The sequence below is a fragment of the Rhincodon typus genome, chromosome 5 (assembly GCF_021869965.1).
Source record: "Rhincodon typus isolate 14 chromosome 5, sRhiTyp1.1, whole genome shotgun sequence".
Taxonomy (NCBI): Eukaryota; Metazoa; Chordata; class Chondrichthyes; order Orectolobiformes; family Rhincodontidae; genus Rhincodon; species Rhincodon typus.
Window position 1 is genome coordinate 102,035,743 of NC_063336.1, and position 137,228 is coordinate 102,172,970.

At 40.6% G+C, this 137,228-nt stretch overlaps 2 protein-coding genes, 1 long non-coding RNA gene and 1 pseudogene across 8 annotated transcripts; 2 read left to right on the plus strand and 2 right to left on the minus strand.

The window, feature by feature from the left end:
* The first annotated feature begins 8,196 nt into the window (after positions 1-8,196).
* On the plus strand, positions 8,197-19,961 carry rsad2 (radical S-adenosyl methionine domain containing 2). Of its 2 annotated transcripts, XM_020530117.2 has the most exons (6): positions 8,197-8,631; positions 9,930-10,091; positions 11,891-12,120; positions 13,595-13,744; positions 14,853-14,885; positions 18,240-19,961. In XM_020530117.2, the coding sequence occupies exons 1-6, from the start codon at positions 8,328-8,330 to the stop codon at positions 18,402-18,404; spliced, it is 1,044 nt and encodes a 347-aa protein (XP_020385706.2). In that variant the 5' UTR covers positions 8,197-8,327; the 3' UTR covers positions 18,405-19,961. The 2 variants fall into 2 exon arrangements, with proteins under 2 accessions (XP_020385706.2, XP_020385707.2); XM_020530118.2 differs by lacking the exon at positions 9,930-10,091 and having other exon boundaries at positions 18,240-19,960.
* On the minus strand, positions 13,729-23,559 carry LOC125483131. Its single transcript, XR_007262100.1, has 5 exons — positions 23,375-23,559; positions 21,964-22,094; positions 20,145-20,238; positions 16,224-16,300; positions 13,729-13,989 (listed from the first exon to the last, which is right to left on the minus strand). It is a non-coding gene; the product is annotated as an uncharacterized LOC125483131 (long non-coding RNA).
* Positions 23,490-99,934, plus strand: rnf144aa (ring finger protein 144aa). 5 transcript variants are annotated; one of them, XM_020530119.2, is made up of 10 exons: positions 23,490-23,716; positions 36,323-36,453; positions 61,439-61,515; positions 64,216-64,362; positions 75,835-75,939; positions 76,235-76,295; positions 77,804-78,011; positions 80,217-80,367; positions 87,162-87,251; positions 93,310-99,934. In XM_020530119.2, the coding sequence occupies exons 4-10, from the start codon at positions 64,228-64,230 to the stop codon at positions 93,439-93,441; spliced, it is 882 nt and encodes a 293-aa protein (XP_020385708.1). In that variant the 5' UTR covers positions 23,490-23,716; positions 36,323-36,453; positions 61,439-61,515; positions 64,216-64,227; the 3' UTR covers positions 93,442-99,934. The 5 variants fall into 5 exon arrangements, with proteins under 5 accessions (XP_020385708.1, XP_020385709.1, XP_020385712.1 ...); XM_020530120.2 differs by having other exon boundaries at positions 36,326-36,453; XM_020530123.2 differs by lacking the exon at positions 61,439-61,515.
* Positions 99,935-104,423: 4,489 nt separating this feature from the next.
* Positions 104,424-104,521, minus strand: LOC125483231 (annotated as a pseudogene).
* Positions 104,522-137,228: the final 32,707 nt, after the last annotated feature.

Here is a 137,228-nt window from a genome sequence, read left to right on the forward strand (position 1 = left end):
TTGGGCCCTTGGATACTGGGGACGGAGGAGGTAAATGGGCAGGTGTTGCACCTTCGCCGGTTACAGGAGAAGGTGCTGTAGGGCTGTGGGGATGTGTTGGGGTTGAAGGAAGTGTGGACCAGGGTGTCCTGGAGGGAACAGTCCCTGCAGAAGGCGGACAAGGGAGGGGAGGGGCATATGTGTCTGGTGGTGGCATCTCGCTGGAGGTGGCGGAAATGGCGTCAGATGATCTTCTGGATGTGGATCCTGGTGGGATGATAGGTAAGGACAAGGAGAACCCTATCGCTGTTATGGGAGGGAAGGGAAGGAGTGAGGGCGGAAGTGCAGGAGATGGTTCGGACCCGGTTGAGGGCCCTGTCAACCATGGAGCTGGGGAATCCTCGGTTGAGGAAGAAGGTGGACATTTTGGAGGCTCCCTTGTTGAAGTTGGCCTCATCTGAACATATATGACGGAGACGGAGGAACTGAGAGAATGGGATAAATTCTTTACAGGAAGCAGGGTGTGAGGATGTATAGTCCAGGTAGCTGAGGGATACGGTGGGTTTGTAGTGGATATTAGTGGCTAGTCTATCCCCAGAAATGGAAACAGAAATGTCGAGGAAGGGAAGGGAGGAGTCAGAGATAGATCAGGTGAAAGTGAGGGGAGAGTGGAAATTGGAGGCGAAATTGATGAAGTTTTCCAATTCTGGACGAGAGAGGGAAGCAGCACTGATGATATCATCAACGTATCAGAGAAAGAGTTGTGGGTGTGGGCCGGAATAGGACTGGAATAAGGAATGTTCCACGTACCCACAAAGAGGCAGGCATAACTAGGGCCCATGCGGGTACCCATGGCAACCCCTCTTACCTGAAGAAAATGAGAGGAGTTGAAAGAGAAGTTGTTGAGGGTGAGGACAAGCTCAGCCAAGTGGAGGAGGGTGGTGGTGGGTGGGGACAGTTCAGGCCTTTGATCCTGGAAGAAGCGGAGAGCCCGACCTTTCTGGCGGGGAATGGACCTGTCAAGGGATTGCACGTCCATGGTAAAGAGGAGGCGGCTGGAGGCTGCAAACTGGAAGTTTTGAAACCGGTGTAAGGCATCAGATGAATCATGGATGTACGTGGTTAGGGATTGGACCAGGGGAGAGAAGACTGAGTCAAGGTAGTAAGGGAAGAGTTCTGTGGGTCAGGAGCAGGCTGAAACAATGGGTCTGCCTGGAAAGCCCTGTTTGTGGATTTTTGGGAGGAGGTAGAAGCGAGTTGTGCGGGGCTGGGGAACTATCAGCTTGGAAGCAGAGTGGGGAAGATCACCAGATGAAATGAGATCAGTTACTGTAGTAGATACAATGGCCTGATGTGCCATGGAGGGGTCATGGTCCAGGGGAAGGTAGGAGGAGGTATCTGAGAGCTGGCACTCAGCCTCTGCAAGGTAGAGGTCAGTGCGCCAGACTGCAACAGCACCACCCTTATCAGCAGGCTTAATAACAAAGTCAGGGTTAGATCTGAGTGCACGGAGTGCGGTCAGGTCGGAGGGAGATAGTTTGGATTTGGTGAGGGGAGCAGAAAAATTGAGGCAACTGATATCACATCAACAGTTCTCAATGAACAGATCGAGTGCAGGTAAAATGCCAGAGGGAGGGAGGGAGTGTATTGGAACTGGGTGAAAGGGCCTGTGGGACAGGAAGAGGACTCTTGTCCAAAGAAATGGGCACGGAGGCGAAGACGGCGAAAGAAGAGTTCGGCATCATGTCGTGCCTGAAATTCATTAAGGTAGGGACGCAGAGTGATAAAGCTGAGGCCTTTGCTGTGTACAGAGCGTTCAGCATCAGAGAGCGGAAGGTTAGGAGGGATGGTGAATACCTAACAGGAGGTGTGGTTGGTGGAGAGGATGGAGTCAGAGAGAAGGGGAGGAGAGGAAGGTTCCAGAGGGCCATGGATATCTTTGAGTTGTTGCATCTTGTGGGCCTTGATGCCTGAAAGGAAAAGAAAAAGTTTCTTGTTAGCACGACGAATGAGCTGGAGGATGAAGTGGAACTGTGGAGTGGTGCAGCCCTATGCCAGTGTGTAGCGATGCTGTTGGAGAGAAAGGTAGAGAATGTGCATGTGGCGCCGCATGGCACTGAGTGTGGAGTTGCTGTCCAGGTAATGTTGACCATCTTGAGATGCCTGTGATCCTGGGAGGATTCAAAACATGAGGGATGAAACTTAGTTGGAATCCACGTGGGGTGAGTCTGAGCCGGAGGCAGTCACTGAGGATATAATTTATGCCAGCATTGTATTACTGGAGATTTGAACCACGCTAGAGACGGGGTTATGGGGTTTGAACGCAGACCTCCCTGTAATTTATGCCAGAATTATATTACTGGAGATTTGAACCACGCTAGAGATGGCATTATGGGGTTTGAACCCAGGTTTGAACCCATTATGTTGGTGTTCATTTCAAGGAGATTTGAGTACGAGAGTAAAGATGTCTTGCTGCAGTTGGAAACAGTCTTGCTAAGACCTCACCTGGATAGTTGTAGTCTCCTTATTAAAGGAGGGATGTACTTGCCATGAAGGCAGTGCAATAGAGGTTCACCAGATTATTTCCTGGGGTGGCAGCATTATTTTACATGGAGAGATTGAGGAAAATGGGTCTGTATCCTATAGGATTTTGAAGAGTAAGAGGTGATCTCATTGAAACTTACAAAATTCTTACAGGATGGATATAGATATGATGTTTTGCCAGCTGCTGAGTCTAGAACTAGGGGGCATAATCTTACGATAAGGGACAGTGTATTTAAGACTGAGGTGAGGTTGGTTAGAGAGTGTTGAATCTTTGCAATTCTCTGCCCCAGAGTGCTGTGGAAACTCAATCATTGAGCAGGTTCAAGAGAAAAATGGATAGGTTTCTGGAGACTGATGACATTAAGGGATATGAAGATAGTGTGGGGAAATGGCATTAAGGAGACAATCACCCATGATCTAGAATGGTGGGGCAGGCTTGACAGGCTGAAAAGCCCATTCCTGTTCCTATTTTCCTAACGAAGACTATGATGGGGAGTGATACGAGATGAAGCTGTCCTTCAGAGAGGTGACACAGATGCAATGTGCTGAATTGCCTCTTCTTTGCCACAACCATATTGTGATTTATTTTTTAAGTTGACAAGACACTGCATTTATAGGGAAGGTTTAGAGGGCTTTGGGGTGTAGCAGAATAGTGACAGCTTTGGAGTCAACACAGACATGTAAGCTAAATGGGCCCCTACTGTATTACATCAAATCATGATTCTTCAGTGGCTCCATCCAATAGCCAGCTCCTCCTTCCCCACCCCCATAACCTAGATTGGAAATCTCGATGCACAATTAGCCCACACTTGTGATGAAAGCAATGACCCACTGTTTTCCATGATTTCAGCTTCCATCCAGCACTAACCGCATAACTGATTGCCTGAATATTTGAGCAGAGTTCATTATGATGAGCAGCAGTTAAAGGTAGTGTGAGATATTGTATTATGATTCTCTTTGCTAACTCACTCACAAGCACTCTATGTTTACTTTACCATTCATTCATAAAAGCACACTTTTGTAGTATGTTTTACTCTTATAAGATAAAGTAAATTAAACATCCCTTCCTAGGCTGCCAAACCATGACTGTTTCTTTACACCTTTCAATTCCAATTGGCCATATGCTGCAAGCAGTGTTTAGACCTATTCCTGTATCAAAGTCTACCCCTGAATAAGTGTTAATACTGTAACCTACTCAGAACAATGCCATCTCCACCGTCGTGTCTCCATAACTCACTCAAAACTATGAAAAGATTATAATATTAATTAACCCTTGGTAACCATCTCTCAGGACCTGAATAGGCTGCAGGACATCAAACAGTTTCCTCCACCAGCATGTCCCTACAATCTAGTGCTTTTTATTTCTTTGAAATTTCCTTATACATTGCCTATTTCTGTAACACTGTAGTACCTATTTCTAACTTTTATTTAGGACTACCATCTTGTATTAACATACAGATTTATACTTTTTAAATACATATTAAATAAAGCCGCTACCCCCTTTAAGAAACTTACTTTCCAAACAGCGCTTCTGTGAAACTGCATAAATGAATGTGTAAGAATTGTCAAAAACCGACAATAGTAGATGAGCTCTCAGGACCCAGTTTAATATCCTCTATACTTTTATTTAGTACACATATAATTTCTCACTTATTTAGATCAAATAGGTCTAATATTTTTACTAACAATGCCAACATTAAAGAGAAAAAGGACTGACACCTCTTAATTATGCAAGCTCAGACTGGACAGACATTCTAATCCCATCAGGAGTAACAGCCAGCATTAAGAAGTGCTTAGACTATCTCTGCTTCCTCAGGACAGATGTCGCACAAACTTGTGTACATCAGATACAACTATTTGAAACCATATGTAAAAATTATGTAAAAAAGAGGCCACTGTAAAACTGTACTTTGGATGCCGTCATCGCCTCCAACAGCGCCACTGAGGATGCTCAATAAAGAGGCTGCTTTTGCCTCTCACCGATCTCGGTCACTATTGAACACAATCCCACACTAGCCTGCACTGCTTAAAGTTAGACTGGAGATTGTAGAGATACATTGCAGCTGAGGCATGTTAGAAGTTCTGTGGAAATTGAATCTCACCTGTAAAAGATGCAAGAGTGTTACATATGGAAGAAAGCAAGCTCCAAAGGCTTTGAACTGTGATCAAAGTGTGACAGTGTAAACTTCAGAACTATAATAACCATTCATAGATTGAAAGAATCAGCAATAACTCTTTCTGGAGTTAACTGTTTCTCAAGATGAAAGGGACAAGGATAAACTGTTATAAAGGAATTAAAAACAACATGCTAATTAACCAATCCTGGGAAGAAGGAGTCAAAGCAACATAAACAAGCTGTTTCCAGGAAGAGAGAGGAGATAATACTGCTTAATAGCAGCACAACAGCTGCCTCATGACAAAGGAGCAATTAAGACTGCCTGCAGAAGGAATGTCCTGAAGTAAAGGGCTTACTTGTAGGACTGGCTGTTGCAAACAGAAAACTGAATATAACAAGAAACAGAGGAGCTACTTCTAATAAAAAGGCAAGTTACAGACTTGAGGTCACTAGAAATGTAATTAATGTTGGGGATGAAAGAATCTAAAGGATCATCAATAATGTCACATCACAAACTTGAAAGAAAGAAAATTGTATAAGAATCCAACACCTGAACAATTCAGCAGCAGAACTTGGAAGAACAACACTGCACAAAGATCGAACCCCACACACTTACAGTTAGCAGACACTGTTGGTTAGAATGGTAGCTAAATTCCACCATTAGTGGGGTAATAGTCAAGTCACTCTGTAAGGCCTAACTTGCTTATATGAGTGTTCTTATTTTGGTTGCTACATGCAATAAAGTTTAAATCATTGTTTCAGTACTTGATTGTGAGATTTCCTAATAAGTACCTGAATTAATGGTAACATGGTGATTTACATACAACAAATGGGCTTTGGTGTAAGGGACAGAAATGAGGAAAGATGTTCTTATACTCACAGGAGGCTCTTCAGAACATGCTCAGAGGGCAATGGGAGCACATGGCCATAGAGGGCAATGCCAAGAGTCAAATTCTAAGGATTTGGATGTATCCATTTCTCCCAATTTTGACACTGCTTCACTTTTTCATATGCTTGTTGTGCCTGAAGGTCACCAACCTTATTTAAACACGCTTCATGCACTTCACTCACACGCAACCCAATCTGGCTTGATGCCTTTCTATTTTCTATGATCCCTTTTAATGCTAGAGAAAGTGCGATGCTCGTACTGAAATGGAGCAATTAGAAGGCAAAACAACAAGAGAACACAAAAATACATAGTGGGACACCAGCTTATTTACAGCTGAGAATCAGGAGTTTTTTTTAATTCATTCATGGGGTGAGGGTGTTGCTAGCTAGGCAGCACTTACTGCACATCCCTAATTGCCCAGAGGGCAGTTAAGAGTCAACCACATTGCTGTGAGTCTGGAGTCACATGTCAGCCAGACCAGGTAAGGATGGCAGTTTCCTTCTCTAAAGGACATTAGTGAACCAGATGGGTTTTTCCAACATTCAACAATAGATTCACAGTCATCATTAGACCTTTAATTCCAGATATTTATTGAATTCAAATTCCACCATCTGCCATGGTGTGATTTGAACCCAGGTCCACCAGAATCTCTGGGTTAACAGTCCAGCAATAATACCACTAGGCCATTGCCTCCCCCTAGGCCATTGGCCCCTCTAGTCTGCTCTGTTATTCAATAAGATCATGACTGATCTGACCGTGACTTCAATTCCACATACCTGTCATCCTTCGATAAGAAGGCTGGACAATTCAGGGTTGTGCATCCCGTGACAGCGGGAAGCAGAAGTCAAGTGTTTACTCACCTGGCCTTTCCTGATACGTCTTACTATAAACTAAAGCTGCAAACAATCACATGTAGAGGAATCTTGCAGGAGATTTACTACTATAAACAGAACCGTGGAATGAATAGAAACCATAAATTCACAAAGAGGAATATTAAAGCTGTGAGGGAACAAGCACACAACAATTTCTCTTATAGATACTGTGTGTGATACTAAGAATACAATAGGCATTCAGTTAATGATAACACTCATAGGCAGATTTGACAGGCAAAACAAGTCAGTACAAGTATCCTCTCCACCTAACGAAATGAGGAATGGACAAATACAGTAGCCGTTGTGTTCTGAAATGTGCCTTCAACTATAGCAAATACCAACAGCATGCACAGGGATTTTATCAGCCCTTTGGGGATGAGCTAGCAGGGAAGAAGGTCAACAAAAATGGGTAAAGATAAATTGAGTGCCATGCCAGATACTTTCCTACTGCAATGTCATTTTGCCACAGATGGAAAGATGGCAGATTGGCTGTCTGGCAACTAAATTGACGGACCTAAGTGGTAACTTAAAGGCCAGTTGCTGCCTAATGGGAATTTTGTCTAAGTCAAGAAAGGTCTACCTCTTCATGAAGAAATTGTGCAGTCAAACTTATTGGCCTCTCGCAGGTTCTTGGCGGTAGTGGGGAGAGATTTTAGTTTGGGAATAGTTTGGCCTGTGGAATGCTGCATAGCCTCACCTCACAAATGACAATAAATGCCCCATGGTAATAGTGCTTTCTGTCTTCAGTGACCCAATTTACCACCCTTCAGGGCCATACAGCCATCAATGCAGTCTCATCCTCCAGATGCAGCTCCAGCAGTGGCCACTGCTAGTAGCGGAGCTGCTCTGTCCCATTAGGTAGGCAGTTCTTGGAAAAGAGGCTCAGTTCTTAAGCGTTGCTGCCAGCAAAATAAGGTCCCTACAGGTGTGGGTCTTCAGGTTGTGGCAACAGTCCCAGAGTTGAAATATCTAATACCGAGGGCATGCATTTAAGGTAAAAAGGGTTAAGTTTAAAGGAGATGTGAGGGGCAAGTTTTTTTTACACAGAGAGTGGTAGGAGTCTGGAATGCACAGCCAGGAGTTTTGGTGCAGGCAGATACGATAAGGGCGTTTAAGGGACTTTTAGGTAAGTACATGAATATGCAAGAAATGGAGGGAGCTGAACCAAGGGCAGGGCAGTAGTTTAATTTGGCATCACATTTGGCACATCATGGGCCAAAGGGCGTGTTCCTGTGGCTGTACCATTCTATGTTCTAACAATGGTGGAACTTCTGCCAAATCTGCAAAATCCTGGCTGTTGTCTCCAACCCTCTTCCATGTTCAGGAAATTAGTAATATTGAAAGGATGAAGTGCTGGAGAAACTCAGCAGGTCTGGCACCATCTGTGGAGAGAAAACAGAGTTAAAGGTATGACCAGAAGAAATCAGGGAAATTCTTGTTGTTTACATATCATGGTAGTTAAAAGTTTCAATAAATAAGCAAGGCAGTTGGAGGTTCTGTGACACAGTGGATAGCATTTTTGTCTCTGAGCCAGAAGCTGGAGTCTCACCCCATGACTGAATGACCACAGAAAGTCAATATAGGACTAAACAGAATAATCAACCTGTACATTCTTCCAAAACTTACCAATACCATGTGGTAAGAATGAGGAAGAATTCGGGTCAGCAATTCAGATTCTGAGTGAACTTAAAACAAAAAGGGACACATTGCTAGGATGTTAGGGGAAGCTGTGACATTAGGTATTGTTTTCACTTTCGATTTCTGTTCTGAAGAAGTGATACTATGCGTGAGCTATGGTATAGGTGGTTGCTAATCATTCTGCTACGTCAGAGAGTGTACATATATACCTAACTAGAACAAAACATCAACCATTTGTACAAGGCTTGTTGGGAACACATTCCGAGTTAGCCGTGGTCGGGAGGGAAAAATGTACGTGGTGGTTATTTGCATTAAACTTCTGCTGCAAGCTTGCATCGACAGGGCGAGCGAAATCTCACGTTGGTTGATGCGGCTGGTAGCCTTGAGTAAATCTGGGCTCATTGAATGGAGACGGGAAAGAGTGACAAGCAGCGACAGGACCCAGGAGCGGAGTGCCGTACCCACCAGTGTCAATTACCATTTCACCCGACAGTGTAACTACAAGTGCGGCTTCTGTTTCCACACCGCAAAGACATCATTTGTGTTGCCCCTGGAAGAAGCCAAAACGGGGCTAAAGCTTTTAAAAGCAGCCGGTAAGGAAGCAGCAGAATTAAGCTTTGCAAGTACAAAGTTCAATTTCTCTTCGTTCAGAATGCTGTTTTGGCTACCAGTACACGTTTAAAATTAACTGGGAGAGAATGCCGTTCTAATATGAGGATTAATAACCTGTGACTTTAAAGTAAAACCGGAAGAACAGCGGATGCTGGAATTCAACTCGGTGGAGATGTTATTGATACGAGTGACAGTTGTTTATTTTGCATGATTGTGTGGGACATTATTGAAGTCGCTTACTGACACAGAAATGTGTACCAAGTACAACTATGGGCAAAAGCGCAAAATCCCATTGCTAATGCTGATGTGTAATGGGGAGAGAAGAGATGGGGCGGGATGGGGTGGAGAGTATCGGATCGGACAGAGGAAACAGTCGGCTGCAGCCAACTATTGACACACAATATAATGTTTGCGTTGGGGATATCATTACTACTATTTAGGGCTCTTGTAGTACAGCGATCCCTCTGGGCAAGGAGGCCTGCTCCAGAGCTGTGCCATTACGTGTCTGAACAGCTTGATTAAAATATCGTGAAATATTTCTGGCTGTAGTTGGACTAAGGTGACAGGAAATAAGCTGTAGTCTTTGCTCAGTACCGAAGCTACGGGGAGCACCTACTCACCATCCATCTATCATGTTTGCAAAGTTTATTTTCAGATGTTTTAATAGTGGAGTTTTAATATGGGATTGGAGTAATAGCGGTTGCAAACATTGCAGAGCTGAAAATGTTATAAATTTCATTAACAAACAAAAACATAAACTCAACAGGGTCTGGCAGCATCTGTGGAGTGAAAACAGTGTTAACGTTTCGAGTCCAATGCCCCTTAGGTCCAAACCTTAACTTTGTTTCTCTTTCCACAGATGCTGCCAGACCTGCTGAGTTTCTCCAGCAATTTCTGTGTTTGTTTCAGATCTCCAGCAAAACTCAATTCTTTGTTTTATTTTATATTTCCACTATTTGTTTAACTACTGAACTGGGAGGATTACAAAAATGAACCTTTCTTCAAGTATTCCTGTTAAAAATATGATAGTTGAGTAGACCAGTTAATAATGTTAATAAACCAATTCAGTGATCTTACTACATTTCCAGAGGCAAATTGGCAGCAATAGCTTCAGTGTCTATATACTTCAATAAGTTTGTCCACGTTCTGAAGTCTGAATTCCTATTTTCTAAATATGCTCTTGAGACAAATGTTTGGCAGGATTTTATTAAATATCCATCCATAACTGTTGGCATCTCAAGATCTGATTCAAAACTTTCCAATTGATATTCTTGCGCAGGCATGGAGAAAATTAATTTTTCTGGAGGGGAACCTTTTCTGGTCAATCGTGGGGAGTTTCTCGGGAAGCTGGTTCAGTACTGTAAGCAGGAGCTGAAACTGCCCAGTGTCAGCGTTGTGAGCAATGGGAGTCGGATCACCGAGAAGTGGTTTAAAAACTACGGTAATATGCCTATACCCAAGTCTGGAAATGGGGTGCACGTATCTATACATTCGATTGAGATTGCTGTTTATATTCTAACTAATCACTGTTGAGAGGGGTTAAACTAATAATAGAGGGTGGCGGTGGAAGGTTGCTTCTCAGGGCTGGAGGCCTGTGACTGGCAGTGTGCCGGGTCCAATCCTTTTCGTCATTTTTGTAAATGATTTTGATGTGAATATAGGAGATATGGTTAGTAAGTTTGCAGATGACACCAAAATTGGAGGTCTAGTGGACAGTGAAGAAGGTGACCTCAGAATACAAAGAGATCATGATCAGATGGGTCAATGGCCTGAGGCGTGGCAGATGGAGTTTAATTTAGATAAATATGAGGTGCTGCATTTTGGAAAGGCAAATCAGGGTAGGACTTGTACACTTAATGGTAAGGTCCTGGGGTGTGTAAAAAAGAGACTTTGGAGTTCAGGTTCATAGTTCTTTGAAAGCAGAGTCACAGGTAGATAGGATAGTGAAGAAGATGTTTCATATGCTTGCCTTTACTGGTGAGTGTATTGAGTGTAGGAGTTGGGAGGTCATATTGCGGCTGCTCAGGATGTTGGTTAGGCCACTTTTACAACACTGTGTACAATTCTGGTCTCCCTGATATAGGAAGGATGTTGTGAAACTTGAAAGGGTTCAGAAAAGATTTACAAGGATGTTGCCAGGGTTGGAGGGATTGAGCTATAGGGAGAGGCTGAATAGGCAGGGGCGTCGGAGGCTGAGGGTGATCTTATAGACATTTATGAAATCATAAGGAGCATGGATAGGATAAATAGACAAGGTCCTTTCCCTGTGGTCGGGGAGTCCAAAACTAGAGGGCGAAGGTTTAAAGGTGAGAGGGGCAAGACGTAAAACGGACCTAAGGGTCAACTTGTTCACACAGGGGGTGGTGCATGTATAGAATGAGCTACCAGAAGAAGTGGTGAAGCCTGTACAATTACAACATTTAAAAGGCATCTGGATGGGTAAATGCTAGCAAATGGAGCTAGATTTATTTAGGATATCTGGTCAACATGGACGAGTTGGACCAAAGAGTCTGTTTCTGTGCTATATATCTCTATGATTCAATGACTGTCCATGTATTGATAAAATATTGTCCAATCACTCATTTCATAATTATACTGTGTGATGTGTGATTCAGCCACACACACTAAGAAACTGGATGTAACATTCAGTATGTAATGTTTTCTTTGGTGAGTATTAAGAGCAGCTTACACCCATAGAATCAAAAACAAACATGGTACCTGTATGTTCAACACTAGATGTAACTTATTCAGATGGAATAATTGTTGGGGGTATGTTAACATATCTAGGGCCAGAACATTTTTCTTGAATTCTTTCATTCAACACTTTGAAAACTGAAGTTTGTTTGAAAGTGAATCCCTAGTTTCACTAATACTACATTTAATCATGACCCCAGTAAAAATGTCCACTGATCTCAGGCCAAGTGCCCAGATACATATTGTACAATGGACATTGAATCTATCTTAATGATTCCCCACTAAGTGCGTTCATAGTTTTACAGGAATAGATAAAGAAATGCCAACCGTGAATGAGAAACCTTGTCTGAAGTAAGTAACATCTCCAGTGAGTTTAGTTGCAGTTCAGAAATTTTACAGTCCAGTTTAGCTTTTCTTTTGTAACATGATGCCAGGTAGTTTTTTTTTCTAAACTTGCATGCTGCAAGCAGAATTGACAACTGTAATTAATCAGTTTCTAAACTATGGCTGGAGCTCACTGTTTAACATAAGACATTAATGTTACAGGTAAGGATCTGGACATTTTGGCGATTTCATGTGACAGTTTTGAAGAGGACACCAATCGTCTCATTGGCCGTGGGCAAGGGAACAAAAATCATGTCGAGAACCTCCTCAAAGTCAGAAATTGGTGCAAAGACTACCAAGTGGCTTTTAAAATCAACTCTGTCATCAACAGATTCAATGTTGATGAGGATATGAATGAACAAATCAGGTTGATAAATCCAATAAGGTGGAAGGTAATTCAATTGCTTCACCTTTCTTGATATTCCAAACTATAACTACTTGTAAGAATGTGGAGGATTAGGGAAAGAACTCAAATGTGACTGTGCTGGAGAAAATTGCTATTTTGACTGCCCCAAAATCCTAAGTTAGCGGACAAAGGCTCTGTTTCTGCTCACTGGATATTTGGAAAAACTGTCTGTACACATGTCTTGAGAGTATGTGTCTATCAACTTCCTTGAGAGTTCTTAGCTGTTTAATCTGATAAGGCTAAGTGGAAAACACCAGCTGAGAACTGCTGAGGATCTCACTGTTGCCTTCAGAACAGTATCATCAGAAAGTGCTAGAGAAACTCAGCATGTTGAGCCACATTTTTGGAGAGACAAACAGAATTAATGTTTTGAATTCTGTATGCCTCATCTTCAAAACTGAAAGTGCCTTTATTGGTCATGGCAACAAATATGGCATTTGGGAAGACCTATTTTAATACAGTAGCTTTCATGATTATTCATTTTGGTTACAAATGGTTATGATTCCTCCTCTCTCAGCTGATGCCTAGGTGAAATTTTCAAACCAAATTAATATACCTTCAATATAGGTAACATGAATAGCTTAACTTCAGAAAATGGAGCTATTTATGTCTATAGTATTCAGTGGATTGTCTCCCTTGTAAGTTTAAACATTGGTGGTTTTGTGAAAACCAAGTTATTTTAAGTCTTAGAATTTGAGTTGTGCTCTTGTTTGTTTAGTAGTGATCATTACTGAGGCCTGTTTCTAGTATTTTTCCCTTCTAGCAGTGAGAAAATGTAAATGTTTTATTAAAAATAAAGAAACCCATGAGAGGAGCAGGGGAAGCAAAACTTTACTTAAAGTATCAAATTGTGCTTTTATAGAAACCTGCCCATGCAATATATATATTTTGAACTAAAATGGCAAGGAGTAGGTTATTTCAGAAGATTCTGCATTCAGTTGTGCTGATCATGGAAACATCCAGTGCTGAATAACAAGTTTACTTCCTAGCCTCAATGTTCCCTGAATGATAATGAGGGACTGTGGTGATAATATCATAGCTGGTGGTTCACTGCATTATCGTTCTGCTTCTGTGTCTTCTTTTAAAGTCCTGTTGAAAATGATTGAATGCATTTTCCCTTTCTCTGTCGTTGCAAGGATGAAAGTGTGTGAAATTTGTTTTTGTCAATTTTGGATTCAATCCTGGATTCAAGTGCACAACAACACACCACCTATAATAAAAGCAAAGTTGCTGGAGAAGCTCAGCAGGTTTTTACACCACCTATAATGTCGTACTAACTGACAATAATAAGGCAGCTTTACTTCAGTCTCTTAGAGAGGTGGCATGGGAAGTACAAATAAAATACAATGCATTATCTCTCAGGTAACTGGACAACACGTTTTGGGGACCTCATATGAGTAGTTACATTTGTAATAGCAAGTATAGTAAATTGAATATTAAAATTATTTTTTTCAATACAGGTATTCCAATGTTTGTTGATTGATGGAGAAAATGCTGGAGAAGAAGCTCTGAGACATGCAGAAACATTTACTATCAGCAGTAAAGACTTTCAGAAATTTCTGGATAGACATAAACAGATCAAGTGCCTTGTGCCTGAATCCAATGAGAAGGTGAGATATGTGGGAATAGAAACTGAACCAGGTGTACAACTTGAGGAGCAGCATTAGATGAGGGATGCTGTTTAGGCTTTCCTTTATGATCACCAGCCATCGGATTCCATCCTCTGTGAAAAGTGATTCATTTCAGCACATCCGTGTCACAGATTTACTTTGGCCTTCGCTACTGGCAGCTACCAGTGACATGTTGCAGCATGTGACAGATGCAGTCACATCTGGGACCCAAGTCCATCAATATACTGTCAATAAAAAAACAGAAGAAAAGGTGAGACAGGGTCGAAGATTGGTGACATTACAGAACTAGAAATTGATGGACTTGCTGATATATATGAGGCACAAAATATTTTGCCCAACTAATCAAAGCTGACACAAAAGCCTCCCCCCATCTTTATATACATCTACCTAGTGAATCTTCTCTGAACTGCGTCCAATGATTCAATATCTTTCCATAAATAAGGGGACCAAAACTGCTCATAATACTCCACATATGGTCTCACCAGTACCGTGTGCAATTGCAGTAAGACTTCCCAACTCTTATACCCCAACCTCCTTGAAATAAGGGCCAACATTCCATTAGCCTTCCTGATTACCTGCTGTACCTGTATCCTGTGCACAAGTACCCCCAAGTCACTTTGTGTTGTAGCTGTCTGCAACCTTTCACCATTTGAATAATACTGTTCTTTGTTCTCCCTTCCAAAATGAATAACTTCACATTTTCCCACAATATAGTCGATTTGCCAACTGTTTGCCCACTTGCTTAACCTTTCAATATCTCTCTGTAAACTGTTTGCATCTTTGTCGCAATTTTTTGTGTCATCTGCACGCTTGTGCTATAGCTAAGAATTGTTGAAAACCCTTGTCACTTTTTCTGTTGTTGATTACTGCTGATCTTTCCAGCGATCAGAATGTCCACATTGAGGATATACCCTATTGCTAATAATGCACAGTCATTGTCCTGTATTAGTTCTTCAGTTCTGTCTTTGTTTCACTGGTGTGGTTTTGACTTTTGTATGCAATCTTACATAATTTATTTTTAAAAATTGGTAATTCTTATCTTATGAACAAATAACAGTCATGATCCTAACTTATGTTCTCCCTACAGATGCGAGATTCCTATCTCATCCTTGATGAATACGTAAGTACTATGTTATTAAACCTAATAGCATACAATGCTGTCTTGTTAAGTTCTCATTGCTATGTATTGTAATTTGCATATTTTAAAAACGTTAATATAAGTGGACACATTAATATAACACAAAGACATTCACCCTAGCTATATTTCATGAGAAAACTAATTTAAAGTGGGTGCTGGAAGAAAATTCAAATGAATATTCATAAGTGAATTGGACATATACTTAAAACATGACCACTATGTGGAAACAGCAGGGAAATGGGACTAACTGGATAGCTCTTTTTCAAAGAACCACCACAGAAACTGTGCACTAAATTACTTCCTTCTGCAATGCATGATTCTACCTAACAATACTTTCTAGAAAGGTACTAAGAGAATGTAAAAGGATGATTGTCAATTCCACATGCAACAGTGTTGTGTAACATCAATTTTTTAAAAGTAGAGAACACTACTCAATTCTCTACTGTAAGAGATTTAATTTATGATGATTTCTACATTTGAGAAATGTGAGTAAATTAGATGAGCTGATGTGATAACATTAGTGAAAGGAGAATGATAGGTGAATGGCTCCCAGAACTATATTAATTACTATACGCATAACAAACCTATGAAACACAAATCTTCACTCAAATTTCAAATTCTGCTTCCACTGGTAAAATATTAAGTTGATATGGCACAGATAAACTGAAGATCAAAATTATATGAAAAATTGTAATGTTTGTGTTGCCTTCTAAAGTTACGCAAACAATGAAACAGATGACAGAAACTGTGCAATTTATACATATGCAATAACTTTTTTCATGCAGTTACTGGATTTGGATGTATTGACTAGGTACTTATTGCTGTTCTCTAATTGCCCTTGAAAAAGTAGTAGAGAAGTGCCTGCCTGAAAGGTCATAGTTCATGTGTGCTTCTGCCATCCAATACTGATTGTTTGCCTTTCATTTTGGCTCAGTTAGCTCAGTTGGCTGGACGGCTGATTTGTGATGTAGAGTGACGCCGATAGTGCAGGTTCAATTTCCATACCAGCTGAATTTACCATGAAGCTCCCAACTTTGCAACCTTGCTTCCTCCACCCAAAGTATCGTGACCTTCAATTTAAACCACCACCAGCTGTTTTTCTCTCTCTCTCTGTCTCTCTAAAGAGGTAGCAACCCTGTGATGATGTTACCTTTGTGGTGCAGTGGTAATGTTCCTATCTCTAGGCCAGAAAACCTGGGTTCAAGTCCCAGAGGTGTGCAATAACATCTCTGAATAGGCTAGTTAGGAAATAGCCAGTACTATCTGCTGACTATCATGATCCACAGAAAAGCATTGGGGAAAGTGGACTAATTCTCATACCTTAGGAGCCTCCTCTCAATTATAGTAGACATCAGTGAAGCACTTTAACATCACCTGCAGTGTGCCAGTGCAGCCATCTGAAAGACAGAGTATTTGGTGACAACTGTCATGTTAATCATACTGGCCTAATGGTCAATCGCCCTTCAGAGATTGATTAACTACGTGGGTCAGTTTAGTTAAAACAGTAAAACTTCTGACAAAAAACCAAAGAACTGCGGATTCTGGAAATCAGAAACAAATCAGAAATTGGTGGAAAAATTCAGCACGTCTGGCAGCATCTGTGGAGAGAGAGTAGAGTAACATTTCGGTTCCAGTGACCCTTCTTCAGAACTTATTATTCCTTAAAACTCATTACAAGTTGTGGAGCAGACATTACAGCAGACCAATATGGATGTGTGCAGGATACAGACCAAAGTAGATTAGCTGCCAGGCAGAGTCAGAATATTGCATGCACACAATATATGGAGCCAGTAAAGGGAAAGTTTCTTTCAGGCAAAGTACACATAGATATGAAACCTAGTAGCAAGATCACGGCTTACAGTGTATCAGCATTATTTGCCCATCAGAGAGACGGACGATGTAAAACAGATACCTCAAGTCTCTCAAGACACAATACTAGCAATGCCTCTGCAAAATTCTGCAAATCTAATCATAGAATCCCTACAGTGTGGAAGCAGGCCATTCAGCCTGTCGAGTCACAGCGACCCTGAGAACAGCATCTCATCCAGACCCACCTCCCTACTCTATCTCTGCAGCTAATTCACCTAGCCTGCATATCCCTGGACACTATGGGCAATTTAGCATGGCCAATCCACCTAACCTGCATATCTTTGGACCGTGGGAGGGAACCGAAGCATCCAGAGGTAACCAATGCAGGGGGAGAATGTGCAAACTCCACACAGACTGTCGCCCAAGGGTGGAATCAAACCCGGGTCCCTGGCACTGTCAATCTCCATCTGCTGGGTATATGGATCCAGCATTGGACTGTTAGCTTAGGTTGATACCAGGTATGGAGAGATTGATCTCTGGAAGGAGGTTAAGTCGATTGGGTCTGTACTCATTGAAATATAGAACAGTACGCTTGGGCATCCCAAAAACAAACCACTAGTTGCAGATTGCCATCCTGAAAATGCCACCCTTATGCCAAATCTCTGTCTTCTGTTAGTTAGTCAATCTTCTTTCCATGACAGTTGTTCCATCATACTTCTAATTTGTGCCTTGTAGAACGTGGACTGGCTTTGGCAAATTGCTTGCCACAGAATTCCCAGCCTCTGACCTGCTCTTGGAGTCACAATATTTATCGGGCTGGTGCAGTTCTGTTTCTGGTCAATAGTTGGCACTCCCCCCACCCCAAAAGTTATCCCAGTCTTGTTGCATTTGGATTGGTTTAGTATCTTAGGAACAGAAGCATTGTAGTTCTAGGTTCTTTATATATATTCCTGTTGTCACATTGCAATGAAATGACACTATCGTGATCCCGTACATACATCACAGTGAAACTCAATTGTTTTGCTTGTGTACCAGTTTCCAGATACGAAAAACAAAGACTCCATATTGCAAAAATTTACACGAATCTCCTTGTGCAGATCATATTTGTCAAGGTTTACTGCAAATTCCCCAAACATAGGAATGTGGTGAAATTTATTCATATTCTGAGGATACAATGAATTCATTGAGGACCAGGTAAATAATGTGCACACACATGCACAATTGAACAAATTGGGGCATCTTAAAACTTGATTTTGTTTCTAAATAAATTGTGAAAAGTAACAATTTCACAGTTTATATTTGTTGGAGAAACAAAAAGAGTGGCACACATTCAATGGAACCTAGTTCAGCAGTAATATAAAACACGCAATATCAGAAATGCTACCATTGTCATCTCTGGAATGAATAATGGATGCATCTCAGTGACGAAGTAACCAAAGTACCTTACAGATGATGTGTACTGTATAGTTTATCAAAGAATTTTATGATTCATCATTTCTATCTTTACTTTCTGTTAATATTTTTCAGATGCGCTTCCTAGATTGTACCCAAGGCAGAAAAGATCCATCGAAATCTATCTTGGATGTAGGTGTTGAGAATGCTATTAAATTTAGTGGGTTTGACGAGAAAATGTTTTTTAAACGTGGAGGTAAATATACATGGAGCAAAGCAGATATGCGCTTGGAATGGTAAAAGTTGCTCTTTGTTCTTGACTGTCTCAATCATGAAACGTTCATGCCACACACATTTTATGGATTCAGTAAATGACTTTGAATCCTGTCAAGTACCATTGTCCTCAGCTGTCAACATTGTAATTTTTTAAAACAATAAACAGTGCAATATTTAGGATGATATTACCTGTTGAAAAGAATTTGGCACTCAATGCTATGTCCAGACAATTGAAATGCCTAAAAGATTTTTATTGGTTGAATTGCAATATGAAGCTGCAAAGCTAGAGTTTAAGAAAAGATTTGATGTGCCCAGAAAATAAACATTGTTGACATGCATTACCTCATGTAAAAAGAATTGTCAGCTGCATTATGGACAGGTAAATTTGGGGAGACTGGTTGTATTTTGAAGGATTGGTGTTTACAATCTGACCTATCAAAATATAACAGTAATGGCTCAAGTATTTTTTTTAAAAAGCCTTCAAAAATCTCCCATTGACTTCTGATTCTGGAAGTTGTTGCTGTGCATGAACATCATTTCGCATTGCCAGTGAAAATTAGAGGAACAGAGTTCTCCACTGGTTGCACAAAGGATTGAAGGTTATTGGAGGTAAATCATCTCAGGCCCTGGCGATTGTTGCAGGAGTTCCTCAGTAGGCCCCAAATATTCAAAATCATGACAAGTCTGGAGAAACTGTTCCCACTCATGAAACAATCAGGAAGAGAGCACAGAGTTAAAATAACTGGCAAAATGAACAGAAATTAGGGAATGGGGGGTACAGACTGTGTAAGTGCAGATATTAGTATTAGTTTAGAATGGTATCATGGTCAGCGCAGACATGGTGGGCCAGAAGGCCTGTTCCTGTGCTGTACTGTACTATGTTTTTTTTAAACAAAAGAGCAAATATTGGTTTTTACATTATCACAGCAGTCATGTTTATTATGAACATGGGTTTTTTAATTAATGTGGAAATCTTATTTTTACTTTGTAATTTTTTAAAATGCTTTCATTAATGAATATTTGAATTGCATTAAATACATGATGAACAACACTGTTTTGGAGTATATATCGTCTGTTTTGTCAGTTCTTAGTGAATAATCACTTTAGAATTATTTACTGTTTGAGTAGAAATGTCTCACTTGTCAGAAGTGTATCAGCCTTTTATCTTCACTGTTTATGTCACAAATGTCACTGTTTCAACAATGGTTTACATTTTTGCCCAAGTCACTGTTGGGACTATCTTGATACAGCCTCACAATTCCAGTTTCTACATGATTCTATTTCCACTACTTGTCATTCTGATAATAGGCAGCACTTATACTGAAACTTGTCACCAATTTTACCACATTACGACTAATCGCAATCCAAATAAGTTTTCTCACAAGCACACGCTAAGCTCTGATGCTTGGTTAATAGTGTCTGTAATTTTTAATTCTAAATAGCTTACCCAACATTCAGTGCAATGCAATTCAAGTATATGTTAACAATTATATTTTGTATTAATAATGCTGGCATCAACTTGCGATGTTTTGTATCAATTAGTAACTTAAGAAGTTTGAATAAAGTGGAAAAGTATGCAATGTCTGCTTTTGTTTTCAATTTTATTGTGGGTAAATTTATTTTCCAGTAAGGCAACACTTGTTCTTTTATTAAATTAATTTTAAATACAATATCTCCACTGTATTATCGTAAGATGAGTCATAGAACTATCAGAAAACAACCTAAATGAAATTATGGCAAACAAGCAACAGAACATAAATTTACCTTACAGCTGATTGGTTCCAACATTCTGCATCCAATTTTAGCATATGCAGTTATTTTAAATGTTTCCTTCATCTTGCTCGACACACTAGGAATCCTGAATAATCCACAAGTAAGATAAGTTTGAATTTTCTCTACGAGTATGCATTAGACACAACATTATTTAGAACCTGCATTTTAAGGGAACTATGCAACCTTTAATGTGAATTATACTGATGTGATTCAAAATGTATTCGAAAAAACAAAAAGTGCAGCGCTGCTCTCAATATATATTCAAAAATTCAATAAAGTACCAGAAAAATTCAGTGGTGCTTTGAAGATGTCCTCAAAGCAAGTGTGGTGTATTTTGGGAGTGGGATCTTTAGAAAAGTGAAGGTTAAGGAGTGATCCTTATGGTAGTATTGGATCACATGGAGCATACACAATGGTATCGATGAGTTGGGCCAAATGACTTGTTTTATCACTGTGTATCCAAAGTAATTATTATGGTCAGAAGGATTGAGATTTTGGGAGACACTGTAATGGCACACAAGATTCTTAAGGCCAGATTTTTAATGTGAATTCAGATTGCAAATGGCTGGGGTGAAAACAGGCAGGAAATTCTAGTCCGTGACATTTTATTCTTATTAACTACTGCAAGAGACCATCTGCAAGACAGCTCCAATACCACAAAGATCATTGAAGTCTCTCTGCTCTACATAGCACTGTGCCCTTTCCACCTCTGAAAAGAGGGTTCCAGAGATGACAGTGACTGCCCTTGAGTTACAATACTACTTGATTCTGGCAAACAAGGAACCCTAACAAATTTGAAGTCAATTTGATTTGAGGAAAACTCTCCACTGGTCAGTGTCACAGATCACATAGTAATCAGTCTCAGTCTCATAATCATAGACTGTAACCCCAGAGCACCAATAGAGATATCAAACTTTTCATTCCAGCATGTGCCTTTTTAAAAGAGGATTGCTACAGTCAAAGGACTGCGGATGTAAATTCAGTGGCTGTCTGGAAAGGCCCTGGAATGTCACTCCTGGTGAAGTATGAAATAAGCTTCAAAGAAATGAGAGAAAAAGGAGAAATGCACTACAAACTGTAGCATCCTGGGAACGATCTCAAACAAATAATATGTGCAGACTGGATAAGAGGCATTTCATTTCCTCCCCTTTCAAAAATACACATGAATATGTGTGCTAGTGGAAGAGGGTGTGCTCGTGGGCTGAGATACTCGTGCACTAGCCTGGTTTGATGCCAGTGTGCTGTGAAGGTCACTGTTGGAGAACTGCTAATACTCATCCCTAAATTGCAGGTAAATAATTCTCTCGCCACTGAGGCCTAGTTAGCAAGCCTGTTAGTTAGCAAGCCAGTCAGAAAGAAACAGGACAAGCGATGGATTCTCTTGCTCTCAATGCAGCCAACCAAAAACTTTCAAAATGAATCAGAACAAAAGGATTTCAACTAAACTGCAGAGCCAAGAATCCCAAAACTGACTATTTAACTATTAATGTTCCACTATAAATTCTTCACAAATGACACAGGGACTGAACTGTATGTCTTTTAAATGTTTGTTTTAGAATCACTTGCCATTTCTAATCTGTGTGTGTGTGTTGCATTATGATTTCTTCTTGCATCTAGGACCTAATAAACTCAGTTTCTCAAAACTCTGGTTAAGTTGGCTCCTTTTAAAACATAAACTCATTTGGTCTAGGAGACAGAGGTTCCTTTGTAAATTAACCTCATTACGATCAATTGTGGAGACAGGTGAATAAAGAAGGGGAGCCAATACATCACTCCTCACCCAGGAACTTAAGAATTTGTGGTATCTCACCTAGAACAATGATAATTTAGGGAACGTCACCGGTGGTCTGATCATAACAAATTAGGAATTCTTCTGGGATCTGGTCAGAACAAGGATAGTCTTCAATGCCCATCCATCTTCAGCTTCATCAATGATCTTCCCTGCAACAAAAGGTCGGAAAGGGAGATGTTTGCTGATGATTGCAAAGTATTCGATACGATTTGCAATTTTCCACATACTGAAACAGTTTGTGTCTGCATGTAGCAAGACATGGGCAATGTCCAAGCTTGGGCTAATAAATTGTAAGTAATATTTGCACTGCACAGTTACCAGGCAATAGCCATCTCTAACAGCCGATTTAACATCTACACTTTACATTCAATGGTATTAACAGGGCTGAATCCCCAGTGACCAGAAACTTAACCTATGCAACCATATAAATACTTTGGCTACTTCAGAATCCTGGTAATGGCTCATTATAGTATTGTGGATATTCCTGCACCTTATGGACAAATTAAACAAGGTGGCTCAGAATCCACCTTCGTTTCTGAAAGGCAGTTAGAGATGAGCAGCGAAATGCTGCCTTTGCCAATGACGGTCACGTTCCCTTGTACTCTGCGTAACAGAGCCCCACTGGCGTTGGCTAAACATTTGTATCCCTCTGCTTTAGTTTTTGAAACCGCATTAAGTCCGGCGTGCAGTACGTGAACTCGCGGGGAAGAAGTTAGTGTCAAGGCTCAGATCATGTTACAGGGGGACAGGTGGAACAAAATCCTGGTTACAATCCCATATCCCAACCTGCAACACCCCGACAACAAGGCTAAGGCCAACTCGAGCCGCCGCTGTCACCTCGATAGAAGAGGTAGAGGACAACGCTGCTTAGCAAGGGCCACGATACACCGGCCACGTTCCAGCCGTTGCGTTCCATTGCCTCTGTCTCGCTACTTTGCAACGGTTCACCCGGCGTTCCATTGCCATTTTCCCGCCACTTGGCAAGGGTTCACCAGGCATTCCATTGCCACTTAGCAATGGTTCACCCGACGTTCCATTGCCATTGTCCCGCTAGTTTGCAACGGTTCACCCGGCGTTCCATTGCAATGTAGCAACGGTTCACCCGGAGTTCCATTGCCATTGTCCCGCGACTTTGCAACGGTTCACCCGGCGTTCCATTGCCATGTAGCAACGGTTCACCTGGCGTTCCATTGCCATTGTCCCGCTACTTTGCAACGGTTCACCCGGCGTTCCATTTCCATTGTCCCGCTACTTTGTAACGGTTCACCCGGTCTTCCATTGCCACGTAGCAACGATTCACCCGGCGTTCGATTGCCATTTAGCAACAGTTCCCACGGCATTCCACTGCCATTATTCGGCCACTTAGCAACGGTTCACCCTGTGTTCCGTTGCCATTATGCCCGCTACTTCTCCCTCGCTTTCCACTTACAGACAGGCAGATGCACTTTCTGCCGGTTCGATGGTGCCTGGGGTTTCATTGGCCGCCGCTGCAGCAAGCGCAGCCCAGGGGGTGGGCTGGCTGGCGAAACTAGCAGTGACGCAGCTAGCCGCCCATGGAGTGCAATCTGCGTCGCGGTTCTACTGCCGGGTGCAGCCGGTGCCACCTATGTAGACAATAGGGGAGCGAAGCAAACACGCAGTCTCACACACACAAATACTCAAGACTTAAGATTTGGGCAGAGTATCCGGGAGCGGAGAAAGAACAGGACTTTCGCGGACAGCGCCTATTTCGACAGGTTTTGCAACTGTACCGCCAACCAAAGAGACAAAGGTGGGTCTTGTGTGTGATTTTATATATGTTTGTGCGTGGAGCAGAATCTGAAATAATCCACGACTCCGGATCCACTCTCATTAGATTTTATGCATTTGGCAACTTTATTTCCGAATCGGTCAGAAATGTGGTACGTTTTTTTTAATAAACCAGGGGAACAACGAAGGAAATTCTGCATCCAATGCTTTGTCTCCGCTGCACCGGGATCACGTCTAGGCAGTCAAAATCGCATATGTATCACGTTAGTTCCAACCTCATAGTACCAATACTTAGTTAAGATGACAATCAGAGGGACGTAGGCGAATTAGACACAAAAGAACTGCTTGCCGTGATTTTTTTTATATCTCGATGTCCTTATTTGTCGCCCGACGTTGGCACTTAACCGTGTCTCCGTTGTAACGTTTGCCAAATCATAAGAGCGGACGCGTGCCTCAATCGTAACCAGATTATTAGTTCGTACATTTCTTTTAAACCAAAGATTTCCATTTCGTCAAAATGCACCGAGTGCTTATTTACGGAAATGCCTTGACGTTGTAAGAATTGATTCCATTTTTAGCTTTAATTTGCAAACGTATTTAAATATCCAGGGTGTCAGCTACTAAATCCTTGATAAAATCGGGCATAGGTGGTTGATTTCATCTCTGTCTTTCTACAGAACATAGCATTGCTGTCGTTCTAATTTTGTCACACATTTCGGTTTATACAAGTGATCAATTCATGGAAAATAGCGTGACTTAATGCCGCTTGTTTCTTGTTCGCGCCGGTTACTATATGGCTTGTGCATCAAGGTACATACATTGAGTTGTCAGTATCTATAGGATATGTTTTTACATGACCAATGTACTTTCATAGAATGATCATACATTTAGACATATAATTTGTTATGTAAAATTCTCTTTTCCAGGAGAGGTAATTAATATTGAACATTGGATAAACTGCAGTTAAATCTTTAGCATGAGTTTTAATTTTAAAATTTATTCACACTGAAAAGCAAGACTCACTTTAAAAATAAAATTCTCCCCTATATATGCAGGAGAGATGATATCATTTTTATGGTTCAACAGGGAACAATCTTCAAGTATCTTCTATTTTATTCTGAAGGTGCAAGTCGGGACTGGAAGTCTCAAGTGAAATCATGTATTTTAAATGGATATAGACAAGGATTCATGGAGGGGAAAGGTTAGAATGTGTGTCTGCTTGGGACAACGAGTTGGACCGAAGCGTCTGTTTCCGTGCTGAATGACTCCATAAGATTTTTAAAGAAAGGGAACTCAATTTGGGAGTTTGAGAGAAGGCCAAGGTTGCTGCTGGTTTTGTCACTGATGTGACTGCAAAAGATTTTGGAGTAAGAAGACAGAACAGGAAGAGATGTCACATTGCATGAGGCTGATATAGGGTGTGGTGTGATTATGGGGAGTTTGGAAGATGAAGATGATTTTATATTTAACCCAATGTAAATAGATGACCAGAGTCTGAGGGCTTCAAAAAGGTTTAATCTTTTACAGTGAGAGAGCAGATGATTTACAGTCTTGTAAATGCTAACATTCTGTTGTCGGTGCTTACTATTATCAGTAGAGTGAGTAGCACTCTCAATTTTTCCAGAGAAGGCTTATAGACTGTATGTACAGACACATGGTCTGACTGATTTAAAAGCTCAGAGCACCACTATGCATTAACTGACAAACATGTCTTACACCATTAACAATAGTAATGCTCTGAATCTTGGGGGCAGTCTGTGCAGCTCTGATAATTTGCTGGTGGAAATATATCCAGTAACTGTCCCAATATTCACCGTGATACTGAGGCTCAGTATTGTGCTCCTGGGAAGGTGTAAATGGCAGCTTCTGTGAACTTGGTTCTACATGACAGACTTGAGTGAGACTGAGTTGATCTCAGTGCTGTCAGGTGGTTTATATATGGTTGTTCCATCAAAAACACCTTTTAGATTGTAAATGTTTTTGAAAATCCTAATATATCAAAAATCCAGTCCAGATTGCAAAGAGTCTTTATAAATGGTGGCTCAGGAGAGTGGCAATCAAATGGCTCAAATAAGTATTGTGCTGTACTGTTTACATTGGTTGCTGTTGCTTCTACAAATTGAACTTTTCAAAATGCCATATTAAACAAAATTCTGTTTGCTGGAAGCCAATGAAAATAGCCATCAAAAACCAGAGAAAACGTAAGCACTTCCACCTGACATTTGGGGGCATGGTTAGCTCAATTGGCTGATGTGTGATGCAGAGGAATGCCATCACCGTGGGTTCAACTCCCGCACTGGCTGAGATTAGAACGAAGGACTTTTGTTCTCAGTCTTTCCACTCGCCTGAGGCGTGGTGACCTTCAGATTAAATCACCACCAATCATTTCTCTAATGAAAAACATTCCTATTGTCCGGTAGCACCGTGGAAATTTGACCTTTAGCCCCTGCCATTAACATCCCAGGTGCCACTCTGTCTTAACAGGACCGTTGACACAATATTGTGGCTACTGGAGCAGTTCAGACGTTCAGTGTTCTGAAGCATGTTACTCAGCTCTTAACTCCCCGAAGTCTTCTTGACATCTTTAAGGTTAGAAGTCAGGAGTGCAGTTGAATGCACTGTATGTACCCAGATGGTCCTATTTTAAAATACTCAAGGTAAAAGACCATCTAGAACAAAACAGCCCATTCCGCACTTTAAGCATTCATTCCCTCTTCACAGGCACAATGTTGATCTGCACCACCTACAAGGCTCACTACAGCAGCTCCTTCAACAGCATTCCTAAACTCTTGACCCCAACCACGTCAAACATCTCTGGCACAGAACAAGCCATTTGTCCCTTTGTTTGTGTTGCAGGAAAATAGCTATCTGGCCTAATTCCAATTTTTAGCTCTTGTCCTGTGGCATTTCAAGTACATATCCAAATAAAAGGACAAGGACAGAAGGCACTTCTGTGTTCCTCTCCAAGTCACACACCATTCTTAGCCAGAAATATTCCTTCATTGCGGCCAGGTCAAAATCCAGGAATTTCATCTTTAACAACACTGTGGGACTACCTTTACTGCATAGACTACAGCAGCAAAAGAAGTTATCCCACACCCAGCTTCCTGAGGGCAATTACAGATGAGCAATAAATGCTTTCTTGCCAGTGATGCCCAAATCCCACGAATAAATGAACTAAAATATTTAAAAAGCCTATGTCTTCTCAATTGCTGTAAGAACGTGTGGGAGTGCAGAACAATGGGATGGATTTTTCTAGAGTGATATTGAGCTTAAGTTAGGTAGCATTGAGCTACACTTCAATGATGAGCTAACTGAACAACTGAGAAGATTCTAGGGCTCGACCAATCTATTCCCATTCCTAGTGTTCCTCTTCTGTCAATAATGTTTAGAAGTTAAGAGTGTAGGGTGCACCTTTTGTAGCATTTGCTGTAATATCAGATGTTAAACAAAAGTCCTATCTGCCCTCTCAGAAGGACACGCAACATCCTGTGATTGAACAGGAGACTATCCTAACCAATATTTATCCTTCGAACAACAACACCACAGATTAGTCTGATCATTATCTCATTACTATTTATGGATATATTGCTGATAGGGCAAATTGGCACTTGCATGTCATATAATATAATGATGGCTATACTTCCAAGTACTTCATTGTAACATTTTGAGGTAATGCAAGGCCGTATATAAGCAAAAGTCATTTTATTAACCTCGTAATATTTTTCTGTCACTGTTTTTTAAGAACATCTCACATTATTATTAAACAGCATGCTTTCCAACTTTCTGTGAGTGATACCACAGGAAATTGACAAGTGTCATGTTCTACAGTTTTAAATAAAATTAAAGCCTGTGCAAGAACAGGTGGTGAGATAGCCTAGTATCTCATACATGCATTATAATACAGTTTTACGTCATGGCACAGACATGTCACAGACTAAGGTCAGACTATCAGCAGCAGATTCTGAGCCCCAGGAAATGATGGATCTTCACTGGCGTAAGCTTTATTAGAGGCAAGTAATTTATAATCTGAAGTGCATTTCATTAGCAAAATGTTTGCATCGGAGGTGACACTAGTTGGTAGCATTGTAAATAGATTTTCTGTCTTTTGAATTGCCAACAGCCTGGCCTACAGAAAGCTGAAGCTGGATCTCTGTGGGTAGTGTAATCCAAACAAAATTCTGAAAGGCACTACTGTGAGATCTCCCATTTTCTCCAGCTCTTGTTTTTCTTTGCGTTCTCTGTCTCTCCTTCTTACGATCATAGTCTTAGGGTTATAGTTGGTAGTACTGTGAGTTATTTTTATTTCCTTTTTTGCCAAAATGCCAATTACAAATAGCAGACATAGAGACCTGTACAGTAAGAAAAACCCGGTACAACAGCAACTGTGGTGTACAGTGGAAAGTTTTCTTCATGCATTATGCACAGGGAAAATTCCACTCCATGAATCAAAAATGTGTTGCTTGTCAAACATTAAATGTTTGTGCTTTGGCACTGTCAGAATTTCTATAAAATACCTAATTAGGCAATGATAGGCACTATGGTATATTATTGGAGCTGCACAGAGGGGATTGACCAAGGTGACTGGTTATTTGGACAAAATCTGAAACAGAGTTCTAAATACTTGCAATTCCCTGCTTGATATGACAACTTTCATGTAATCTTGCCATTGGGTTAATTATTGGAAATTGCAGGGTTTAATAATTAGTCTTGTACAGTAATGTTACACAAATGCGAGTAACCCCAATAACTTTCTCACTGATATGATGGCAACTTCTCTGAACTTTAAACTTAAAGGCCTCATCGAGATCAGAGCCTGTATATAACAACTTGCATTGAAAGGAGGTGCTGTTGCATTAAACCTATTTAACAGAATATGTTGAAGATAGTATTTTACTGTTTGACAACGAAATGGGTCAATTCATTTGTCTTACCGTCTCTGTCTCTTTTGCTTTGATTTTGTTCAAGTGGTTATATCTTAACATTGAACTAATTTTCTTGCTCATTTTCATTCCTCACTACTTTTACTTTCCTCTCTCTATGCCTTTCTATTACAAAGGGAAAGTTGGAAGTTTTAGTTAGAAGCATTAGAAGTAACTCTTCCTCGAGCACCAAAATTAAGTGATTTGGGCTGTTGAGTTTTGGATTTTCATGCTAAGACCCTAGCTGTTTGATATTTAAAGTCTATACCTACTGACACTGAAATGTGATGAACATAATTTATTCTAGTTGAACATTATGCCTGTAGTAATGTGTGTATAACATTAAAAGTGTACGTGAAGTATGCGTCACTATAATAAGTTATATGTGGATCAAGCTAAAACTAAATTACAATTACACTCCTTGAAAGATGTTACCTGAATGATATACCATTTTCTTGAAGCCACAAGCTTTATTGTCATACTTCTTGGCACAAGGTGTCAAATATGCTAGAGTGGTGTTTGATCTTTATCTGAAGTGCTTGCACACCTTAAGCCTTACTCAGTCGCAAACCCTGATCACCTGGGATATCCTGGAGCAACATTTTCAGCTACATGAATCTTATCACACCCACCTTCACCTTCCCGCCCCCTCAATTTTCTCTCAGTCATTTTGATGGCGTGCATTTGAATAGAGCGCTTGCACAAAGTTGATTTTGTTTTAAATACCAAGAATAAATATTTCAATGATCCTTTCCCTGAACTAGCTAGAAGCAAGTAATGTAGTAATAGAATATACAGTACAATGCTCATCTGCTTGAGAGAAATGGAATGGCTTGAAAATTGACCAAGGCATTTGAAATTACACCCTAGTTTCACATTAATCTTTATTTTAGGGCCATTTTAGTGCATAATTACAAATGTAACAGGTGTATCATTTGACGGACAGAAGTATTATTATGGTGTAACCCAAAACTTGTGCTGATTATCATCTGACAATTAACCCCTGCTGACCTATTATGATTACATTTCTGTCTTCACTTTGCTGTAGGAATAAAAATACGCACAAAAGGTGAAGACTCTAAATTTGATTCTATTTTCATTGAAGCAAAAATATGTGTTTTGTTATAACCTATTGTTTATACTGGACATATTTCTTACCTCCTTCATGCTACTCTTGACAGCTGCTTTTAAGAATGGGTTTGCTGTGTTCTGTTCTTTTTTTATTTCTTTTATTTTTTAAAAATTCCCTGCTGCTTCTTCCTTGCTTCTCTGCTTATTTTTTGTTTACCTTAATTTTACTTCTTGACTCCCTGCTATCTGTAATCCCAGGGTAATTGCACTACAGTGAAGTAGTTAAGAAATTTTGTGACCATATACCTAGCTTTTTGTTACTCTATTTTTCTTAGAACATTAAGGTAATCCTGTGTCTGCATTGCTACCAAGAATAGAATAAAATGCAAGAATTTACTTTGGGATAAAACTATTATTAATTTATAAGAGATATTGAACAGGACCAAAACCAAAGATAAAACCATTCAACATGTTAGAAATACAAGATTTCACATGCATAAGTTAAAGTATTAGCAGTCTGAATTTACAGTTTCCAAATCAGATGTTCTCAAACATTTTGCTTCTAAGGGCCCATTCTTGTATTGTAGAAGTTCTACTCATCGGCTATAGCATGACACAAGTTTATGCAAATTTTTTTCTACGTAAAAGTTGGTATGCACACCAAATATGTATTATTTATGTTTTACTTATTAATGTGAAACATATTGCTGCTGCTGAGTGACAGTTTGACGAGACTTATATCTGTCTTTGGCTAATACATGTTGATATGAGGAAATCCGTTATAATTTGACTTTGCTGTTGATAACCTGAATGCTGTACAAGTCTTTGTGTACCTCCCAGAGCATCTTACGCCTTATTCGGCAGTGCCTGAGGCACAGTGACAGCCTCTGACCTGATCCCACCTGTAAAACTGCTGGTTGGACAGTTGATATAGCTGTGTGGCAACATCAAGAGGAAGTTATACAAAGATTATTGACCAGAAGGATGGCAGATTGAGACAACAATTAACATATACGTTTCTTTGGGTTATTTTTAGCACTCCTGGTGAAACTTTCTCACAGATGCTTACACGCCATGATGCTCATAGAGAACACCTATTCTAGACAATTTATTAGTATGACCGGTCTGTGCTCAATGCCACTGCTGGATTGTGTAAAGTAAAGCAATAATATTTGGAAAAAATGTGAACAGAATGACAGGAAAGGGACTCTGCTAACTTAATGCTGGAGGACTGAAATTTTGAATGTAAAGCTGAAAACAAGTTGTTTCAATTTTAAATATTCCAGTTATCATTACTCAAAAAAATTGTGTAATTAACACAGAAAATCGTGGAAATGGCAACAGGTCAAGCAGTATCTGTGGTAATAGTATATAGAATTAACGTTACAAGTCAATGACCTTATTACAGCCTTGGTTGAAACACAGACAAAAGAGCTGAGTTCCAGAGATAAGGTTGGAGTGACTCGCCTTGACATCAAGATCTTGACAGAGTATAGGATCACAAAACACGAATAAACTTTAATTCGATGAGAATTAGTGGGGAAACTCTTCACTCTTTCGGGTCATACTAAGCACTGTAGATGGTAGTAATTGTTGGGGGCCAATCATTTAATCTTAGGAACTCCTGCAGAGAGATTCTCAGCATGGTGTCCTGGGGTCAAACATCTTCAGCTGTTTCATCAGTTACCTTCCCTGTATCATTAGATCAGAGGTGAAGATTTTCCAGATGATTGCAGTGTTCAGTACCAATCAGACCTGACCCAATACTGAAGCAATCTGTGCCTATCTGCACCAAGGTCTGGACAACATAAGGCAAGTAACATTTGAACCACAGAAATGCCAGGCAGTGATCATTTCCAACTGGAGAGATTCTAACCATTACATTCAATGGTCTTAGCACCTTTGAATTCCCTCTGCCCCCTGACAAGATCACCAGAATATCATTGAGCAGGGACTGAATTGGGCCAGCTTTTTAAATACTTTGGCCGCAAGAGCACGTCAAAGGCTGGGAACTCTGCAGGGAGTAACTCCCCTCCTGGTTTTCAAAAGCTGTTCATCATCAACAAATCACAAATCAATAATGTGAAGAAAGGTGCTCCGCTTCCCTGAATGAGTACATCTCCAACAGTAGTCTAGAAGCTCCACACAGTCTAGGAAAAAGCTGCGACTTCATTGACCTACTCCCTCTGTGCCTGATCCACTACCTTAAACATTCATTCTACTGTCATAGATGCGCAGTGGTTGCATTTTGTACCTTAAGTGAGTTGCTTTAGAGCATCCACGTTTCCGTTGACAGCACCTTCCAAATCCACAATGTGTGCCACTTGAAGGACGAGTGCAGTAAACACACAGGAGCACCACCTACAATCTGCTCTCCAGTCACTGACATCTTCAATAGCACTATATTGCCATTCCTTCGCTGTTAGTGGGTAAAGGAGCTTTCTTCCAACCAACAAAGGGGCAGCGCTTCAAAAGCTTGTGATTTCAAATAAGCCCGTTGGACTATAAGCTGGTGTCGTGTGACCCCAGTCCAACACTGGCACCTCCACTTCATTTTAAATGTTGTAATTGTACCCACTTCCACCACTTCCTCAGGAAGTTCATTCCACAAGCTCTGTGTAAAAAAATTTGCCCCTCGTGTCTTTTTTAAAATCCCTATACCCTCACTTTAAAAATGTGTCTCCTAGTCTTGAAATCCCTCATCTTTAACTCTGTCTGTACCCCTCATAATTTTATAAATTTCTATTTAGACCAGATGAACTTCAGCAGTTCAAGATGTGTCTCACTTCTGTCTTCTTAAGGGTGGTTAGTGATCAGCATTTAATGCTGGCTTTGTTGATGATGTTCACAGCCTAATCAAAGGATTTTTTTAAAAAACTATAACTCAATGATTTTCACTTTTTGTGAAGCACAGAGATGGGCAAATAACAAAAAGGAGTGTCTGTGATGCAGTAGAGAGCAGGAGAGATCAATTGAGAAAAGTTATGATGGTGAAGGGGAAAGTGAGTTATAGCCTCATGAAAGATGGGTCCAAGGAAGATATAAATGGTTGCAGGAAATATCTTGTATCTTGGATTTCACTCTGACCCCACAATCTAACAGACCAAATAGGAATTTGCATTTAAGTAATGGACCAAAGAACTACCATTCATTACTATACTCCAGCATCAGGCAGTGTCTTTAGATAAGATGAGGCATAAATAGTCAAGAAATTCATTGTCTCAACATTTTATCACATCTCCAGTCCATTTGCCTTCCGCGGTAATGTTTAGTTTCCCGTCTGTGCCCCTTCAAGTACAGTGTTATTCGGAAAGTACGTGTTATTCAACGTCAATCAAACTCTTTCTAAAGCTATTAATCTTTAAGAATTAAGAAAATACTTTTACCTGGGGAATGAAACTGGCCAGAATTAACTGATACAGATTGCAAATTTGTATCGATATATCCTAAGGGGTTCTGTTACTTTAATTTAGAAGGAGAATTTCAAGGCTTTGTTTTGCCTGTGATTATTCATTTTTCTCACACTTGCTGCAAGTCAACTAAATTAGATGATGTCCAGAAAATTGTATGTTGCCTGTTGAAGCAGAAAGGTTAGTAGGCCAAATGACAATCTCCTATCATCTTGAGCATGTTGAAATGCAGTATTTCACTGTCACTGACGCAGAGAGAAATTGTTATAATTCAATCGCCCAATCTCAAATGAACCACTCAAGACCCACTGATGGCTGATAGTGGGGGAGTGTAGGAAGAGCAGTTACTTTAAAATATTTTATAGAAATTGCTTCTTGTCTGTTTGCAGAAGTTAAAAAGTAATTTTCACTGGAATAGTAGAAGTTAGATAGGAGATTGCAAAGATACACAAGTGTATTTAGGTTTTAGCACAGTTATGAATTTCTATAAAGGCCCTAATTAGGAAGATTGCTGTGACTGAAAATTGCAACATTTCAGTCAATACTACAGAGCTTCAGAATTTGAAGGGGAAAAAATTGAGCCAGGCACAGGCTTGAGCTGAAGTCTACTGGCAAGTTCTGCACTTCAGGAAGGACTTTATGACTAGCACATTTTGCAAGCTCAGAAGCGGAATTAGGCAATTTCTCCCATTATAGCTACTCTATTAATGGTGTCTTTATACAAAATTGCTGGAGCTGACATGTATGTAACAGAGAGCCTGAAAAATTTAAACCAGTTCCAATTGTAAATGTCATTGGTTTCTGAGAGAGCGAATTCAGCAGTTGGCTGATTTTGACACAATCCTAAAAGCTGCTGATGCCGAAAATAATGCAGTTACCGTAAAAAATAATCCTGAAAGCAGCAGCTTTAAAAACACACGACCATAAATCTAGATTGCTCACCACCTTAATCTTGGGTGCTTAAATAGCTGCATTATTAAAGACAAAGTTCTGTTTACCCTGTACGAAAGAAATAGAAATTGCCCACTGTTTGATGGTTTACATACTTTAAAGCGTGCGTCACCGTGGGTGTACTGACATATATGTCCTGGATTATCCTGTTTTATGTAACTTCAGAAAAAAAGCAGTTGTTAGAATCATAGAATCCCTACAGGGTGGAAGCAGGCCTTTTTGGTCATTTGAGTACACACCAACCCTCCGAAGAGCATCCCACCCAGACCCAACCCCCCCCAAACCTATCCCTATTAACTCCACATTTCCCATGGCTAATTCACCTAACCTGCACATCCCTGGACACTGTGGGCAATTTAGCATGGTCAGTCCACCTGACCTGTATATCTTTGGACTGTGGGAGGAAACCAGAGCACCTGGAGGAAACCCACGCCGACACAGGAGAATGTGCAAACTCCACATAGACAGTCGCCCAAGGCTGGAATCAAACCCGGGTCCCTGGTGCTGTGAGGCAGCAGTGCTAACCACTGAGCCACCGTGCTCGCCAACATTTGACAATTGAAGACCATAATCTAGCAGAATATTTGATGCAGAGGTGCTCAATGACCTCCAAAATGCACAATATTTATGTCCTGCAGAGGCGTCCCTGAAAAGCCAAATCAATGTTATCCGAAGATACCCTTGAATACTCCATCTGAAGTATTAATTCCATACAGTCAGACTCCAATGCAAAATGTCTAAACTTCCTTGTTATATAGAGTCACAGGCTCAAAGTTACTGTAAAAATAGAGGAGAGACTAAGAGTGATCACTGGCATGTATACTGAAAGTGAAAAACAACTTAATATGATCAGTTAAACATAGAGATCCTGAAGCAGCTGTCTGCGATGCTTTAGGAAATTATCATCTTTCTGTTTGACTCCCTATTTAAATGTATTGAAGTGTGTGAAGTCCCTGTAATAATATTGTCAATAGGGATTAAATTTACCACAAAAGGTGAGTGCTTGTCCATTACAGAGCAAGCACATTGTTTAATTATATAATTAGTCTTAGTTACCGCGAAACAATTAAAACTGATTTGCAGAAATAACATGGGGAGTTTTAATTTGCTGGAGCACTGGAAGTGGATAATAGATGAAATTGACATACGTTGGGAAGCAAGTTTTAGTCTGCTGATTTCCACATTTCAGTTGAGCATGTATGACTGTGTGTGCACCACTCCTTAAGGACAGGTGAGTTGTCAGAGCACCATTTCAATGCACTGCAGTTCAATGTTGGGTTTACAACAATATTTCATGTAAAAAATTGAGGTTGTGCATGGCCAGTTTTTCTTACTGCACAGTACCATTAAATTCTTGTGCCTGGCAGTGCATGCACAGTATTTAACCTAAAATGACGTCTGCATGGTACATTCCAAGCTGCTGTGCAGCCATGCACACAAGCATCTTAACAGTGATGTTTGTCCAAGGGTTTTCCACACTTCCTGAAATTCTGCAGTGAACACAACATAAAGACACTGTGACAATTGAGGAAGCTAAATCATCTTGGAATACATGCCAGTAAATACCCAGTGCTTACAGCTCCTCTATTATTTGCTGGTGCAAAAGAGTTTTCTCATATTGCTTTCATAGGGTCGGTTATTTTCTGCACATGGAAGTCTTTTGCAATCAAATTAGAATGATTCTTACATATGGAAAGATATGAAACCAAGGATAAAAATTCTAAAATTGAGGTATTGTTGAATTAGGAGTCAACTTAGGTTAGCAAGCATATGTTGCCTTAAAATTAGCCCTTGGATGAGAATCAAGGTGACCAGCAGCTTCCTAGAAGATCATGCAGGAACTCTTTCCACTATCTTAATGGTTTTTCTATATGGAATAATGGATCAGCAGAGCAACCACACTTTAATATTATGTTGTTTAATTCATTTAGAAATTGGAGAAATATTTGGATTAATGTACCCACGAGTCATCAGAATACTACAGTGATGAAATAATGATGAAATGCAATGATTCGTGTACTACTGGCACTTACTGTCAATTTTATTCAAAGGTTTGCCAACGGGTTAAAGAATGAAGATTGATAGCTCAATAAACTGGCACTTTCATAGATTATCTTTGGGAGAAATTTTGTGGTCTGTTAAAGGAATTTAACTAAGTAGGTTACCATATAACATATTAGAGATAGCTCATGAGATCGATGAAAGCATGGGCTTGGTGGGCTGAATAGCCCTTCCTTCCCAAGATATGTTCTTATGTACATATTTCTCATGCAGCAGTGATGGAACAGTCCCTTTGAATAACTAAACAGTGCACAAAGGCTGTGTGGAATGGATCAGCGTCTCAGCATCCTACTGTACATCTCTGTCATATATTGGAAGGAAGTTATTCCATAAAGGACTAAGAGGTAATGCTTCTCTTGCAAGCTTTTTTGTTACTTTTGGTTGTGAACAGTCACTCTTTTCATTCAATGTAATCCACTCGAGATCCTGAGCCAGTTTAGAGTGTAACAGTATGATGGCTCCTTAGGTTTAAATCTTTTGCATGCATTTTGTCTCTTTACAGCTTTCCTGTTGTGTAGAGCAATTCTGTTCTACTGAGAATTGAAAGAATCCACAGATATAGTCTGTATTCACAATTTTCAGAATAGGGAAAAAAAAATTAAACATTTGCTTGTTTAGTTTGCTGTAGACAATTTCTGTTTTTGGCTTCTTGCAAATTATTATTTTACATAAAACTGTCCTGAAATTGATGACTTCATTTCTATTGTACATTTACAATTAAATCTTCTGCAGTTAACTTCTGGCTATTGTATACCCAAAAGATGTAACTTTATTATTGAAATTATGTCATAATTCAGAGGACTTTTCAAATTTTTGGTCATTTTAGACCTGATCAAAATAGTAAACTTAACATTGGTTTGTGCAGGACTGCTACCTAAAAATTAGTCACCAGCTGAGCTGTGGGCAAATGTTACTTAAAATTGAGGATTTGTATGAAAAGATGCATCCTAATCAAAGCGGTTACAATGGTTTAACCTCCTTTAATCTGAGTACTGTAACGGCCATTTCTTTTTATTTTTCTGTATTTCTAATTGTGGGCAGAAAAAGAATTGTTTCAAAAACCAAAGGTTTCTGGGCATCTCAAAGACACAGTGGTTAGCACTGCTGCCTCACAGCACCACAGACTCTGCTCCAATTCCACCCACGGGCGACTGTCTATGTGGAGATTGCATGTTCTCCCCATGTCTGTGTGGGTTTCCTCCAGATGCTCCAGTTTCCTCCCCTAGTGCAAAGATGTGCAGGATAGGTGGATTGTCCGTATTAAAACACCGCATACTGTCCAGTGATATGTCCAGTGATAACCCAGGTTGAGTGGGTTACTTATTGTAAATAAGGGCTAGGATGGGAGTCTGGGCTTGGGTGGGATGCCATTCAGAAGGTAGCAGACCCAATGGGCTGAAAATGCCTTTTTCTCCACAATAGGGATTCTATGATTCTGAAAGATTACTGCAGTTTTTGAAAGCAAGTAATCTGTCAGTCATTGTAAGTCCTGTACATACAGCTGCTGGTTCAAGCAGCAGTAAATGGTTTGCAAACATGGAGAATCAGTCAGCAAAATGTAGCTAATTCTCTGTGGACTAGTGACCAGTAATTGATGGAAAAGGCCTTTTGCTTGCCAACAACTAAGTGACTGGTTCCCACATAGCTAAGCAGGTTGGGGTTGTGAACAAAATATGGAGAAACCATCAGATCTCCACGAACTCAGAAACGGTCTCTGTTCTATGCCTGAAGAAAATCCACTTATTTTTCCTTCAGCAGTTAATGGAAGCTGTGACTTTTACTTGATGTGCAGTGACTTTTTATACGTGTGAACCAGTCATCGCGTGTCTCCTAAAACAAGTGAAAACATCTGGTGAAGGAAGATAGGGGAGCTGTGTTCTGATCAGCAAGCTATGTGGACTAGGGGCCACCGAATTGTCTTCCTACTCTTTCCCTCTGCCCAAAGCACCCATTTGTTTTCCCCTTCTGCTTCTGATTGTGTGTGGGATTTCATTAGGGGCTACAGCTTTACTAGTAGAGTTATGTGACAACAGCTCATAATTGATGCCTGTAGAGTCTATTTCATAAAATCCCTGCAGTGTGGAAGCAGGCAATTTGGCCCATACGGTCCACACCAATTGAAGAGCATCCCAGTCAGACCCACCAACCCCCACCCTATCGCTGTAACATTTCCCATGGCTACCCCACCTAGACTACACATCCCTGGATACTATGGGCAATCCACCAAACCTGCACGTCTTTGGACTGTGGGAAGAAACCAGAGCACCTGGAGGAAACCTACACAGACAAGGGGAACATGTGCAAACTCCACATAGTCACCCGAGGGTGGAATCAAACCCAGGTCCCTGGCGCTGTGAGGCAGCAGTGCTAACGACTGACCCACCTTGCCCACCTATTTATAATAAATAGTAATGCTTGTAAAGTATAGCAACCGTACATGTTTTCTGTTAACCCCCTGGAGCTAAAAGTCAGGTAAATTGCAGAATTTTGCATTTTTAAAAAAATCTTTAACTTTTGTGACAACTCTGGGAGTAACGGGCTTGATTTTCAGTGCACTACCTCAAGTGAGGCATAACAAGACATTCAGGACTTCTGGTTCTGTGCTGATAAACCATAAATGAAAGGATATTAAGAAAAAGTGTATCTGTTTATTTATTTATTAGGTAAATAAATCCATATTCACATCAGAAATGCTTCTTGGCCAACAGATGATTTTTGAAGACCCATCACATTGCACTCCTTGTGATCCTTTCTTGTTAACTGACTTGAGTGCAAAGTGTTTGTTTTTTGCATTATATTTCCCAAGGGAAATTTACTAAGTCAGTGCACATCTCCATTTTAATTAGAGTATGGTAAGAATTCACAGTTTATTAGATAAAGTTACAAATGTAAAAATCGAGCTGTTCTTGTCCAGCCAGTCCTTCGTTGAGATTTGTATGTGTTAGATATTCCCAAATAAAAGTTTAATTTTGAAGAATAATTTGCCTGACGAACAAAGTAAAATAATGCATTATGGCATGCTGCTTTATAACCAAACTCTTGTAAAATGTGTGCATTTTACAAAATTAAATGTAAACTTATTATTTTCCAGAGCTCAATATTCTAACATGATGTACAATGAAATTAGCATGTTGGAAATCACATCTAATACTGACAGCCTTCAGATGTGGGCCAAAATGTGATAGAACATACAACAAATATTGGGAGAAAGCAAAAATGCTGGAAATATCTGCAGTGCCTGTCAATCTTTGAAGTTATTGGCATGCAGACCATTGATGAGGTTATATTATAATGTCACAATTATATACTTTCCTACCAGTGATCAAAACTATTAAGTCTCCTGATTAAATCTTTATTGAAAATCAGTGCTGGCTGCAAAGTGCAATGTCCATAGCAAAGTTCTTTCCCTTCAGGAAATGCTAGGGGACAGAGGGTCAAGCATGAAGGAGCAACTGAAGGAAATCCTTATTAGTCAAGAAATGGTTTTGGGGAAATTGAAGGGATTAAAACCTGATAAGTCCCCAAGGCCTGATGCTTTGCATCCCAGAGTACTTAATGAAGTGGCCCTAGAAATGGCAGATGCATTGGTGATCATTTTCCAGCATTCTGTAAACTCTGGAAGAGTTCCAGTGGATGGAAAGATAACTAATGTAACCCCACTCTTTAGAAAAGGTGGGAGAGAGAAAAGGGGAAATTGTAGGCTGGTTGGCCTGACGTCAGTGTTGGGGAAAATGCTGGAGTCAATTATTAAGGATGTAATAACTGAGCATTTGGAAAGCGATGACAGATTCAGTCCACTACCCAAGGGCCCAAACATGCCTTCCAGGTGAAACAACACTTCACCTGCACTTCCAAGAATCTAGTCTACTGCATTTGTTGCTCACAATGTGGTCTCCTCTACATTGGGGAAACGAAGCGTAGACTTGGCGACCGCTTCGCAGAACATCTACATTCTGCTCACAAAAAAGACCCTGAACTACCTGTTGCCTGCCACTTCAATGCACCACCCTGCTCTCTGGCCAACATCTCTGTCTCCAGCTTGCTACAGTGTTCCAGTGAAGCCCATTGCAAGCTGGAGGAACAACATCTCATTTTCCGCTTGGGGACCCTACAGCCCTCCGGACTCAATATTGAGTTCACTAATGTTAGGGCCTAAACTCTCCCATGTCCCAGCCCCACACCCCACACACCAGGCCTTGTTACCACGTAGCCTGCCATTACACAGCCCCTGTTGTTAGTCACTAACAGTCCCCATTAACAACTATTCACCCTCCCAGCCTGATCGTTAGCAACTCCTTTGTCTGTCCAACTGTCTTTCTCTCTCTTTGGGCTCTATCTTATCGTTTACTCCCTACCCCACCCACCTCCCTATTTTCTGCATAAAAACTGACGTTTCCCAGCCACCATCAGTTCTGAGGAAGGGTCACCGGACCCGAAACGTTAACTCTGTTTTCTCCTCCACAGATGCTGCCAGACCTGCTGAGCTTTTCCAACAACTTTGCTTTTGTTCCTGATTTACAGCATCCGCAGTTCTTTTGGTTTTTACAGATTCAGTCCTAGTCAGCATGGATTCACTAAAGGGAAATCATGCTTGACAAATCTTCTGGAATTTTTTGAGGATGGGACCAGTTGAGTGGACAAGGGTGAATCAGTAGATGTTGAGGATCTGGACTTTCAAAAGGCTTATGACAAGGTTCCACACAAGAGATTAGTAAGGAAAATTAAAGCTCATGGTATTGGAGGTAATGTGTGACCTGGATGGAGAACTGGTTGGCCGACAGGAACCAGAGTTGAAATCCTTTTCAGAGTGGCTGGCAGTGCCAGGTAGGGTACCACAGTGTTCAGTGGTACGACCCCAGCTGCTCACAATACACATTAATCATATGGACAAAGGAATTGAATGCCATATCTCCAAATTTGCAGATGACACTAAGCTGGGTGGCAGTGTGTGCTGAAAGGAGAATGCTAAGAGGCTGCAGGGTGACTTGGACAGACTAGCTGAGTGGGCAAATACAGTATAATGTGTACAAATGTGAGGTTATCCACTTTGGTCACAATAACAGGAAGGCAGATTATTTATCTGAATGGTGGCAGTTTAGAGAAAGGTGAGGTGCAACAAGACCTGGGTTTCATGGTGGAACAGTCGCTGAAGGTTGGCATGCAGGTGCAGCAGGTAGTGAGGAAAGCTAATGGCATGCTCTCCTTCATAGCAAGAGGATTTGAGTGTCGGAGTAAGGATGTCTTGCTGCAGTTATATAGGTGAGGCCACACCTTGAGTATTGTGTGCAGTTTTGGTTTCCTAGTCTGAGGAAGGACATTCTTGCTATTGAGGGAGTCCAGTAAACGTTGACCAGACTGATTCCCGGGATGGCAGGACTGACAAATGAAGAAAGACTGGATTGACTGGGCTTGTACTCACTAGAATTTAGAAGAATGAAGGAGGATCTCATAGAAATATATAAATCCTGATGGGACTGGATAGACTAGATGTGGAGAGAATGTTCCTGATGTTGGGGAAGTCCAGAACTAGGGGTCACAGTCTAAGAATAAAGGGTAAGACATTCGGGACTGAGATGAGGAAGAATTTCTTCACTCAGAGTTGTGAACCTGTGGAATTCTCTCCCACAGAAAGCTGTCGGAGCCAGTTTGTTAGATATATTCAAGAGGGAGCTATATGTGGCCTTTCTGCTAAAGGGATCAAGGGGTAGGCGGAGAAAGCAAGAATGGGATACTGAGATTGCACGATCATGTTGAATGGTGGTGCAGGCTTGAAGGGCTGAATGGCCTACTCCTGCACCTATTTTCTATGTTTCTATTGTAACTCATAGACTGAGTTTGCATAGGGAAGAAATAGCTAACACCACATTTTGTTTTCTAGATGTAATACGCCATTTGGAACTGAATAATTTGTATCTCTGTCTCTGTTGTGCGTGCATCTTTAAATAGTTGAGTCAGTCTCTTACTTATTTTTCTCCTCACTAGTTTACTCCATATTTTCACCCAAACATCTCCCTTGTAACTGGCTACATTCTGTTAAATAGTTTTGACCTCAATCACAATCATAAAATACAAAACCCTTCAAGTACGCCATGTCGTAGCAAGTTCTACAATCTCACTGCACTTTGGGTAAGGAGCTTCCTCCTGAATTCTCTGATTATCTTGGATTTATATTTCCAGTTTTAGACCCCTGAAAGAGGAAACATCTCTACGTGCAGAATCTTCCCAGCCCCAGAACAATATGGGCTTTGGTAGGGAATTTGGGAAAACCTAATGAGATGTCCACGAGGCCCTTTTCAACTTCAAAAACAATAAAGTCCTGTTTATAACCAAGTGTTGGATGTCAAGATGAGATTTTCATGAGTGAGCAGTGAGAGGCCCATTAACATGGTTTATCGCTCATTATCGCCCTTCTGATTACTTAATCTCATCTCAGCAGTCCAAGGATGATGTTTAATACAAGATGGCAGTGGAGAGTGCGTTGTACAGCGTGAGAGCTCCTGCCCAGCGCTCATCTCCTCTGTTCACTTTTACATTGTTTCCTTCTTTCACTGTTTGCTTACTTTAATCAACGTACCTTCTGTGGAGCGCGAAGGAGATCTGTGTAGCCACATTACATCATAGAATCCCTACAGTGTGGAAACAGGCCCTTTGGCCCAATAGGTTCACACTGATCCTCAGATAATCCCAACCAGACCCATCCCCCTAATCTACATATCACTGAACACACTACAGGCAATTTAGCATGGCCTTTCCCTTTGCTTCTCGTCCTCACAGCAGTGGCTGTGTGCTTTTTTTTTTGGTTAGAGGAGGACATAGGGAGGGAAACACTGAAGAAGTGTTTGGGGTTGAACTGTCACTTGACAGCAACCCCTCCACAAACCACCTTCTGGAAGCAGTGACTGCACTGATGCAGATCTTCCTCACGTCAGCCAATCAGCGTCACCACTCTGCTGCCCTGTTCAAGGTGTAGTGTGGAGGAGATTAGCGCAGAGGAGAGTGAGCCATCGCAAGCAGAGCGAGCCCAACGAGATGGTGCGAGATGATTCCCCCCCACCCAACTCCCCAAGCATCTGTGGCGGCCGCAAACACAGGGAGATTGAACTTATCTTCTGAAGAGAGCTCGTTCATGGAGGCAGCATCGCGGCTTTGTCAGGTCCAGAGCGTGGCAGTGCCTGGGCGTCCAGATCGAGATTTTAACAGTCGTAGATCAAATCCAATGCAGGAAGAGTGAGCCCAACATGGCTGTGAGGGATGTCCCCTGGCATCTGCAGTAGTAGCAAGAGCAAGGCAGCCTGAGGTCTCCCAGAGAATAGGTCAAAGTGGAGGAGATCGAGCCCTTGTAGGAAGTGCGAGCTCAGCATGGCTAAGCACTTAAAAAAAACTAATGAACTTTTAACTTTATTTTACTTAATGTTAAGAAGCACTGTGATGTTTAACTTTTAACTTCATTTCTTTATTTTTCTACTTTATACTAAGTCGGACTGTGATGTTTATCATTGTTTCCTTATTTCTCTACTTTGTACCTAAGATTTTGTACCTAGGTATCTTTGTACCTAAGGTGGCGCCAAGAATGGCGACATTGTACGCTTTTCACTGCTCATGTACTTCTGTACACGAGAACATGTGACAATAAATTCTAATTATAACATGCATTACTTGGTACTGCCACCTGTCAGATAGAAACTAGATGCTGACAGTTCCTAACATGAAAGCCAGAGTGGGTACCTGGCAACTCCAGCTCACTGCTGTCTCTGTGGACCTCCACGTTGGAGACCTGGCCCTAACATCTCGGAGCATGCTCCATAGACAGGAGCTACACACCTCAAGGGCAGAGACATCGGCAGCCAACATGTTAACAGCCTCATTGCATCATCGTGGCACATGTCCAAACCATTTGCAGCTCGCTTCTGCACGTGATTGCTGCAACTCGGAGTGCACTAGCATTTTTCATTGCACTGATGCTGCAAGGACACTTTATTGCGTGCACAGGCATCCAGGTCACGGTTTGGAACAGGCTGTATTTCAGGGCTGGTCACTTGCCTCTTAACACTCACTCACTTTGCATCTGCTTTGATGTTCACAGCATCCCTGCCTTGCCTTTTAGCACATTTTCCCCTTCAGCACACCATAAAGGCTCACAGTACTTATTTGTTGACTTGCCTTTTAGTGCTGACACAGCGCCACACAGCTTGTCATAGTTGTCAGCAGTCATCAATCAAGAAGGTGGACATGTTGCTGTATAGCACGTTGCTACATCAATGTAACACCTGTACCATGTTCCATGCCAAAGGCACTGCATAAGCTTCAACCAAATGGCCATGATTCAAAGGAGAGTAGCCCTCAGTCAAGTTGAGGAAGAAACTTCCAGGCACCAAGTCCCAGCATAGTATATTAAGGGCAACCTCGGATATAATTGCAGGGGCTTGGTCACAGTCATTTGGGCTCGGGGTAGTCATGGTCAGGTTGTCTGTGCCTCTGTGCCCTGGGAAGTGGGACATGTTCGGTGCTGTGGGTCGGTGCACCCAATTTGCAGAGTTGGATGTGCACGTTCAGGGAATCTGGTCACTCATTGTTCTGGGCTGCCCAGCAGTGGAATGCTTCCACTGAAAGTCTGGGAATAATCGGGCCACTGCAGAGGGAAGGAGGGAAGCTGGGGAACTTAATTACAGGGATTTGGGGCATAGGAGATTACCATGTGAAAAGGGTGGCCACTCAATATTCAAAGGGATGTAATGATAGAGCATTGAAAAGAAAGGGTGGGGTTGGCATTGGACTCCTAGTTCTGGCATATTTACTCAAGATGCCTGGGCTGGGGTAGGGGCAAAATGGGAAGGAATGCTTACATCTGGAAGTGCACCAATAATAAGCTGAGTGTGAGACTCACTAATCAAGGAACAACTGCTGTTTCCTTCTCTTTTGTTGTAAATAACAAGTCACAATGGAGATGAAAGCAGATGTGACCACACCAGAAGTGTCAGAGTTCAGTTTTGTCTGGTGTCCAAATCCTTACCTCAAACACATATCAGGAAAGGTCCCGACGTGAAACGTTAACTTTCCTGCCCCTCTCATGCTGCCTGGCCTGCTGTGCTCTTCCAGCTCCACACTGTGTTATCTCTGACTCCAGCATCTGCAGTTCTTGCTATCTCATGTAACATAATGAATCAATCTCACTAAATGGCTCTGATACACGAGCAGTGTTTTGCTATCTTGAAAGATCGACTGCAGTTGCCAAAGTAGCAATTCACTCAGACCTGCACATGTTGCAAGAGCTGCTCACTTCACACCTTGGACCATCAAACATCATGCAGCACTAAAGGCTTTGTACCCTCAGTGTAGTGGTTGTGTCGAGACGCACATTCTCACACATACAGCCTATGGTGAAGAGTGAATGTGTAATTATGCATTTGAAAACTTATTTACATTCATGTATCACCTGTGCCATCTGTGACTTCAGAAGGTCGTCATCTTTCTTTCCTTCCCACTCCATCTCAATACAGTCCCGATTCCACAGCTGGCGCGGAGGGAGCCTTCTCTAGCCTGTTTGCCCGGGAAGCTTGGAGAGATGACCGCCAGGGCATTTTTGTCCCGAGAGTCCCAACATTCTGGGTGTGACCTGTCCAGAGGCCAGGTGCGCCTCCTCAGCTTGAACTTCCAGAGGGTTGATGGCAGAAGGTAGGGTAGAGGTGGAAGGCCCGGCCACCTCAGAGTGTCCCAAGATGAGCCTCCTGTGGGATGTATGTCCTTTGTATGTGTTGGTTCCTTTGGCTGTGTCTACTGTCACTGCCCTGCCTTGTGAGGATGGAGAACCTGGAGTGGGTTCAGAGTTACTCAGTCACCTGACACATTGCTGAATGGCCTGAACGCCAGTCACTAGAGCAACGGAGCGCAGGTCTGTGCACATATCCATTAGACTCCGAGTGTGGTAGACCAGGCTCTCTATTGGTAGTTGCCAGCATGACCATGGAGGCAGCCAGATGCTCAGCATGCCTGAGGCAGCAGGGCCCCAAAGGCATCGCTGCCATCCTGACAGACAGACCTGCCCACTGCTCGCATATCGATAATGTCCCCAGTTCCTGCCACCGTGACATCCTCTCCTGCCTGATGCTGAGCAAGGGCCTGGTCCCTTGACCAGCTGCAGAGACATGGCGGTGAAGTGCTCACCAATTCTAATTAAAGTAACATGCCAACTGAGCTGGGTGGGCATGCAAGAGGCTGCCTTACTGGCGTCCATGGTCTGCTCCTCAGAGGTGAAGGAAGACAATTCTTGCGGCACTGCCCTCTGGGCCACAGAGACCATGGCATTCCTGCTGATAACTGCAGGAGATAAAGGAGAGAATTTGTCGCTATCAAAGGGGTAGATGTTTTGCTTTGTTGATAATACATCCACAATTGGGGTGTTGGGATAGCAACACTACAGTGAAACAGTGTTTTCAGCATCTCCGCTGGATGGTGCCAGTCTTCAAAGGCGAGGGTCAAGATGTTCCTCCTTGTAGGTGAGGAGCAGCCAAATGTCAGATACCCCATCACCATCCTGGCTCTTTCAGACCATTTATGGCTCGATTTCACTTGGAATGAGAGAAAGGAAGGGACTGAGTGAAATTAAAGTGGATGCCACAGCTCGTAGTGCTGGTGTAGGTTGGAGGGATAGGTGGGGAGGTGTCCCGTGTGAAAGAGTAGGCAGCACAGAGGCCAAGTGAGGGGAAGCAGGTGATGATGAGAGTCGTAGAACATGAGTCTTGGTGGGAGGTGGGTGCAGGAGCAGGTCTGGTGAGGTGGCAGAGTGACCTGGTAAAATGGAGAAGGTCATTGACCGTCTTGCAAAACCGCTGGGTGTTTCTATGGACTGTAGAGACTGCATGGACGTTGCTGTCGACCTGGGACCAGGCTGACAGTGTCTGCTGTTGTGACCTCTTCCGCCAGTTTTAGGGGAAGAGGAGCTCCCTCCCCTTACTGCCCAATTCACCAGGACCCTCTGGTTCCTGTCTGAAATGTGGCATGTCAATTTGCCCATGTCTGCCATATCTAGGGCAAAAGTCTCCAACTGTGCAGGGCAGCTCCAGACTCCCAGTGCTTGACTGGTGTACATCTGCCTTTTAACAATGGCACCTGCGCCAGGGTGCCAGGATATCCCAGCAATGGCAAGCACATCTTCTTAAGGCGGGTGGGAGAATCAGTCTAGTGTAGGATAAGAGGGATGCCATAGAGGGGCGTGGTAGGTAGTCAATGAGGCAAGATCAAGACAATTGCATGAGAAAACCTGCTAGGCCTCACGAAGAGAACTCTCCTGGAACTCGATGAAAATGACACTTGGTCAGTTTCTGATTGGGACGCTCAGGGACATTGTGAGCTAAAATCATAGTTTTATGTGTTTGAGACAACAATGGCACAGTCTCCTCTCTCAGCTCTTACTGATGTTTTCCTTCTGTTCCCACCTATCACTGAATTTTCAGGCCTCAAAATGGGGCCACAGTGTAAAGTGGTTTGGAAGCACTGGCCTACATCATGAAACACTTCATAATTTTTATATGTGTGTATTAGATCATGCCTCAGCCTTCTCTTTCTTCAAAATGATCTGGTCTGTTTTCTGCTAGATCTAATCTGAGTTCTGGTATAATTTGATTTCATTTATATCTTCTCTAGCATTAGCATCTTTACATTATATATTACTATTTTTTTTTCTATCTCTTTATATTAGCTAATGCACCAGTAGAGGTGGAACGTACTATCACTAGGCACTAAAATGGCTATCCTCTTACTAAGTACATGTCTGTATTGAAAGAATTGTTATCAGTTGTGACATGTTCCATGGGTGACTAAACTGTGTGAAATCTAGGTTGGCCTCACTGAAATTGGGTGTTACAGGGATAACGATGCAATTATGATGTACCCCAACAGGAGGCAGCAGCTTCAGGAGACCACAGAGTTGAACTGGGATGGGACAAATCTGAAATATTTATTATTTTACTATTTAGCGAATGTAAATCCCTGAAGTAAAGCAAGAGCCTACTAGTTTTCTGAGCTGAATGTGATTAGTTAACCACTTAGTCATTTCAAAGTGGTGGGCTGGACAGCTGGTTTGCAAAGCTGAGTGATGCCAACAGTGTGGGTTCAGTTCCCACAATGGCTGAGGCCATCATGAGGAACTTGCCTTCTTGACCTCTCCCTTCGCCTGAGGTGGGGTGTCCCTCAGGTTAAACCACCAGCAGTCATCTTTCTCTAATCAGAGAGCAGCCCGATGGTTCTCTGGGACCATGGCAACTTCATGTTTTAATCTGTTGAAGGGATGTATGACATTGTTTCTGTTCCTCCACAAGCGCACAAGGGGTTTATACTGAGGCCCCTATAATGGAAGCTGTCTGTGCACTGATCCTGGCGGGGACTGAACGTGTTTACCAAGGACCACTGTGGCTGTAGCACTTCAAAGCCTGCCTTTTGATAGATGGAGTTTGTCACAAGGAAATTGTTGGTAGCTTCCCATATTTCCCAGTCCCTGATCCTTTATGGTGGATTGAGAAGTATTGAAAGTTCTACAACTGTTGGATCTCTGAAAAACTTACACTTGACAATTGGATGAGGATGTAAAAAAAAGTGACTATTTCCTGTCTTGATAGTAAGTCAGCCTTTGCTGATTTTGCCTCTTAACAGCTCTGAATGGAGTTTGCATTTTTGCCAAAAAAAATTGAAAGTTTGTATCTTCATACAAGATATTTATGTAAACTAGTCATTGGTGTATAATTATGGTCTGTAGCCCTCCCCTTGCCATCTGCACTATTAGCCATCACCAAAGTAAATAGGACAAAAATAGGCAGGTGTTTATCTGTGGAAGGAATTTGTTAGGCAGATAGTTGACAGACGTTTCTAGTGATCATTGGAGCCCTGTGAACTATTCCAGAGGGGCAGCTAAGGTATGTATTGAGTAGTTCTAGAACTTGGGATCACTGGATGAAGTTGAGTAGTTGTATTTCTGGAAAATTAGGTACAGTTTTTTTTTATTTAAGAAGTCTGAATACTATTTGGAGTGCATGTACCCTTCCACTGTTATTTTAAACTGTTACTTATTCACTGCTATCTAAATTGGAACTAAAAAGTACAAGATTTGTTAACAGTACGTCTCTCTGTTTCCTTATTATTAGGCTCTGTTTTAAGCTCAGTGAGATATTACAAATAATTTTTGTTATCCATTTATTTTCATGGCAAGGCAGATCAAGAGCCAGCATTAGGCAATTAGAGAGAACTGGCTTTGAGAAATACGTAGCAGATAATCTCATGGATTTTTGCCAAATTGATTTAAAATATACATCTAAAATGGTATCTGAACAATAAACAAATTTGGTTGCATGGCAAAGCAGCAACTAATACTGTGATTAAAAAGTGAAAATGAATGAATTAAAGCATTGTTTTATTTTTGCTGCTGTTTACAACGTAGTGTAATGCTGTTATGCAGCTGAAACTCCTGCTGAATAGTTCGTGGAAATCCGATAAATTCCCTGGTCCTAGTACCTTCGTAAGCTTTGTAATCTCCTTGCAGCCCAGTTTATTTATCAAGAAACAACTGGAAAGTCTTTAACAAAGAACAGAAATTGCTGGAGAAACTCAGCAGGTTTCTGTGAGGTAAACAACTAACAACCCATCTGTGGAGAAAAACAGATACTGCCAGACCTGCTGAGTTTCTCCAGTAATTTCTATTTTATTTCAGAATTCCAGCATCCGCAGTTCTTTCTTTTATTTTGTGGAAAACCTTTAAGTTGTGTAATGGTAATCTGTATAGAATATGGATCCCCTTATGCAGTTTTGGAAGTACCTGCTGTCTAAAGTTTTGGCAAAGACCTGTAGCTCGGGGTTGTGGGTGAGATTGTTGACTTGCTCGCCGAGCTGGCTTGTTCTCGTTCATGGTTGTATCTGCAAGCAGTGCCTCTGGTTTCTTAACATAGTCTGGTTTGTTCATGATGATGGTCATGCGCCTTTTGTCTGCTGGTAGGATTATGATGTTTCTGAAGAAGGGTCCCAACCCGAAACGTCAGCTTTCCTGCTCCTCTGATGCTGCCTGGCCTGCTGTGTTCATCCAGCTCTACACCTTGTTATCTCAGACTCCAACATCGGCAGTTCTTACTATCTAGGATTGTCTTTCTTGAGTTTATCTAGTGCTTTTCTCTCTGATGTGTTCAGGTTGTCCGCTTTGTTCCTTGTGTGTAGTGTGGGGTTTATAGTTTGTCGGATGCTTGTTTTTCGTCCGTGCGTCTGTTGTCTTTTAATGTATTCTCCAGAGCGGCCATGAAGTCTGTTCAGTTTGCATCTTTGTGGTTATTGTTCAGTCCGCATAATAGCAGAGCTTTCTCAGTTTCTGTGAGTTGTCTGCTGGATAGGTTTCTTATCCATGTATCCGGTTTGTTGTTGTCTTTGTCTTTGTGGTGGATCAGTTTGGTAAGTTTCTCCTGTAGCTTGTGTCTCTTCTTAGTTTTGGTTTTGTGTTGATTGATGGTGATGGCCTGCTCTAGGATTGTAGTCCACTGCTGGTCCGTAGAGTTTAGATACTGTGATATTTGGCGTGAAATTTCCCATTTGTAGCTGTGGAGTCGGTTATGGGCATCATTAATCATTGCTCGTAGCATTCTGAGTCCGTTCTGTTCAGCTATTTTATAGCCTGTGAGTTGCTGAGTGAAGGTTTGTACTTCACGCTGCAGGGCAGTACCTGGTTTCTGAGGCATTCGTGGAGAAAGTGAAGTTGTTCGCGGGTAGAGCTCGGTCAGTTGGCAAAGGTTTCCCATTGTCTGGCAGTTTTTAGCGTGTTATGAACGAGAACAAACCAGCTCGGTAAGCAAGTCAACAACCTCCTACCTGCCGTTTTCTGTAAAAAGCAGTGCTCTTCCACTGCCTTATTAACTGTATGTGCTTATCTTTAGAGCTACTATAAGTAGTCTGTTCCCTTGCTAACATAGAAAGGGGAAGAAGTGGGAGCAAATAGATGCACAGTTCAAAAGCCAATCAATATCCTTTTTGTTGTACATGTCTTGCTCATTTTAGTGCACGGTACATTTAATTTCCTTTGTTCAGCCATGTATGAGCTATGTCTTAAAGAGGACAACTTTTTAGCAGCCTGGAGTGTAACTTGCGTGTTGTCACATGTATGTGCTTCTTATAGGTCATTGGTGTCAGCTGCTGCACACAAGTGTAGCATAATTGCACTTGTAAATGCTGCATGGAATTTAGAACTTAACCGTGCGCACCTCCAGCACAACTACCGATTTTGTGAAATATAGTTTCCTGACTCCGTGGAAGAATTCATTGTACTGCTGTTATTCTTAGCACCACTATTATTGTGTGAATGCATTTCAATCTGGAGTTGGGTGGGACCTGATACATCAGAGAAGAGAAAACTCGAAAAGAACAGAATCTTGCTTTGCTTCAGGAGATGCAGAATTTTCATTAATAATGGGTTGAAGGGTTATTGAGAGTGGGAAGGAGAGTGGAGTCTGGGACCAAATGATATCAGCCATTATCATATTAAATGGCAGTGCAGGCTCTAGAGACTGAATTGCCTACTCCTGTTCCTGCTTCTTGTGTTATAAATACTTTGAGCCTTTGTACCTCTGTAAGTTTAGAGTCAGTACATTGTGGAAATGGTTTTGTACTTCTGGAACTTCCTGTGTGTAAACACTGTTTGAAAACCCCTCTTTCATTTTCCTGTGTATTGCAAAACAAATTTCAGTTGTAATCTAGTGGGACACTGTTACTCAATGACAGAATTGCAACATGAGATTGATGCAATTGATCCCAGTATTAGTTGTTGCTTTGCCATGCAACCAGTTTGTTTATTGTTCAGATACCATTTTAGATGCATGTTTGAAATCACTTTGGCACACACTGCATGAGATTATCTACTACCCATTTCTCAAAGCTTTAATTGCCTAGTGCTGGGAAATATTTCTTCGAGCTTTACTGGAATCCTGTCTGACTGTCGGGGCTTGTCTGTCAGGAGCTACCAGCAGCTTCTCCTGCTGCTGCACCCACAGAGTTGGGACCCCAGACCAAAGGCGAGTTGAGGTGGAGAACAGGATGGCAGTGCAATTTGGTCAAAGGTATGGGGACAGAGGGTAGCTTTCAGCAACCACCTCTGTCTGATGGCAGGTCCCTTGAGAGTGCTTGACTGTACAGCTCCTCATCGACGTGTCCCATCCCCTCCCTGAGCTAATCCTCGATCCACCACTGAACTTGTTAATGAGCCTAATTGATACCCGGTTGCCACTGTAGCCTGTAAGCCTGCCCCCAGTCTAATTGGGAAGGTTTTTGCTGGTTTAAAGTTTCGGCAAAGATCTGTAGCTTGGGTTGTTGGTGAGGTTGTTGACTTGCTCACCGAGCTGGCTTGTTCTTGTTCAGATATTTCGTCACCATGCTAGGTGACATCATCAGTGGAGCTTCCAATAAAGCGGTGTATTTCTGCTCTGCTTGGAATTTATTCTGTCTGGTCCGTTATGGTGAGTAGTATCATTTCTGGTTTTGATCTGTGTGGGTCATACAGATAAACCCATACAGGTCCATACAGTCCTGTATCTCAACTACAGATCTAGATCTACAGCAGGTCCAATCATGGCACCCACCGCTACCCCAGATTCTGTTTCAGACCAACAGTCATCACCACTCCTACCATTTCCTCCACGATGTCTGTCCCAAGTCCTTGACTGTCTGCTCGGATATTATGGATGAGCACTTTGATGCCCTTGCCTTGAGTGTGCAAGAGCATACAACAGTGACACTTGCCTCTTACTGAAACCAGGTCATTTGTTATTTGTCTTTTCCATTGTTCTTCTCTGTGCACGTTGCAGAATTGTGGTGCTGAATCCTCAAAAATGAGTGGATTAGGATCATGTCAGAGCTGGAAAAAGAACCATCTTACCCACTTCCAGTTTTAACAAAGGCAGGATAAGAAGTGTGCGCCCAATTCACTGAGGGTAGCCTTGGTCAGTGAACTACTACCATGCGGTTGCTTGGCTTCATTTTGACAGTCATTCCATTTTTAACCTCAGGTGGCCATGTTACCAGGCTTTGCAACTATCTGTGATGCACTATTCCCCCAGATATCCAAAATAATTTCTGTCATTCTTCCATCTACTGACATGACATTTATGGCAACCTATCGCCATATTTAATAGCATCTGAAACAACATCTGTCTACGTAGCTCCTCTGTCAAAGTGCTTCACAAGAGTGTTATAACTTGCCACCAAGTGACACATGGACATACTAAGGCCATTGTCAAAAATATTGGTTAAAGAAACACGTTCATCAGAGCACCTTAGGAATGGGGGGGCAGAGAAGTTTAGGGAGCGAATTGCAGAGCATGGGCAGCTCTAGACTGAGAATCCTCATCTGCTCAGTCTCTCTGTCTCTGAAGCTCTCTTTTTCTCTCTCACACTCTCTTTCTCTCATGTTTTCTCCCTTTCATACTCTCTTTCTCATGCTGTTTCTCTTGTGCTTTCTTTTTCTTTTTCTGTCTGACACACTCTTTCTCACTCTCACGGTCTGTCATGTGCTCTCTCTCTTTCTTTCCGCATCTATCTTGTCAAGTCCACTGGAAGTCTTGTATGTTCCAAAAAGGTTGCCTCTCATTCTTCGATAATCCATTGAGTAAATCTACACAACCTCTCCTCATATGACAGTCCATCTATACCTGGTACCAACATAATGAACATTCTTTTGACCACCTCCAACACCAATATATTTTTCCTTGGGTAAGGTGCTCAAAACTGTTCACAGTATTCCAGCTCTGGTCTGACTCGTGCCTTGCGTAGTTTTAGCAAAACCTCCCTATTTTTGTATTCCATTCCCTTATCAGGAGTCTACTTTCTTTGCATTGGAAGTCTTTATTTCATTAACCACAAAACCATTTCACTGTTCCCACTAATAAATAAGTTAGCAATTTGCAAACATTATTATCATTTATTAAAAAAAACTTTCATTTGCTTGTTTTTAATGTATTCAATCCACTCCATTTTGAAAATATTAAATGGCTTGCAACACTACATATAAATCCATTTTAAATGTCAACATTTGGATGCAGTACCTGTTAAGCATGTAGGCAGTATCAGCTTTTTATAATGCTAACAATCCTGTCACTCAACATGAGAAGATACATAAATAATTGCATTGTACTATTATGATTTGAATCAGCAGTGTATGTCATGCCTTAGTACACAGAAGCTCAGCAACAGGTTGGGATCGGTCTTCTGAACACCATTGTTAAGATTGATTTTGTTTTTCCATTTTAATAATTTATAACGTAATGCTAACATTGATTTTTCAAGAACTCAAATTGTAGTTTCTCAGCCCTGTGGTTTTGGATCTAATGTCTGTCCACTTTGTGCCCAACCCCACGATTGTGTTTTTGCTTTCAGGTAAGTCGGCCAGGTGGCCCGGCTGTTATGTACCACTGCTCCCCAGTTTTGGCCGATGTGGTAGGGGTGAAAAGCTCTAAAGGTGTAATTAGTCTGTTTGCTGGCCTCAACAATCTGCTGATCAGAACACACGCGAGAGGACGTGTAGTGAAACATATCGAGCACCCTGATGCTAGCAAATGTAACTGGCAAAATAGACAAAGAAGCTCTGCCGTCCATGTTCTTCCAGAAGAGAACACAAACTCTCATAGTCAAGCAGGCACATAACAGTTGATGACCCACATCCCCTCACCCTCCTGATGAGGGTACTTAACAGCACAATAAAACACATTGGCACTTTGCCTCCCCACCATACGCGCACACCTCCCCAACACCCTGTATTGACTCGATGGACCAAATGGCCTATCTACACTTTAGGGATTCTATGAACAAGTACTTTCACATTTCGCAATCAAGATACGTCTTACAACCCCTTTTGTTGTGCACCATCGTTCCAGCAGAACTGTAGCATTACAGAAACTGTCCCTCCCTGATCCAAACCACTCAAGCAGGTTCACTTCTTAAAATACCCGCTTGAAACCTCGTGTATTGTTCAAAATTTGTTCCACCAGACCCTGTTATTTAGACCCTATTTTCCAAATTGCAAGGCCCAGCTCAGCAACTTGTTCTTTAAATCTCCAATGTTCCTGTTCTGTCCACTTACTTCTAAAAAGAAAAGAAAACTCCATCTAACAGTCTGAGGTAACAAGGTGTAGAGCTGGATGAACACAGCAGGCCGAGCAGGAAAGCTGACGTTTCGGGCCTAGACCCTTCTAGACTGCATCTGCAGTTCCTACTATCTCCTTCTAACAGTCCTTTTGTTTCAACCACCAGCTGCTTTGACTTATTCTCTGGACTGCATTAGGTGCTTTTCATACATCCCCGTCTCAACACAAAAACAGTAATTTTTCTGAGTGTTCCTGTTTCAAGGTAAGATATCCGTCATTCAGGCTTTGTTTGTGTTTCTATCCTGTAATCACCAATCACATGGGCCGTAGCTATTTATTATGGCTTTAATATCTCCCTTATCAGATCATTCTGTTTCACCTGAAGCTAAAAGAGACCTTTCAAAATATTGTGCAAAGTTCAGCTTCATTGCAACATGTAAATCTCCCCAAACGATGATATGGTTGAGTTATGGTCTGTCCCTGAAGTTGTAAGGAACTTGGTACCAGTGGTTGAGCTTTACTTTGTAGTTAATATTGCTAATAATTTATACTTTGGAGACTCTTGCATTAATTGCTAAGCTGAGTAGGTTAATAATTAAAGGATAAATCTACAACACTGCAGATTATTACTGAGTTTAACTACACAGCAAAGCTAAAAGTATAACATATAACCAACAAGCAACTTCAGTGACGAATATAACCGCAGCAACCTCCAGCCCTGGCTTCACACATTTGTGCCAACTTTAGAATCCACACATTATGAGCTTCAGCCAAAGTAGACGGGTTTTTATCACTTTCAGAGGTAAATGTTGTGCAACCCCAGGTTCTAATCAACCTACACGTTTGGATGCAAAGTCTTTTATTTTCTTTTACCAGTAAAGGACAACAGCAATTACAATTGTTATTACAATTGCTAGGTAACTGAGGAAATCCTAGACACATTCTACCACCCCTCTTCTCCTGAGCCAGTCCTGTAACCAATCTCAGCAGTATTTTGAATTCTGTGGCCCCCTCAGTGATTATCTAATTGATGGATTCAAAGTGCGAATTCTGAGAACCTGATGGATCACATTATGCATATGTCTAATCCTAACAGGCGACTGTCTAATATTAAATAAATAGAAGGACATTCTGTGATTACATCTTTTGAAGTTCGATTGAGCAGCAATAGAAATTAAAAATATATTGTTCTAAAAACAAATAAAACCATCATTTACTTATACTTGCACTTGGATGTGTTTTTTTTCAGGGATCCCCCCCCCGACCAACACCAGTGTTGGCACTATCTATCCAGTAATGTCAAGTTAAAACTATTGTCCAAGATATTCGCCTTGTAGCAAATTGCTGTTCTTTTTAAGAAGCAGACAGTACTAAGTTGTGTTATAGTTTCAGCAGTCGTTATAAATATGGTGTTCCTCACTTGACTACTATTCACTGTCCATCCTTAATTCTACATGAAAGAATCAGCTATGTTGCTATAAGAGAGGTGTCAGTGACTACATCAGAGTCTAGTTCAGTTGTCAGATTTCCCGTGATCTCGATGTTGAAGGGCAGCTTGCTCCAGGAAACAAGAAGAATAGTTTGACATCTTCTTTTGCTGTTTTCTCTCGATAAATGACAATGCATTTAGATTTGTTAGATAAATGTGAAGTGCTTTTAAAGCAGAGTTGGCCTTCAAAAGGGCTGTGCCCTCGATATTCTTAAGGTTTCCAGTGAGGACTGCTAACGGAAGGACTTGGCTTTGTTCAACTAACAGTTGATCATTTTTGCAAGATTGATTGATGTACACAAGAAGCAAATAGTACTGCATTGCACATCAGTGAAGATTGAAATGTGCAATTTTGGAAAGGTGGGATGCTCCAGCAACATCTAAATATGTTCAGCCTTCTGAATAGACCTGTTGAAATGAGTTATTGAAATGTATAGGTTGCTATTGGCGTTAAAAGAGAAATTACAGAAGTTTGACAATTTGCCAAAGGTATACTAAATGTCTATATCCTCCTTGTCATTGCCTGGCAACAGTGTGTTTTAAGGCAAGAGTCAGAAGCCGAAATGTAGGGAGTTGTCAGTTCTTGTCTTTTCCCTTCCTGAGTCTCATAATGTATCAATCTGACCTAAATCAAGACCGTCTACTCTTGATATTTTTTAATAAACTGGAGCAAACAGTCAGAAACCATACACTTCAGGCAACAGATTGTGTTTGCAGCAGGATATGCAGCTTGCTTTATGGAACTGTAGAATTCCAAAATCCTTTTAAAGACTATTGCCAGAGAAAGGAGGATATTGCTGATGGTTTAAAACTGAAAACTGTGTCCAAAAAAATTACCCAGTTTTCTTCACATTGCGTACAGTTTATATCATGCCCTCGCACATTTGATGACTTTATTTCCATTAATTTAGTGAACATTGAAATCTTATTGGACAACACTGGATCAAAATAGGTATGTCGTCTGAATGCTAATTTTTTAGTCATTAAAAATGCAAACTAGTAAACAGTTATATCAAATAACTCTTACTTGAAGTTTATCAATGACAAGTTTTACAAATTACGATTTGTATCAGACAAAAATTAATTTAACTGAATTCCAATAATCTCGGTCAGCTAACTACTAGCTGTAGCAATGGCCAAAACTTTAAGGTATATTCTGAATTGCTTTATTTTGCTGCTTAACCAAGGTCCACTGATGTTAGTTATTGCATTCATGATGCATGTTTGGCTGTGAACCCAGACATGTAAAAGTGTTAGTTCAGTAGGGAGTCTGTTTTGGAAGTGAGGTGACTTGTAGACTTTGTATGATTTGACTTCCTAAGTAGTTATGAAAAAAGTCACCTCTTAAGATCAATGCAGGGAAATGATAGGAAACCACTCCTCCAGTCAGATGATGTCTACTCCTGTGCCTGTTCTTGATAAGTTCATTGTGAACCTGTCGGCAGCAAGCGTGAGAGAAACTATTCCATGATTGGAGGGTCATGGTGAATGGCAGCTGTCAGCAAGGCTGGAGGAAGTGAGAACAGGATGAGGAGTGAAGCTGCTGAGCAGAGGCACGAGACCAGTCAGTAAGACCAAAGAACGGGATCAAGAAGTCAAGGTGAGATCTGAGGTTGGGAGTAAGGCCAAGAGCCTGAGTGCTGAGGGTACAGTAAGGTGGCAAAGTGGAGAGAGAGCAACAGGGTTGGGTGGAGAACCCACAAAGGTTCAAACTCTTCAGAAAAGGAAACACTCACCACAAAACTGGAAAACCAAAGTTAACGAATTCCTTGCAAATACATGTGGAGTCTCTAAATGAATACTGCAGGAGTTCTGGCGCTGCAATATAAAGGGGAAGTGTGGTGGATGTTATTGTAATGAACTCTCTGTGAATTGTGTCATTTAATACTGAACAGTTTTATTTAATAAATTTGTATTCATGTGTTATCCCATTTTAAAATGTGTCTTCTGTGAATTACTTGTCTGGGTATAGTCGAATAGGTTTATTTAAAATCATAAGCTTTCTGAGCGCTGCTCCTTCTTCAGATGAAGTGGAGGGAAGTGCCATGATGAAGGAGCAGCACTTTAGAAACTTATGATTTAAAGTAAACCTGTTGGACTATAACATGGTGTGGTGTGATTCCTGACACTGTCCACCCCAGTCCAACACCGGCACCTCCACATTGTGAATTACTGGGATTGCAGTGTCTCTATGAGAGACAAACGTGCTATATTTTCTCCATGACTGCACCAGTCTGTAGGAAATGTAATTTAGGGTGATGTACTTTGGTCGATAGCTTGCCATATTTTGAAGAAAAGCATTTGGTGCTAACTTATGCCTGTTATTTCGTGGCAGTTTAAATAGTTTGTGTACCTAGGAAATTAATGTTTTCCTTGTTGCCTGGGATGAAAAGTCTCAGTTAAGAGGAGAGTCCGGAAAGGCTGGGTTTGTTTTGGAGCAGGGGGAGTCTGATTGAGGTATACAAAATTATGAGAGGTATAGACAGAGTAGATTGTGAGAATCTCTCACCTCTGGCAAACGTGCCTCAGATCAGTGGGTATAAGTTTAAGGTGAGGAGCAAGTGGTTTAGAGATTTGAGAATTTTTATTTTTCACCCAGTGGGTAGTAGATATTTGGAAAGTGGTGCCTGACAGGATAATGAGGCAACCTTTAAGAAGCATCTGGATGAGTACTTAAAATTCTAGGGCATCGTAGGCTGTGGACTAAGGCAGGTAAATGAGCTTACTGTTGCTTGGTGTTTGTTGGTGGGCATTGTAATGGTGGGCCAAAGGACTTGTTTCTATGCTGTATGACTCTATGACTTATATTATGGATTTAAGTTTAAGACGGTGGTGAAGACTGTTGGGAATGGGAAAATTGGTCAGTTCTTCCATTCTGCTTCTATGTAAATCAAAATTCCCCATTTATCCACACAAGTACAGGAGTTATTGTCACTAAGTGACATTGGCCCTTAGTGAAGGAGTTAACGAAAAAGGAGCCCCCTAAAAATTAAAAAAAAAGGTAGCTGCCGAAAATCAAACAGCCTGTGCTCGGGTTGGTTAGGGTGATAAATTTTGAACAAGAATAATATCAGATTTGAATCTTGGATTTCAAAAAGTAGAAATTATATTTGAGCCTACTCTACAAAGCATATTGTTAATTTTTACTTCGTTCATTCAAAATACAAGAAACATAATTTAATTTTTTAATTTATTGAAATGATGGTTAGACAGTTAACTTTTTGTTTTTTTTCATTATAAGTCATAACGTTCTGTGAATTTGGTCTTTTCCTAATAAATCAGTTATTCCTGACTTCAGGGGGCTTTAGATTGGTGAAATGGCCAACCACATGGCAAATGAAGTTTAATGCAGAGAGGTGCAAGGTAATGCATTTTGGTACAAAGAATTAAAGAGTAATATTTGAATTTATGCGATTTAAGGATTACAGAAACAGAGAAAACTGACACGTATTTTATAAATGTTTGAAGCTGGAAGAGCAAGCTGAGAAGGCTTATTCTTAAACAAAATTTACAGAATCGTTGGCTTTATAAACTGGCACAGAAAGCAAAAAGGAATGTTGGGGAAGCATTGGCCTAGCAGTATTGTCACTAGACCTATTAGTCCAGAGACTGAGGTAATGTTCTGGGTTTGAGTCTTACTATGGCAGATGACGATGTTTGAATTCAAAAAGGAAATCTGGAATGAGAAGTCCAATAATGAATAGGAAATCGTTGTTGATTGTTAGGAAAAACCCACCTGGTTCACTAATGTACTCTAGTGAAGGAAACGGCCGTCCTTACCTGGTCTGGCCAACATGTGACTTCAGGCCCACAGCTATGTGCTTGACTCTTAACTGCCCACTGGGAAATATATGTTAGCCTAGCCAATGAGGCCCACATCCTATGAACAATTTTTTTTAAAAACTGGTTAGGTCTCACCTGGACAGAATTCTTTAGGAAGAAAGCCAAGTACGTGGAAGCAGATTTAAAAGGATCACATCAGGACAGAGGAGCTTCAGTTAGAGAAAAGCTGGAGTTTGCCTCACGTAGAAGAAAAAAGTTAAACGAAATGTAATAGTGGTATCAAAAATCATCAACTATCATTGAAAAAGTAAAGCAGATAAACTGTTTTCAACAACAGAAGAGTTGGTAATCAGAGGAAGTAGATTTAAGGTGAAGGAACCAGAGGTGGGGTGAGCATTTTTTTTAACACAGCCTGTTGTTACGATCCAGAATGAAAAGATAAGTTTAGATTCAATAATATCTTTCAAAGTGTGATTGGATTGATACTTTACGGGAAATGGCATTATGGTGGAATGGCAAAGAAATTAAGTTAACTTCATTGTTCTAAGATTTGACGGAGGTAAGATCATCTGGATGTTCTTCCTATGTTCTTTATCATTCTCGGATAGTTGAGTCTTCACATTTAGAAGAATAAGATTATTTGGTGATTCAAGTTAAGCAATATAATTCTGCACTTGAAAATATTGACATTTTAGATTGGTTTATGTCGTGATTTGTAATGTTTTATAAAATTAGTTTCTGTCATCCTTTTGTAAAGCATCATTCTACATTAAACATATTTGGCAATCTTTATTTGTGATTGTATTAATGAAGCAGCTGTATATAGGAGTAATGTAAGCTCACTCTTTGGAGAAACAAACTGTGCAGAACATTTGGGTTTGGACAATTCATGATATTATTGTAGTGTGACTCAGAAAATAATCAAAACATTTGTTTTTACAACTGTTTACTTGTCAATTTCAGGTCAGTTTCATGTTATGTTTAAGATCAGCCACCAATGACTTCTTTGTTCACCAACTCGTTTGGAACTTGGTCCATCAGTAAGTAGATTACTGAAGCTGAATTTGGATTATTGCTAAGGAATTTATATATGAGTAAAAATGATTTATATAATTATTTACTGGACTTTTAAATAGCCACAGGAAAATGGTTCAACAAATAATCAGAAATGATACTGCAAACAATAAAAGTACCAAGAGGTAGTTGTAGCCTGTGGGATCAGACATTTAATAGGGTCGTACATAATGTATTTTTATTTGTATATGTTAGACCCTTATTCAAAAAGGAGTGTACAGATAAATCTACCAACTACAGATCAGTCGGTTTAAACTCAAAGGTAAGAAAGCTATCAGAAATTATAGCCCAGGAAAAAATTAATGATCACTTAGATAAAAGTGGATTAATTAAGTAAGACCAACACAGGCTTATTAAGGATAAATGGTGTTAGTGATTTCATGAAGCTGTTAGATGAGGTAACAAGGTTCATAAGGACAAGTTATGCATGTGAAAATCTAAAAGGCATTTTTATAATGTGCCGCATAGTAAACTTGTCAGCAAGTTGAACTCCACGGATATCAAGGAACAGTGACATCATCGATAAGAATTTGGCTCTGACACAGGAAACTGAGTTGTGGAAAGCAGTTGTTTTTCAGACTAGAAGAAGAGATATAGCAAGGTTCTTTGGGGGTTGATATTAGAACCAGCGCATGTCTTTATCAATATTAATTTTATGTTAGAATTGGGTTTTCAGGGCACAGTGTGAAAATTTGCAGATAACACAAAACTTGGGATTATTTTAAACTGTAAGGATAAACTTCAAGAATGTATCAGCTGATGGAATGATTGACAGATGAAAATTAATGCAGAACTTTTGAAGTAATACATTTTGGTTGGAAAAAAAGAGGAAACGCAATGTAAAATAAAGATACAATCCTAGAGGCGGGTGTAGGAGCCAAGGATGGAACTACAAAAGCTAGGGAATTATGGTGAACCTTTTATAAAACAATGGTTCCATCTCAGTTGGAGTATTGTATCTGATTCTGGGCACCACAATTTAGGTGGTATCTGAAACCATTGGAAAAAGTATAGAAAAAAGTTATTCTATTTATGCCTTTAGGTACTAACTCAATACCTAGTGGAATGTTTTTTTCTTGAATTACACTGTCAAATTCCCTAATAGTTTTCAATACAGTCTTGTTGTTGAACCTTCTCTGAGATAGAGAGGCTAATTGTAATTTCCACTTCTTTTAATGCCACCCAATTTGAGCTAAGTGAATTGGGCACAGACTGACAGTGGAGGTGTCAAACATAGATAAAACATTAAACAAGCCCAAACATTAAACATAACCCATGACTTTGGAACAGTAATATGACACACCATCGACACACCATCAACACACCAGTCAGAGGTTGTAGAAGTGTGGAGGGAAAGGTCTGTCGCTGGGACCATGGCTGCATTTAGCAGCAAAGTCTGCTGGTAAAGGTGGGCAACATCTGTATCATTCTTGAGTTCACTCTCTTTTTTCCTTCTTCAACTGAAAATGAAGACAGATTCAGAGAAGTGGGAACCTTTATATTTGTAGCCATAATTGTTTTCCTATTTGCTGTATAATCCCTAAGCTGTCTCAGTTTAGTTCCCCAGCTGGGTGTGGAGCCCCTCTTTGCACATCTAATGATTAACTGAACAGATGTAGGGCAGGAAGGGAGTGAACCACTCGCTCTCCGTTCTACCTTTTTCATCCAGCTGGGAAATACAAGGTCTAGCCTATAGTATACAGTAGCAAGGATCCTGTGCTAAACCTATGAACAACAGTATCAAGGGTTCAGCTGGCATTTTGTGACCAATTCTGAACACTGCATGTCAGGAAGAATGTCCAGGCTTTGGAAAAGGTGAGAAGATTTATTGAGGTGATTCCAGGGAATGAGATATTTAAGTTCTGTGGTGAGGCTGGAGATGCTGCGCATTTCTTCTTGGAGTAGAGAAGATTTAGGTAGAGACTTAACAGAGACATTCAACATTTATGAAGAATTTTAACCAGAGTAACTAAGGGAAAACTGTTCTCACTGGCATAAGGGCCGGTCAGAGAAGACATAGATGTGATAATTGACAGAAGAGCCACAGGTGAGATGGCACAGTGAATTATTTTGATGAAGAATTTACTGACTAAGAGGGTGGTGGAAGCACATTTTGTCATACTTTCAAAGAAGACTTGGATAAATACTTTAAAGGGAGAAATTTGTAGGACTATGGGAAAGGAGCAGGCGTCATGGAACTAAATGGTTAACTCTTCCATAGAGCTGGCACATGAAAAATTTGCTGAATGAACTCCCTCTGGGGTGCAAGATCCCATGATAGGATTTCATAAAGGGAAGTTGCTTGTTTCACAGCACTGTGAAATTGTAGAATACTTGCCAATTATTTGAAGTAATCAATTTCTTTTTGAAAATGGGAACATTTAGCTCAAAGTAGTAAGATCATGCTTTCAACAGTTGATAGATCTGGTATGCAAGCTACAAAATAATAAATGCAGCTTTTATCGCCATGGCGCATTATGTAAACTCCATTACAAAGGCATTCAAATAAAACAACAGCTGTTAATATAATTGATTGCTATCAGACTGTCGGTATCTCATTACTGATGTTGTTAATGTGCTTTTCTTCCTTATTGTTTGGTAGTGGAAGACCATTGTCAATTAAATTGTTTAAATTGCAGACAATTCACTTTTTTTCTCTCTTCCAGATTCAGCTTAGAATGACAACAGCAAGATATAGGCCTACCTGGGACCTGGCACTGGATCCCCTCGTGTCTTGTAAATTGTGCCTTGGGGAATATCCATTGGAGCAAATGACAACATTATCACAATGTCAATGCATATTCTGTACCCTGGTTGGTATGATTTTGTTTTTTGCTTTGTAACTGGTCGCACAATCTTTAAATAATTTTGTAAAGTTTGCAGTGTCCCAATGTATTTTGCTGAAATAAGTGTAGCTTTTTGAAACTCAGTCAAGGATTCATAATGACATGACAACAGTTGCCAGAATAGTACCTCTATTGAAACTGCATGAGCCGATGGTCATTTGTTTTCTAACCTACAGCTGTTGGCCTGTCCAAGCAACCTGACAAAGGTATTTTTAAAAGCTCTCATCTATTTCAATTGATTTTCTTTCATGAATAAGGAATTTAGAAAATATCAGATCATGGAACTTCATCAGCCTTTGAGAGCATCTAAATATAGTGCTGCATTTGTGACTTCCACCCTGTGGGTTAGACCCTTGGACCAACTAAAACATTATCCATCTGAATTCAGCACTAAATTCAAATACCTCTGCTGTGTTTGGGATTTCCTGGGTGACTCACACCACACCCTCTTCTCCCTAAGAGCTGAAATTGAGTCTGTTGGAAATTATTTCAAATCTGGGTCTCACCTGTCTGTTTTAAAGGATCGTTAAATTGGTCCTTTCTGAAGAAGGGTCCCGACCCGAAACATCAGCTTTCCTGCTCCTCTGATGCTGCCTGGCTCGCTGTGTTCCTCCAGCTCCACACCTTGTTATCTCAGACTCCGGCATCAGCAGTTCCTACTATCTCTTGTTAAATTGGTAGATGTCATCACAACAAGAAGCCTTTTGACAAATCACAAAATGTTTTCCTTAATGCTTTTTAATCCCTTTTTTTTGTAAAACTCCCACTAATTTGGGCAGCACGGTGGCTCAGTGGTTAGCACTGCCTCCAGTGCCAGGGACCCAGGTTCAATTCCACCCTCGGGTGACTGTCTGTGTGGAGTTTGCACATTCTCCCCGTGTCTTTGTGGGTTTGCACAGGGTACATTGGTCTCCTCCCACTGCCCGAAGACGTGCAGGCTAGGTGGATTAGCCATGGGAAATACAGGGTTACAGGGATGGAGTAGGTGTGGGCTTGATGGGCAGAATGACCCGCTTCCGCACTGTCGGAATTCTGTGATTCTGTGAATTTGTAGGAACCATACACCAGCATCAATGGCCTATTAACTGGAAGGCTCAAAGAAATATTTGCCTGACATAAAAATAAAAGCACTAAATTTAGCACGGTATTGCTTTTCAGAAGCCATTCCACTGCTCTGAGTTGTTTATGTTTGCAATAAGTTCAGTTACGTAATAACTCAAATTAAATAATTTTAATAAAGTAACACATAGTGTTTATGCACAATTTCAATTCAGTTTTAAATTTATGGATAAGGGGAGGCAATGGCCGAGAAGTGGTATCACTAGACTATTAATCTAGAGATCCAAGTAATGTCTGGGGATCCGGGTTTGCATCCCACCATAGCAGACAGTGAAATTGGAATTCAATAGGAATCTAGAATTGAGAGTCTAATGATTACCATGAAATGTGCCAATTGTTGGAAACCCATCTGGTTCACTAATACTATTTAGAGAAGAAAATCTGATCTAGATTTTACGTGACTCAAGACCCATAGCAATATGGTAGTTTCTTAACTATCCTCTGGGCAATTAGATTTAGGTAATGAGTGCTGTCCTAGCCAGCGACACCTACATCTGTGAATTTTTTTTAAATGTACCTGTGAATCAGTCAGAGTGAACTTGATGTTTCATTTAATCGAGTAGAACCTTTCAAAACATTGTCTTAAAGAATCTAGAAGAATTCAGCATGAATGTTGTCAGTTCCAGCAATCAAATCAAATGTTACTAACCCAAGTGAGGAATTTAATTTAAAACAATCTTTCCACATCTTTACTCAACTTGGCACAAATTGAAAAATGTCGTCTTGAGTAATTTTACTGGAGCTCTTACTGATCCAATGAAGCAGCATTTCAACAATGGTGCACTATTGCTTTATTTGAAGAGAGTTTAACAGCTTGAGTTTTCATCTAGTTTTTAGGGGCCCTTTATCTTTTGACTGAGGTGAATAAGAGCAGCTGTGTCAGTGCTGCTGTTCTTAATCTAAGTAGTTCAGCATGAAAAACAGTTGATTTCTGTTTGTGTTTCTGTGATGTTGAGTCTGTCAAATCTGTGTCAAAGTCCCTCTCTCTATGCAAATCATCACGGATTTATGGAATTAGTGTTCTTCAGGAATCACAGGTTGTGGATCCTCAGAATAAAACAGCACATTGAGGGTGCAAAGAAAACAGGAAAGGGGAGTAGAGACAACCCTGGTAATTATAGACCAGTGAGCCTTACTTCGGTTGTGGGTAAAGTGTTGGAAAGGATTATAAGAGATAGGATTTATAATCATCTAGAAAGGAATAATTTGATTAGGGATAGTCAACACGGTTTTGTGAAGGGTAGGTCGTGCCTCACAAACCTTATTGAGTTCTTTGAGAAGGTGACCAAACAGGTGGATGAGGGTTGATGTGGTGTATATGGATTTCAGTAAAGCGTTTGATAAGGTTCCCCACGGTAGGCTATTGCAGAAAATACGGAGGCATGGGATTGAGGGTGATTTAGCGGTTTGGATCAGAAATTGGCTAACAGTAAGAAGACAGAGGGTGGTGGTTGATGGGAAAGGTTCATCCTGGAGTTCAGTTACTAGTGGTGTACCTCAAAGATCTGTTTTGGGGCCACTGCTGTTTGTCATTTTTATAAATGACCTGGATGAGGGCGTAGAAGGATGGTTTAGTAAATTTGCGGATGACACCAAAGTTGGTGGAGTTATGGATAGTGCGGAAAGATGTTGCAGGTTACAGAGGGACATAGATAAGCTGCAGAGCTGGGCTGAGAGGTGGCAAATGGAGTTTAATGTGGAAAAGTGTGAGGTGATTCACTTTGGAAGGAGTAACAGGAATACAGAGTACTGGGCTAATGGTAAGATTCTTGGTAGTGTGGATGAGCAGAGAGATCTCGGTGTCCATGTGCATAGATCACTGAAAGTTGCCACCCAGGTTGATAGGGTTGTTAAGAAGGCGTATGGTGTGTTAGGTTTTATTGGTAGAGGGATTGAGTTTCGGAGCCATGAGGTCATGTTGCAGCTGTACAAAACTCTGGTGCGGCCGCACTTGGAGTATTGCATACAGTTCTGGTTACCGCATTATAGGAAGGATGTGGAAGCATTGGAAAAGGTGCAGAGGAGATTTACCAGGATGTTGCCTGGTATGGAGGGAAGGTCTTATGAGGAAAGGCTGAGGGACTTGAGGCTGTTTTCGTTAGAGAGCAGTAGGTTAAGAGGTGACTTAATAGAGACATACAAGATGACCAGAGGATTAGATAGGGTGGACAATGGGAGCCTTTTTCCTCGGATGGTGGTGGCTAGCACGAGGGGACATAGCTTTAAATTGAGGGATGATAGATATAGGACAGATGTCAGAGGTAGGTTCTTTACTCAGAGAGTAGTAAGGGCGTGGAATGCCCTGCCTGCAAAAGTAGTAGACTCACCAACTTTAAGGGCATTTAAATGGTCATTGGATAAACATATGGATGATAATGGAATAGTTTAGGTTAGATGGGCTTCAGATTGGTTTCACAGGTCGGCGCAACATCGAGGGCCGAAGGGCCTGTACTGTGCTGTAATGTTCTATATTCTAAAATATAATGAGAAAAGAATTAAGGAAGCTGTCTATAACAACATATACAGCATTTTAAACATAATTTATCATTATTGAACAAAGTCAGAAGTCACATGATACCAGTTTAAATTCCAACAGGTTTATTTGAAATCACAGGCTTTTGGAATGTTAGTCCCTTCATCAGGTGAAGTGAGAGGGGCCCACACAGACACAGAATTTATGGGCAGAGAGATCAAAAGATCATGCAAATGGTGTGAGTGGAGTGTCGAATAATAAGTACCTGCAGGTGATCAGAAATGTCAGACGGTGTGAGTAAAGTGTCAACAGCTGAATAACAAGCAAAGGGATGACCTATAATCTGATTAAATGGTCATCCCTTCACTTGTTTAGAGTGTAGGCAACTAAAGACACAGCCATCAATACTGGAGCAATTATAATTGGGAATGTATTAGAGGCCTGAATTTGAGGAGTGCAGGTATCTCTGAGAATTATGGGCTTAAGGGAGATCCCCAAGAAAGGGCGGAGCAAGGTCATGAAAGGGTTTGAAAACCAGGATGATGATGTTTAAATCAAATCATTATTTGACCAGGGACTAAAGAAGGTCAGCAAACACAGGAGTGACAGGGGAACAGAGCTTGCTGCAACTTAAGAACCAGGTGGCAGAATTTATTTTATCAAGTTTACTGAGGGTGGAATATGAGAGACCAGCTTGAAATGCGCTGGGAGAGTCAAGTATGGAGACATTGAAGGTACAGGGAAGTGTTTCAACATCAGTTGGACTGAAACAAGAGCAAAGTTGAGCCGTGTTTTGGAGGTTGAAAAAGACAGTCTTAGAAGTGACATGAATATGAGATCATTTCTAGATCAACTGTGACACCATTGCAAAACACAGGCTTAAACAGACTATTGCCACATGGAGAGATGGGGTCAATAGTTAGGGAATATAGTTTGAAGTGAGCACCAAAAGTAATGGCTTCAGTCTTTCCAATATTCAATTGTAGGAAACATTTGGTCATCCAGTGTTGGATGTTGCATAAAACAGTCTGCTAATTTAACAACAGTTAAGTATTTGAGGGAAGTGGTATTAGGTGGATCTGGGTGTTAGTGGAAACTAGCGTTGTGCCTTTGCCAACAGGTAGCATATAAATGAGAAATACAAGTGCTCCAAGGATAGATCTTTGGGAAACACCAGAGTGACTGTGCAGAAAGAGAAGCAATTGTAGAGACTACGACTAGCTGGTTAACGATGGAGCCACATGAGAGCAGTCCCACCCAGGTGGATGAGAGCAGGGAGGTATTAGAAGAGGACGGTGTTGGCAACTATAAGAGTGAAAAAGGAGAAGGAGGGAAAGTTTACTTATGTCACAGTCACAGAGATTATCATTTAAGATTTTGCAATGAGTTATTCGAGTACTCTGCTATGGCTGGAAACCTGTTTGAAGGATTAAAACAAGGAGTTTCCTCTAAATGAACATCCGAAAGAACGACAGATGTTTGACATCAGAAATCGCTGGAAAAAACTCAGAATCTGTTAACATCTGAGATGCAGTGAAGTTCTGAAGAAGGGTCACAGGACCCAAAATGTTAAATCTGTTTTCTCTCCACAGATGCTGCCAGATCTGAGTTTTTCCAGAAATTTGTTTTTGTGAAGAGTTTCTTTTCTAGGGTGAAGAAGGCAGTAGGAGGAGGGAAAAAAAACATAAATACATTTGCATAAATACATAAAAACATTTACCCTGTCACCTTTTAAAGATTGTGTCTCTAACCTTATAGAGCTTGCCTGTTTCTGTGCTCCCTTTAAAATTATGTGATTTATAAACAGATATTTTCAGTTCAAATCCTTGGAATGTCCTGTGCTAAATTGCCAGACTATGCAGAACCCAGTTTTCTCAAAATGGCCTACAGTATGTGCATAAAAACACAAGGTGAGCCCAGAATATTGTTTCAAGCCAAGTCAGACCAAGATAAATGTAAACTGATGAAAAGTGAATGTAAAACCAATATTAGGAAACAAAAGCTTCACTCTAAGGACCAATAAAGATGTGAAATAACCTACTATGTAGCACTCTCATTCCAAGACGTAAAGTATGTTCACAATACAGTTGGTGACTGAGCATTAGAGGAATGAGGTTTAATGAGTCAATGTTTTATTCTCTTTCACCTTTTGCTTGCTTCTTCATCTCAGTTTCTACTCGGGAACTGAGGTATTGCATGGTCTGTTAGGTATCTGGACATTCCAATGAGTTTCTCTAAAATGTGAACAATGTTTGTGTTCTGTATTGCTAGGCAAATGGCAAAAGCTATTGTAGCCAGATGACAATACCTGAATAGTAAGCAAGAAGTCTCAAGTGAGATAAAGGTCGAGTATATCCACTACCTCGGTAGCATATTCATCTGAATCAGTAGGTTGTGGGTTTTAATCTCATAGGAAATGAGTACAACAATCTAAGCTTAGACTCCAATGTGGTGCAGTCATGGCGATCCTTGCTTTGAACCAGGAGGCCCAGGTTCAAATCCCATCTGCTCCAGTGGTATGGAACAGGTCGATTAGAAAAATGTCTATATTCCAATGCAGCACTAAGGGAGGGCTACTCTGTCAGAGTTGCCGTCTTCCAGATGCAATATCAAACCAAGGCCCCAAATGGCATTTCAAGCGGGATACAAAGTCCCATGGCATTATTTTGAAGAAGAGCACAGGATTATCCCAGTGTTCTGACCAATATTTATACCTCAATCAACATCGCAAACAGATTACTTGATCGCTTTGACGTGGCTATTATGCAGACTTAAGAGTGACTACACTTGATGAAGTTCATTAGCTGCAAAGCAGTTTGGGATATCCAGTGGACATGAATACACTAGATAAATACAAGTCTTTCTTGATTTAAATAATTGTATGGACACGTAGAAGGAACCAAATATAAGGGACAAAGTGCTTATCAGTAATTGATACCATGAAGAAAAATAATTGAACTATTTCCTGTTCAAATACACGGAACTATTAAACTTCCAACTGAGAAAATGGTTCTATTTTCTAAAAAAGTCCTGAAGTTGCCTTAGGACCAACCATTTTGGGTTTGTAGGACATGTTTAAAATTCTCGCTTACTCCAGACTGAGCAAGTAAGAGCAAATTGAAACATGATCTATAACGGAAGAACAACATGACTAAATGATGACAATTGCTATACGCAGAAAGAAGAATTGAAGGGGATTTATGTTTACAAGAGCATGGAGTGCAAATTGAGCATATATTGTAGTACTCCGACTTCACCAACAATTTTATTTTGTACTCCTTCCCATCAGTGTTTAAAGATATTTATTTTTTTGGATCATAGTTAACGTTACATGCATTAAATCCTTTAAGCCAGTCTGGTGCTCCTGGATTAAGTGTAGTGGCAGCAAAGCTAAAATCTGCAGCAGTTTATAGACTGAAGTCTAATTGGATCTATAAGAATATTATGGGATGTAAAACAACGAAATTCCCAGACTCCAACAGTAGAAGTACAAGAGGGAACTCTTTATTGCTGGTATTGTTAACTCAATAGGTGACATTAGAAGCCTGCTGAATTTGAGTTGTAGCTGGTGTCATCAACACAGGCTATCACAGATAGAAAATCAAAAGCAAGTTAATTGATGGAATTTGCCATTGGCTGCCATTTTATTCTAGTTGTGGGTAGGCTGACTCTTCAGCTTGTCCACATCAGATAATAATATGTGCTTAATGGTGCTTGCTTATACAGAACTTCTCCCAACTTCAACAACAAATGGCATTCAAACATTTTGATAATGGGTTTATGACTGTTGAGCAATTATGTCTTACTAAGCTGACCAGACAGATTTTTTTCTGAACAGAAATAGCGCATAAACCTTCCGCTGGGTATGATTCAGTAATAAACAGTGTCATTGCACTACATCAAACAGCAGATGTTATAAGGTGCAAGTGTAAACTTGGTACATTTGTCTCCATATGCTCTGGATCCACAAACTGGTACAGTAGTGTCTCAATTATCATTGATTACTGAAGTCTAAGATGTATGCTGTAAGGCATTACCCATTGTAAAGCTGATATTCTGAGTCACAGTAAATGATCAAACTCTGAAATTCTCTAAAGGTAAATTGCTCAGACTGATTTCATGTAAATAATTTATATGAATTTGCTGTTTCTGGTAGCTGCAGCAAATTTTTTTTCTCCTTCAGAGTTTTGAGATATCCTTAAAGAAATGAAGTCCAGTTCCAATGGTCCTGACTGTAGCTAACCAAAGTGACTGTTCTTTGTGAATGAATTTAGAAGTGTCAATGTTAGAATGCTGATCAGGCCTTGGACTCATCACAGCTGGATCCAACAATACGTCTTTTACGCAGAGGTTTCTGCATAATGGTCAGGAATAGAATCACTGGTGGTTTGTCCATCCCAGCTCAGCTGATAAGCCAATGTTAAAAACCCCATTCTTAGCCAGGTGCAGTCAGGTAATGTCTATATGGCTCCACTGTGGAGAGTGCAAAGAACTAAGCTTTTGTTGATAAAGGCCATGGTTGCTAAGATAAATGAGTGCAAAAATTAAGGATGAAGTGTTGGTGATATAAGAATGTACCTTCCCTGCAATAATCAACCCCGAGAATGTGAGTGGGCATGTGGCCCAGCCAGATTAAGAGCCAGCCTCTTTGCTTAGCCAAAATCTGTAAAGATACAGCCAGACTGACAATTCTCAAACTCTGATCCTTATTTCCTTTAGGCGCCCTCTAATTAGTTTGTTGCCATATTGTTCAGGAACCTTGTCCCTAACCCACCCCCTCCAAAAAAGATCATAATGCACATAATACCCTATAAATGAACAGAATATTCATTTGCAAGGAATTTCTCATTTTGTGTCTTTATTTAAATAATAAGAAACCTTTTTAGAGATTTTGGCTACTAAACGTCCATTGTTTATTTGTTATTCCAAATTTTGCCAGTTTTCTTCCCCTTATGGATGTGTAACATTGTGCCAGTTGCAATCTTGATATATTGTTCAAGAGTTCCTCAGCATGTGTGAGCAGATAAATGACTCAATTAAATGTGATTTCTGGCTGACTTCAGTTTCCCCACAATACTGAGACCAATTCTACCACATCTCCCTCTCATTGACTGAGAATTAATGCACAAATACAAAAACAAAAGTTCTGATCTAAGTTCATAGGATCTAGTTAAACTCCCCATTTTGATTCAATTTAAAGCTGAATAGTCACTATTCAATATTCAATTATTTGCTCACCTTCGCAAACCTCTTCTTTTAAAAAAAAGCTAAACTTTCTACCACAAAAATAGATGGCAGTTTCAATGTTCTCAATTATTTCTTGGAGATTGGGCACTCAATGTGCTAGTCTAGCAATTAGTATTATTTTATGGAGCCTCTTGTGTGTAGAAGCCTGTGGAATAAAATAGGTTGGCTTCTTCTGGGCGTCTGTGCATAATTTTGTGGTTTGTCTCTAGTTTTATACTTCTGGTTTCCATTATCTTCTTACTGAATCCATGTTTGGTGAGAATTGTATCTATCAACTTTCAAAGGCTTGAACAATTTTCAAACAATAACTAAGTTCACGAGCAGTAGATCTTAGAAATATGATGATTGTAGGATTAACTGCATGGATTTCTTGTGCCATTTGTTTTCAGCTTCTTGTCTTCTGGTTGGCCATTTCTATAAATAATGATTCTGTTGAAAGAGAACCAACCAGTGTGGATTGACATAGTAAGCTGTCCTATATATCTGTACTTTCCTCTTTTTCTAGTGTATAAGAATTGTTCTGTTTGTAAATAGATATTCTGTACTTTCTTTTCCACTGCCAACTCTATTTTAGATGTATATTATTAACAACTGTACTGCTCAACAATATTGGACCAGAAATTCATCCCTTAATTTGCTTATCAAGTCTTCCCAAATCCTCATCACCTGTTGCAAAACATTTGACATTACTGATCCTAACCTAATTCTCCTGGACTAAATTAGCTCAGGAATTTATAATGATGAAATATATGAAGTAAAACCTTCCATATATTTTACTTTTTGGAAATCAGAAGCTGACTGATTGCTGCATATGAAGTATCCTTTCATCCCTGTTATTCTTCACTTGTTGGTGGGAAGCCATTCCATAGCCATCATTTGGTTAAAGTAGCCATTTGTTATTTCAAAGTCAGAATAGTGAGTGATGGTAGGACAGTTAGTGACAAAGCAGAAATCCCAGCTTTTAGAATAAAAATCAAAACTACTGGAATTAGTCTTAATTAGCAACATCCATGGAGTGAGAAACCAAGTTAGTGTTTCAAGCAGACGGCCTTTTCGTTGGAACTGAGAAAAGTTAGAGGTTTTAAGGGAGTACAGAGGCAAGGAAAGGGATGGAGATGAACAGAAACTCAGGGTCATGCTTTTGATTGAATGGAGGTGTTACACAAGATTGTCACCCACCCAGTCCCTTTGGTCTCCTCAGTGTAGAGGAAATTGTATAGTATGCTACATTCAGTATACTGAATAAAAGAAGGTATAATAAAATCACTGTTTCATCTGGAAGGAGAAGCAGTTTTTCTATTTCTGATTATAATACCCTGGATTATCCTGTGCTCCTGAATTCATAGGATGTTGCGCCCATTGTTGGCATCATAGGGCTCTGTTTGAGATCAATTTCATTTCTCATAAATAAGAAATCAAACCTGGTTTGACTTTAATTGGTTTGGCTCAGTTTCAGATCCCTGAGTTGATCAGGAGTGGGGTATGTTTAGTCAAATTGAATGATTAATGGTGTATCTTTTAGCCTAGTTGTTACTTCCAACTGGGCATGTTGCAGTCACACACTTAAATTTTGAAAATTGTACCAGTTGCTTAGATTTGAGCCAAATTCCAGAGTCTTTGCTCTAATTATTGCTAATGAATGTGCTCCTGTCTTTGCTTATGTTACCTTCTGACTTGCAGAATATGGGACGATATTCTTTGAAATGTTTTCTCAGGAATGTGTGATCAGTTAGGGCTTGGTCTTTCACAATCTGCTACCATCGCGAGACTCCAATGAATAGCAGCCTTGCCTCCTGATGCCATTCCTAATCTTGAGTCTAGAGTCCGATACCCAAGCTGGTATTTCAGCATTGTACTGACAGAACACTGCATTTTTGGAGAAACCATCTTTCAGATGTGACATTAAAACATCTGCTCTTCAGGGTGGGTGTGAATGATCCCATGATATGATTTCAAAGAGCAGGAGAGTTCTCCCTAGTGTCCTGGACAATTTTTATTCCTTAATCTTCATCAGCTAAAACAAATCATGCAGCCATTTGGTCTTTTATTATTAGTGACTTCTTGCTATGACTAAATTGGCTGCCATGCACCTTCAGAAAATATGGGCACCCCGTCAGCAGTGACTGTGTTGGCCATGGAGTGTGTTGTGGAAAACACAAGACTTCCAAGTCATTTAAATCCAGCCCAGACTGTTGGGATAAAATCCTCCTAATCTGATTTATGGAAGAGTCTTTGGACAGTTTTGTTATCCAGCAGCAAGTGTGCTTGAGTCTAACACTACACAGTTGATGACTGGCAATCTCACTTGAAAGACTTGAGTAATAGTTCTTGTGTCACTTAAACAAATGTTGCCTGGGCACTTTAATGTTTGAGACAGTGATAGTTGGGGCAAAAGTTCAGTCTAGTAAACGGTGACCCGACAATGGGCACAAGGTGTTTTTACTTTGAGAAATTCTACTTTTTTTAAAACTTGGGATTGAGACAGAGAAGGAGGAGGTGTACATAGGCGGGGTGGAGAGAGAGAGAGAGAGCTATGTGTGGGAAGATGGATAAATCCTGGGGCAGAAGAGTTTTATTACTTTGCTCTGGTTTGCCAACAGTGTCTGAAACAATATGTGGAACTTTTAATTAAAGAGGGCCTGGAATCCTCAATTAGCTGTCCCGATGCTGCCTGCCCAAAGAGAGGTCACCTACAGGAAAATGAGGTAAAGGATGGACCTTTGTAGTCATTAAATTACATCATAAAGGCAATTACTGTTTCCGATTTACTCTCTGCATGTATTTGTGCACTCAACATCTGTAGCTTGTCCATTTTCTTCGTATAATAATCGAGTGGTTTTTATCGTCTTAAATGTATTTGATTTAAATATGACCTGGAAGTAAAACTAAAACAAAGGATATTTAGAATCATGCTTATTTGTCCATTATTTCATTGATGATGAGGCTTGAAATATGATTTTTTTTTTGCATTTAACAGTACTTCACTCTTCTTTCCAATAGATTGAATGTGTTGTTGCAGCAGAACTTATGCAGAGATATAAAAGATTGCAGTTTGAAAAAGGCAAGTGAATTATGTTATACAGATGTGTGAACTAGAAGCAGAAATAGGCCATTGGCCCTTTGAGCATGCTGCATTGATCATTGCTGATCTGTTGCTATTTCGAATTCAATCCCTGACTACCCCCGCAATAATCTTTGATTCTCTTATTTGACATGAATCTATACACTTGCACATTAAAAATATTTAATGACTGCATCTGCACTGCCTTCTGAAGCAGTCTTCCAAAATTACATGACATTCTGAGAGAAAAATTCGCTTGACGCAAAACGGCAATCCTTAATTTTTGAACAGTGGCTGCTAGGTTTGAGTCAGAGTTTTACAACACAGAACCAGGCTTTTTGGCCCGTTGTATCTGTGCTGGTCTTCAACCATCTATCTATTCTGATCCCATTTTGCAGCATTTGGTCCATATCCTTGCTCGTCTCAATACTTCGTAAGTATTGTGAGGGTTCCCACGTCAGCCACCCTTTTAGACAGTGAGTTCTAAATACCGACCACCACCGTTTGGGTGAAAAATAATTTCCTAAACTCTCCTCTAAACCTCCTGTTGCTTACCTTAAAACTATGCTGTTAGTTATTTACCCCTCGACAAAGAGGAAAGGTTTGTCCCTGTATACGCTATCTACGCCCCTCAACGCTTTGAACACTTCAAAGCAGGTTCTCGCGCCCCCACCACCCCCCGCCCAAGCCTTCTCTGCTGTAAAGAAAACAGGCCCAGCCTATCTAGTCTCTCTTCATAACTGAATCACTCCAATCCAGCCAACATCCTAGTTAATCTCCTCTGTACCATTTTTAGTGTAATAATATCCTTGTAATGATCCTGTTATAATAAAGTACAGCATTGCATTAGTCTTAATTACTTGCTGTAACTGCATACTAATTTCTTGTGACTTGGACTAGTATATCTAAAACCCCCTGCACCTTGGAATTCTGCAGTCATTCTCTGTTTAAGTAATACTCTGTTTTTTAATGTTGCCTGGCAAAATGAACTACTTCACATTGGCCTGCATTACACTGCTCCATCTACCAGATTTTTGCCTACTCCCTTAACTACCTACATCCATTTGCATCCTCATCCTCTTCACAGCATGCTTTCTTGTTTATCTTTGTGGCATCTGTAAATTTACTTCACTCATCTTGGTCTTTGATATAAATGGTAAAAAGTTGAAGCCCCAGCGTAGACCTCTGCGGGAAACCACTTGTCATATCCTGCCAATCAGAAAAAGACGCATTTATCTAAACTTGTTTTCTGCCAGCCAGTCAATCTTCTATCCATACAAGTATGTTACCCCTGACAGTATGTGTGTGATCCTGTTTTTTGCAATGACCCTTCATATGGCACTTAGTAAGTACAGTTGTTTGTTTGCTTGGATTGAACGTCTTATTGTTTAGTCCTAATACAAGATTGCAGTACAGTTTGAAGGTGGGTACATCAGCTTATTAGAAGATGTCTGTCATGGGGCATGTTTTGGGTTTCTAACTCATTTACAAAGCTATTCATTTTTCAGAAGTGCTTTTGGATCCATGCCGAACCTGGTGCCCATCCTCCACTTGCCAGTCTGTCTGCCAACTGAAGGAGGAATTACAGAAGCCCCAGCTGGTACAGTGTGCAGCCTGTAACTTGGAGTTTTGCTCCCTTTGCAAAGCGAACTGGCACCCAGGGCAGGCTTGCCAAGAAAACCTGCCTGTTAGCTCATTTCTTCCTGGTGAATCAAGGTACTGTTTTTGCTTAATGGCAACAGGTCCTACTTTTGCTCTTAAGGCTGTTACATTAAGGAGGAGTGATGCCACACTCCTGTTTTTTTTAAAGATGTTCCTCAAAACTACAATGGATTATTCCTGGTACCACTCTGAACTTTGTAAGAGTAACTGGAAACAAGGCTGCCATTAATTGATGGTCTTCCAACCAGGCTTATTATTTGGTAAGTGCAGTGGAACTGTTAGTCAACATCGGGATTAAAAGCAGAAAACGCTAAAATTTTCAGCAGAACTGACAATGTTGGTGGAGCGAGAGAGAGAGGGAGGGAGAGAGAGAGAGAGATCAAGTTAATGTTTCTGGTCAGTGATCCCTCATTAGAGATGTAGTAAGTTACAAAGGCACGACAGCCCAAATGCCTCTTTCTGAGTGCAGCAATTGTGGAAACAGCAGCATTATACGTTCTGCACTTTACTTTCTGCTGTTGAATGTTAAGTGTTCCCACAAGTTCAAACTCTCAAGATTAAACAGGAACACTAGCAGCCTGCACTGAAATGAGGGTTGCACTGCTTGAGTAAAGAAAGAAGACTTGTATATCTCCAGTACTGTATCACAGTTTCTGCATGACTCAAATTGCTATACAAACAATAAATTACATCCATGAATGCCGCACTGATAGCAGATGGACTACTAATCGAGAAATGCAGGCTAGGCTTCTGGAGACATGAGTTCTAATCCTACGTTTGCAAGTGGTGAAATTTGAATTCCATAAAACCTGGAATTATAAACTAGTCTGACAGCAACTATATAACCATTGTCAATTATTCTAAATACTCATCTGGCTCACTAATATCCTTCAGGAAAGGAAATCTGTCCTTACCTGATCTGGCCTGTAAGTGATTGAATCTTATTTGACTCTCTAGGCCATTGCAGAGGACGGTCAGCTCAAGGTTAACCACAGATCGGCAACAAATGCCAGCCTTGCCAGCAACACGCTAATTTGTCGCATGCAATTTTTTTAAAAAATGAATAAATGACCAGATAAACAATTAAACAGAAACAGAAATTGCTAGAAAATTGCAGTAGGCCTGGCAGCATCTGTGGGAAGAAACAAGGATTAATGATTAGAGTCAGGTGACTCTTCGTTAGCAGCTAGCGGAGTGGGGAGAGGGGCGAGGAAGGGAGGAGAGAGAGAGAGAGAATTGAGAGGATAGGTGGAGATAGAGTCCAGAGATATATGAAAGGAATAGGTAAACCAGGAAATTTTGGAGGCCAGGACAGAAGAAAAACTGAACAAGTGATAATTTAGAGCTAAGAGTAGGAGAAAATGGGTGAGCTGTACAGAATGCAACCCATCTAATGAAATAATGGGTGTAGGATTATGTGAGAATGGGTGACTATGCTAGAAGCGAGCCATGTCATAACAGGACTGGGTGTGGGCTGGGTAAAAACCGTGGAAGAATGGAATCAGACTCTGAAGTTATTGAATTCAATGTAGAATTCTAGAGTCCTAAATAGTTAATAATGGTATTGGTTAAGGAAGAAGTAATGTTGGCCAGAATACTTCAGACAGCGTAGTGAGACCTCTTTGCAACTACTTCAGCAAATAGATGGTCACGTGAAAAAGTAATGGTAAGACTTTTAACTCCTCACTTTGAAAAAAACTGAGCAAACAGACATTCTAATTTTAAAAGAGACAGTAAGAACTGCCAATGCTGAGTCAGAGATAACACAGTGTGGAGCTGGAGGAGCACAGCAGGCCAGGCAGCATCAGAGGCGCAGAAAAGCTGACGTTTTGGGTCGGGATCCTTCTTCAGAAAAAGGGACTGAAGAAGGGTCCCGACCCGAAATGTCAGCTTTCCTGCTGCTCTGATGCTGTTGTGTTATCGCTTATTTCCAATTTTAAAATCACTTATTTTTCAAACAAATAAGGCACCTGCTGTAGTCAGAATAATTAGAGGTATGTGTCAATATTTTGAACACTTAGATTAGTTGGGTTTTACCTCCCCAAAATATGCAAGATGCCTTCGAAATTAAACATACAATGTTTTATGGGTTTTTGATGGATGGCTCTTGGAACGCAGGTGGTAAACAAAGATCATTACTTCAATAGAAACCTGGTGTGGCTTTTGAGTAATGGTGTGTGTGGTACGTTCCTTTGCACTGTTTCTTAAGATATTGGGACCAGATTTCTTTTCAAAATAGTTGTTTTGTTTCCCACCCAGCTCATTCTTTGAAAATGATGAGGAGGACGATGTTCCAATCAAACGTTGTCCAAAGTGCAAAGTCTACATTGAAAGAGATGAAGGATGTGCACAGATGATGTGTAAAAACTGCAAGCATGCCTTTTGCTGGTACTGCCTGGAATCGCTTGATGTAAGTGAAATAAGCATTTGTTCTAAAGCAAAAACAAGGAAATAAATGGATGTTCACATTGGAGCATTTCAGATCATATTTACATCTAAGATGTTTCCAAAGGGAGATCATCACCATTTAAAATGCATTCATATGATAGAACTGCAGTCGTTTTAAGTGCAATGATGGCACAGTAAACAATGTAATTAGCAAAATCAACCCCGTCAACAATAATATACATTAATATAGTATCCTCAACTGGGAAAATATCCCCATGACCCTTGAGTCACTCCACTAATTACAGCCTGCCAACTTGAAACTGCCACATTTATCTACACTTCCTGGCTTATGTCTATTAATCAATCTTCCAATTTGTTAATGCATGACGAGTAGCACACTGGGCCCTTATCTTGCATATTGGCCTTGTATATGGCATTCTATTAAATGTCTTTTGGAAATCCAAGTCTACTGCATCGACTGGCTCCTGTGTATTGACCCAATTAGCTATATCCTCAAAGAACTTGAATAAATGCGTCAAACACAATCTCCCTTTTGTAAAACCGTATTGATTTTGTCTGATTATGCAATGATTTTCTAAGTGCATTGTTGAAACTTCGTTAATAATGAATTCCAGCATTTTCTTTGACCGATGCCAGGATAATTGGTCTATTGTTCCATTTCTTTTCCTCTCTCACTCAGAAGTAGAGATATTTCCTTTGCTAGCTTTCAATCTGCTCAGACAGTTTTAAAATCTAGGGAGTTTTGAAAACTCATGAATCCACTGTTTCAGTAGCTATCTCTTTTAGAATCCTAGGATGTGATCAGTTACATCCTCGGGATTTTTTGTTCTTTTAGTTCCTTAATTTTCTCCAATATTTTATCACAGTTGGTACTAATTGCATGAAGTTCCTCCCTGTTATAAACCCCTTGGTTGCACTCCATTTCTGGTGCATTTTCTAATGTGAAGATGACTGAAGGCTGTCAGGACGAGGCCAAGATGAAGTGTTTTCTCAGTACTTCTGGCTGAAGATACTTTGACTTCATCTTTTGAGCTAGACTTCACTGTCATTTGAGAATGGGGATATCTGTCGAGTCTCCTTCTCCAGTGAGTTGTTTAATTGTCCATTCATGATTAGATGTCGTAGAACTATCAGATTGGTGTAAGATCACGTACCTCTATTCCATGATGCTTAAGATGTGAGTAGTCCTGTGTGGTAGCTTCAACAGAATTGACCCTTTTATTTTTCAATATGCCCGGTGCTACTGACTTTCTATATACTTGTAGAAGATCTTACCTTCAATTTTATGTGACTGACTAGTTTCTCTCAATTGTTTCTTTTTCCTTCCCTTTTCATCAACTTTTTGGTCAGTTCGCTGGTTTCTAAAATTTTGCCAATTTCCATTTCCTTGACAGACCATGGAGCTGATCAGCTGGTTGGCTGCATATTTGTGACAATGCTACATAGGCTAGTGGACATCAGCACTGAGGTGTCAAATCCTGTTGTTGTTTAAAAGCAGGATGCAGTGCCTTGTGTATGATGACAGAATTAGTTTGGGAAAATTGATTAAAAGTTAACTTTTTACCAAGTTCTGAGATCATAAATGGTATCCTGTTCATTTGCCACTGCAACGTTTCCAAAGTATGCATTTCAAATTGATGTCAGCTTGAGTTAAAACCATCTACAAAGGCATCTGTACAAACTTTTTGGAGCTGTCACATGATCTACTTCTCCCTGCTCCCAGCTCCCTAATCAGCTAAAATCACTTTTTTTTTCTCTTTTTTCTTAAATTCACTTTATTATTTCCAATAAAGAAAGACGTTGCTGTGTCTTTTTATGGTTTTCTGAAAGATAGTTCTGAAATAAGTACTGTCTAAATAATTGTACTTTTACCTCTTCTCCTTATGGCCATAGAACTAGCTCACAGTAAATGCAATGGCCCAACATGTGATCTTGACTCATTCATTCTGCACAGTACTTCCTCTATTTAGATACCTGTAAATTGAAGCTGTCATTGGCACTTATAACAGTTGTAGGTACCTTGTAGGAAACACATTGACCCCTGTAATGCAGTAATGTACCATCAATGGTCACCAAATTATTTACAGTTGGCAAATAAAAAACAACACTCTGGAATCATTCAAGAGACCGTTAGACTCTTGCTTGCATGCTGAGTGAGCTAAAAAAGGTCAAAGGGCAACTCAACTTTCTGAGCAACAGCCTTTCTATATTTAGTACTGTTCTTCAGTCCATTGCAGAGTTTGAAATCAGAAAATGTAAAAAGAAAATTTGCAGACTATTAATAAGCTGTGCGAAGCTACATGACCTTACACAGACCACATGAATATACCAAAGTAACTACACAATGTCATGTACTTCAACGAACTCTGTTGACGCAAATGTTTTAAATGCAGTTCAAAATTCACTGCATCACGATGCAGTGGAATTTTTCCCATGATTTCATGTGTTGCTGCTTTGATTGTTGAAAGGTTTAAGTTTAGGATTTGCTCTGCCCAATGCATTTTGCTCATTGATCCAGTCATTAATTTAAATGATCCACGGTCAGAGTTACACAAATAGTTAATGTGTGAAATGCAAACATTAGTTCATTCACATAGGAGGAGTCATGAGCGTTGCACATTTTTCACTGGGACTGGAAGTTATCTGTGCTGCTATTTAAAATCCACATGTAGCCATTATAAATAGCTTGCTTTCCAGACAGTGAGGTAATTGTGCATAGAATATTCTAAAAGCAGTTTCTAAATTTGTTTATTAGTTACATGCTGCCATCCACCAAAGGAAGATAATGAAATTATATCCAGCCTGCAGTTATCTTAATGGTATTACCAGGACAGCAAGTATCACTCAGCAATGACCTTATTATTTGTGAAATACAGTTTTTATGATCATCTTAAAATAAGCATTCTGCCGTTTGTGCTTTGAATGTAGAATCAATGTGCAAGGGGAACAGGCAAGAAATTGGCACTAAGTCAAATTCTCTGATGGCCTCTTCTATACTGTAACAATTCTGTAATTCTTTGATTGTTTGTTCTTGTGTTCTATTCAACATGTAGGAGAATAGATCATTTATTTTGATGGCATTGCTTTTTATTAAGTGTTTTGCTGAGATTAGCCTGGAATTGAGGCCAATTACTGGTATTCGAGGTGTGAGATTTGGAAATAGATGCTGAAATTATGACAAATTTCAGATTTCTAACACTATATAAATTAGCAACAAACCCAAAAAAGGACTTAAGTTTAACACCACTCCACCACCAAACAAATCTATTCACAGTTGAGGTTACAGATATTAGAAAGTTAAACTGTATCATCTATTCTATTCCACTTTAGTTGCACACCATAACTATGTATTAACAGTCAGATCTTCAAAAGCATCTCTGTTGATATTTTAGTAGCAGTTGCTTTTCACATAGTTATGACATATGACAAATGTTGTCCTGTGAAACGTGTTAGGATGTTCTGCTAAATTAAGGGCACAATATACCACCCAGTTGAGTCTCACCAGTTGGTGTTGGGTCATATGACATTGATAAACTCTGTCCTATTTCATTATCCAGTCACGGTATAATGCAATAAATGCACTGCAGTACCAGTGCATAAACCCAACAAGTACAAACTCGTAGATGGTTAAAGTTCCGATCAATAATTTTTATATACTTTTCAAACAATGGTGAATCATTCATAAGCAACCCTTGTTCGGGCATGGTGATGTTCACTGTGTTTTAAGAGCTGACCTACATGATTAAACATTTTTCCAGGTTGTAAGAAGTGTCAAGTGTTAGTGATCTGGCAAATCTTTATAGCTGTTTTGTTTGGATTCTAAAGTCCTCCATATGTTTCTTTTCCTTCCCCCTTCATCACTTTCTGCAGTTAGAACTTAGCAGTGCACTTTATTGATCAAGCCTCCAGAAATATGATTATTTCAATCCTTTTCCTCATTGCCATTCCAACATTTGCTACTTTATATTTTTATTCCTTTTATAGAGGAGTATTTTTGGTCAAATTGTAATTTTCACAAGATGTTAGCATAGTAGAAGGAGCAAACAAAAGGCCAATTTCATTAATTTTGAATCACTGTCTCTGGGTAAAAGTCTTGATTGAATAATTTTCATCTTTTGTGCATTTCAGTAGGTCTTTCAATTAATGCATGAGTCATTATTGTCAATCTCATAACAGTTTTAAGTAAATCACTGAACCCAATAGTGCAGTTTATATTATGCAGCAGTATCCTAAAGCTGAATGTGATGAGGTGCAGTTTCTCCTTTTGAAAGCAATTTGAGAAAATTAACTCAAAATGTGCTCAAAATTGATTTGAGCAATGTACAGTTCAAATTTCTAATAAAAATTAATTTACTAAAAGTAAAATCTTCAATAATCCAGTATAATTTTTGCAGCATAATAAAATATATTATTTAATTTTCCTTTCTTTCCATTGAACAGTATTTCTTAAACATATGTGAGAATGGTAATTTGCTGAAGTTTTATTAATAAGGCTGAAAACACGTTATCAGCAGAACTAATTATTTTCATAAGAATGTCCAATATCCCAGCTAAAAATAACCTGATTTAAAATTACTGAATTATTTTTTAAAAGAAAGAACTATAAAACCAGTTGCTAGTTTTGTTGGTGTACACTACTCTTTTTCTTTGTAATTTTTTTAATGTATTAAACATTTTTAAAACATGCCAATATGCACCTGTGCAAGATGAGTGCAGTTTAAAGACCAAGGGTGTTTGGATGAGATTCACGTTCACAGTGGGGTTGTGATCAGTTTTGTAAATGCAGGTGGTTTGAAGCTTAAGTTTCATACATTAAGAATTCCTTGACATCTTACAATGGTTCGTTGAATTTGCTTGTATTATGCTGATACCACAAGCAGACCTCTATCACAATGGCCACACAGGCCACATCTTCCAGCAATTGGACAGCAGTCAAGAGAGTGAGAGTCGGTCCTAGTTTTCTTCTGTTCCTACCTCCAAGAGGGTAGAGCAAGGTTGGGGGTGGTGCAGTTACTAATGTGTGTCTTGAAAACATAGAAAATAGATGCAGGAGTAGGCCATTTGGCCCTTCGACCCTGCACCACCATTCGATATGATCATGGCTGATCATGCAATCTCAGTATCCCCACTCCCACTTTCTCCCCCATACCCCTTGATCCCTTTAGCTGCAAGAGTCATGTCTAGTTCCTTCTTGAATATATCTAATGAACTGGCCCCAACAGCTTTCTGTGCTACAGAATTCTACAGGCTCACAACTCTCTGTGTGAAGAAATTCTTCCTCATCCCAGCCCTGAATGGCTTACCCCTTATTCTTAGCCTGTGATCCCTAGTTCTGGACACCCCGATATTGGGAACATTCTTCCCACATCTACCCTGTCCCGTCCCATCAGGATTTTATATGTTTCTATGAGATCCCCTCTCATTCTTCTAGATTCCAGCGAGTACAAGCCCAGTCGATCCAGTCTTTTTTCATTTGTCAGTTCTGCCATCCTGGGAAAGATTGGTGAATTGAAGTACAAACCAGGGATTTAACAACAGGGCTTCCTGGTTTGCATGGCTTATAACTACATCTCCAATATATTTATCCACTGAACAGTTAAGGGGACTCTACTTTAGAACATAAGAACTAGGAGCAGGAGTAGGCCATCCAGCCCCTCGAGCCTGCCCCGCCATTTAGTAAGATCATAGCTGATCTTTGTGAGACTCAGCTCCACTTGCCGGCCCACTCACCATAACTCTTAATTCCTTTACTGTTCAAAAATTTATCTAACCTTGCCTTAAACACATTCAGCGAGGTAGCTTCAACCGCTTCACTGGGCAGGGAATTTCACAGATTCACAACCCTTTGGGTGAAGAAGTTCCTCCTGACCTCAGTCCTACATCTGCTTCCCTTTATTTTGAGGCTATGCCCCCTAGTCCTAGTTTCACCTGCTAGCGGAAACAACCTCCCTGCCTCCACCTTATCTATTCCCTTCATAATCTTATATGTTTCTATAAGATCTCCCCTCATTCTTCTGAATTCCAATGAGTATAATCCCAGCCTACTCAGTGTCTCCTTATAATCCAACCCTCTCAACCGAGTGAATCTCCTCTGCACCCCCTCCAGTGCTAGTATATCTCTTCTCAAGTAAGGAGACCAAAACTGCACACAGTGCTCCAGGTGTGGCCTCACCAGGACCCTATACAGCTGCAGCATAGCCTCCCTGTTTTTAAACTCCATCCCTCTAGCAATGACAGACAAAATTCCATTTGCGTTTTTAATCAAGATGCATTTAGCAGACACTTGTCTAAGGCTTTTTGGGCTACTGGCTTATCAGTGAATCAACTGTGATATGCTTGAGTGACATACTGCACAAATAAAGCTTCCACAGAGGATCCACTTTGCAGCAAAGAGATGTCGCCTTTATATTTTTGACAATCTACAGTTGGCTCTTAGGGAACCTTTTTCCCATTACTTGTCCCTAGTGAGTGGTTGTTATGCTTTAGCAAATTCTCAGCAGCAAATGGGGAAAAAAAGAAGCAGCCGGTAAATGTGATTATTTAAAATAAAATCATCGAGGGAACAGTCACATGAGACTTGTTTTTGTAAATAAAAAAAAATCTATTGTATTTATCCACTGAGATTAAACTTTCCGTTTCCTTTCTTGGATGGGATAATTTTTCCTATTTAAATTTTTGAGGAATTAATTTGGAGAATGAAAACCTGTCTTTTCAATGATCCTTTTAAAAAGAAGGTTAAGTGGATTTTGACTGGATTACAATGTTAATATCTTGAAATTATTCCTTTTAAAACAGGATGACTTTCTATTAATTCATTACGACAAAGGACCTTGCCGCAACAAACTTGGTCACACTCGCGCCTCTGTCATTTGGCACAGAACCCAGGTGAGTAGAAAAAGTTTTGTCTCCATCACAGTACACAAGGTAGATTTCCTCATTATCTAGTGGTGTCAATGATCATGCCAATCCTGATCAAAGTGGGAGCAGCTTTTAACTGCATGAAAAGTTTCTGTTGATTCTGTACAGGTTTCAGTATCTGACTCACTTCTGATATCTTTGTACAATCTCAATAAATGGTTGGTATGTTTAGTTTGCAAGTTTGGGCTCAAAACAGAGTCATAGAGTTGTACAGCACGGAAACAGACCCTTCGGTCCAACTCGCCCATGCAGACCAGACATCCTAAGTTAATCTAGTCCCATTTGTCAGCATTTGGCCCACATCCCTCTAAACCTATCCTATTCCTTAACCCATCTAGATGCTTTTTAAATGTTGTAATTCTACCAGTCTCCACCATTTCATCTGGCAGCTCGCTCCATACACACACCATAATCTGTGTGCAAAAGCTCCCCCTTTGTCTCTTTCACATCCTTCCCGTCTTACCTTAAACCAATGTCCTCTAGTGTCTTGGACTCCTATACTGGGGAAAAGACCCTGGCTATTCACTCTCTCCATGCCGCTCATGATTTTATAAACTTCTATAAGGTCACCTGTCAGCCTCTGCCGTTCCTCTGCCTAGGGGCTGGGACTATTTAGAGCGGCACGGTGGCTCAGTGGTTAGCACTGCTGCCTCATAGCGACAGGGACCTGGGTTCGATTCCAGCCTCGCGTGACTGTGTGGAGTTTGCACATTCTCCCCATGTGTGCGTGGGTTTCCTCCGGGTGCTCCGGTTTCCTCCCACAGTCCAAAGATGTGCAGGCTAGGTGGATTGGCCATACTAAATTGCCCATAGTGCCCAGGGATGTTCAGGTTAGGTGGATTAAATATGGGAAATGTCGGGTTAGGGGAATGGGTCTGGATGGGATGCTCTTTGCAGGGGGGTGGTGTGAACGTGTTGGGCTGAATAGCCTGTTTCCGCACTATAAGGATTCTATGATCTATTCAGTCTTTCCTTATAGCTCCAACCCTGGTACCAACCTTCTAAATCTTTTCTGACCACTTTCCAGTTTCACATTTCACCAGCATTGAAGCTCATCAGCTTATTGTTGCCTTTTTCTGCCAGTACCATTTGCAAGAACCACTGGAAAAAAATAACTCGAAGAACTGTACGTGTAATGGACAACAATTTCACCATAAATTACTGTCCTCCTATTTCCCTCTCCTTCCCAAAGAAATCAAAATCCAGGTAATATAGGAGAATGGTAAAATGACTGTAATCAGATAGAAATACTCAACATTTCATTAGAGACAACAAGGTGCAGAGCTGGATGAACACAGCAGGCCAAGCAGCATCATAGGAGCAGGAAGGCTGACGTTTCGGGCCTAGACCCTTCATCAGAAAAGGGGGAGGGGAAGGGGGTTCTGAAATAAATAGGGAGAGAGGGGGAGGCGGATAGAAGATGGATAGAGGAGAAGATAGGTGGAGAGGAAACAGACAGGTCGAAGAGGCGGGGATGGAGCCAGTAAAGGTGAGTGTAGGTGGGGAGTTAGGGAGGGGATAGGTCAGTCCAGGGAGGACGGACAGGTCAAGGGGGCGGGATGAGGTTAGTAGGTAGGAGATGGGGGTGCAGCTTGAGATGGGAGGAGGGGTAGGTGGGAGGAAGAACAGGTTAGGGAGGCGGGGACGAGCTGGGCTGGTTTTGGGATGCGGTAGGGGGAGGGGAGATTTTGAAGCTTGTGAAATCCACATTGATACCATTGGGCTGCAGGGTTCCCAAGCGGAATATGAGTTGCTGTTCCTGCAACTTTTGGGTGGCATCGTTGTGGCACTGCAGGAGGCCCAGGATGGACATGTCATCTGAGGAATTGGAGGGGGAGTTGAAATGGTTCGCGACTGGGAGGTGCAGTTGTTTATTGCGAACCGAGCGCAGGTGTTCTGCAAAGCTGTCCCCAAGCCTCCACTTGGTTTCCCCGATGTAGAGGAGGCCACAACGGGTACAGCGGATGCTGTATACCACATTGGCAAATGTGCAGGTGAACATCTGCTTGATGTGGAAAGTCTTCTTGGGGCCTGGGATGGGGTTGAGGGAGGAGATATGGGGGCAGGTGTAGCATTTCCTGCGGTTGCAGGGAAAAGTGCCGCGTGTGGTGGGGCTGGAGGGGAGTGTGGAGCAGACAAGGGAGTCATGGAGAGAGTGGTCCCTCCGGAAAGCAGATAAGGGTGGGGAGGGAAAGATGTCTTTGGTGGTGGGGTCGGATTGCAGATGGCGGAAGTGTCGGAGGATGATGCGTTGGATCCGGAGGTTGGTGGGGTGGTATGTGAGGACGAGGGGGATTCTCTTTTGGTTGTTATTGCGGGGACAGGGTGTGAGGGATGAGTTGCGGGAAATGTGGGAGACACGGTTGAGGGCGTTCTCGACCACTGAGAGGGGGAAGTTGCGGTCCTTGAAAACGAGGACATCTGAGATGTACGGGAGTGGAATGCCTCATCCTGGGAGCAGATGCGGTGGAGGCGAAGGAATTGGGAATAGGGGATGGGCAGAGACGAGGGAATTGGGAATAGGCTTCTCTTTCCCTAGAAATTTTTTTTTATTTTGAGTCCTGTGACCGAGCTACAGACCTTACCAGCAAGATACAGAAACACTGATATAGACACAATACATATTATTTCTCATCGTACAGTTTTAATGAGAGAAAACAATAGCTGTGTACATTGTTTGGGTACTGTTGTTTTCCTCAATATCTCTACCTTCTGATTGGTGTATATAAGCTGGAAGCATATTACTTTTGTAGGGTTAAATGTAGAACAGCGCACAAATACTCATCCTATTGGACAACAGCTACAGAGGAGAGAACAAAAGGATGAATTCCATAGTTGCAAACTATGAAAACTTCCTATGAGATAGGAGGCTTTATTCTTAAATTCAATTTTCCACAATATTTTGGGAGGATGCTGGACAAAGGAATTCTGTACAATGAAAATAAATGTTCCTCCACATTTCTCTAACCTTAGATGTTATTGGGCATTAAAACTGTTGCATTAAGGTCATGCATGGCTTCTTGAAAAGAATACTAATGTACAAACAGTTTGGCTCATTCTGAGGAAATATGTCATTTTTAAGTTTCATTCTCTATAATCAATTAGATGATAAATCTGTAAATTCACAACTATATGATTAGTAAACAACGATGCCTCTGTACCAAGCATATCAGATGATATTAAGTTCAATGTCTGTTCTTTGTGGCTAATTGAATCCAAATAGGGATTTGGCTCTGTTTTAGTGCTTTCTACTCACTGTTACTACTGTTCTGTTAATTAGGCTTGAAAATGTAATGCTGCAGTAAATCACAGAATTGTTACAGTGCAGAAGGAGACTGTTGAGCCCATTATGTCTGCACCAAATAACCATGAGCACCTTAACATGGTGCCATGCTCCCACCGTTTTCCCATAATCCCATACCCTATTTATATTTAAATAATCATCAAATGCCATCCTCAATATCGCAATTGAACCTGCCTCCACCACACTTCCTACACTGCATTCCATACCCAAACCCCTTTTTGTGTGAAATTTCTTTTTTCTCATATCGCAATATCTTCTTTTCAGAATCACTTTGAATCTATGCTATCTCAATCTGGATCCTTTTCTGAGCAGGAACAGTTCCTCCCTGTGCACTCTTTCCAGACCTCCCATGATTTCAAAAACTTCTATCAAATCCTCTTTAGCCTTCTCTTCTCCATTGAAAACAGTCCCAGCTCCTGCAGTGTATCTGCGTAATGGAGACTTCTCGTTCCCTGAAACCATTCTCGTAAACGTCTTCTGTGTTCACTTCCTTCCTAAAGTGTGGCACCCAGACCTGCACAGAATACTCCAGTTGAAGTCTAACCAGTGTCCTGTATCAGTTCATCATAACCTCTGTGCTGTAGTATTCTGTATCATAGTTATTCCCAAACAGGTTTCTTAGTACAGTGGATTTTGTTTCTACTTTTGACAGCATCTTCTAGGCAAAAGAATACAGTGAAGACCTACAGATGTTCTTGGACAGAATTTGGGGTCTCTATACTGACTTTGATAAGCGTGTTTTATATGTAAGAAGTGTGTCTTTTCATACCCTCTAAGTGTGAATTCCAAAATGGCAGCAGGCATTTGCAAATTTAAAACAAAGTGTGTTATTTATTCTGACACACATGTCCTGAATTTAAAACTCAACATCTTGCACACTTGTCCCCACACGCATGCTGACATACACGCAAAGATTGGTTATTAACAAAAATTGTACGCTTCGATGAAATTATGGTTAACTCGGTCTCCGGTTTACAATCTCCAGTGTTCATGTGTCAGGCCTGGTTTCTTAAATGGTATTCATGCTTTAAAGATGAAGTGAGCATCTTGGGAAACGAAAGATTCTCAGCGATTTGAGCGGTTTCTTGGAGTCTGATTTCCAGAAGGTTATTTCTCCAACGACCTTGACGTTTGAACAGGTTGTGGAAAGTCCTTTTCTCTATTGGGATCTTCTTACAAGCCATAGCTGTTCAGTATCTTGGCTGCTTGAACTACTTGCAGCTAGTTTGTTGGAACTTTATCTGCAAAGCAGCTTATAACTCATTTGAAAACAAAAGATAATAACTTGCCTTCCTCCTCATATGACATTTACAGCTTTGAAATCCTATTCCAAATAAAGATGATATGTGTGTTGATTACAACATCTTGCGTTGTTATCTTTTTTTTGAGATTCAAACCCATCATTGTACAGTGGAATGATTGAACTAAACAAGTAGTTGTTGGAATAGATCTAATAAAGAGCTTAACAAAGCAATTGTGACTGTAGGGTTTGTGGTTCTGTTCCTTGAAGGTTAATCAGTATTCATTCTCTTCCGCCTGCCAGAAATTACATTTCAATGTGATCTTTTGTCCAGAATGAAATAGATATGCATGCTGGAAATTCTGTAATCCTTCTGTGTTGGTTCATCCTCAAACAAAGAGAGCTATGAAACCCTGGTTAGCTCTGAGTGTCTGTTTAATTATTTTTTTGTTTAAGGTTTCGGATTGCCTATAGTTCAAATGCCAGAGGTCACACGATTTTCGGTAACCTTTTAAGTAGTGTGTCCAGTTTTTGTCATATCAACTGAAAATTCATAATGAACTGCAACATTGATTAGCTCAGTTGGCTGGAAGGCTAGTTTACAATGCAAAATAGACCAATAGTGTGGTTTCAATTCCCACACTGGCTGAAGCTACCATTAAGGACTCAGCTTCTCAACCTCTCTCCTTGCCTGAGGTGTGGTGACCCTCTGCTTAAACCATTGCCAGTTGTTTCTTTCCACTGAGATAAGGGTCTTATGGTCCACGAAGGCTGTGGCAGCTATACGTTTACTTTTTACTGGGACACCACACCTTACAACATCTGAATTTCCTGTTAAAGCTGGAAAGTTATAAAGTTTGTCATTAGAATCTGAATGTTTATCAGTTCTAGTAAAAATTTATTTTACTTTTGCAGCATATAACTTTGAATATAACAGTAACCCTGGCTGGTTTAATTGTACACAGAATAAAAAAAACACAACTCTGGTTCTGGCAGAATTTACACAGCTTTCTGATGCAGTTTCAGGAGTGTATAGGTTTGAGGTCTGTTGAGCAGCAGGTTACTTTTGTTTCCTTATGAAATTATTTTCCACTTAAATCAGAAATTAAGCTCTTTATTCTGAAGTTGGAACAATGTGGAAAAGGTTTGTGTCAATTACTAAAATCAGAACTATACTGATGTGATAATTCCCAGTTTTATAGGAAGATTTCCAATTGATTTTTACCACATCACCCATATATTTGTCTGTAAAGTCCCCCATGGTGTCAACACTTGGTTAATGGTCATGTTCAATTCTCTCAATTTTTATTTGTTATAACTGATTACATTTATACATCATGCAGACAATAGAGGAATCTTTGTCTCCATTAAATATCATAAGATTGTTATTGATCTGTCACCTTTTGTTGAAGGAAAGTGTTCTAGTTTTATCCATTATTACGTGCTGTAATAATCATGTTTTATCTTCTTTCCCCGTTTAGGTAGTTGGAATATTTGCTGGCTTTGGCCTTTTGCTGTTAGTAGCATCACCTTTCCTCCTGCTGGCCACACCATTTGTCCTCTGCTGCAAGTGCAAATGTAACAAAGGGGATGATGATCCTTTACCTACATAGACCTGATGCTCAGAAACAGGGCAAAGATATTTAATGAACGTTTTTTCTGTTTTAACTGCAGTTTTAAACTGTCTTATTTTAGCCCATCATATATCCCAGTGCCAGAATTTGCTTTCCTGATTTCCACCATTTAAATCACACTCCAGAGTCTGAGAGTGCAGTGAATCAAAACACAAAAGTTTGGAAGAGATGAAATCCGGTTTCCCAGACAACAATTTATTCATAGTAAATGAACAGAAATATAGTACTCTGCACGAAGGCTCTGGAATATATTTGGTAAGCTTAGAAAAGTTCTCATTTAAATGGTTTCAAAAAAGCAATATCCATAACAATGTGCTGCTGTTCACTTAAATACAAAGCATATAAGGTTACATGAAGAAAGAAAATGTGCAATGTTGTATTAAACAGAAAATGCACAACAGATGCTTCAGATTTTGTAAAGACAAAAGACACACTAATATTTTAGACCATCCTGTCAGAATAGATGGTTGTAACAGGTCATGTTATAATAGGTTATCTATTTATCAAAATAAGTTCATTCTTTTATTGCAAAAAGTACGCATATTGCTGACTGTAAAAGACCACTAGTCAATTTTACTAAAGAAAACCCTTCATAAGACATTTTGTTGATTTCATGAGGCATTTAAATATTTCATACTTATTAGGTCATTTACAGATGCCTTTTATCTGAATCCGTTTCTAGTATCTCCATCTTTTCATGTTTTTATTTTTAAGTTTCTAAATGTGTAAAGGCGCACCGACTCTTAACAGTTACCTGCAATAAAAGGCTGAAGTTTCCTGGTACAATAGAGATATGTTTCATGGCAAACGTCATGGAAAATGGGGGGAAGAACATGTCAGATCATCTTCCCAAGGCCTTCCTGCCATTGGAGGGATTTTGCAGGAGGGAGATGGGAATAAGATGGGTAGCTCAGTCATTGGGGCAGGCAGCCAATTAAGGCCATAATTTGAAGCCATTTTCTCAAGATGTGTGTAGGATTTAGCATCTCTGCTGCCAACATGATATGTATCATAACGTACAGTCTCAGTTGATATTGTAGATGTCGGAGATGTACTTTCAGCATAAAGGGTAGCATCTGTAACTTTTGTTACATTTGCTCTCACTCCAAATCATTGCCTTAATGGTTTCATCCAATGATTTTCAGCCTGCCTCTTTCCTGATCCAGTTCTTGTAATTTTCCAATTTGTCTGTGGGCACGAGATGGAGGAGTGACCGGTAGGTGGGAGAAGAAAATAAAGGGAAGGGGAGTGACAAGGACAAGATTCCCAATGGCTCACCATCAGTTTTGAACGAACCAAATCTTCTGACATAGAAGAATTGACAATAAGTATGTTACAAAATAAAAATCAAATTGAAGAGCAAAATCAAACCACTGAGCTCGGTGTTATTATCAACCAATTATTCGCTGTCAACTTCTCTCTATCCTAACATCACATTGTGATGTGTATATGTTGTCTGTCTCTACATTGCAAGCCATTTTATTATAATGGCCAAAACTAATCTCTGTAATGATTTGTGTAGAGCTATCAATTACAATCACCAGCAAGAAAGAAGTCAAAGCCCTTTGTTTTTATTAGGTACCTGAAGTGCAGTGGGCTACTGGAACATGTGTATGTGCCTTTTTTCTCGATCCAGTTAAATCTTAGTTTTATTTGTTATCAAGCAGTTAATTTGTGTGGAAATGTCAATTAAGCACAGCACCAGGTAACGATGAGCTGCATATATGATGGAGGAGGTGAGGGAGAGTAGCAAAATAGAGTTGAAATATGAAATGGAATGAATATTCAAAAGTCTTCAAGGACATCTGGCTTTAAAGCTTGTCTTCACCTCCTGTCAAAACAATTCTGCGAAAGAATTTCTTATTTAGTAATGTTCAACTTATCATCCAGAAGTGTGCACAAAGCAAGATAACATTGTGAAGACCATTTGTTACTTTTTCATTTGCCTGCGCCTTATTTTTTTTGGGGAGGTTCAGTATCACTGACTTCTCCAGCAGGTGAGCCTTGACTCCATATGTCACAAAGATTGCCTTCACTTGATCAGAGAGTCCGATCAATTTATTACATTCCCAGGGATTGAATGGATTTTCACTTTGTTCCAGTTTATTTATCCCATGATGCAGCAATGCTACACTGGACCATGACTTGGCCTTTGATGCCAAATGGTAAAAGACTGTTAAGAATTATAGTGACATAAAGTACATATTTCAGTCGTTACTTTTGCAAGCAGAATACAGGTAATGATCAAGCCTGTTGTGTTATATTACGTATTTGTATTCTTATATCTTTTTCTGACTCTGCCCTCTACAGAAACTACCTAGAGTGATTAATTCTATAAAGGGGCCAAATATTACATGTCACCGCCAAGTGTGAAATAAAGAGGGTGCTGCCCCGCTGCACCCCAGCCTTGCACTTTTCCATCAGGCTGTGAGCTCACCCTCATACTGTGGAGGGGTGGGCACGTGACAAAATCAGCAAACCAGCCCCTGTAAGTAAATAAATGAGAGTTAAGTTCATTTGACCCCAATATTACCGTGATTACCCTGCCCAAATGGTCATGGGGCTAGTTGGCAGGAAGGTGGGAGCGAGTAATCCATTTTTCTTTCAAGAAGTTTGTCAAATGCCAAGAAGGAAGGATGTATATATCAAGGGCACCACACTCCTTCCCCAACCACCACAGAAGATAGTGCCACTTCTTTCCTCCCACATGGACTTTAATATCCAATCTTCCAAGGTGGCCAAACTCTCCCCACTGAATCCCCCGAATTTACCTGGGTAGGGGTTACATTGCACTGCCTTGTTGGGACAGGTTGCAGTCTTGGCAGCTTCTGCCGCTATCAGAGCTGCCACTCCGATTGAGAGGGTGGGAGTTTCTCTTCCCGAGGAACAGTTCTGCAGTAATTTAGCCCACCCACAGTGTGATGTGGCTGTGAGGTTCGCTTGTTATCTGCTTCTCAGTTGGCTGCCCAGGGTGGACCATCTACTTCCACTGTAAATCCTTTACCAAGACTTGGTGTAAACCTCCTAATTTAAACCAACCAAGTTAAGAAAGACCGTTTTTAAATTTGCGAATTAAATCTAACAAGGTTGAACCAGTCTTGAAGGTGTTTGTATTTGTATAGAGGGATCTTATTTCCTTCCACAGATTCCTGACAAACATTGTAAAATCTTTAAAAAAGACAATGCCTAATTTTTAATCCCTCTCTCTCTGTGTACCAAGGTAGAATTGCAGAAATCAATATCTTGCAAATCAGATTTTTTAAAATAGTTTGTTTGGCCTGAAAGTACTAATGGCACTATAACCCCCATTGTTACTCAATATTCTTTATGAACCATCTTTACACAATAAGTGTGATTACCATTGCACAACATGATTAAATATTGCAATAATAAGTTGCAACACTTAATTGGAGAAGCAAAAAGGTAATTTACTAAAGGAACAGCATTGTGTAAAGCTAAAGATCACAAAAGTTAGGGAGAAATTCAGCTTGTGCCAGTTCCTAACATGGAATGGGTGGTGTTATCCAAACGCATGCCTCCATTTTTAAGAAATTGGAAAGCAATGGAAACCTGATGGAGACCTTTAGTCTAGCCGTGGTTAGATCATTGACGATGTGGAACAGCTATATGAACCATGCATGGGGCCTTTAACCCATGAATTTGATTACCATACTTTCGATGGGGTCCAATGTTGAGAACTCAATTTCCATAATCAGAGCCACAATTACTGTTCAGGTGAATGCAGTGCACAACAGAGTATTCCACAGGACTCACCAGTGTCCCATACAACCTCAACATGGCGTCCCAGCTCCTACACTTGAAGGTTCAAGCGATGAAGGAAAGCGTGCTAAGCACCTTCTTAAACACCCTGTCTACCTGTGACAAAACTTTCAAAGAATTATGTACCGCCAGGTGTCTCTGTTCTACAACACTATCCAGGGCCCTACCATTAATTGTGTAAGTCCTGTCCTTGTTTGTATTACTGAAATGCCGTACCTCACATTTGTCCAAATTAAATTCCAGTTGCCCTGTTATAGGAAGGCTATTATTAAACTGGAGAGGATTCAAGAAAGATGGATGTTGCTGGGAATGGAGAGTTTGAGATACAAAAATAGACTGGATAGGCTGGGATCTTTTTCACTGAAGCATAGGAAGTTGAGGGGTGACCTCATTAGGTTCATAACATCATGAGGGCATAGGTAAGGTGAATGATAAAGGGTCTTTTCTCTAGTGTGGAGTTCAAAACTGGGGAGCGTATTTTTAAGGCGGGAGGTCAAGGATTTAAAAAGCTGCAACCTTATTACACAGGGAGTGGTTCGTGTGTGGAATGAACTGCCAGAGCAAGTGGTAGATGCAGGAACAGTTACAATGTTTAAAAGACATTTGGATAAGTTGATGAATAGGAAAGGTTTGGAGGGAAATGGGCCAAGCGTAGGCAGATGGGACTAGTTTATGTTGGGAACATGATTGGAGTGGACTGGTTTGACCAAAGGGTCTGTTTTCATGATGTATGTCTCTATAACTGGAAAGCACTGGGTTCCAGTTTGGCAACTGCCACACTTCCCATAAAGTTCACAACTGAAGATCCGTCCTTCCTGGTTTTATGCCCAAATAAGAGACAAGACTTGTTCAATTTCACCCTTTAGAGTTATCAACTCACCCCCCCATCCTAAAAAATGCACCCTCCCAATCCCGCTGAATTTTATAATTGCATGCCCATAAAGCTTTGGAGCCGCATAAAATTTCAATTCAGATTCCCATAAATTTGTATCAATTGGAAGTTGCTGAAACTTAACAAATCTTAGCTAGGTCATCTGCCAGGAAGGAAACCTACTAAGCACAGCACTTTACTAAATGTCAGATCATAAAACTCAAAACACAAAAAAAAATTGGAGAGAAAGTGTGTACAAATGGCTGCTAGGAAAAACTATCCTTTTTTTTGCAAACAAAAAAAAATTCAGAAAGCCAACTTTAAGTAAATGTCTTCAGATTGATACAGTTGGAAATCACAGTGAAATGTTTGAATTACTGCCTGTCAAAATATTGTCAGTCTGAAAATCCGCAATTGTAAGGGTGGGCATGAAGAAAGTGGGCTTCAGAAATTTCCCAGACCTCACTTTTCCATTCTGTCATCACTTCAAAATCAGTGTGATGGTCTTGATTCGTCGCCATTCTGCATTGGAGAAAATAATCCCCTTTATCTGTTACATGAATGAAGAAAATATTACTCTAGAGTTGCTGTTCTGTGCCACATAAACTGGATGATTCATTCCATCTACCCTGATATGTTTCCCTGACTACTATAATTTTTAAAGCCTTTAGAATTTGAGAGAATTCTCACCCAAAACAGGAACCTATTGGAAATTCTTCTAATCAGCCTGTTCAGTGATGTTATTATATACCTCTGGAGCAGGTGGGACTCCAGGCTCAGAGATAGGGACCACTGTAGCTACCACTGTGCCATGGGAACCCTAGGAACCTATTGGAGGATCTTGAGCAGGATCTCAAAAACCTGTGTGCATTTACTCTTGAAAAGCCCTATCTTGAAAGGGACACATGATCTCGGAAATTGTGTCCCTCTTTCTGACATACAATTTGCAGAACAGAAGCAGGCCATTTAGTTCAACTGGTCTACTTCATCTAAGCTTATCAGCAATACTATGTGTCCCTTTCTCTCTTTCCAAGTACTTAATTATGCCATCACCTCAAAAATAAGTTCCTGGCATCATTGATATTCTTTTGGTCCTTATGCTAAATGTATTTTCTGTACACATAGGTAATAAACAATATTGTTTTGTCATGGAAATTTTTTTTTGTTTACAATCTAATATAAATATTGCTTTAGGTAAAATATCTCTAAATACGAAGGTTGTCTGTGACAAATCACATCACTTAGCCTCAGTGCTTTTTTAAAACATTGACGTAACTTAACGTTGTTGAAACTGCCCATTATTCATTTCTTTAAGTTCTGTATAATCAGCGTAGCAGAATAGTAATGCTCGTTTTGAGAATATTTAATGGTTTCTTTGTGGCCTGTCGTTTAGTACTGAGATGTTGCAAAACAATGTTTATTTTTTGTGTGTGTCTTACTGTCTTTTTATATTAACGATAAGGAATGTATAAACAATTTCAGCTTCTTTTTCCTCCTTTCCGAAATATTTCCACGTGACTTAATCACGGTCTCTCTTTCTGATTTTGTAATCTAAGTATGTAATCTATGAGGGTCAGTTCTTAATGCCTTAAAATGTTTCTGTGAACACCGTTAATGTTAGCACAGTCTGTAGATAAAACCTAGAATGCTAATGCAGAGTATTTGCCTAATCTCATACGTTTGAAGATCTTGTGATCTCCATTCTATGTATTGCTAAGCATGGAAGAAACTTGTATGTAAATAACTGAATGTATTCCTGCATTTAAAAAATATATAATTGGTATCTCATTTTCTAAAATAAAAGAATGCAAGTACTCATTATACCTTTGTGCTGCTAAAATTGAATTCAATGATATACCTTTGCCTTGTGAATTTAACCAAGTATTTCGGGAGGGGTTTTCACTTCATAGAAACAGTGCTACACTCAGTTCTGAAACAAGGCCTTTGTCATATTTCACTTACATTTAGCTGCAGCTGAACGAATAATGAACTTCTATTTCAGTGAATCTCTAGACCTCATAATCATACCAAAGCTGCATACTTTGTAGTGCTTTTGATATTTTGCAGTAAAGTAAGTGCAATCTTCAATGTTGGTAAGTTTTCTTTATTGATTTGCGGGATATGGGCATCACTGGATGGTCAAGCATTTATTGTCCATCTCTAATTGCCCTTGAGAAGGTGGTGGTAAGCTGCTTTCTTGAATTGTTGCAGATAGATAGACCCACATTACCATAAGGGAGGGAACTCCAGAATTTTGACCAAGCAACGGTATAGGAACGACAATATATTTCCAAGTCAAGCTGGTGAGTGGCTTGAAGGGTAACTTACAGATGGCAGTGTTCCCATTTGCTGCCCTCCTAATTCTAACTGGTAATGATTGTGGGTTTGGAAGGTGTGTTCCAACGAACCTTGGTGAATTTTTACGGAGCACCTTGTAGATGGTACACACTGCCACTACAGATTATCGGTGATGGATGGACTGAATGTTTCTGGATGTGTGCCAAGGGTTACTTTATCCTGAATGGCTTTGAGCTTCTTGAGTTGGAGCTGCTCTCACACGGGCAAGTGGGGAGTGTTCCATCACACTCCTGACTTGTGCCTTGTAGCTGTGGGACAGGCTTTGGGGAATCAGGACGTGAGTTAATCACTACAGGATTCCTACCCTCTGACCTGCTTTTGTAGCCATTGTATTTGTATGGCTAGTCCAGTTCAGTTTCTGGTCAATGGTAGCCCCGAGGATATTGTTAGTGATGGTGATGCTATTGAATGTTAAGGGGCAATGGTTGGATGAAAACTTCCAAAAAGAACTTGGGACAAAATGTATGCTATTCAAAGACAGCTAACATTTGAGCCTTTGATAAAACCACGAAGATGAAAATATTGTTCTGAAACAATAATTACAATCTGTGGACAGTGCTGACTTTTTTGTGTTGGTCTATTTTACATTTCCCTGTAGCGTTTGATTAGCACAATTGATAAAACAATGGAGATTCTGGAAATACAATCTAGAAACAGAAAAATTGTAGAAATATTCAGTAACATGAGGCAAAGTTGTGGAAAAGAAAAATTTGGACTCCGTAATGTTATACCTACAGACCCAGTTTTTGATCAGGATATGGGCAAGGCTGGTAGATATATGGAATGCTGGATGACTAGAGAAATTGAGGTTTTGATCAAGAAAAAGAAGGAAGCATATGTCCGGTATAGACAGCAGGGATTGAGTGAATCCCTAGAAGACTATGAAGGCAGTAAAGTAAAGAGGGAATTCGGGAAGACAAAAAGGGGACATGAGATAGCTTTGGCAAGTAGGACAATCCAAATACATTAAGGACAAGAGGGTAACTAAGGAGAGTATAGGGTCCCTTAGGGTGGCACAGTGACTCAGTGGTTAGCACTGCTGCCTCACAGCTCCAGGGACCTGGTTTTGATCCCACCCTCAGGCAAATGTCTGAGTGGAGTTTGCACATTCTCCCCGTGTCTGCGTGGTTTCCTCTGGGTGCTCTGGTTTCTTCCCACAGTCCAAAGATGTGCACGCTAGGTGGATCGGCCATGCTAAACTGCCCATAGTGTTCAGGGATGTGTAGATTAGATGGGTTATAGGGGATGGGTCTGGGTGGGATGCTGTGTGTGTCGGTGTGGACTTATTGGACTGAAGGGCCTGTTTCCACACCGTAGGGATTCTATGAAAGATCAGCAAGGCTGCCTATATTTGGAACCGCAGGAAATCGGGGAAGATACCAAACAGGTATCATGCATCAGTGTTTACTGTGGAAAAGGATATGGAAGCCAGAGGACTTGGAGAAAAGTTGCAATATCTTGAAAAATAGCCATATTACAGAGGTGAAGGTGCTGTACGTTTGAAAACGCATGAAAGTGGATAAATCCCCAGGACCTGATCAGGAGTACCCAGGAACTTTGTGGGAAGCTAGGGAAGTGACTGCTGGAACCTTGCTGAGATAGCCACAGGTGAGATGCCAGAAGACTGGAAGTTGGCTAATGTAGTGCCACTATTTAAGAAAGGTGGTAAGGGAAAGTCAGGGAACTATAGACTGGTGAGCCTGACATCGGTGGTGGGCAAATTGTTGGAGGGGATCCAGAGGGATAGGATTTACATGTATTTAGAAAGGAAAGGACTGATTAAAGATAGTCAAAATGGCTTTGTCTATGGGAAATCGTGTCTCACGAAGTTAATTGAGTTTTTTGAAAAAGTAATGAAGAGGATTGATGAGGGCAGTGTGTTCGATGTGATCTATATGGATTTCAGTAAGGCATTCAACAAGGTTCCGCATGGTAGACTGGCTGGCAAGGTTAGATCACATGGAATACAGGAAGAACTAGCTATTTGGATGCAGAAGTGGCTCAAAGATAGAAGACAGAGGTGGGTGGTGGAGCATTGCTTTTCAGACAGGAGGCCCGTGACCAGCAGTATGCCACAAAGATTGGGGCTGGGTCCATTGCTTTTTGTCATTTATAAAAATGATTTGGATGTGAACAAAGGATGTATGGTTAGTAAGTTTGCAGATGACAGCAAAATTGGAGATATAGTGGACAGTGAAGAAGGTTACCTCAGAGTACAACAGGACCTTGATCAGATGGGCCAATGGGCAGAAGAGTGGCAGGTAGAGTTTAATTTAGATAAATATGAGGTGCTGCATTTTGAAAAGGCAAATCATGGCTGGACTTATACACTTAGTAGTAATGTCCTGGGGAGTGTTACTGAACAAAGAGACTGACCTTGGAGTGCAGGTTCATAGTTCCTTGAAAGTAGAGTCACAGGTTGACAGAGTAGTGAAGAAGGCATTTGGTTTGCTTGGCTTTACTGTTCAGTGCATTGAGTATAGGAGTTGGGAGGTCATGTTGAGGCCGTACATGGTCTCCCTGCTGTAGGAAGGATGTTGTGAAATTTTAAAGGGTTCAGAAAAGATTTACAAAGCTGTTGCTGGGGTTGGAGAGTTTGAGCTATAGGGAGAGGCTGAATAGGCTGGAGCTATTTTCTCCAGAGTGTCGGAGGCTGAGGGGTGACCTTATAAAAGTTAATTAAATCAGGAGGGGCATAGATAGGCTAAATAGCCAAGGTCTTTTCCCCAGGGTAGGGGAGTCCAAAATGAGACGGTATAGGTTTAATGAGAGAGGGGAAAGATTTAAAAAGGACCGAAGGGGCAACTTCTTCATGCAGAGGGTGGTGCGTTTATGGAATGAGCTGCCAGAGGAAGTGATGGAGGCTGGTACAGTTACAACATTTAAAAGACCTCTGGATGGGTATATGAATAGGAAGGGTTTACAGGGATAGATGTCAAATGGGACTAGATTAATTTAGGATATCTGGTCAGCATAGACGAGTCGGACCAAAGGGTCTGTTTCCGAACTGTACAGCTCTATGACTGTATGAGTACTCTCTTTGATGGGATTAAAATGATAATTTGGAAAGGTACATTCAGTCCTTTTGGCTTTTTTTTTTCAGTTAAACCATTCATGTATTAGCATTTTTGCTTCTTCAAAGAATTGCTACAAATTTAATGGAGAAATAGTTTTCAGCAGAAATGCATCAAGCACAGTCACATTTTGCCCACTCCTTCTACACTCGTCTGAATGTCCCATTGTGGTTTCACGCTCCTCCCAAAGTTGCATTTCACCTTGTTTCATTCTCTAGCCCATTGTTTTTAATTCTTATGACATTGAGAGCTTTGAATGTGTGTGCCATATGCTGTGCAATAACGTGTTTAAGGAGTAATGTAAAACCACACAATATCTGGGTAGCTTGTTTGTATAAACTAGAAATTAGAAGAGCTTAATAAAGTACCAATCGATAGCACCTGTTTTCTATTGTTAAATGCTAAAAATAGCCCTTTAAGTTAAACATGCAAATTAATAGAAGATAGTTTTAAGGTCAGTAACAATTGAAAGATCTTGAGGCAAAGAGCAAAAAAAAGTTTCCAGACATTTTAAAATTAAAACAAGAAAGTATTAATTAGAATAAAAAGGCACAGATTGGGCTGAACTGTCTAGGCTGCAAGGTTAGGATTCACATAGCAGTGTAGTTGGGCACCTCTGCTTTTGCCAACATGTTGGCCTTTAAATAGTTTAAAACTATTAGAATTATTAAACATTGGAAAGAAAAGAGATGAGGGTAAACAAAGGCTTTTTTTGTCATAAAGTCTGAAATTGAAATTCCATTGTATTTTTATTTAACCTATTTTTTACTAATCAACTGTTCAGACATATTATTACACCTCTCCAGAGCTGGTGGGACCTGAACCCAAGCCTCCTGCTCCAGGGGACAGGGACACTACCACTGCACCACAACTGGGCCCTAAATATAGAACACTTACTGAATTTATGTGTCATCCTTATGCAGGGGCCATGCTCATTTTCTCTGAATCGTTCTAATTTTAGTATATGTACGTTAACCAGTTTCACATGAATCAGCTAATTCCCAATTTAAAATAGCAACCAGATGGACTTTGAATACCTAATATGCTTGAACTCAATATAGATTGTGTTACTTGAAAGTTGGAAGTTTTTCAAAAAAAGCATCAATAAAATTCTAGTTATTCTATAAAATAGGGTAGCAATTTGAATTTAATAAAAAACAAGTACTTCTCTTTTTCACTGTATAATTAAAGGGTTTCTTTGGGAGCTGTGCTGATCGTCTAGCTTTATCTTCTGCCGCCTTGACCTAAGATTTCTTCATTACAATTGCTCAGTGAAATGCATGACTGATATTGATAGGTCATTGCACTGAATATGGTCTTACATGAGAAATGTGCTTGTGATGTCTAGCTTCAAACTGGAGGTCCCTGAGGGCTTGCTCCTCTCTACCCCTGTTCTCCCATTCTGTGGATGACTATCTCCATTTACCCAACTCAATCCATGCTTGCTGATTCCACCTCAACATCATTGAAAATTCACACCCTCAAAATATGTATCCTGCAAGCCCTTTTCAAGTGCACTAATTAAATAAAAATAGCTTTGGGGTGGTACAGTGGCTCAGTGGTTAACACTGTTGCCTCACAGCACCAGGAACCCAGGTTCATTTCCACCCTCAAGCACCAGTCTTTGCACATTCTCCCTGTGTCTGTGTGGGTTTCCTCTGGCTTGGTCCCAAAGTCCAAAGATGTGCAGGTTAGGTGGATTGGCAGTGTTAAATTGCCCATAGTGTCCAGGGATGTGCAGTCTAGGTTGATTAGCCATGGAAAATATAGGGTTACAGAGATAGCATAGAAGGTGAGATACTCTTTGGAGGGTCACTGTGGACTTGATGGGCCAAATGGTCTGTTTCTACACTGTATGGATTCTATCTGGCTCCAAAATGTTTCTGTTCATTTTAACAATTCAAAAGCATGGTTTTCAGACATTAGCTAACACATCTCCAATGCCTATCAGAAGGTCAATTCCCTAGCTCATTAGAAATAGTCACTTTCTCTTGTAGCATGTCAACTGTGGAAAAAAAAAATCTAAGTTGACAAAAGGGTTTGATCCTGTTCTTGTATCTTGAAAGTCCCTTTTAAATTTTTCACTTCTGGACAGGATACAAAAAAAATTTTGCATATCTTGCATTGTCTGTTTTGTTGCCACTACTATGGTCATGTTCGCTGTGTTCTCCATCAGTGCAATATTTCTTTCAGCACCCTTATTTTCTCTTCTTCTGCGTAAATATAAGTCATAGAATCATACAGCATGGAAACAGACCCTTCGGTCCAACCAGTCCAGGCTGAACATAATCCCAAACTAAACTAGTCCCAACTGCCTGCTCCTGGCCCATATCTCTCCAAACCTTTCTTATTCACGTACTTACCTAAATGTCTTTTAAAAGTTGTAACTGTGCCCACATCCACTACTTCCTCAGGAAGTTCATTCCACATGTGAACAAAACCTCTGTATAAAAAGTTTGCTCCTCATGTCTTTTTTAAATCTTGCTTGTCTTAAAAATATGACCCTCATCTTGAAATCCCCATCCTCGGGAAAAGACACCTACCAATAACCCTATCAATACCCCTCATGATTTTATAAACCTCAACAAGGTCACCTCTCAACTTCCTACGTTCCAGTGCAAAAAATCCCAATCTATCCAGATTTTCTTTACAACTCAAGTCTTCCACACTGGGCAACGTCCTGGTAAGTCTCTTCTGAACCCTCTCTAGCTTAATAATATCCTTCCTATAACAGGACGACCAGAACTGGACAGTGTGTCATTCTCCTACATGATCAACACTTCAAAGGGGCACGTGGCACTCTCACTGAGACCAGTAATCCAGAGCTGTGGACTTACGTTCTGATGACAGAGGTCAAAATCCTGCCATGACAGCCAGTGGAATTTAAATTCAATTAATAAATCAAGAATATAAAACCAGAATCAGTAATGGGGACCAAGAAACTATCATTGATTTTCATAAAAGAACATCTAGCTCACTAATGTCCTCTAGGGAAGCACGTTGGCCATCCTTGCCTGGCCTTCATATGCCTGCAGCCTTTCAACGATATGATTGATTTACAACCACCTCTGAAATGGCCTATTTATTACAGTAAGATTCAAGTAAATAACGATGGTACAATTGATCACACACATTTGAATCAATGAGAGAGTGGACACCGGTCTGGAATGAGCATTCAAAGAGAGAGGTCTGAGATACTACACTAAAGAGCTGTGTTTGACAAATGGTGTAAATAAAGCAGTATTACAGTAGGAGAAAAAGTGAGGAATTGAAGAGCCTTACTGAAAGGAGCAAGAGGCATCAGTGATAGTGTATTGTCAAGGTAATGGATCAAAATCCCAAATTGCTTAAGGACAAGTTGAAATTTGAGCTAGGCTTTTCCAAAAAAAATTTACAAGTCAGGCCAAATTAATAATGTCATTCCAGAGAATTGAATTCACGGAATGAATCCCTGTATGTACACCTTGTAACTTTCCAAGGAAACTACAAAGAGAAAGACCTAGATTTTGAAGGGGAAAGATGTAAGGCTATCTAATTACCTCCTTTCAGCAAGAGAACATCTCCTAGGGTAATATTCCAGACTAGACATGAATTGAAAGAAATGCATTTTTCCCTTCCAGGAATATACACAAAGTGGGTTAATGTCAATTGAAACCCCGGTCTGTGTACATTTGTGGACTGATATACTAATGTGCTTCGAAGGTCACAGCTCGATGATGGCCATTAGACATCCTTGCACTGCGGCTGGAAAGAAAAGATACTCCAATAACCTGTTTCCTGGAAACAGGTCAGCAAGCCAGTCACTGTCAAAAAAAAAGGACAAAAGAAATGCTGCTAGCCTCCAAGGTCAAGAATCTCAAAATTGACTGCTCAACTGCCAATGTCAATGCTTCTGTTATTACCTAACATATCAGCTAAGTTCTGAAACTTAAACTGTATATCTTTTATTTTTTGTGACTCACTTCTCATTTCTAATCTGTGTGTAAGTGTTGAATTTTTTACTACTCTTCACATTTAGTAAATAATAAACTCTCATTCCTTATTCCAGCAAGTCTAGTTAAATTAGCTCCAAAACACATTGTTGTTTGGCCGTAGAGAACTTGAATTTTACTAGAAGGAGAGAAGAAGTTGAGGCTTTCAACTTGCACTCATCAGTGCAATGATGCAAGTAATAGACTTGACCAAAGGACCACTAATTTATACAGGTTGAGAAGGGGATGCTGATTGGTTGGGCCATCATTGGCCTGGAGATGCAGCAAGAACAGTTACTCTTAATTCTTGTAGGTTCAGACTGGTCAGGGTGTTGCCATGGGAATGCAGAAGAGATTGGCACGACCCCCTTTTCTTTCTTGAAACAGCTGCAATGTATGGGAACATTCCCTTTTTAAAGTTTGCCTCAAGATTACTCAATGCAACCAGCCATTCACATTGCAGTTGAAATGTTCGTAAGGTGTTCCAATATATGCAGGAGCCTGAACTGATGGCTGTGCCTAGGGGGCATATTTTTAAGGTGAGATGAGAAAGACTTAAAAGGGACCTGAGGGGCATCTTTTTCACACGGGGAATGGTTGGTGTGTGGAATAAACTGCTATAGAGGAAGTGGTAGATGCAGTTACAGTTACAACAGTTAAAAGACATTTGGATAGGTACATGAATAGGAAAGGTTTAGAGGGGAAAACAGGAATAAAAACAGAAGTTGCTGGAAAAGCTCAGCAAGCCTGGCAGCATCTGTGAAGAAAAATATCAGAGTTAACGTTTCAGGTCCGGTGACCCTTCCTCAGAAGGGATATGGGCCAAATGCAGGCAAGTGGGACTAGTTTAGTTTGGGAAACTCGGTCGGCATGGAGTTTGACCAAAGGGACTGTTTATGTGCTGTATGACTCAATGCATAGTTTCAACTTCTTGTTTCCTTTCAAGCCATGTTTAAAACAAATTCATTTGTTCTCTAGGAAAGTTATCCGCAAGAAAGGGATCCTTTTTAATTAACCTCATTGTGACTGACTAAGGGGAAGGGGTGAATAAAGAGGGTAGCCTCTTTAGGAGGCCCATTCAATTTGGCATAACAATTTGGGAAATCCCATCTGGAACCATGAAAGACTAGTCATAAGGGTGTCTGCTGACACCCAGAAAAGCCCAATATATACTGCAGACCAGCATCTCAATCTGTAGGCAGTTTTAGATTAAAGCACAAGCAACCCAGTAAGCCTGTTCGGTGATAGGCAGCAAATCCTTACAAATAACACCTACATCCCATGAAAGAATAGAAAAATATATATGTATTACAATTCATCACAAAGTCCTTATTTTTTCAAAACAAAACCTTTTTATTTAAAAATGTTCTTGGCCTCTTTCAGTCTTAATGGTTGTAGTTTTTAGCTTTAAATTTTTTTTGCTGGGAAGTATCTATTCAGCTTTGTGCAGTTCAGTGGCTGAGACGATCTTGCCCCTTGCCTTGTGTAAAGAAATAGTGAGAATTTGCTCTTTGAAGAAAATAGTGGTGCTGAAACTTTGACAATTGCTCCCTCTAGTGTTTACCCGATTCCCAACTTTTGAATGCATGAAATGACAAGCAGGTGAAGACCAGTTTGTTCGTCATTATGATGACAAGAGAATGTCTCCCATCCTACCAGCACCACCGCAATGTGCTGTCATCTCCTGAGTTGGAAGGGTCAAAAAAACAGGGCTAATACCTCTCCAAACTCCAAACCAGTCCAGGAAACCATACAACCATGTGTTTTCTCTTCAGAAATATTTACATTCTATATCATGCAATCTCAGCCTCAATCAAGAACCAGCCTATTTCCCTTCTAAAGGCAACTTAAAAATAAAGTTTGTTTTGCCATGTTTAGAGTTTAAATCCAATATCACTAATGCATGAATCACTAGTTAATTTTAAGATTAAAGTTTCCGTTTGGGTGTCCTCCCATAAAAAATTGTTTTCTAAAATGGTATCAAGTAGAAACTAATAGTGTTGCCAATGTGTTAAGGGATGTAACCAACAATAAACAGTGTTCATTTGTACACCAGAACTCTACAAAAGTAGCTCTGTACTGGTTGTCCTGCAATTAGTGAGCTGGCGTAACCCATTGATAGAGAGGATACTATTTGCTAATACCACTGTGGTGCAGATAAAGGAAAATGATTTGATACTGGTGATTGTTGGAGAGGAACACAACACAATGGATTTTTACTGGGTCAGTTGTTTCTGCATCAGCATGTGACTGGTCCTGGTCTTCCCCAGTCAAATCAATTATCTTCTTACACATGCACACACACCACAAGCCTCCCACCACTGTCACAGTCTCCATTTACTGTGGACATCTCAGCCTGGTTGTAAGTCAGTTGTTCCTGCAATGTGACAAAGGGAAGGACTGAGTTTGGCAGAAGTGGATGGAAGAACAGTTATTGATCACACACAAGGTGGGGTGGGGTGGTGGTGAGTTGCCCCCACTGAGTGAATAGGGAGTACAGTGAACAGGAAAAGTTAGTAATTGTAGAGGATGAGCGAGCTGTGAGCCCTTAAATGGACACGATGCATGTGATATCGATGATTCTAGCCCATCACCCTTGATGGGATGGTGTGTAACAGCAGACTTAAGTGTTCGAAACAAAAACAAAGTTGCTAGAAAAGCTCAGCAGGTCTGGCAGCATCTGTGAAGGAGAAAACAGAGTTAATGTTTCGGGTCCGGTGACCCTTCCTCAGAATGTTCTGAGGAAGGATCACCGGACCCAAAGCGTTAAATCTGTTATCTCCTTCACAGATACTGCCAGAACTGCTGAGCTTTTCTAGCAACTTTGTTTTTGTTCCTGATTTACAGCATCTGTAGTTCTTTTGGTTTTTATTAAGTGTTCGTAATTTTGAGTATGAGGTAACAGAGAATGCTGTGCCTCTAACTCTTGCTGAGCATAGGAGATAATTGACCTTCTATCTACATTATCAGACATCCCATTTTATGGTGGAGACAATACTGGACCGTGCTGCTATCTCTGCCCACTCTGGTCATATTTGTGGCTGAGTAGTGGTCAGCTGGAAGAGTACTGACCTTACCATCACCTCATCCACCTTGAGAGCTTTCTGCATGAAGAGGGGAGAGAACATATTTTTCAATTGAGCCATGTGTTGAGACATGAATGATACTTTAGATACTTTATACTTTAGAGTCAGATACGTTAGAGACTTTTAAGCGACTCTTGGATAGGTGCATGGATGATAGTATAATGTAGGGTATGCAGGGTAGTTTGATCTTAGTAGGATAATAGGTCGGCACAACATCGTGGGCCGAAGGGCCTGTACTGTGCTGTACTGTTCTATGTTCTATGAACATCCAGCACGCAGGGCAGTTCCTAGTTTGCAGCATCTGAACTGGTATCCAGTTGGGCTCTAAATATGGCAGCAAAGTCTTGGAAGCTGGAAGGTGCTGGCAGTGCCAAAAGTATCCATTGTGCTTGTCACACAATAACAAAGTGTCCAACATTCCGTTTGCATTAATAATAAGGTAAGAACTGTGCGATTGTGTGAAATAACACACCCTGGAAGGATGGTGCAAATGACACCATGAAACTCACTCACAGCAATTCTTTAATTTCAAATGGAAAACTTCCGCCAGTGTTGGTGTTTGCCCAGATGATGCTGTTGCTACAACAGCCAGTTGGAGTGGCGTTGCTACAAAATTAAGAGTCATAAATCCAAAATGAATGTTCAATCATGTTATGTTGCACCAATTTCTTGTTTCAAAAGGCATGTGATCAAAATGACGTGCTATGTTAAATATAGTTGTGACAGTTGTGAAACCTATGAAATCCGGACGTCTGAATTCATGTCTATTTGTGAAACTGCATTCAGAAATCAATATAATACTTTTAAAAATTGTTTCACACTGAAGTAAATCAGTTATCTCACGGCAGGGTTCAAAAAACCTTTTCTGATTTCGTGAAGACCCGTTGGCTTTATTTTCTTTTCACAATCCTTCACCACTTGAAAAATTCTTCAACAAATTATGGATAGCAAAACTTGCATAACTTGTTGACAATTTTAAATTGTTAAACCTGTTGTATTTATTAACAATAGAGGACAATACTATTATCTTTGAAGCAATTAGCAAACTTGCAACATTTAGGCAGAAAATTGAAGTTTGGAAATCAAAACTGATTGAGTTTCTGGATGCAATCAAAGTTGCAGTTGAACATTTGAAAAAAAAAAGGATCATTGCTCACTTTGCAATATTGGCAGAGTACTTCAGTGTTTATTTTGAAAATATGGCTACAGGACATGTTATTGGATATGGAACCTGTTTTGAACACTTGCCTAGCGGAAAACCAGCAGAGAAGCTGGTGGAACTGTAATGTAACAGCTCGCTAAGGAATAAGTTTCCAGAACAAATCCCCATCTAGTTTGGCTTCTTTAAGGATGTAGGAACAGCTCATTTTCTGCACACCACCGCCCCCCAACCCAAACTCTCCACATGTTGTCACGCCTTTGTTTTGCTAGCAATAGACATTTGTGCAAGCCCGATTTCTGTGGCTGTGGAAAGGAAGCACAGGTCTTGCTTAAAGTGCAGAATGATTGCTGACATTGTCAAATGTCACAACAATGATAGACAAACTCAGCAGTGAGAAGCAGGCACGTAAAAGCATGATTTAACACATATTGCATGTAGCAGTTAGATACTATGAGTAAGGTACAGAATTGCAATATAATTGGGGGTCTGTTTTTACTCATGCATTTGCAAAAGTGCCCTTCAGCCAAAAGAAATTGAGACCACTGTCAACTGTCAAGGAACCAATGCCACGTCAAACTGTAATCATTTCCTTTTACTCGCTTCATACCGTGAACAAAAGCCCGTTATACCCCTGTTTGTAATACTTTCAGCTCCATGTTTTATAATTAATGCCAACTGCTCATTTGTTTAATAATGTAAAGGTGCCTTCTCTGTCCTTATATGTTATACGCTTAAAGACTTGAAATCCATTCTCTCTGACATTATCAGTATTCTTCTGTTATTGTGTTATGTTATTGTAATCAAGCAATACACAGTTCAGATTGGTTCTGGCTGCATTAGTTGTTTTCGGCTACATTTGTTGTTTTCACTTTGATCTGTATTGGATAACATGAAAACATATCCATATTTTTACACAGTTCTCAACATAAACGCAATGTCATCTATTGATTCCTCTTTACAGGCAAAGGTTACTTTCATTATGGCATGAATCATAGGGGAAATTTTGTCCTGGATTCATAAGGCAGTGAAGAGCCTTTGAGGTGGCGATGGTGAATTCTGAACCCACAACCCTTGATTCAGCCCACATTTAGTACAGGATGCCATTTTGATAAAGACATTAATGTAGGTGCCTGGAGCACACCAAGGCAGCACTTGCCAAATGTTTTATGAATTTACATTTGATGGGATCCCAGAGTGAAACTTTAGAGAGGATGGGAGCAGAAATTGGGTAATGAGTAGGGGAGGAGTTCAAACAGCAGAGATACAGACACAAATAACAACTAAAGCACCCAGCATTTTGTAGGCATCAGCAATCAAGCCTCAGAACTAATTAGATTGTGCATTTATCAGAGGCTGGTAGCCAATCCCAGACAGCCAAATTTGAGTCTCAATGTCATAGTTGCTCCCAAAACAAATTTTTCTTCCCACAATCCCACAGTTTGGGAAATGTGTTCCACAGTTTTGGATCTCCTGTCCTAAGTGGCTGACTGGCCCTCAAATGCCAAACATCAAGTTTATATTCTACTGGGAGAAAGCATAGATGGTAGTGATTTCCTTCTCCTTTCAGAACTGATGAAACAGTGACCCGATGTTTTTGAGCAACGTTGAGGAGCAGTGAAAGTAGGCTGGATGCCTGGCAGTGTCTGAATTAAACGGATCTCATTGCTGTGTAGAAAATGCAATCTCCATACTGTAAAATGCTGCTGTCTACTGACATTGCCTCTGTTCTGGAGAATGCAATCTGCTAACTCTGTTTCTCTCTACGTAGACTTGATGACTTTCTCCAGCATTCTCTGTGTGTACGTTGCTCAAGGAAATGGAGCACATCACTCCTGGCCTCCGTTCACCACAGTCAAAGGGGAATTGTTGGAGCCACAGCTGTTGGAGGAAGCTTGGGATCTTAATTGTGTGAGTGAGAGGCAACATGCTGGGATGCAAAGGGAAGAACAATAATAAAGGGAGGAGGGGGCAACTGAATATCAATTAGACAATGCAGGGAAAAGGATATTGCGGAAGAGATATCATTGACAGTCAGCAGCACCCAACTTCCATGGGAAGACAGTGGGGAGACTTTATCTCTCACATTGACTTGATATACCTGAGGCTAGGTGAGTAAAGTGGGAATATGAGGATTTGACAGGCAGATTGGCTGGGAACATGGAGGAACTCAAGGCCATTGTGGTGAGGAGGGTTACCAAGAGGGGAATGCGTACATTTGGGGGTTCACCAAGAGTAAAAGGCTGAGACATGAGGAATAACTGCTCGATACAAGTAGCAAGTGTGCAACGGAGCCGGCAATAGCTGCCGCCATACACAGACTGGGTGGGTAAGTGCGTCATTCTGTGAGGGAGGGAGCTACAATTTCAATGTGAGGTCCTTCATAGGACAACATCAATAAACAGAGACCCAAGCACTCGAGCTGAAAGCACATACAAGTACTACATCTTAGACATTAACTATATGGAGTCCTAATCCTGGCCACAAGTCCTGTCCACCACATGATGCAGCATTAGGAATCAATGTCAGTAACGGCTCTGATACACAAGCAACGTACTGCAGCCAGGAAAGATTCAGCCTAATTATCAAAATAGCAAACGCCTTCCAAGTTCACATAGTCTGCACATGATTCAGGGGCTGCTCACTTCTCACCCTGAACCATAGATCTTCACATAGCACTAATGATGGTTAGGTTCTGGATATTCGATCTTGTAGTTACAGCCAGACGAACACTTACACACACAGCTGCCAATGGAAAGTGAACATGTATTAACAAATGTGATCATGTATTTACAGTGAGTGTCACCTGTGCCATCTCTGTGCCCTCAACAGGTGGTCTTCTTTCCCCACCCACACCCCTACTGTGTCTCAGTGCAGTTCCAATTTCTGCAACTGCAGTGGAGAGAGCCAGCCTGCAGTGGAGCCAATGGGCTTAGAATTTTGGTTGAGTGCGTTCTGGGGCACTTCTGTCTAGAGGACGCAGACATGTTGAGTGTGATTGATCCAGAGGCAGCTGCCCTCTCCTCAGCTCAACCTCCCACAGGGCTGATGGTGACGGACAAGGTGCAAGTGGAAGGCCTTGTGTCAATATGTGCCTTAAGAGGGAATTGTCTGTCCTTGTACTCTTGAAGTTGGTCGTTGTAAATCTGGTGGCAAGGTGCCCACTCCATGGAAAACAGAGTAAACAGCGTTGGGTTTATTACTAAATTAGACAAAAGAAGCATGAGTGGATGGAGTCAAGCTTACAGAGACCCAGAGCCTTCATTTTCAGTTGTTGAAGTTGCAGTTTTGGAATTGAAGCTACTAGATACAGCTCTTTCTCTGCTGTTGCAAAAAACTTAAAGTCTCTCTCTGCTGCTAGATTCCTTCTGTCGGTATTCTTTCATCTGGACTGGTGAAGATAGCAAGTGAGGGAAATCTGTTTTGCTGATTTTGCCTTTGCCAAGGGTGTTTATAGGATGCTGCTATATTGGAACAGTTGATGAGTAGTACAAATATGTATTATCCTGTTAAGTACTTTGAAAGAGTTTAAAGTTGTACCAATTCTTTTCTCTGTTTGTGTTTTAACTGTGGTATAAGAATAAAGTGTGTTTTGCTTAAAGCCTAGTAGTTTAACCAATCAAATCACATCTAGGACACAGGCACCTTACTCTTGCCTCTTTGACATGTTTTGTAGGGGTTTGGTCTGGTCCATAACGACCTGTCCACCTTTGAATATCCTGAAAAAAGACTTCCGGGGTGGGGGAAGGGGGTGTGGGAGAGACAGGGGTGAACGTAATGTGACTCCACTTCCCTGTGGATGTGTAGTGACACTATCCTGACTCCTTGTGAGGAAGGGACACCTCAAGTAGAGTTACGGTCTCCCGCTCCCATGTGCCTTTGCTGCTGGTGCTAAGAACTAATGGCTGGAGTGGTGTAATACAGGTCTGTGTCTACATCCATCAGACACTGAGAAGGCTAGACCTGGCTCTCCATGGCAGTTGTCAACCTGTCCAGACAGGCAGCCCGACGCTTTCCTGCAGAATCCCAAAGTTGTTGTGACAATCCTGTCCAGTGTCCCCGACAAACATGCCAGCTGCTCCCGGGTCTGCTTCTTTATTTCAATAACATCATGAATGGCTGACACCATGGGGGCCCTCTCCTTCCTGGGTTTGAGCAAGTGCCAGGTCTTTGGCAATCCTCTGAGAGCCAGCATCCTTGGGGTTTTCTTCCCTCGACCAGTTGTGGAAACTAGCTCCTGATTCTAATCCGGTCTGCGGTCCCAGGAAATCTCGGTGTCTGAACAGGATGGGGAGGGGGCAGGAGGAAGCCTTGCTGGTGCATCCTCTTTAAGGAAGCTATGCTCTCTTCCTCAGAGGTGAGGGAGGGAGTGGATCAGCTGCAGAGACCATCCTAATGCTGGTCCTGCACACAGGAGTAAGAAAGAGAACACATCGTGAACAAAGGATAGATATTCTGATGTGTTAACAATACACATGTCCACAGGAGCAGGCTTGGACCTTGCCAGCAAGATACCCTTTTCCTTGGTGTTAAGGAGCTGATTATTAGCATCACACTACTGGCCTGACTCTTTCAACTCTAGTCATGGTCATTTTCCCCTGGAATAGGAAAACGAGGTTGGGGGGTGGGTGGTACTTAGTGAGATGAAAGTGACTGCCACAGCTGTTAGTGCTGGTGCAGGTAAGGGAAAGATAATGAGAAGATGTTCTGAGTGAGCGATTAGGCAGTGTGGAGGGTGTTCAGGGTTTTTGGTGTGGTGAGCGGTGTTGAGGTTGAGATTGGAATGAGTAAGAGCGAGCAAGGGAAGGTATTGAAGGGAAGGCAATAGCAAGAGTGGTAGAGCATGAGCCTTGGTGGGAGATGTGTGCAGTAGCAGAATGAGGGGGCAGTAGCAGAGAGAAAATAGTGGTACTTACCCTCATGGAGCAGGGAAGATCATTGATTTTCTTTCAGCACTGCTATGCATTGGGCCATGGAAGCCTCACTGATCTGGGTGACAAGGTCTGGTATTACGGCCTTCTCTACCAATCCTTGTGATGAGAATGGACTTCTGCACCACTCCACCCACCAGGATCTCCCGGTCCTTGACCACAAAGTCATGCACCAATTTCCCCTTATCTGTCATTTCTGGAACAGTTCATGGGGACCGTGCAGGGCAGCTCCAGGTTGGAACGTTTCTCTTAAATATGTCACCAGCTCCAGGGACTGAAGGATACTGTGGCACAGTGAGTATTTCAGCCTGTTGCAAGTTGGAGAATAGAAACAAGCAGGAAGCCAGAGGGGCTTGGTGCATGGTTAATGAGGTGAGTTTCAGACAATTGTGCAAGAAATAACACAACGACTCAGAGAAACCTTCCATGAAACTCACCAAAAATGATTCACAACTAATTTCTGTTAAGATTCAGCCATCTGAATTTCAAATAATTTTCAGGAAGTGCCACAAAATCTTAGTCATATTGGTCAGACCCGGCTACTGATATTATTGTGATTCTTTTTTAATTGAAATATTACAGAGGGGACAATAATTATTGAAAAATATATTATAAGCCAGTAATCATTGTTGGCCAACTCAATTAATCTCATTTGTTGGAATGAAATTATAATTTGAAGTGGATTTTACAATCTGCACTTCAATTTTAATAATCTGTTTATGCCTACACTGGCTCTCTATAAACAATGATGAAATACACCTTTTCGCTGAAGTGTGATTGCATCCAAATTGAATGAAAAATTTCATCGTAAAAAATACAATCCAACCGGCCAATAATCAACAGTTGAGTAATAGGAAATAGTATCTTGGCAAATCAAAATTACACAAGATCTGCCATCAATGCTTCAGAATTCAGCCCAAAGGTCTTATCTAATCTTGGCAGCTCAGTCCTTGGTCACAATTTAACCTACCAGGTTCATTTTGTTAAACTCAAATCAGCTTTAAACAGTAAAAAGCTGTGCTACATTTCAGCACATATTGTATTTACTTTTCCAACTGAAGAATAAGAGGCACAGATGGTGGTCCTATTACAATTATCTGCACCGAACAGGACAAAATGATAAATAATTCAAAATCATCAGAATTTTGACTTGTATTGAGAGGTCTAACATAACCACAAATTAATATATTAGGTAGTGACTGTTTAATTATTTAAGTTCGATATAAATAAAGTTCGATTTAATATCGATATAAATGCCTGTGTTTGCTCTTTGAAGCTGTGAATAGCTAGCTCTTGTCTTATGTTTCTCAGATTTCTTCCTCAATCCAATATGACAAAGTCGCAGTCTCACTATGTGTTTGAGAGAATGCCATTAGAATCTTGCTCTCATTGCTTTCTCTGCAAAGTTACTGTTAAAACGTAGCAAGTGCCTCACTGTATATATTATCTGTATAAATTTACAGATGCATGAGGAAATTCAGAAGTCCCGAAATGAATTGAACAGAAGTACCATGAGCATATTGAGGCATTAAGTGAAAATAAACTAGAAATAAGTAATCAAATGGATAAAGCAGAGATGCAATCTGTATAACTTGTACAAAAAATTATTTTCCCATCATGAATTTGATCGCCTGTAATTTGGGAGTAACATCTGCCAAAGCCAGGATTACAATGGAAATAATTTGCGATGATAAAAGTATCCATTTCTGCATTAAATGCTGCACAAAAACAGAAATAGCTGGAAAAGCTCAGCAGATCTGGCAGCATCTGTGGAGAGAAATCAGAGTTAATGTTTCGGTTCGAGTGACCCTTCCTCAGAACGTCAGAATAGCATTAAGTGCTATTGCGTCTTATTTAGAAAAATAAGTTAGTATGCTAATATAATACATTTTCCAGGGAAATTTGAATCATTTTGGCTTCATTTTTGTTGAGTTCTGTTTTGCCTATAACCTTCAACTGCGCAAAATGTATCTAAATGTCAGGGGGAAGCAAGGAAAAGAGGGTGCCTTTCATTTATTTTGGTACAGCAGGCAAGCTAAATGGATGAAACAGTACAAGACAGTCTGTGCAATGTTAATGATCAGACACTAGCTACTGAGATGTGCTGGATGTTTCATCTTCGTCTGTATACAGCAGTCTTTATTTTTCGATGGGAGTAGCAACTGGATTGAGATGAGTTCGGCGGTTTTGGTGCCCTGTCACAGGAGGAAAAATGGAGAATATTGTTTTCAGAAAATTGGTCGTCAATAATTCCTTTCATGTTCCAAACTTAATTATTTGCTTCCAGATTACAAAGACAGCGGGTTAAGTCTCAGCAACTCTTGAAGATCGCCTCATTCAGCTTCATTTCAATGGGACTAATAAATTACCGAAATATTTAATTAAACCATTTTGAACATTTGAAATATATGTTCCACAAGTGAAAAGCTAATGAAGGGATAACCTGCAACTACTGCCAATTGTTGTAAGAACTCATTTGGTTCACTGATGTCCTTCAAGGAAGGAAATCTGCCAATCTTACCTGGTCTGGCGTACATATGACTCCAAACCCACAGCAATTTTATTCATTCTTAACTGCCCTCTGATTAATTAGACACAGGCGAGAAATGCCTACCTATCCAGGGATGCCCATATCACATGAAAGAATAAGTTATTGTTTTAAAGAAGAACGTTTGATGACAACTGTCTCCAATTGTTTTTACCTGAAATAATTCCAAGATCTCCTGTACTGGGGACTTTTTCAGGTTTTTGTTAACAGCCAGCATCATTCCAGATCTGATAAACAGGGTGAGCGGTAACGTTCACTGCCTCACCCCTGAATTATATAGAAATAACCATTTACCTAGAATGCACTCACCTCTATGCTAATTGGTGACCACCATCAGATCAGGATTGTGAAATTTGCCTGTTTATATCTCCTCCTTAAATTCACAAATATATACATATATTTTTATATGAATGCATGTATATATCAACCGAACAATTATTGCAGTTGGCTGCAGATCCATTGAAGATTTTGCAACGATGCAGTGTTCACTGAATAAATATCTAAGTGAGGTCTGGATGCAGTGGGGTGTGCAACTGCATGAAATATAATGATTAATGTTGGTGCTGCAAGTGCTTGGTCACAAAGAATATGACAAAGTGGCAATACATTAGACCTGACTCTAAAAGGAGCAGAATCTGATGTTTGCTATTTCCGTCTATAATGCATTCAGGAAAGGAGGGTATTAATTTTGATTGAATAAAATACTAGTACTAGACAAAATATCTTTCAGTGATCAAAGGCAGCAGCTTTTTACAAAAACAAAGTAGCTGGAAAAGCCCAGCAGGCCTGGCAGCATCTGTGAAGGAAAAATCACAGTTAACATTTCAGATCCAGTGACCCTTCCTCAGAACGGCAGCTATTTAATTGCAATTAAGAAACATAGATCCATTACACTAGTCGGTGGATGTTTTCAGCTAATTTTCAGTAAAGGAGATTACAGGGAAATTATTAAGGTGCAAGAACGATTGAATGGTAATAACAGGAGAGTTTAACTAATATCAAATGTGACATTGGGTATGTTAAAGTGGAAGAAAGGAATATCTTCTGATATTTGTTTAAGAGAACTTTCTTTGTCAATGTGTTTTCTGACAAGGCAGGAGACAGTGCTAGATCTCATCGTGAGAAATGAAATGGATCGAGTGGAGAACATCACAGAGGGGAGCACCTGAGGAATGGGTACATTGCTACACGTGGTGTAGATTAGTTATGGAGAAGAGCAAGGAGCCTTCTCAAATAAAATACTTAACTGGAGGATGGCTAATCTCAATAGTTGAGGAAGCATCTAACCTTGCTAAATTGGAGTGAAAGACATGTTGACAGGAGTATAGTAAAGCAATGGATGATATTTAAAGCTGATATAGTTTGGATAGAGTCTAAGTACATTTCCACACAAGTGAAAAATGAGCTCATACTTTCAAAAGAACCTGAAGGCTTTGAAGAAAATCCTGAAGAAATTCATTAGAATGGATCAAGGAATGTAGGCTTCCAGTTACATGAGTAGGCTGGAGCAGCTGGTGTTTTTCTCTTCAGATCAAATAAGGTTGAGTTGAAATTTGGTAGAAATGTTTAGTATAATGGAGAATTTAGTTGAGGTATGAAAAGAGAATGGTTTCCAGCAACTGTAGGGCCATTAACCAAAGGTCACACATTTTGATGATTGGCAAAAGAACTACAGGTAACATGAGAAAAATCCTATTTGCATGAGTGATTAAGATTTGGAATGTTCTTACCTAATTACATGGTGGATACAGATTTGATCTGAGCTTTCCGAAGAGAATTGGGTAAATTCTTGGCCAAAAAACAATTTGCAGGGCTATGGGGAAGAGTGAGGAGTGGGACTAATTGGATTACTCTTTAAGACAGCCAGTGTAGAATTGATGAACTAAGTCACTCTTTTGTGCTGTAGTTATGTAATACTATCAGGAAAGATTAGCAAAAAGCGTAAGTACTCAGATTTGGAGACTTTTGATCCAGTGGGTGGCAATTTCCCCTCAATTGGGTGTTGATAATAATGGCGAGCATGATGACTTAATGGGCAAAGAATCCAAAAATCTGATTCTCACTGTTGAGTTCAACTGTTGCAATTAAGTCCTCCCTCCTAAGAGGGCGCAATCACTTTTGCATCATAGAAATACTGTGCAAGGATATCAGGAGAAAGCAGGGTAACGATGCTTGTTTGAAGAGTTGGTGCAGGTACGATGGGCTGAATGACCTCATTTTTCACTGTAATAATTGTGATCCTGCTGGAATCACTGAAACTGCAGCAGGCACATCTGATGGTGACTGACACTTAATGTCTCCTTGGATGATTATTCCACTGGTTATGGACTAGACCAAGCCCCCTCAAAATATATTAAGAAGATAGTCTAGACCCTAACATTTTCTTATTTTAAAGGCATTGCATTCCAGGTTCAATTCAATTGGTCAAACTACTTGACTTTAAGGAAAACACACTTTATTTTTAGACTACTATTAAAGTACAGAAGAAAAAGAAATAAAAGAATTGGCTTAACTATAACTCTATAGAAATGCTTAACAAAATAATATATATAAACTACTATTAATTAACTGTTCCATTATAGTAACATCCCATAAACACACCCTTAGCAAAGTTGCTAAGAAAAGCTCAGCAGCATCTGTGAAGAAAAATCAGAGTTAACATTTCGGGTCCAGTGACCCTTCCTCAGAATGTTCTGAGGAAGGTTCACCAGACCCGAAATGTTATACCTGATTCCTTCTTCACAGATGCTGCCAAACCTGATGAGCTTTTCCAGCAACTTTTTTTTTTGTTCCTGATTTACAGCGTCCGCAGTTCTTTCAGTTTTTACTTAGTGAAGGCAAATTCAGTAAAATAGATTGTCTCACATGCAATTCTTGCAGCAGGAAGAGAACCCCAGCTTTTAGCTGTAACAGAGAGAAGCATAAAAGCTTATACATCCAGCTTCAAAACCCCAGCAATTGCTACTGAAAGCTAAACCAAAAATCCTGGTTCTGTGGGAACTTGACCCCACCCATTCAGGCAGCTTCTATTGTTCCAACTTTAAAAAAAACACCCAAGACCTCACAAGCTGTTTACTTTAATGGTTTTGAGCAGACCACTCATTACCTCTGTCTCAATGTCTCTTCATAAAAAAAGGGGAAAATATACCTCTTAAAGCCATAGTATCACCACATACTCAATTTACCAATGTCAATGCACCACCTTCTTCGAAGTTGCATTTTAGCACAAAAGGAAAGGCGGGCAGCTTGTGCTGATAGGAAACAGTAAAGAGGAAAGTGGGGAGGGAGGTGAAAGTGTGGTGACACGGCAGTGAATGACATGGTGCTGCATCAATATCAGACCGTGTGTAATATCAGACTTGTGCCAGTAGCTTTCATCTCAAACACACTGCATGTGCTTGAAGAGCAATGTGATGTGTGAAAGACAAAAAAAGGAGCATGCTCGGTGAGGTAATGGTAGATTCCAGTAAGCCAAGGGTATCCTCACAGTCAGTCCAGGTGCCAGGCCTTTTCTAGCCCATGGCTCAATGGTCAGTACCAGCAGTCAAGCAAAATCAGTCTGGCCTTGCTGATGAATCAGTCAGGTTCCTCTTGTAAAATCAGACGGAGGGTGGGCAATGGCTGGTTAGGGATTTCCTACTACTACATTGGGACTGCTGCAGAAGATAGCAAAGACAATGGCCACCGCTGCCTGTTGCATACAGTCTGCAGAGGGAGAAACAGCAAGACAAGATCCACCACAAGATCCAGGAGTCCACCACAAGATCCAGGAATCCACCACAAAATCCAGGAGAAGGAGAGCTCTGGCACAGAACAGGATTTATCGACAGTCTGAGCTACGTGTAAATGACTGAGACCCAATGCAGAATACAACTCAGGATGCCATGAGCCATTGTGTCACACATGCCAGCTGCTGGAGTGAGAACTTATGGTCACACAGACTGAGTGACAATCTCATCCTGTTACCCAAAAGGTAACCGCTGTCCTTACCATTATTTACCAGCACATCATTTCAGGATGTTCCTGGGGACCTCTATGGCATTTCACAGGCATCAACTCATCTGGGAGGTCACTGATCCTCTCTTTACAAGAGACCATCAATTGAACTCTTTCCCCTTGTCACAGGGTCAGGCAGCAAGGGTATTAGGATTCTCAGTCATTGCTGGTTTCCCACAGATTCAGGGTGTAATTTGTTGCAGCCACACAGCAGTCTGAGTATCATATCATCTACCAGCCATCTTTGCCTACAGAAAAGGACTCCAATCTCTTAACGTTCAAATCATGGCATTTCTGGTCATAGTAGCCAGATATTGTTGGTGCATGTTAGTTATGCAGGAGACTGCCACATCTCTAAAATCCTAGAGTAACCAGTGCTAGCCTCTTTGAAAGGGCCTATGCCCTCATCTCACTAGTTGCTGGGCAATAAAGGATACCAGTCCCCAACCCTATACCTGCTGAAGACACCTCTAAGAAAAGCTCAGACATTGTTGAGGCAAGATACTACGCTGCCCACGCTTACACCAGGCTGCAGAGCAAGCTGCCTGAAGATGAGGTTCCAATGTCTGGCCTGGTCAGGTGGTGCTGTACTGAATGTTCCAAATGGGGTATCCAACATCATATAGTTGTGCTGCGCCTTAATCAATCTTAATCGCCAATGTGGAGATATGTTGGATAAAGATGAGATGCAGGAACAAGAGGACACCCCCCACCCCCAGCCCCACTCCCACCACAAAGAGGAAATGAGAAGGAGTATCCTGAGATTAATCAGATTGATTGTCAAAGAGAGGAAGAAAAGGCAATGAGACACCAGGAAGAACCCTATAGCGTATTGCTTCCAGCGCATCTGAGCTAGGGTGAGATTTTATCCAATCCTGTTCTTATTTCATTTGCAAAGCTGACTATCAGGCTCTGATTGCTGTATGGCATTCTCCTCAAGGATTGTTTCTTTAATTTGCTTGATCTATGCAATAGAATATTGACTTTTATTTAATCTTTGGCTCTGATATCCTCACATTTTCAGTGTGTATGTGAACTTTGCCCTGAACCAATGACAGTGTTATAGCAGCTGTGACACAGTGAGCACTTCCACTACCTTAGCTTCTGAATATTTGAACTAAAATGGTCCTTACACAAAAGATGCATGAGTCACATAAGACCATGAGACGTCGGGGAGAAAGCAGACATTCAGCCAACTAAGTCTGCTCCCCCATTCAATGAGATCATGGCTAATTTGATCATCTTCAACTCCGCTTTCCTGCTTTTTCCCTCAACCCTTGATTCTTCTACTGATTAAAATTTGCCTGTCTCAGCCTTGAATATATTGAATGACACAGTCTTGACAGCTCTCTGTGCTAAATAATTCCACAGATTCAGAGTGCTCTGAGAGAAGAAATTCCTCCCACCCTTTAAAGGGTGACTCTTTATTCAGAGATTATGCCTGCTGGTCCTAGACTCTCCTGCAAGGGGAATCAACTGTTCAATATCTACCCTGTCAAGCCCCCAGTGAATGTTTCAATAAAGTCACAATAAACTCCAAAGAATACAGGCCCAACCTGCTCAATCTTTCTTCATAAGACAATCCCTCCATACCCTGTATCAACCTAATGGACATTCTCTGGTATGCCTCCAATGATAGTATATCTTTCCTTAGATAAGGGGACTGAAACTGTTTGTTATATTCCAGTTGTTGTCTGACTAATGCCTTATGTAATTTTAGTGAGACTTCACCATGAGTCCTACAAGGTAGGCACGCAGGGTCTGCTAATGGGACATCCCAAGTCCTGTCTCCTCCTCTAGATATTCTCATTGATGTCAATACCCCTCAGAGTAATCTGTAATGCCCTGCTCGCAATCCCTAATATCTCAGTGTATGGTTGCCTGATGAAACAGCTTTTCTCCAGTCACACACTTTTCTGATTATGAGAGAGGTTGAAATGCAACACATCCTTTTGCTGGTTGAAGATGCTGTACATCTTTCATTTTGGACAACGTTATCTAATCCTATTAAGTCAACAAAACTATAACAGATGTTATAACAGTTCGAGTGAATATACATTTACAAATCTGCAGATTATAATCAATGGTTGAACACCCATGCCAACAATGTGTGCTCAGAAGGATGTCTTTTTTCTCTCGCTCCAACTCTGTCTAGGTGCAGTGTTGACTCCTACAGCTGGAGGCAGCAAGCCCACTGACTAATGCAAGCATCCCTTCAATCCCTTTTAGGGATTAGAGGCCATTGGTCTGTTGAAAGTCTCCTGCACAGATGTAGGCTCATCCTCTCAGTCTGACCTACTGGGGCCAATGGCCTCACATGCAGGGAGCAAGTGGAGGGGTAGGCCACCCTGTAGTATCCTGAGAGGATGCACCCAAAGTGCCTGCCTGTCTGTCTATCTCTCTGTCACTCCTCTTCCCTATTGATGCCTGTAGGCATTACCCTGTCTCCTTCAGAAAGTACACCTGGGGTGAGGTGCCTCGTCCTCCTGTTGCCTTTCCATTACTGCTGAGTTCCCTTAGCTAAAGTTATGGAATTCAGATCCAAGTGCATATCTGGCCACCACTGAGTGTTCTGCTGGAACAGGGTCTCCAAGGCAGATGCCACCTTTTCCATGGAGGCAGCAAGCCCAAGTGTCAGATCCACACAGTGGTAAGTGAGAACGTGAACAGACTCCTCCATTATTGGTTCCAGCGTACTGAGGGCCTCTGACGCTACTGCCTGATGTTACCCTGTCTCTCCCACTACAGGTTGAACAAATGACTTAGGATGGAGTACACAGGCATTTCTTCTGCTGTAGATAGATGTTTGTGACGCGCTCACCAGATTGTATCCCTAAGACTACTCTCGCTAAGGTACCCTTGAAGGGAAATGTCTCTGAGTTGGTGGAAAGTGCAAGTGAATGTCTTGCCACTACAGCCTCCAAGCATTCAGTCTTCCTCCTAAGGGATGGTGCTGATGCAGAGGGGCTCAGGCTGTGAACTCTGTTGGAGATTGGCACTGGGTACCTATGAAAGAGAAGAGAAAGAATGAGTTGGTGAGCAATATGCTTTACTTTTCTTCCCATTGGACAAGAGCAGGCAGCAACATTGCTTACCGAGTTGGTGGCCCATTGGCAGTTCCACATCACTACAGCAATGGTCCTGATGTACCCAGATGGGAGTGAGAATCTTTACAGCTGGCAATAACTGCTGGTCTTGGCCCTGTCAGCCCAGTTGTGGACCAATTCTTCCTGCAATGAGATAAAGAGAAGGATTGATGGTGTGATGGGAATAGGAGCAAAAGTAGTTTGTGAGCATGCACAATCATGCCAGGTGGTGAGTTGTTTCTAGTAAGAAGGGGGTCAGTCATTTGAAATGATGAGGTGGTTGTAAGCCTTGAGTGGACATTATGCACATGATGCTAAAATTCAGGGACTGTGAGGTTTTGTGAGATGCTTGTGCAATTGGCAGAGTGAGATTCAGTATTGTGCCCTTGTGATTACAAGATAGCAGAGAAAAGATGGTCCCACTTACCCTTGCAGAGCACAGGAGATCAGTGATTATTTTCCCTGCTTTGCTTCCCTCCCCTTTTGTCAGTGGAATTGACCTGAGCTGTTATCTCTGACCAGTCTGGACAGGTCTGATGGTTTGGATTCTCAACACGGTTTCCCAGGAAGGGGATGGAACTTCTTTTGGTCACCCTGTCTAGCATCTGGAGGGCAATATCAGAAAACTTTGGTGCCATCTTAGATGTCCTGAGAAGTATTTCTGGGCTTTTGGCCCAAGGGAGGTTCCTGGCTTCTAGCGAGTGAAATCATGTCTAGCTGGCCTTTAAAATAGCAGCAGAGCTTGCGATCCTGGAAGGTCCCATAGGTGGATTGGATGTCCAGCTCAATGACCATGCAATTCACAGAGTAACCTGAAGAATGTCTCACTTTATAGACAATGAGCTGGGAAGCACATGATTGCTTCAGACAATGCACCCCAAGCCTTGCTGGATATGATTCCAGTCGACACACTCAACACCATACTTTAGCTTCAAAGGGGAAAATTCCACATTGTGCATTCAGTGTAAACTGGACACTTGGACATTTGGAACGTGGCAATAAAAATCTCATCAGAAAAGTCAGTACAGCCATAGTGTGTTACTGTTGTATTGAGAATGAGTAAAAGGGAAGTGAGATTGTTAACTTGCTGAACTTACCTAGTGGTGGAGTTGGGTGTGAATGATTCCTGAAAAGTTGACTGATTCGTGTTGTTTCCACCGAATTGAAAGACACTGTTACTGGTTGGACAACCAAAATTACAATTTGGAACCAAGTTACCAGAAAAGTGGAAACCAGCTCCTGTAATGAGATTGAAAACAAACATTGCTACATTTCCAGCTTTTTATTCAAAGTGCCAATATATAAAGCATTTCTATTAAGCTATTAATAGATTCAATGAATTTTCAACATTATTTAAATTGGTACGAATATCGTAAATTGATTCAACAATGTGAGCACTTAGTAACAAGTAAAGACAAATGGGTTTGTAGTTAATGATGCTAACCAGAATGAAAGCAAAAATTTGCAACTTTCACAGTCCCGGGATGACCAACAATGTGCTTTGTAGCCAATTAAGAGCTTTGAAGCCACTGCTGTAATATGGCAAAAGTAGAACACAATTTGTACATGGAAGGTCCCACAGCCATCAATAGGTTGGATCAAAATCCTGGAGCTCCCTCACTAACAATACAAATTGCAATGATTCCAGATGGTAGATTACCACCACACTCTCAAGCGCAATTCAAGATGGGTTACAAATAGTGGCCGAGTCTGCGTCACCGACATTGCATAAATAAATTTTTAAGAATGCAATAATGACCAGATAGTCCATAAGCCTATTCTGGTCAACTGACTTAAATTTCATTAAAGTTAGGCCACAAATCTTGAATATTCTTTTAAATGTTTCTTTTATCTTTACTCTACGCCAAAATTAAGAAAAGGAATTTGAAGAAGCCCTTTCTCTAAAGTCTTAAGAAATCCTAATGTCCACAAAAATTTCAAACTTTCACACTGCAGCACATACCTGTAAATTGATATGGTGAAGGATTCTCAGCGATGTAAGCATTAGACACTTCTGTGTTACCTGCCTGTCCAAAAACAGGAGGGATGTTGGGAGAGGATCCATACATTCCCGAATTAAAATTGCTGTTGCCTGTTTCATTAGACCATCCAAGGACAAAAGGTGGGACCTGAAATGGTGTGCTGGAGACCGCTGCTGTGTTCATATCTGACCTGGATGATAGAGGCATGCTAATCATAGAGAATACTGCAGAGTTGCTTGTTGCATAGGCAGGTGGGTCAAAAACACGTGGGAAAGTTATGGAGATTGGTGGATCTTGGATCCTGCGGGACATTGTTGCTACAGTTTTATCTGCAAAATGATGGGAAAAATCACATTATTTTAATAAGTTGATATATTATTCATGGACAGAAAATACCTATTTTCAGTGCCTCGGCTTATCTTATCAAGAATAGCGAAACAAAAGAGCATGACGAATTTAGAACTTCAGATTCTAATTGATTCACAACTTTATCCCAGTTTCAAATTGATCAGTCATTTGTTGCACCACATATTTTCTTTTTTAGTAGGTTGTATCCAAAAGTTATACTTTTTATTTTAATCAGTGATCTTGATTTGATTCTCACCTGCTCCATATCTCTCCTTGAAATGATCTCTACATTTTGTTTTGTTTTCTCTTGCTTAACCAAGACGAAGTTAGATGCACAACAGGTTTATACTTTAGAAAGCATCTCAGAAACTTCAACACATTAAATAATGGATGGCATTATGGATGTGTGCTGTCCTGGGATAAAGCTTTACCAGAGCTCTAAAAGTGAAACTGTATCTGTATTTTAATCTTCAGTATAGACATGCACCTCAATTTGTCTTAATTCAATGTGCAACGGGCAAGGAAGTTTAATTTGTCTTTCAATTCTTATCCCTGCCAATTTTCTGCTGATAAAAATTGACTTCTAGTTTCATTATAGTTCCAATAATTCGCTCCAACACATCACTCAAAAGACCATTCATTCGCAAGACAAGGCGATGAGTTGTTAGCAGGGTATTTGACTATGGAGAATATCTGCAGGAGTCTTGGAGGAAACTCCTGTATGAAGGGACACAATTCTTTGAGAACACCCAGCAGCAAGAAGAGGTATGGAAAAAGAACGGAGGAAAGAAATGCCAACAATTTCAAGAGAAAGGACCAATTTCATCTCGTGGAAACACCTGCCAAGTTTGTGGTTGGAGATGCAGCTCTAGGATTGGGCTTATCAACCAAGCAAATGCCCATAGAACCCATGACCGGTGACACAGAATTTCCTAGGTGGATAATCATACTCGTTGGTGAGTGATTGCTGACAGTAGAGAGGGTATGGGAAGCCCAAGCTTTCCCTCTATATTCCGAGCTATTATATTACAAAGTGAGTAACAAAAATTGCCTGGAACTATTGCCTGGAAAATTTGCCTGAAAGTGTGCATCTGGATAGTGAGAGAATCTGTACAGAAAGTAACAAGAGGCAGGTTAATTCCTGGGCTGTAACTCATTCTAAACCCTTTTTGCTGGCAGGTTTCACTGGAGGCTTTGCCAGTTCACCATCAGTTACAATTGCATCATTGCCTTATTTGTATCAGAGGATGAGATTATTTGCAAATTTAAGAAATGCTAAACCATTTGCATTGGGACCTATGCTGTCCACTAAAATTCAGAGTTAAATTTATGGCAGTGGTGGAGATTGGGAGAGTGCTGTGTAAGCTGGGCAGCAAGTAGTTTGCCCCTTTTAAACCCATCACATCCTGCACTTTTGCTGTACACATTTAAAAATTGGAAGTGCAAATTACGAAATTGAAATCAAACTGAGCCATGAAATAGAATTTCACTGACCTTGAACTTGGGAATCTCTATCCTCTTCCACACTTTCCCATTGGTTCGAGCTTCTTGAGGGAACAATTTCATCAATCTCAGATCCAGAAGATGCAGAGAGCAAGCAAGTGGAAGTGTTTGTTTCTGTAGATAAGGGAGTACTTGCACTTTCTGTGCTAGTTGAAAGAAGTTCATGTATGCTGACATTTGAAGAGTCACTCGAAGTATCACTTGAAGGATCTGTTTGTGTGACAGAACAAATTGCACAAGGAATCTGAGAAGTAATTAAGATCGGCGAGCATATGGACACATCTGCTATGCTGATGATGATCTGAGGGCTTTCCACTCTAAAACTTTCCACCCTGCTTTTCTTGGTACTTCTTTGTGTCTGCGTGCTCATTTCTGTAAATCATGAAGTCATAGATTCAGTAGTTAGTTTCTGAACAGCTACTGTGATTTGTGCATATTTAACTATCCATGGAAGTCTCTCACTGTCTTAGCATTTCAACCATGTTCAAGTTTCTGATTCATTATGCAAATATCTGTCCTTCAATAAGATTTGTCCAGATGTATTCTAAATGGGACTAGATTAATTGAGAAGTACTGGTTGGCATGGACAAGTTGAACCGAAGGGTCTGTTTCCATGCTGCACAACTCTATGACTCTATGACTTTCATTATCCTTCATCATTCACTCCATGATCAAATGTTGTATAGCTGAAGGTTACAGACACTCCGGCTTTAACTGCATTTGAACACTGCTATACGGCTTCATTGTTACACCACATTGCAGGATGCAAGAATTGTTCATAAAATATGTTCTTCCACAGATACTTGCAGTAATGTGATGTCTACGCCGTTGTAAGTGAACAGCAACAGGCTTCACTAAACATAAGTATATACAAAAAGATCATCTTATCTAGAGCCCTGTAACACCGTCTCCAATTCCATGTGACCTGAAGTCACTACAGCTCAGTCAAACCACTCTCTCCTCACATTACAGTCCTGTCATTTCACCAGCTATTTGGATGGCACGGTGGCTCAGTGGTTAGCACTGCTACCTCACAGCCCTAGGGACCCAGGTTCAGTTCCACCCTCGGGTGACTATCTGTGTGGAGTTTGCACATTCTCCCCATGTCTGTGTGGGTTTCCTCCCACAGTCACAAAGATGTTAGGCTAGGTGGATTGGCCAGATTAAATTTCCCATAGTCTTCAGCAATGTATTGATTGGGTGGGATGCTCTGCAGGTTGGTGTGGACTTTTTGGGCCGAAGGGCCTGTTTCCACACAGTAGGGATTCTATTCTACGATCTAGTGAACTTTGCTACACACCCTCTATGCAAATATATCCTCCTTTAGATAGAGAGATCAAAACTGCACACAATACTACAGCTGTGGTCTTACCAAGGCCCCGCATAACTGCAGTAAGACATCCCTACTTCCGAACTCAAATCCACTCACAATGAAGGCCAACATACAATCTGCCTTCCTAATTGCTTGCTGCACTTGCCTGTCTGTTTACTTTATTGATTATACAAGGGCACTCAGATCACTTTGTACTTCCACATTTCCCAATATGCCACCATTTAAATATAACTTACCTTTTTGCTTCCAATACCAAATTGTACAGCAAACTTTTTAATTAACTATCACCTATGGGACCAGAAGTTCAAATATTCCAGTTGATCAAGAGGTCCACATAATCAATGTAAAAACACACACTAAGGAATAGAAACGTAATGTGGGCATATACACATTACTGTCATATTTTATTTACAGCATAAATCTTTTAAATAATAATGCAACATTGCCTGAAATAAAACTTACCAGCAGAGAGACTTCTCACTCGCACCCTCAACTGACTATTTGGACATCGTGGAGATTGTGACAATAAAGTAAACTTCCAGTATTTCAGGTATTTAATTTTTGTCGGTTTATCAAGAGTGCTGGTTCATAAGGTGCTAGTTAAAACAAGGTTTGCTGTAAAATGTCACACTTATTCATGTTATACTGCATCCAACATGTGTTTACCCACATAATCAACTTGTCTTCATCACCCTGAATTCTTGTACACTCCTCATAACTCCGTCTACGTTAGATTTGTGCCATCAACAAACTTGGAAATATTATATTTAGTTCCCCATCCAGACAATGTACTATATCATGGATAGCTGGGCCCAAGCACTGACCCTTGTGGTACACCACCTTGTCAAAGACCCTTTATTTCCAACTCTGTCTCTGGTCTGCCAACTAAATCCTCAATCAATTGCCAGTATATTACTCCCAACCCCATGGGCTTTAATTTTCCCCACCAGCCCCTTATGTAGGAGCTTTTCAAAAGCCTTCTTGAAATCCATACACACCACATCCACTGGTTATCTATTCTACTAGTTACATAATCATAAAACTCAAATAGATTAGTTAAACACAGTTTCTCTTGAGGTTGTTGACTTGCTCGCTGAGCTGGCTTGTTTTTGTTCAGACGTTTCAACACCATGCTGGATCCTCCGTAGAAGCGATGTTATTCTACTCCACTTAACTGTCCACCATATCCATCACAAGCCCACCAACTCCCATAGTTACCTCAACACAGATTCCACTCCATTCTCCCTGTTTCTCCATCTCTGTAACATCTGTTCTGATAATCCCACCTTCCATCAGGCTGCCATTGACATGACCTCCTTTATCTTCGACTGATGATGTTCCCCTACTTTGTTTGACAAAGCCTTCGACCATGTCTGACCCATCTCCCACACTCTTGCCCTCACCCTTTCCCTCCTTTGCAGAACAAAAATAGAGTTCCCCTTGCCCTTATTTTGCAACGTGCACATCTCCTCACTTAAAGCATCATTATCAGCCATTTCCACCACCTCCAGAAGGATGCCACCACCAAACACATCCTTCCCTAACCCCCACTGTTGGCATTCCGCAGGGACTGTTCCCTCCGTGACACCCCAGTCCACTCCTTCATCATTCCTAACACTTCCTCACTCCCCCAGTCGTCCTTCCCATACAACAGCAGAAATGACCCCAACCTTCCAGTTGCTTGTCATTTCAATAAACTTCCTTGCTTTCAAACTAATATTTCTGTGCTGGACCTGCTGCAATGTCCCACTGAGGCATAAGGAACAGCTCCTTATATTCTGCTTAGGCACTGTGCAGCATCAAGGTCTCAATATTGAATTTTACAATTTCAGAGCCTGGCTGCATGAGATCTGATTTCCATTTTCTTTACACTCCACCCCCAACCCCACCACCAGACACACATCCACAGTCTTGTCTTGCTTGTTTCATGTTTATTTTTAACATTCTCTCCCTTTCACACCTTAATTTACACACATTTTACAACTCTTTTTCTCTCTCACTACCATTGGGCCTCTATGTCATCTGTTCCCTTCACCCCTCTTCCCCCTCTGTAAAAAGTATTTTTAAAAATTTTCCAACCCTTTCCAGTTCTGATGAAGAGTCATAACCAAATTCAAAGCACTAACTGTGTATCTTTCTCCACGCATCCTGCCAGACCTGCCGAGATTCTCCAATATTCTCTGTGTTTATTTTAGATTCACAGCATCCACCTTGTTTTGCTTTTATTTTAGATGACACAATGTATTACTTTAACAAATTATTTGAAGGATACACCAAGTAGGTAATTATTTCAGCTGAGGAGACAATTCCAAAACACCAAACCATTTATTCCAATTCTTTTGTGCTCCTAAATCAGCCACAGCGCTGTAATGCTAAATATTGATCGGAATATAAAATGCATAATCTATTTGTATTGATCAGCACAATAAATACAATCAAATCACTTTCAATCTTCAATTTAGTAGCTAAATCTAAATTGTTCATGCACTTTCTTTGATTTATTTTTATGCTCACATTCACAGTTCCAGGGTGTAGAAACCTTGACCATGTTCAGGATTTCAATTTATCCATGTCCTGAAGGATTTTGAATACACCTGCAGAGGCCTCTGCCCTCAAGAGGTAACAGTTCCAGATGCTTCAACCACTTTTGAAAGCTCGTAAATCTTTAACCAGGCATCATTGGCTATATGAGATAACAAGGTGTAGAGCTGGATGAACACAGCAGGCCAAGCAGCATCAGAGGGGCAGGAAAGCTGACGTTTCAGGCCTAGACCCTTCTTCAGAAAAAATTTGTTTCCAAGGTTAAAAGCTTTTCTCAAACTGTATCTAATTCATCTTGCTGTACTTTGCTTATTGTTATCAATTAGTATTGAAGCACCAAGACTTCCAGATTGTATGATTGAAGATCCTTTTCCAGCTCAATAACCTGAGGTATTTGTCCTGTGGAAAATACAAAAGCTTCGATGATGTTTGTTTGTGAGTAAAGTCTTATCAGCTCCTCTCCAGCTGTTGTCCCGTTAAGTGCTTGGGTGTATTTGGTTATTTTCTCCTCCTCCACAAAGGTGTTAGCATTTGTTTACCAGAAACCATCTAATGTGTCTCCCTGCTCCTGCAAGAATTCATCCATCTTCATGTCTTCTGCTGGAGCACTTTCAGACTTCTGTATGCTGTTTTGAATGTTCTATGCTTCCACTTCTATTATGACATGGTCTCTACTTTGATACCCAAGACCTCTGCAATATTGTCGAGACTGGTGTTCCACTGACAGGCTCCTGTAATGGCAATGATTTCAAACTCAATAAATTGGATAACTGTGCCCTCTATGTCGAATTCAGGAAGGTTTCCAATTCGAAGACATTTTTCTGGAGCCACCACAGGGACCAATGATGATGAGTTCAGACTGATTACTTATTGTATGACTACATTTCTTTATAACACCCAGACACTGGACATTATTCCCTCAGGATCTTCCTTTCCTTTTCATTTCCCTGTATTCCATGACAGTGATTGGACACTTTTATTTAGCACACCTTCTGCTGGCAGACGTTTTGTGTGATCTTTAATTTCACATCACCATATGTAGCTGTGCACTGCTATCATTGAACGTCTATTGTTTGACTGAGTGATTTTTCACCTTGCCAGATTCTCTGTTACAGTTTTTATTTTTATGCCCTGACTGTCTCTAGAGCTTGTCACAAGTCTGCACCCTTTCCCAACCACTCACTGCTCTCGCTGCCCACCTCCAGTTTAATGGGTTATTGTTGGCACAATACAGTAACATGAGACCTACACTCTGGAGAGTGACAACGATAGGCTTGATATAACATAAATATGTACAAATCAGCAACCATTCAGACCCAGACTCTAGATCCATCTGGCATCCAATGACATTGTTCTTTTGCACATTTTCAGTAGTTATACTTACAGTAAATATGTGATTCACTTTATTTTAGAAAGAAAAGCTGGGTCCAAAACTATTTGCTTACTTATAGATCCCACACATCTAAAAAAAGATAAAAAATGAATTTGAGCGTTGATTCAACAATAAGTCATTCCACCAGCAATGGAATCATTTTATTGGTGCTCTGAAATAGCATGTACCAATTACTAAACAGACTGACACTTTTAGAATTTGCAGCGCCTTAACAAATTTGAACAAGGCTGTACAATGAAAAGTACACCCAATTGTATCTCCATTGACAAGAATCTATAAAACAGGTGAACAGCATGATTTTCACGAAGTTGCACACAAACAGTACACTCTGGCATCTACTGATAGATGAAAATTCAAATTAGTTTCACAATGTTATTGTTTTAATTGTCTTATTTTTAGAATCGTGTCCAAACTGGAGATTTTCCAGAGGTTAATGCTCAACCTACTAGTAGGCATGTCATATACAATAAGGACAACATTCAAATCTCTGGATCAAAAAGAAAATGACAATAGAGTACATGAAATCTTGAAACATTGCAAGATGCTGGGTTAACATACACAATGGCAAGTGTGAATTCTCAAAATCCAGAATAAACTTTTTGGTCCAAGCAACATGGATCACTGAGGGTCTGCAGAAGATAAAAACCATCAGAGAATTCACAGAAATCCAGCAAATCTATAGAACTCCAGTGGCTTATGGGAATGTTGAAACACGAGGGAAAATGCCAATCCCACTTATCCCAGTTTAACAAGACTCTAAGGCAACTTTTGAAACAAGATCAGGCACAGTGCTGGGCTGAGTATCAATGCAATCATTTGAGTAAATCAAAAAGTTGGAGGTTCAAGCATATTATGATCCTCAATAACATATTATTATGGAAGATGCATCATTGACAGGTCTGTAAGAAGACTTATTGAACGGACAACATGATGGGGTAAGGGCACCTGTCTATCACATCTCAAAGGCTCCACATGAAACTGAACAGCATTACACAGTGACAGAAAAAGAAGTGCTCACAATGACTTGGATGTGTGATGAAATTTATTACTATATTTTGGGTCTATAATTTAAGATTAATACTTACCACAAACCGCTGATAAATTTAGTGAATACAAAAGAGATTGCAGAGATGCCACCCAGAGCCTTGATTGTGGCTGATGTGATATGATACTGCGTGAGGAAATACTAGACCACTGATGACACACTATAAAGGGTATCCATCACTGTCCCAGGGAAATAAAGATGAAAGTTTGGACAGGAAGTCAACAGCCTTCATAGACTCACATGCTCAGTATTTGGCAGCAACAGCAAAAACAAAGATACAAGAACTTTAAGAAAGAATGAAGGATGTGCAGAGATACTTCTGTTAATTTTGTTCTCAATACTATGCACATTCAAGAGACATTAGCTTACTGTTCTTCCCCCTTTGACCATATTTTCTGCTGAATTTTTATATGTTTGTAAACTTTGTCCCTTCCTGTTCCACTCTGAATATTGTTATCCAATGCAATGCCTTGTAAACTGCCATATCCTTGTTCTTTGTAAGCCTATATTTCCCTTCTCCCAAACACTCTCCCCTCTAAAATGTTATGTCATGACAATGTCAGATCACTAGGACCTGGAGCCTGATGGACAAAGGCATTAGTGAAGCCATAAATAATTTGTACTTTGTACATGTAAATACTTTGCATTACAAAACAAAAATGAAGAGCTGCAGAGTAGTGATTGTAATGAGGTCAACCAGCTTGACATTATAGAATGAGTTCTCTGATTGGGGCTGTTAGTCTGGTCCAATCAGGGAGCCC

Excerpts from the sequence above, each read along its gene's own strand:
- rsad2 (XM_020530117.2), top strand. The coding sequence starts at position 8,328 with ATGTACGTGGTGGTTATTTGCATTAAACTTCTGCTGCAAGCTTGCATC. Across the intron at positions 10,092-11,890 it reads GAAGTGGTTTAAAAACTACG|GTAAGGATCTGGACATTTTG; the intron begins GTAATATGCCTA and ends TTAATGTTACAG. Across the intron at positions 13,745-14,852 it reads TGCCTGAATCCAATGAGAAG|ATGCGAGATTCCTATCTCAT; the intron begins GTGAGATATGTG and ends TTCTCCCTACAG.
- rnf144aa (XM_020530119.2), top strand. The coding sequence starts at position 64,228 with ATGACAACAGCAAGATATAGGCCTACCTGGGACCTGGCACTGGATCCC. Across the intron at positions 64,363-75,834 it reads AATGCATATTCTGTACCCTG|TGTCTGAAACAATATGTGGA; the intron begins GTTGGTATGATT and ends GTTTGCCAACAG. Across the intron at positions 80,368-87,161 it reads ACTGCCTGGAATCGCTTGAT|GATGACTTTCTATTAATTCA; the intron begins GTAAGTGAAATA and ends CTTTTAAAACAG.